Raw genomic sequence first — 144179 nt, 5'->3', positions numbered from 1 at the left:
TCTTATTTTTCTTTCTTGTTATTCTGTTAATGCTCTTATACAATTTATTTTCTTACCATTTGTAATTACCTGTTGGGGACAGGCCTGGACACCCCCCGCCTCTGTCCCTGTAAACAGGGACTGGGTGCACAAACCTGCTTGGATTTTAATAAACTTGCTGTATGTCGCATATTGCATGCAGTTCTCCCTAGCCCACTCAACTCTTATTCCCTCTCTCTGGCCGAGGTTCAAGTTGGCCGCACGGGCCATGGCAATTTCCCCACACATTGCATATATTATTTTTAGTAGGACTATAAGTAAATCTAGTTGTAGTATTATAACTTGTAGCTGTATCATTTTGAAATTTCAGGTCCTTTTGCTTCAATTAATAAATGGTCGAGATCATTGATTCTCTCCTTGTCTCTGCATAACTTTTGTCATGAGCCCACTGAAGATGTTTAATTTCTGTTATAAAGAATTTTTTGTTTTGGTTTTGGCTTGATTGTGGGGCCAAAGCTGATAGGGGTTTCTCCTGGTTGTGCATGCAGGGATAGCTTTTGGCGGGCGGCAAAGACCAAATGGTGTCAGGGATCAAACTGTCCAGATGCATGAAGAGTAAGCACCCTCTCCACTGGGGAAAAAAAGGTTTTAAACCTTTTTATATCTCTGCATATACTACTCATATATTCTTATATCTTGCCCACTTTTTTCCTTTTTGAAATTCACTAAATATTCATACATAGGCAACCTATATGTTTCAGATGTTGGTTGTAAATACTATTGTTTAACTGTAGGCCTGTAGAAATAGTGCTATCATTTTATTGTTTTATATAAAAATTTTAAAATAAATTATATATTGATTTTACTTCATATAGTTTTAGGGAACTGTGTGAACTTTACTATATTATCTTCAAATGCTGTTGTTTTATTTCTTTTCCAATTTGATTTTTTTATTTCTTTAATATGCTTAATTGCTGTGGCCAGGATTTTCAAAACTGTTGAATAACACTTGAGAGAGTGAACATACTTCTTGGGTCTGAATATAAATAGGTTTCAGTATTTCAACAAAGAGTAAGACATTATTAGCAGTCAATTTATTGATAGAAATCTTCATCTTTGATGCACCAACATCCAACTACGATGAAGAAGAAATTGAGATGTTCTACATGGAGCTGGAGAAGTTCTATAAAGAAGACCATACCTTCTTCAAGATTATTGTTGGTGATTTTAATGCCAAGGTAGGACTGAGAAGGTCTCCTGAAGAACTCCACATTGGGACCCATGGCCTAGAAAAGAATGAACAGGGTGAGAGACTGTCTGAGTTCATCATGTCGACCAACACCATCCATGGTAACACACAGTTACAGAAGGTCAAATCTAAAAGTTGGACAGGGGAGTATCCCAGTGGAGAGTTCCACAACAAAATTGATCACATATTCAATCAAAGGCTTTGCCTGACCAATGTTGCTGTTCTCCCAAAATTCCAAACGGGATCGGACCACCATCTCTTTTATGCAAAATTCTACTACACAGAGCAGGGAGACATGACTGCAGAGTTTAAGTTTAAGAAGAAAACTCCCAGAATGACCACCAACTGAGAGCACTTTGGCACTATTGCAGCAAGGTGGGAAAATGCCGTCATTGACAACATCAACGAGGAATACGATTGACTGGCTCAGCACCTCCATGACTGCACGAGGAATGCCAAGAGTGGGAAAGTCACAAACAGATGCCTGTCTTCAGAAATTCTCAGCTCATTTGACAATATGGTATGGCATGAACCTCAGGCAACCACAAGCTAAGGTCTGAGCTCGCAGAGCTGTGCAGAGAAGCAATAAAGGAAGATCTCAAAGAGAGAAGAGCAGCAGTTTTGGCCGACGAGGCAGAAGCTGGGAAAAGTATTCGCAACGCTCGCCAGTCCATTGCCAAGTACAAGACTAAGATGACTGCCTTCTGACGTCCTGATGGATCTATCACATCTTCCAGAACGGCAATGGAGAGGATTATTCATGATTTCTACTCAGATCTCTTCTATAGCCACATTCACCAGCCCATATACCAAATTCTGCAGGATGGATATGTCGTTCCCAACATCCTCCCTTCCAAAATTCAACAAGCCATTTTGTTAGTAAAGACAAGTACAGCACCCAGTCCAGACAAAGTCAGACCTGAACACCTGAAGAATCTACCACCAGTACTCTTCAATATACTGGCTCCTCTTTTCATACGCTACCTTTTAAAATGCAAAGTTCCATCCCAATGGAAAACCAGCAGGACCGCTCTGTTGCACAAGAAGAGAGACATCCACGACATTGGCAACTATCAGCCAATCTGCCTGTTGTCTGTCATCTACAAGTTGTTCACTCGAGTCCCGAATAAAATAGGCAGAACACTAGATGAAGGACAACCATACAAGTAAGCCGGGTTCCGGAAAGGATTCAGCATGATCGACCATATCCACATGGTGACCAAGCTCATTGAAGTTTTGCAAGAGTTCAAGATGCTGCTCTGTCTAATGTTCATTGATTTAAAGGCCTTTAATTCTGTTGAGACTGAAGTGGTCAATCGAAGCCCTAGCCAAATAGGCCGTTCAAACTTAATACAACAGGGTCTATTACGGATTCACCACCAGGATCTCACTATTCTACAAGGAAGTGATCATCAATGTAAAGAGAGGGGTTCGGCAAGGTGATACCATTTCACTGAAACTCTTCAGTGTCAACCTCAAGAACGTCATGCAATGACTGGAATGGGAAGGAGTGGGAGTGAAGATGACAGTCATGGTCGGCAACTGCATCACCTTTGCTTTGGGGATGACAGCATTCTCATAACACCAAACATTAGCCAAGCGGCACAAATGCTGGCTGACTTCGACAGTGAGTGTGGAAAGGTAGGACTGTAGCTGAATCTCACCAAGACAATGTCCATGAAAAACGAACTAGTCCCTTACATTCCATTTGCTCTTAATGCAACGAACATCTCTGAATGCAGCAGCTATGTACCTGGGTCGAGAACTCAACATGAGGAACAATTAGATGCCAGAACTGCGCAGGAGGAAGAGAGCAGCGTGGAATGCCTTCAGGTTCATCAAAGATGTGGTTAAGAGGACGAAGAACCTCCAGTTCCTGGCACATCTTTTTGACTCCACTGTTCTTCCAGCACTACCATATGCTTCAGTGACCTGGGCCTTACAAAAATAGGATGAGAACACGATTCAGATATCCCAAAGAGGAATCTCAAGAGTTTTGCTTGGAATATCACATTTCACTCAAGTGAGAGAAGCAATCCAGAGTTCCGAACTCTGTCAACAATCAAGAATCAGGGACGCTGTCTCATTTAACAAGGCATCGAAAATCAGAAGGGCCAGATGACTGCTGGACTAGAGCTGTTACTGCCTGGATTCCACGGGATGCCAAAAGACCTCGTGGCTGCCTATCTACGAGATGGTCAGACTTCGTCAAAACCCTGACTGAACGGTTTGAGGCTCTTCGTGCTCCTAGAGCTAACAAATACCATTGGGCTACACTAGCACACAACAGGGACAAGTGGAGACATTACTTGCACTGGCTGGAGCAAATCCAAGATCATGGGATTACGAGTGACAAGTGAAGTGATACAATTTATTGAATGTTGCTTTTACTACATTGAGGTATTTTCCTTCTACCCTGATTTTTAAAATATCTTTTATCATAAATTAAATTTAAATCTTGTACAATGTCATCAAAATTGATCTTGATTATCAATTACGTGATGATATTTTCCTTTTCTGTGGTGTCAGGGGTTGGATATAGAGCCTCACATATGCAGAGGAGGCAGTTTATGGCTTAGCTAAATTCAGACTCTTTACCATGTGCTTTTAATCTTTCATTTTGTTATTTGGTATATTATATTATCAAATTTATATGTGTTGAATCATCTGTACATCCATAGAAAAAAATCACTTAGTTATAATGACATATGGTTATTAAATATATGGTCAATTTGGTTCATCAATATTTTGTTGAGAATCTTTGTATTTATTTGTCTGTACTTTACTTTGGGGGGTGATATTCCTGTCTGGATTTGGTATTCAGGTAATATTAATCTCAAAATATATTTTCACAAATCTCTTTTATTGAAATTATTAGATTAGTTTAATAGAAATAAGTCTTCTGGTAGAAAAATATGATTTTGAGATTTTGTTTTGGAGAAAATGTTTTTATCCTGTTTCAGTTTCATTTGTTTGTAATTGGTTTGTTCAAGTTTTCTGCTTCTTCCTAATTCAGTCTTGGGAAGTTTTTAAGGTTGTACAAAGTCATCCCTGTCTTCTAAATTTTCTAAAGATTACTTCTACAAAGGTGTTTGCTGTTTTGTTGTAATCTTTAATATTCTATTTTTCAATTGCTTTACCACTACTCTTTCATTATGATTTTGTTTGCTGAAACTTTCACATCTTTTTTCTACAGTCTAGTTAAGACTTTATTAATTTCTCACTTTTTATACAAAAATAGCCAAGTACCTAGAAATAAACTCACCAAATTAGGTCAAACACCTGTGCATCAAAGCCTATAAATCACTATTAACGGAAATGGAAGAATATTCAGAAGATGGGAAGGAATGTGTCTCATAGATTGAAAGAAATAAAACTGTTTAAAAGATCATACTTCCAAAAGTATTGTATATAATCAATGTAATCCCTATTAAATTTTTAATGAAATCATAAAAAACTTAATAACTAATAAATTCCTGAAACTAAATAAAAGGTCTAGAGGCATATTTTCAATTCTAATATTTACTAAAATGTTATAGTGTTCAAAATAAAAATAAATAGTATTGGATAAAAGAAGTCAGACATACCAATATAACAGAATAGAGAATCCAAATATAAGCAGTCACATATATAGTAGATTTATGACAAAGAAATCAAGAACACAATCACAGATAGGAACATTTATCCATCAAATGATGTTGAGAAAATTGTATAGTCAAATGAAAAAAGAGAAAATGAAAAGAAAGAAATCAGATTACTTTACCACACTATGATCTGCCATTAACTCAAAATGAAATTAAGACTTGGATATTAGACTTTAAATCATAAATAAATTGAAAAATTATAGACCAAATCTATGATATTGATGGCTTTGTCTTCAACTCTGACAACAAAGAAAGTAAAAACAAAAATAAATAAATTAGATCACATCAAAATATAATGATTTTAGCCAGCGACAAAAATTCATTGAAATTTAGACACCGTAGTGAATAGGAGAAAGCATTCACAACCAATATATCTGACAAAGGGCTATTATATTAAGATATATATTATATAAGGAACACATAAAATGTAAGAAGTAAAATGAAAAAGAAAACAAGCTTTTTTTTAGAAATGGAGAGATGAACTGAATGCTTCTCCAAAAATGTATACTGGGAAGATGGGATCAAGACAGAGAAGGTGCCTGTGAGTCACACAGACTTGACAATACAACAAAACAGAAGCAACCAAGGGATTCTGCAAGTTGTTCCAAGAGGAGATAAGCTACAGTAGGCAGCAGAGCTCTGAGAGAGTTTTTGTGCAAAGAGCTTCTGTGGTAAGCATACACAGTGGTGCAGCAACAAAGTGGGAAGGAGCTGATGGAGATGAAAAGGTCATGGTATTAGATGGTGTTGGCCAGTGGGGATTCAGGGCGGGAAGCATACATACCGGCAGTGCACTCACCCACAGTCTTTTGCATCTTCAGCTGCACAAAGACTTCGCAAGAGGCTTGTCCAGAGCAAATTTTCAGACAGAAAATGGAAACTGGATGTACAATGAGAGACCCTGACAGAAATACCCACCAACATTACAAGTAGACATAGTGGGCAAGAAGCCACCAGAAGCACCTGCTGAAAACAGAAACTTCCTGATAAATTGCATTTCAGGGCAGGTTATTTTCATGGTAAATGGATTCAAGAAAACAGTAAATCTGATATCCGCGTGCACCACCCGACAGTGATACTGGCTCACATCATAGCAAATAGGCACAGCCAGTGCAGACAGGGGAAGGGGCAGAGAAAGAAACCCTCAGCCCTCGTGGTAGGAATGCTGACTGTTTCAGCCTCTGTGAAATCCAAATGTAGTGCTCTTCATCACTTATCATTAGAGAAATACCCAGAAACACAGCAGTGATATAGCATTCACAACAGTGAGACTGACAGACATCTAAAGAGTAAAATCAGCAGAAGCTGGCAGGGATGTGGGGAAATAGGAGCCTCCATCCATTGCCTTATTCCAACTTTATGGAAAATACCAAGGAAAGTTCTCTGAAAGTAACAGTTGAGCTTCCATACAACACAGTGATTCTGTGCCATGGCCTTGCTCCAAGAGCTCCAAAGCATTAATTCAGAAAATACACTTGCACCCCTACGTTCTTGTCAGTGCTGTTCTCAGTAGTCCATACTTAGAAATAACTCAAATGTCCAAGGACAGAAGAGAGGCAAAAGAAACACAGCTCCTAGAAAAGATAAAATCTTGATTTTCATGACTGTCTGTATAGACGGTCTGGACTAGAGCGGTAGCACAGCGGGTAGGGCATTTGCCTTGCATGAAGCTGACCCAGATTCAATTCCTCCGACCCTCTCAGAGAGCCCAGCAAGCTACTGAAAGTATCCGGCCCGCATAGCAGAGCCTGGCAAGCTACTCATAGCATATTCGATATGCCAAAAACAGTAACAACAAGTCTCACAATGGAGACATTACTGGTGCCCACTCAAGCAAATGGATGAGCAACGGGACGATAGTGAGGTTTCACACTGAGTGATGTACATCACAGGATGAGGGACAAATTCTGAATAATTTCTCTCACACGTGGAAAATGTAGAAACTTTGTAAGAGAATAAAAAAAAAAAGGTAAGGTGAGAGCCATCTTATTGAACTGAGTTTCTAAGGGGATGCCGGAGTGGTACAAGGGGACCTGGAGTTATTGGAGTCACCTGGTTATTCTGCTAGTAGGTGTGGTGTGAGGTTGTAGGCCTGAAATGTTACTATTAATAGTGCTCGAACTCTTATGTCCCTTGAGGACTCCTGGAAAGTGCGATGACAACGTGCAGTTCTATGTGACCAGAACTCCCCTAGATCTCCATTGCAATTTAATATCAATTCAGTTCATACACAATACACAGGCGCTCATAAGATTCCATTTGTATTTCTTGTATACAAGGCACACAAGGACTCATAATTTTTCAATTTAGTATTACTGCCATTGATGACTGAACTCAGTGATTGTCATTCTTTGATTTTTCCTGATCTACAGTGTTTGGGATAGAAGTTTACCTTGTGACCTCAACTTTATAGTGAACCTAGGAAGAGATTTACCTCTCATTTAATTTTTTCTTGTGATGAGAGGAAAAAATATATATTTTTAAAAAATTAAAGTAAAAACTGGACTATTTTATTTTATTAATATGTATATTTCAAATAGATTATATATTAACATTTGCTTCATTAGATGTATTTTTGAAGGTTCTTTGTTCTGTGAAATATGAGAGAAGAAAAGCCACTTGATTATGTCTTTCATTCAATCCTCTCTTTTCCCTTAGTATGGAAATCTAGTGTCAAGCACATTTCAGTGCTGAGACAGCGTGATGAAAACAGGGTGATGGACAGCTCTTTATCATTTCTTGAAAATATGAACTAGCAGATGGCATTTCTCTTCTCTGCATTTCATCATTCAGCATAAAACAATTAAAAGCAAATGAGTCTTAACAAATAGCTAGCATGCTCATTTCTTTGACAGTTATTTTTATAAGAATCAGAGCTTGTTGTTATGTTTTAAAAATATATTTCATTTTTCAGCATTCCAGTTAAATCTGGTGTTTTCATTTCCATGAAATCATGACAATAGTCTTAAATAAATCCCAATAGATTTATAAACTGAACCAATGTGATATATATTACCTTTGGTATTAATATGTAAATATTAATGTAAATAAAAATATGTAGATTTTTAAATGTCCTGGTCCAAGCTGCAGACAGTGTAAAACTTAAAGTGAAGTTTTACAACAGTGTTTATGTTTAGACAAATTGCATGGGATACTATGCTGAATGACATGGTACATGCATAGTTTACTATTCATACATACATACACACACATACATAAATTACATTATCATTAAAATTTTATCTGTTCTTTCATGAGGACTATACTAGCAATTTTGACAATTTGACATTGTTAAACACATCTGAACTGTCAAATATGAATAGCTTTTATTATTTAGCAAATTATATGATGTTTTAAATTTTCCTTAAAGTATACAATATATTTCAATAAATTCATTATTATTTTCAGTAGTTTTGCATTGTTTATAGGGTTTCCATATATTATCACGTCACCCAAAATTAACAATCATTTCACTTACTTTTGAATATAAATTCATTCCATGTCTTTTTTATAACTAGTTGCTACAACTAAAACTTTCAAAATTGTAAGAAGGAGTGAAGATAGTTGACATTCTTATTTTCTGCCATTTTAGGGGGAAATCTTTCAGTTCTTTACTCCTGAGTGTGTTATCACCATTTTGTTTGTATTTGCAAAGGGGCAGGGAAGGGTTGTCACAGGTGGTTATACTGAAGGATTATTCCTGGATCTGCACTCTGGAATTACAACTGGAAATGCTTGATGGACAGTATAGGATGCCAGGGATAGAACCCAGATCAGCTGTGTGCAATTGCCCTACTCACTGTATTGCTCTAGCTTTTGCTTCATTAGAGGTGTCTCAATAATATTGATTTATCTTTTTTCTATTCTCAATATTTTGACTGTTTAGTCATAAATATTTCCCTTGAATGATGCCAGTAAAAAATAGAAATATATATTGCAAATAAAAATGCTATATATACTTTTTGAAGCATAGAATTTTTGTTGACACTAACAAATTCACTGATAAAATTTACAGGTGGATGATAAAATAGCTTAAGTTTAGGACAGGTGGAGGGCAAAATTTGAATTGGACAGAGAAAGTAAATAACTGAAATCCTTTCCTTGGAAAACTACTTATGGTCTGAGACCAAAGTGGAATTGAACCAAAGCATTCAAAAATCTAATTGGAATTGGAGTGTTTGTAAAGCTGTGACATGGAAGAGGATGATTTTCATGCATCCCTAAATAGTCTGGTTACAACAGTTAAAGAATAATTTCTCCTTATGGGGGAAATAGTACATTATTGACAATTGAGGGGTGGGGCACAGCTGTGCACAGTTAGTAATTGCCTCTGAAATAGAAAGTGAATGTTTCAGCAAGATAAAATATTTGCATTTAAATAACAAAAAATCAACTCAGTACTATCTTTAGATTAGACTTTCTGAACATTGCTATACTCTATATTTTTCTGGTTTAAGCTTTGTTTTTTTAACCTTGCTTTTGAAATATGTACCAAAAAATTTTAATATAAAAATTAAATGTGATCACTAAAATTATCCTATATTCTCTTGTTTTGGATTTGTTACTGTGAGGAATATGAAATAGTAGAGTCAGGAAATGAATAAGGTAATAACTTACCAGGACTAAATAAGGAATTTAAGGAATACTGTAGGATGATTTTTGTACTCCAAGAAAATAGAGTGCATTGATGATCAATGTACCATATTATTTGTGTAACACTTTTCTCCCATTTAAACATTTTATGTGACACTTACTATTTCTATATACATGAGTTATTTGCAAATATAAAATTCTGATTTTACTTACATACTTGATAAATAGAATATATTTATATTAAATAACTAATATTAAATTTCAGCAATCAGGTCCTTAATATTTATGACTAATATGTATATGAACTTTAACTATGTAAGGCATTAAATTAATATGGAAATGCTGAAGTATCAAATTATGTTATCCATCATGTATACATCATATTTATGATTAATTTGAGAATCCATAACATTCAGAATATTTATATGAAACTTTAAAATTTAATATGCAAATGTTAATTTCTTAATTCCATAATGTCAGTGTTTTAAAGTATAAAAATTCTGAATTTTTATCACATTTGGTCAAAAGCATATTTGTATTAGTGCTCCATACTTTAAAGGAAAAGAGTAAGAAAATGTAGCAGTTATTCAGTGGTAAATTGGTTCTCTCTCATCCGCAAAATATGAGACAAAAATAAGGTAAAAACCATACCAAACAATGATGAGACCCTGACCTTGGATGCCCATATTGATTCCCAAACTCTGAGCTAAGTTGAGAGGGAAGATGAAGGGCCTGGAGACGACCTGTGGGCAATAGCCAGGTGTGAATGTTCTGGTGCTGATGGGGTGTAGGAACTTTGTATATCAATAATGGCATCTATTTTGGCACAGATGTGACTAATCTAAAGCATAACACAGATTAAAAAAAAGAAAATGAAGAGATGATTTATTTACTTAAAGAAAGGAAAATTCTGCTATTCTTACCTTTTCATTTTTCAAGTTGTAGCCCATAGGAAAACAAAAGCAGATACCAAGAGTGAAAGAGAAATAATAGTAAATTTGCAGAACTTACTGAGGTAAAATTCATTCACTTGAATTTTGACTCTTACTGAAAGATACCAGCCTGTGTAATGGGCATTTTCTTGGTATTAACTCTAGAAACATTGGAAGCAAACTCCGGGATGCAGGATAAGATGATATTTGCCTTTGAGTATACTCCGTTTAGTTTCAAGGGATACCTTTCAGGCTGATTTGTTTCTGAGTCTATAAAGACTAGTTAGAACGCTTAAAATTAAAGAAAGCTGACATCATTGCAAAATAAATCTCATCTACAGACAGACAAAAGTATCTAGTTCTATCCAATAGAGATTTAGTTGATTCTCTTTATCCTAAGTGGAACAGAATGTTTCTTACTTACACAAACATTAATACAATCCTTACCAAAATTCTAGAAAGATGGATAAGGAATGGCACCAAACTCTCTTCCTTCCCACTTTTTCAACTAAAAGACAACAAAAAGCAAATGTGGGCCTTAGAGAAATAGTAAGGAGCTTGGAGTAACATGTCTGCCATACACAGGTGTCAGGGAACATGGAGATGGAGGACAAAACTGGGAACAAAAAGATACGTAATAAATGACTAGGGAAACAAAAGTAAATGTAGACAAATGGGACTACATCAAACTTAAAAGCTTGTGACCTGTGAAAATTATCATTTTGGTGAGAACATATTTTACTGAATGGGAAAAAATATTTATCAGGTGATAAGTCTGATAAAAATTCTTAAAACTCCATTTTTGGTGAAGTAATAATTCACCTGTGAAGACATGTATATGGCTAAGAGGCATGTGAAAAAAATGTAAGATAAAAACAAATTAAATTACAATGAGTATTACTTCACACCTGTGAGAATTGCTAATATCAAAAATACCAGAAAGAATTTCCCCATAGCTGAAAGACTGCTTCATGAGCAGAGGGGAGAAGGCAGATGGAAAAGAAAAGGGATCACTAAGAAAATGATGGCTGGAGGAACCAGTTGGAATGGGAGATGCATGCTGAAAGTAGATAATGTACCAAACATGATGACCTCTCAGTGTCTTTTTGCAAGCCATAATGCTCAAAAGGAGAGAGAGAGTATGGGGAATATTGTCTGCCATGGAGGCAGGGGGAGGGTTGGAAAGGGGGGTATACCCAGGATATTGGTGGTGGGGAACATACACTGGTGGAGGGATGAGTGTTTGATCATTGTGAGATTGTAACCCAAACATGAAAGCTTGTAACTATCTCACGGTGATTCAATAATTTTTTTTTAAATACCAGAAACAAAAGTTTCTGAGGGAATAGAGACAAAGAAGCCCTCATATACTGTTGGAATAAATATTATTTCATATAACATACATGGAAAAAGTATGGAGGCTACTAAAAATATTAAAAGTAGACTGACCATATGACCCAAGTAAAATTAACCAAACAGTACGGAGCTCCCCACATATCCATAACTTCCCATGCTGTAAATACTATTGCCACGTGACTGAGATATGTTTGTTTCAGGTCATGAACTTATATACATAGATCATCACCAAAGTCCTCGGTTTCATTAAGATTTATTGTTAACATTGCATATTATATATGTTTTAAGCAATTTATAAGGGCATAAGTCTGACAAGTATATTATATAGCACAGTATATAGCACAGTCATCCTATTGTTCATTGATTTGCTCGAGTAGGCACCAGTAACGTCTTCATTGTGAGACTTATTGTTACTGTTTTTGACATATCAAATGACTCACGGTGAGATTGCCAGGCTCTGCCATGCGGGACAAGTATATTAATATACTGAAATGTTATTGTGGTCTGCTTCTTCATCCCTCTTCACCTCTGAATCATAAGCAATTGCTAATCATTTTTACAGTTGTAATAATTTTATATTTTCCATTCTTCAGAGTTTTGCTTTTTTCAAAATTTATATGGTTGGAATCATCTGATATGTACTATTTCCATATTTGTTTTATTTGTTTTATTCATGTAGTGAAAAGTAAATATATATATAAATAGATAGATGTACACATACATTTTTGTTTCAGGTTAAAAAATAAAGGCTTTTTATGACTCTTTAGACTTGATAGCTCATTTGTCTTTTTGTTAACAAAACTTTATTGATATCACAAATAGTTTATCCACTCAAATATTACAAAATATCTCAATGCTTTTGGTTTGGAAATATTACAAACAAATCAATAAATATGCACAGGTTTTTGTGGAGATGAATATTTTTACATCTCAAGTAAATACATACGTTAGAAACAGCACAATCTACCAATACTATTTTATAACATGTTATGTTTTTACCAGTGGCGTATTTGATATGCCAGAAACAGTAACAATAAGTTGCACAATGAGAGATGTTACTGGTGCCTGCTCGAACAAATTGATGAGCAACAGGATGACAGTGACAGTAACAGTGATATGTTTTTAAATTAAACTGTAAAATTAATTTGCATTCATTTCAGGGATACATGAGAATATTTGTCATTCCAAATTTATACCAGTATTTGCTATTGTTGGAGTTTAATGTGTTTGTTATTCTAAATGTTAAGCCCTGCTTAACATTCTATGGACATAGAACATCTCTGTGTTCTTTGATTCAATAATCAGGGTTTTTTTGTTGTTTTTGCTTTCGTAGTATAGTTTGTACACGTATTCTTAGAATTATACCTATATATTTCCTATTTGAAGATACCAATGGAAAAACCTTGCACTGAATTGCAATATTTAGTTGTGTACTGTTTATGAGAAAGCACCTTTCTTTAGTTTATTAAATCTTTAAATTTCTATAAATACTTCTTAGTTCCATGATTTTAAAATACTTTTGTTACTTACATAAAACAATATCAGTATCTTTAAGCAAAACATTTATACTTCTGTCTTTTCATGCTTATTGCAAAAATTTATACTATTTTCTTGTCTTAATGTCTAATTAATGACAGCATATGTTGAAAAATAGAGAGTAATAGGCAAGTTAGAAAGCAAAAGTGAAAGGCTGAAGAGATAGTTCAGATGGCAAAGTACCTGCCTAGATGTGGTAGATCCTCAGTGTGTTTCACTGCTTTCTGTGCCCTACAAAGAACCATGAAATATGTCATATCATTGATAGCACCCAGGCATTCTCAAAAATAGTCTCCCAATTCCCCCACCATTATGGAGTCTAGCCCCTCTGGTTAAAAAGAAGCACGTGTGCAGGGACCAGGGAGAAAGCTCAAGTAGCAAAGTCCATGCTCGGCATCTGTAAGGCCCTGAGTTTGATCCCAAGCAACACATGCCCTGCTGGGTACCACTGCTCTTGATGAGCACAAAGTGCTGCACTGCCAGGCTGAGCTCTATCTCACCGGACAATCATAGCTGGGATTGACTCTGGGATTCACAGCTCTATTGACGATGGTCCCTATATTAAAAACAGGATTTGTGTAATACAATCCCATTAAAGATAGACATATTTATAACCACATGGGTTATTTAAAGGAGAATAGTTAAATAAGAGTACATGTATGTACGTGGGTAAGCAATTATAGAGCAAACGAACAGTTGTTACAAATGTGAAGTTCAACTACTGGTTACAGTCAGATGGAGGAACTTTTACTTTTTTTTAATTGTTTGAAATAATTTTCAGATATTTCACTAAATTCCATATATAAAAGAATAAGTGGCTGGTGAGGCCTACGGAAATTGTTCAAAACATGCTCAATTAGGATAGTATAACCAATATTTTTTAAAGTATAATTAATTATGTGTTCTTGAATAGTTACTGTTAAAAATTTACATTCCCTCTAATGCAATATTAATTATAAAGATGACTATGTAATGACTATTTATTATTGAAATAGTGTTATTTATGTAAAATATAATTTCATATTCCTAAAATTAAAAATATAGACTAAATATGATAGTGCAAAATTCTAAATTTTTACATAAATGAGGATCATATTTAAACTATGCATTAACTCCCACATACTAGAAATTCAGGATCAGAAGTAAGCTGAGGTGATTTAAGAAAAATTCAACCCACTTTCACATTAGCAAAGCTTAAACGAAACCTCAACCTTATCCATTCATATCCCAACACTCATGTGTCATAATGCTTTGACAGGTTTTATCTCTACCTGCAAAAATGACTTCAGAGTCCCTTGACATTTTATCATCTAGATTTACATAAACAGTCACTTTTTGAAAAAGGAATAGAAAAGAGACACCGAGTTTATTGAATAGTTCTTTTAATTTTGCTTGATTCAGTATGTGAGGTGTGGGTGAGATTAGCTGTCTAATTTTAAAATACCTAAAACTAGAAGGCTAATGATCTCAATTCCTTTAATAATTTTGGGAAAATATCTAGACAGTTAACAACAGATCCTGACTGATCTAAAATTGCATATATTTAATTTCTTGTGACGCTAAGAATCTGTATTTATTTTCTATCTGATAACTTATTTTCTAGGGTTTCCCAAGTGGTGTTCAGAGGGCACTCGTTGGGAGTAACCTCCCAGTGTTTCTTAGCCAACAGGCCAGCGGTTCAATGCAAGGGTCCAAGAATGTGGTTGATAATCTTGGAATACTATGGTGTCTGGGAATTGTAGGAGCAAAGGATTGTGCCCAGGGGCCTCCAGAGCTGTAACAGAGATGCTCAGCGGATCATGTGTTGTTGAACAGCATATGAAAACCGTATATCTTACCTCTTCATCCTCAGCAATGGAAAACATGTTATCTAATGCTTCCTTTTCAGCAGGTCTGACTTTAGGGGAGAGACTCTCCAAACAATAATAGTGAGTTTTGTTGAAATATTGTATGCAATCAAAGTGAAAGTAAAGTGAAATTTATTAGTTACACAGGCGGGGGGGGGCTTAGGGTGGGGGGGCTAGGGGCGTGGGGGGGTTAGGGGTGTGAGGGGGCGGGGTGGAGCTATACTGGGATTCTTGGTGGTGGAATATGAGCACTGGTGAAGGGATGGGTATTCGAGCATTGTATAACTGAGATTTAAACCTGAAAACTTTGTAACTTTCCACATGGTGACTCAATAAAAAATTTTAAATAAATAAATAAATAAACAAATAAATAAAAAAGAAAAAGAAAACCGTATATCTTAACCCCTGTACTATCTCTTCGTCTCCTGATCTATGTTTTTAAGTAACAACAAAGAAAAACTTTTACTAACGTTGATTCATCACATCCCTTTGAGTCAAAACTACAAAATCTTCCATGTTTGAAGTACTTCAGAATGGTAGATGTCATATGCATTCACTTCAATCCAACACTTCCCATTTTTTCCCTTTTCCCAAAGATACTGTTTGTTCCCATCTGCTCTTTTAATTTAAAATCAATTCATTCTGAACATGTATAAGAAACTATATCAATAGTAGAAATACAAAAGGACTATTCTCTGTGTGTGTGTTTGTGTGTGTGTGTGTGTAATTGAAATCTTGTTGGGCTCTGTTACTGTGGCATAAATTCTATACCAAACCATGGTGGGATTAATTAGAACTATTATATGAATCCCAAGAGTGATCTTTTTCTTTGGTGCTGAATTAATGTAACTACATTAGACACAAGCATTATCATACCCTGTAAGTTAATCAGTTCTTCCACAACAGTACAATAAAACCCAACTGAGGCCATCGTGTACCCTAAGGATTTGTAATTCTGTCCTGATTTTAGAAACATAAAGACCATTAGGATCTTTCTTATACTTGCCCTATATTTTCATTAATTTGATAATCCCAAAAGAATAAGACATCAAAGCTGAACCAAGGCCAAGACTAATTTTGAGAAATGTGTATTTGGGTTCACCATGATTTAATAACTTTCTATTCCTTTTTTGTAAGATTCATAAAGAGGATATATTTTCCCTAATTTTTAATACTTTTTAAGTGGAGACATTTTAGAGTTTAAGGTTGGGTCAACCTATCATCTTTGAAAACATTTCTTTTCATTCTTGCAAAAATAGCAGTGTGTACTACTCATGCCATTTGCTAAAAGATATAATCAAAAGGCAGCCTCTTTTGTTAAGCCATATATAAAAAACATAACAGTAGTTACTGATATGCAATCTATCTCCATAAATTTTAATAGAATATATTAACACTTAACTTTAGCACTACTATTTCCAGTGAAATCTGACCTTTGTCCATGCACATAACTCTGCCTCAAAAGACATGTGTGAAGGCACTAAAGAAAGAATGACAAATGGTGATACTTCGTAGTAAATATTTTAATACTATATTTTAAAGTAATGTTATTTAATGTGAGCTGGAGCGGTTGCACAGTGAGTAGGGCATTTGCCTTGTACCTGGCTGACCTGGCTTCGATTCCTCTACCCCTCTCTGAGAGCCCGGCAAGCTACCGAGAGTATCTCGCCGCACAGCAAAGCCTGGCAAGCTACCCGTGGTGTATCCAATATGCTAAAAACAGTAACAGGTCTCACATGGAGATGTTACTGATGCCCGCTCGAGCAATGAGATAACAGTGAAACAGTGATACAATGATACATTTATTTAATGCCATTTAAAATCATCTAAAATCTGTAATCCTAAAAGAATCTATATTCGTGTATAAATGCATTAAACTTTCCATTAATCTATAAATCTCTAACTCTGTATTTACTGACTTGCTCAGTATTGGAGCTATATGTTAATGTAGCACCTTTACTAATGGTCTGCTTCTAAGAAATTATCAATCCTCAACTGAATGTCATCTTTCCAACAGACAGATACACACAGACACACACACACCATATACAATATAGTTATTGAATAGTCATTGTAGATTTTATGCCAATTTTTTTAAATGGGGTGGTTATGTGAAAGTTTTTTATGTGCCAGTGTGATTTACAAACAGGGTATGCCAATATTACGGTGAAAAATAGTATTCAGTATTTTGATTGATCCTTTTGCAATATATGGTCTATCTTATCTTATGGCCTCCAGTAATCATGATATTTTTTCTATGATCAAAGATACAAGTTCAAATAAATTGAACTTTGTAAAGCACCAAAATGTGTCCCCAGGATCTTACAAACACACACACAGACACTGCCACCTCACGCCACACACACACACACACACACTCTCTCTCTCTCTCTCTCTCTCTCTCTCTGAATAAGTAAATCAAGATTATAAAAAGATAGGAAATATTGAGGCATCTGGTAATACATGACCTCTTTCTTTACCATTAGGTTTATGCAGTCTCAAAGACCACCAGTTACTAAGCCCTCAAATCCTGTGTCTTCGGATTTCCAGTTTCAGTAGAATGGCTATCACTGGATTAATGTAACTTACTCTTCTCCGTGGCAGTGTCACACTCCAGCTAAGGGAGACTCAATTTCAAGAACTGTATCATTAGAGTTGCTTATTCATAATACCTGGAATTTCTTTTTCTTCAAATTGTACATTTACTCAAGAGTCCAGGGGCAATTAAAATAGGGGAATGCCATCTCATGATGTCAGATAATGAGAAAGTTTTTAAAAACATCTCTGTCATGTTATTCAATCTAGATTAAAGAAAAGGAATATAACTGTATATGAGGACTTACATTTTCCCCTAAATCTGTGGTATTTCTGAGGATGTATGAGGAGAAACATAGTGTTTACCCACCTCTTTTGACATGTATGTAGCTATGTAGGTTATTTATTTTCAATTTAAATATCACCGGTTAAATTATTGATAATACAAAGGTCCCCAGTCTTGTCTTTGCTTCCTTCAGTTTCCTGGTGTACAAAGTAAGCTATTATACAGCCTAGTTTATGGGGTAGTTATCCAGATAAAGTAAGGCCTTTAGTGGAAAGTATGTGAAAGCGTGTAACATGCTGAGTGATCAAAATCATTTACCTCTTATTTCCTCACACTTAATTTCATTGTCTTCCCATCATGGAATATAGTATAATAGAGTAGAAGCGTACATGCTGCTTTTGTTGAGTATAGGTATTTGATAAAATAGTACTTGAAATCTTTTAAGCTCTCCTTGTCATTCCTTACCATTTTATTTTAAAAAATAGGAAAATATAGAAACTTTTTCAGATAAAGAAACCTCACAGTGATTCACTAATAAAAATTAGAAAAATAAAAAAGAAAGAAAATGTCATTTATACACATATGAAAGAATAGAAAGCAAATCCCCATGTATATAAAACCTGCCTTCAATAATTAACAGCATTCTGCACCAAAAGTGACACAAGAACAGTGACATAGAGTTTTTGGCACTTTGCTGACAGCAATAGTTATGCAGTAACGTTTTACTTTTTTTTTGCTTATTTATTTTTTTGCTTTTTGGGTCACACCCGGTGATGCACAGGGGTTACTCCTGGTTTTGCACTCGGTGGTTAGTCCTGGCAGTGTTCAGGGGACCATGTGTGATGCTGAGAATCAAACTCGGGCTGCCTGCATGCAAGGCAAATCCCTCCCCACTGACTATTGCTCCAGCCCCCTGGAATAACTTTGTCTACCAAAAAAATAAATGCTAACATCAACATAAACCACTCAATAAAAAAAAAATAATTAACAGCATTCTTTCATTAGGGATTATGAGGTTTTCAGTGATCTGCTACCACTAGGACCTTTCATCATTTTCCTACATCTTCTCTTCATTTGTCATCTTCTCTTCCTGCTGTCAAGTGGGATCCCACCCAATCTCGGTTGCCTTTGGACAGCACTTACGTGTATTTTGGAATCTGTGGGTTTTATTTGTTTTCAACTTTTACTGAAAATGGAGTTTGTGGGTTTGAATGATTTCCAGGCGAAAAGGGGGAAAATAAAGTGAGCAAAGAACATGAGAACTGGGGTTCAGTGGGATACATGTTACTGGAGGGACCTGGGGGGCAGGGCGGGGGGCACATCTACAGAGGAGGGAAGAATCCGTTCAACTGGGAGAAGGGGGGAGTGCTGGAAGGTGGTAAAATGTTATAGATGGAACCTTAGCAACAATGGTATTGTAAATCACAGTGCAAAAACTCGCGGGGTGGGGGATGGGTAGAGACAGTCAGAGACAGAGAGAAAGAGAGAGAGAGAGAGAGAGAGAGAGAGAGAGAGAGAGAGAGAGAGAGAGAGAGAGAGAGAGCAAGCCAGTGATGGAGAGAAAGACAGACAGACAGACAGAGACAGACAGAGGTAAAGCGCCTCTTGTTGAAGCCGACTGGTGGGTGGGAGCAAAGGGCGTTGCAGAGGACTGTCTGAAGGGCTCTGTGTCATCCCATTGGAAAGAAAGATTATTCATGAATATAAAGGGCTTACTAATACATACTATATTTATGTTAAAATACACTGATAAGATGTAGTCACAAACACAACTAATTATAATTGCCAAATATAATTATTTAATTATATTTTCACACTCAGCAATGCTCGTGGGTTTCTCCTTGCTTTGCACACAAGAGTCATTCCCGGTAGTGCTCTGGGGAACCTGTGGCATGCCAAGGACACAACCTGAGTTGACCATAGTCAAGGCAAGTCCCCTACCTGCTGTGCCAGCTCTCCAGCCTGAATTTCACTTAGCTTCATTATAAAGATTTTATAAGTAGAAAATGGAAGGAATATCAACTGGAAGGCTAAATATCAGATTTTGAACTGGAGTTAGCTCTGGGAGAATATTCATTTTAGATTGTACACCAACAGAAAATTAAGTTTAATGAATACAGTTTGATGATTTTAAAATAAGTATTTATCACACATAACAACAAAATGCATGTTTTTATACTATCAAACACCTTCCAGAAAAAGTATAGATTTATTTTCATGTAGGTGTTCTGTGAGACATATATTTTTTGTCTTTTTAAAATTTTATTTATTTATTTATTTATTTATTTATTTAATTTTATTTTATCACTATGTGGAAAGTTACAAAGTTCTCAGGTTTATGTCTCAGTTATACCTTATTCAAACACCAACCCTTCACTAGTGCCCATATTCCACCAGCAAAATCCCCGGTATACCCCCCACCCCCCACCCCAACTGTATAACTGATGATGTGAGACATATTTTAATAAAATATCAAACATAACTTATAATTTACACATATATTTGAATGTAAATGAGTTGAAAGATGTATGTCCTGTGGTAAAAATATATCTTCTACAATCTCATTTATCTATATTTTAACTAAAAATAATACTTCACATTAAATACTATCTTGTATAATCAACATATCATAAACTTAAAATTAGAGCTTCGTGATTTTTTATTAATTTACATGGTATTCACATAAAATGAACAACAAATAACAATTAAACTATTTTAATTTGTTTTTTCATAAGCCAGAACTGTAAAAATGACAAAAGAATTAATTAAAAATATTTTTTTAATTACAAACATATATACCTAAGTTGTTTTAAAAAAATGTAATCACTTTGCAGGTACCAGAGGCACTTAAAAAAATCAAGAACTAAACCTTAAACATCTGCTTCAAGAGTTCTCTTTCATCAGTTATTCATGTTTTTCTCTGCCTGCCTTAATGTGTATCTTCCTTTTTCCCTCCGTTCCTCCATTCCTCCCTTTCTCCCTCTCTCCCTCCTTCCCTCCCTCCCTTCCCTCCCTCCCTTCCTCCCTCCCTTCCTCCCTCCCTCCCTCCCTCCCTCCCTCCTTCCTTCCTTCCTTCCTTCCTTCCTTCCTTCCTTCCTTCCTTCCTTCCTTCCTTCCTTCCTTCCTTCCTTCCTTCCTTCCTTCCTTCCTTCCTTCCTGTAGGCACATCCAGCTGGGCCCAGGGGTTATTCCCCGGTTCTATGCTCAGGATTCCCTCCTGGTGTGTTTGGAGGACAATATATATTGCCAGGGATTAAACCCAAGTATGCTGGGTACAAGGCATATGCCATACCTACTGTGCTATGTCTCCAGCACCTCAGCTATTCATCTGTAATAGGTTGATCTTATTGGTATATGAGTCTAAACTTTGCCCTTTCCTTGAAACACTGGAAAAAGAAATATAAACTTGGGTCTAGAATTAAGTTTGCTGGCTCTAAAATTTTCTTAGTTGAGTACTGACCAAGATTTAACAGTTATACAACTTAGAAATATTATGTGTATTATCATAATAGATTATGAGCCTCATTTTATGCTCCTTTCTGTGAGAGCAGCCGTGAGTTCTGGAGGGTGGCCAATGAGATTATCTGGTGCTGGCAGGAGGTGGTTTATGGGTGTTACAGCTGCTTCTCCCGGAAGGGAGCATAAGATGAGGCCCCCATAACCATGCCACTGGACTCTGCACCAGGGTTGCCCCAGAGGGGGCGGGTGAGAGCCATCCCCGCCCCAAGGGCCCAACCCAGGCAGCCAACCTCCACTACCCAACCACCGACACATTCCAGGCTGCTTTCCACATGCTTGGGCCAAGCCTCATGCATGAGTGAACATATTCCTGGACACTTAATCGTAGAGGGAAATAAATACATATGCCTCTCGAAGAGCCCGCAAGTTACTGAGAGTATTCCGCCCGCACAGAAGAGCCCGGCAGGCTCCCCGTGGCATATTCAATATGCCAAATACAGTAACAAATAACAGGACTAATTGCTTACCTGACCCTGAAAAGAGCCTCCAATTATTGCTAAAATCTCAAGGCTGGGATGAATGGAGACGTTACTGGCATCCACTAGAGGAACTCGATGAAAAACAGGATGACAGTGATAGAGTGATACACAGATCGTAATAGAAACATCACACAACAATGAACGGGTTTTAGAGTATGGCCTTTCCTCTGTGTCTGCTGGACTAGAATTATTACCCTAATTAAACGGACAGAAACTGAACAGGAAATATCAAAGGAAACTTGATTCTTGAAAATTGACCTCCATTGTTGGGTTTTGGTTTGGTTTTTGTTTTCCTTTTGTTTTGCTGTTGTTGTGTTTTTTGTTTGTTTGGGGGTTTTGTTGTTGCTTTTGTTTGTTTGTTAGTTTTTTACTAGCTGGAAGTACAACTTAAAGAAAACAGCCATCTGTGAATCAGAAGTGCCCCACTGATTTGCTCCTGGAGCCCTGAATTAGGACATGCAAAGCCTAATTACTAACTGGCTTCATGTACCAGGCTTGCAGACAAACGTGGCACTCAATGATTTCATTGTTTTCCCCATTTCTAATTACCATCATGCCTAGGGAATAATTTGCCTTCACTGTATTTTTCCTTCTATAAAGCAGCCTACTCTTCCCTTCTTCACACTTGCCTTTGTGTTTTTGCTCATTTTTTTTTTTCACTTCTTTTATTCTCTGAGATCCTGGCCAATTATTCATCAACTTTCTTTACTCTACTTTTATCTGCCAACATTCCAGAGGGTTAATAAAAAGTCCAATTTTATATCCTAAAAAATGTATTTTAAGCTCACTTCATTCACGTGTCATACTTACATATCTTAAAAATTATTCAGAGAGGAAGAGAGTAAGAAGAAACGTTTCTGCCATTGAAACAGACTGGGGGTGGGGGTGCAGGATGGGGGAAACTGGGGACGTTATGATGGGAAATGTACACTGGTAAAGGGATGGGTATTGGAACATTATATGACTGAAACCCAATTGTGAACAACTGTTTAACTGTGCATCTCATGATGATGCAATTTAAAAACAAAATAAAATTTATATAAAACAAAAAAACAAAAAATAAATCACTGTACAACAATAAAAAAATCCAGAAATTAAATATACCATTGCTTACTTTAGTTTCTCATCTTATATGCACAAAATTTCTTACATAACTCTTTTGCATTTGGAGGCCACACCTGGCAGAGTCCAGGGCTTCCACCTGGCTCTGTACTCAGGGATCACTCCTGGCTGTGCTCAGGGGACCGCACACAATGCCTGGAATAAATCAGGATGAGCCACCTGTAAGCCTTTAACCCTGTGCTTTTGCCAGCTCCTCTTAAATACTTCTTGAGAAACTCATCTAGCGTTGTGTAAGTGCCTGGGGGAGCCCGCCTGCAGAAGCGCAGTTCAGGGCAGCTCTGCAGTGACACGGAAGCCAGAGGGGTGTTCGGGAAACTAGGATCCTCCTCCTGCCTCCCGCACACGTGGAGGGACGGCACTGCCCCGCTTCAGCAGGCTGCGGAGACAGTGCAGGGGACCGGCACAGGCTTGCGAGCCAGGGGCTCCAGAGGGGACAGTGCGGGGTAGGGGGCACAGATTTGAGTGTCAGAGGCTCCAACTTGGATCTCTGGCAGCACGCACGGCCCCAAGAGCCCACTAGGACGCAGTCCCGCAAGAACACCACGCCATAGCCCTGAGCACGGACCCTATTGCGACTTACTGCTGGGCCCCAACAAACGCCCCCGTACGTTTCTGTCTAAATAAAGACATGACCACGGGGCTTGCTTTGACGGACGAAGTTGAAGGAGAAAGGCTGAGTGTAACAGACGGTCCCACGCGCTGGCCACATTCCTTACACACAGGAGACCCAGGTTCCATCCCTAGCAGAGCAGGGTCCCCCAAGTACCGAGCTAGGAGTAGCCCTGAGCCCTGCTGGATTCAGGAAAAAAAAAAAAAAAAAAAAAAAAAAAAACGTAAAAACTAAAAAGAAGGGGCATGTGCCACTTCTAGGAGGATTCTTTAAAATCCAGGGCAGGATCTGCCACACACATCTCCCTCCTCCTTGACCACTGCCCCCAGGAAGTAAAACTCCTTGATCCTGGGGCCAGAGAAACAGTAGGGGTTAAGGCTTGACGCGGAAGACTCGGGTTCAAATCCCTGGAACCACTTTTAGTTTCTGGAGCACCACCTGCAAGTGATCCCTAAAAACAAAGCCAGAAGTAAGCTCTCAGCATCAACAAGCATGAGGGAGTGTGTGTGTGTGTGTGTGTGTGTGTGTGTGTGTGTGTGTGTGTGTGTGAGAGAGAGAGAGAGAGAGAGAGAGAGGGCGGGAGGAGGGGGAACGGACCCTGCAGAGCCAGAAAGATAGGTTTTTATCTATCTTGGAAAGCAGATACACCTTACATCTATCTTGCCTTGCGCGCTGCCTACCCGGGTTCAATTTCCTGCGCCCCATATAGTTCTCAAAACCTGCCAGAAGTGATTCCTCAGTGCAGAGCCAGAAGTAAGGCTCTGAAGTACAACCCCCAGACAACGCTTAACGATGGAGACGCTACTGGCGCCCGCTCAAGCAAATTGATGAACAATGGGATGACAGTGCTATGACAATGCTAATTTCTCATCTACTAATCATTACTCACAGATATAATAAATTTTATCATTTATCATCAAAAATTGATATTGAAGTAAAATAGCACTGTAGCACTGTCATTCCCTTGTTCATTAACTTGTTCAATAATCAAGTGGGCACCAGTAACATCTCCATTGTGAGACTTATTGTTACTGTTTTTGGCATATTGAATATGCCACGGGTAGCTCTGCCACGTGGGTACAATACTCTCGGTAGCTTGCTGGGTTCTCCGAGGGGGACGGAGGAATCGAACCTGGGGTGGCCACTTGCAAGGCAAACGTCCTACCTGCCGTGCTGTCACTCCTGCCCATTGAAGGGAAGTGGATATCATAAATATCAATGCTATTAATGTTACCAACTTCATATAATTAATTTAATATAGCAAAGATTGATTATTAATCTTTGTAGACTTACTTTTGGTACAAAATTTTCAGTTTGCAGCATCTTTTTGAGACACTCATTTCATGTTTAATTCTATCATAGTATTTTCACCAATCCTTTGATCTTCTATGATGGCTCCATCTTAGTCTTCAAATATCCCTCACTTCAGTATTTGATTAAAGCCCTCACTTCTTAGAGGCTAGTAGGTTTGTTGACTTGGTTTTCTTTGCCTGAACCTCAATCAATGATATTATATTAGCTAAAATGTACATCTTAACTTATTATGTGATATGCTGAAATCTAACTGATATGTAAGATATTTAAGATATACATGATGTAGGGTTTCTCTCCACTGTAGTCTATAACTCAGAATTCTGAGAATAAAATGTGTCTTATTTAAAATGGCCTTAAAAGTATAATATTGTACTGTAATAATTATTAATGGCCAAAAACCCACAAAGTTCATAAGTGTTATTCACATATTTACATTATATAAAACTTTGCTAAATTATTTATTGCAAAATGTATGTGCTTTCTTATATTAACTGTAAAGTTAACCATGAAACTGCCTAAAATTAACACCACTGGTCAACAGATATGTACTTATAAGAAAAACTGGAGATAAATGATATCTCAACGAGTTATTTTCATTTCCTTTTCATCTAATCACATTCCTTTTGTCATCTAAGCCATCCTAAAACCTAGGGTGACTTTGTTGGATGAAATATGTTATTGGAAGTCAACACTTTTCTATTCTCCATTGCCAATGGCTTTTATTCAACTGTATAGATCTATTGTTTTCTATCTCTAACCTTTAGGAGAGTTATTCTACTCTTCATTAACTTTTCACAAGACTTTCACTTCATTTATAAGGCTTCTGGAATAAATCTCTTTTTAAAGTGGTAGGTTTCAAATGATTGACGCCTCTATTGTGTGATTTAGCAATGGTTTCTTAAAGTGCAACCCATCAAGAATGAAATGAAAATGGGGTTTTGAAGTTGAGTTCCAGTTCTGATTATTTTTCATTAAAAAGTTGCACCTTTATCTGTAGTTTTTCTAAAAAATAGTGAGAAATTATATTTTCTTCTGAAGAAATTACATAAACTATTGTACTTATAAGTTTTCAATTTGTCTCTTAGCTTACTGCATCCCTAAGTTATAGTTTTCAACTTCACTTGCTTATTTCTAAAGAATCAATCATACTTAGTTCGGGGAATTGTCTTGAAGATTGATCTAGATAGTGTTGAAAACATCTGTTGCAATTGCTGATACATAGCACTACTCACAGTGTGGTCACTTAGTACTTTGAAATTTCTAATGTGCCTTATATTGAGATGGTATATAAAAAAGATTTTAATCAGGTATTTGTGGACATATTAGAGGACCATATACTTCAAAGAGAAAACTATATAACTTTGTTAATTAATTATCCATGGACATTTGGCATTTCCTACTATTATATACAAATTCAAACTCTGCAATGGAAACCGGATATGTCACATATTATAATTAGAGCTGTAGATATTTCAAAACAAACTATATTAATCTTCAAAAAATATTATTATACTGCCTGCTAGTTCTTTTGTTTATTCTCATAAAAGTGCATATGTAAATTTATTTAGAATTTTATTTGTAAAATATTTTCATAATTTTATATATAGACTTATATTTATTAGAATAATATATGCATATTCTTAATTTTGTGTTTTAAAACATTATTTTGGAGACAAGCCATATGGTTTACCTTTTTACCAAGAGTATAGTTCAAAATATATATTTTAAATATGTCATTAGGGCCAGAGGGATAATACAGTGGGTAGGGCACATACATTGCATGCATCCAACCTAGGATCAATTCCCGCAGCCAAATATCATCCACGAGCCTCCACCAGGAGTGATCCTTGAGCACAGGACTTGGACTATGTCCTGAGCACTGACAGGTATGGCCTTCATGTTTTTTTAAAAAATCATGTTTTTCAAGAAAGGGAAGAGGAAAATTTGGTATAGTCAACAAAACCAATCATGTTAAAATGGATTTTCTATACAATTGCTATTATTAAAGTGGATCAACTCTTCAGGAAGACCAAACTCAGTAACATATATCATACGTGTGCAAATCATGTTCTCTCAGTCACATTCTTGGCCCCAAAAATATCCTTCTAATTACATTTCTCCAATGAATCCATCTGACTTTGGTGTAAGTACTTTAAATAGATACTTTTAAATTAGTATAGGGCCTTAATGAAAAAGAAAGCCAGTACAACAATTTTGTGCTAAGAAAACATAAAAAACTTTGCCTTGGAATATAATATTATGGGCAGAAGCTAATATTTTTATACTAATGATTTTTATCAAATTTAATGTTATTTTAAATGTTGTTTTGATCTTTAACCAGCTGTACTTTATAGGAAGAAACTAGTGTGTGTGTGTATATATATGTATTCAATATATGATACAGATACATAGAGATATCAGTTCAGTTTGTTCTTGGGAGAAATTTGGGGATTCATGGAATTAATCCTTAGTCACATTTTTAGTTCATTTATTCTTTCATTCCTGACTCAAATTGCATTGAAAAATAATACAAAGAACTGACCTTGTGATATTATGTTAGCAAATACGTTTTAATTTAGATTCATTGAATTATTTATTTTGAATAAAAAAGTGGTAAAAATAGCACTGCAAAAAATCTGGTGATAAGAAATAATTTTATGTTCAAAAAAATTTTACATTATGTGCCTCCCTTTTCATTCAATTTTTAGATTTATTCTTCTTTCGTGTTACATATTCTTGATTCTTAAAGAGCCAAATGCTTCCTTTCTTACTTTGATATTATATTATATTGATAACATCCATCTTAATCTATATATTTAAAGGGAAAATAAATAAAATATTCTTATTTAAATTCTGTAAGTGAACTTTAAAAATTGACTCTCTCAAATCATTTTATTCCAGTTGCTAAAGCTCTGGCCATCATCATATTACTACCCGCAATTCAAACTTAAACACTACCTAATTATTTGTTATAATATAACAAGTACTAGTCATTTTTAAACCCTTCTAAATTTATAATCATGATAATATTAATCTCAGTTATGAGCACTTTAAATCAGGCTTCATGCAAGGGCATGCTGTTGAGACAAATTATATCAACTCTGTAAATTACAGGTTCTGGTCATAAATCAGGAGAAGGATCCGCATACTTTTTCAGAATTTATACTTTCTTTTGAAAAAGAGCAAACACTTTTATAACATAACCTGGAAGAGTCACACAATACTTGCAATAATTACATAGTATATTTAAACCGATTAATCTAAATAGCTGAAAATGTGTTCATAAAGTGTATGTTACATAACAGTAGAGACTAAGAAAGAAAGATGATCCCTATGTTTCATATTTTGAATAGTAACTAAGTAACTATAATGTATTTCAAAATTATGAACTATAGCACAGCAGGTAGGGCATTTGCCCTGCATGATGCCGACCCAGTGCTGATTCCTCCGTCCCTCTTGGAGATACCGAGAGTATCCCACCAGCATGGCAGAGCCTGGCAAGCTACCTGTGGCATATTCAATATGCCAAAAGCAGCAAATGCCATCTGATTTTGGAAGAGAGGCAAACCTTCGGAGAAATAACTGGCGTGAACTGAGGTTCTTGCTATTGTGGCTTTATCCTGAGGTGTTTGAAGATTTAACACTGGAAGAACAGTTAGAATCCAGAGTGGCTGGACCAGGCGACATTCCCAGGAGCAGTGCATGACTGTTCCTTTGTCCATCCCATCTGTGCCAACAGATTTTCCCACTATTTTTGATATGTGCCATTCTCACTGGAGTTAGATGATATCTCATCATTGTCTTGATTTGGGAAAAAAGAAGACTACCATTTACTGACAAAATTGAAGATGGCTATCAACTAACTATTGCTTGCAGGACAACCATAGTTACCAGGTAGGAATGATTTATCAACTATAATCAAGTTTTCAGAGTATAAAACTCAACTCTGCTCACTTAGTTACACAGCTACACATGCAAAAGACAGCCCAAAGCAGTCAAGATAAGGAAATTGAAGTCGACAGCCCTGAGTACTGCCTGACAGTGCTCTGGTGACCTGTATGAGGGCTGAAAGTCAGACTTCACTGCAGGAGTGTCCCGGGCTCCCTGAGTCTCAATGGCAAAACTCCCTCAGCCCAACAGGAATTAAAAAAGAACCAAACAAACCCTGTAAATACAAGCATTTTCATTGTTATTGTTGTTTTTGAGCCACACTCAGTGTGGAGTTTAGGGCTTATTCCTGGCTCTACACTCAGGGAACACTCCACATGGGACACCAGGGATCAAATCCAGATCGGTTGCCTTTCCCACATACTATCTCTCTGGTTCCCTAAAGATAGATAAATAAATAAGTAAATAAAACTTCTGATTTGTACTTTTGGTTATTGCAGCAAGGCTGAGTTTTCAATTTGATTTTAGTGAACACTGCCTTGTTAAAACAAAGCAATATTGTGCAAGGAAATAAAGCAGAATTAAAATCTTCCCAATATTGTCTATACAATTCGCATAATGTGATCTAAGAGTAAGCTCCATGCCAAAAATGAATAGTTGGAAAATGTGGCCTACTCATAAAAGGTAAAGCAAAATAACGAACTCAGTCTCAAAATTGTTTTAAACGTATGAATAATTTCAATGATTACAGCTATGTGCAAATAGACCTGTACAGATGCAAATAAGAGATAAAACATTGGGAAGGACCAAATAGCAGAGATATACAAACTACAAAATGCTCCAAATAAAATTTTAGAACTAAAATTTTTGGCACCTCATTAAAACACTGTAGAAACCATATCAAAGTGTCAATAAACTGAAAATGGCAAAACAGAAATTATTCCATCTGAAAAAGGTATTTATACATATGTACTTACTATTAAATTATAAATATTATTATCAATGTATAGTATTGGGTTGAGGAACTATGGCACAATAAAAAATGTTCTAAAATATAAAGTACCTAGATTTGCAGAAGAGAAAATAAAAATGAAGCAGAAAATATGAGGAAATGAGGTTTAAAACTTATAGTATTTTGTGAAGACTAAATTTACAGACAAGAGGTCAGCAAACACAAAATCAACCAAGATGAAAAATAAATAAGTAAAAATGTACACATCTCAATCAAATATCTCTAACCAAAAGATTAAAAAAATAAAAACTTGAGTGCATTCTCATGGAAAAATACGTGTTAGATACAAAATATAAACATGAGGAAATTTAAGTTTCCCATCAATTGAAGCTTGCAGAAGACAATAAAATACCCCTTATACTATACCAAAATGTGTACAATTAAATATCAATACTAGCTTCTATATCTGGAAAAATATCTTTTATTAAGTAAGTCTAAAATCAAATGCTAATTCACTGAATGTGTAATGAAAATAAGGACCCTAATGTATAAAAATAAAAAGAAAAGGCTTGGGCGAGGGAAGGGACGCCTCACCGCACCGAGCCAGGCACAGGGCCTAGGGCAACAGTGCTGTCTCTCCCGCCACCTGAGTTCGGTAGTCTCCGGCCACTTCCCCACCCCGGGGAGGTTGATGGCGATGATATGGCAGGCGAAGGAAGGAACGGAGCCAACATGGTTGGTCTCACTTGCAGTTTATTCCAATCTTCTCTCTATACACTCTCCCTCCCCCTCACCTATTCTCCAAACCCCTTTTATTGATCATGGCCCTCCCTTTGACATCACCAAAGGTACCAAAAGATCTTACAGGAAGAATATTGAGGCAACATAATTCTCTTGTATCTGCAGGCCATTAATCTAGGCCCCCTGAAAAGAAGATACAAAACCAAAACGGAAGCCTTCTTTGGGCTGAAAGCACTCGGATTTACATCCCAAAGACTAGGCTAGGCCAGAGCCTGGAATCTACAATGTCAAGTCAGGCCTGTCTAGCACCTAAAATCTGCATGTCAAAGACCAGCCAGGCTTTTTGTGAGAAAAGGGAAGCTGCCTCTGAATCTCTAGAAGGCAGCTGAAAAGGGGAAAATATTCCAACACCCTAATATTGCAGAGAGCTGCAATTTAGCATCACATCCTATAATTCAAAGGAAAAAATCTAAAATCAGAATAATGCTTTATTGCTGGAATAAAAAATCCATCATATAATTTTATTTCACTTTGTTTGCGATACATATTCCATTTTATGTTAAATTTATTTTGCACAACTCTTAATATTTCCTATGTAATAAATTTTATAAATAATAGTCTGTGCTTTGTTTTTCTAGTATTTCTTTCCATAGAAAATTTTACTTAGTGGCCATGTACAATTTTCAGATGAATTATAAACCTGATACAATATTATCTTTGTCATGTGAAAATATGCAATTATTCTAATTTTTGTGCAAGTTTGTACAAGTGTGTTTGTGCAAGTGTTATGTTTACTCTCTAGTATAAATATTTGTTCCTGTGAGAACAAACATAATCATTTTCCATGAAAACTAAGCTAGTGAGATTTAAGAATTCTTTCAGGATAATTTCATACATATCATACTCAGGTTCTTGTTCTCAATCACTTAAGATTAAAAGCAAAAGACCAGAACTAAAGGGCCTGAATTCTGTAGAAATTAACTAAGAAAGGGAAGAGGATATATCGGAATCTGGATAAAAAGCCACCATAGGTAGGAAACCCTGGGAAATAAACTGGAAAAAAAAAATGCACTATCTATTTACCCATGTTAGGGTCGGCAGATCTCTGCCTGGGGGAGGCTCGGAGAGACAAAAGAACAAAACCAAGACAACTCTTTCTGCAAATGCATGGGGTTTATTTAAGCCAATATAGCTATATTGGGACCTTCAATTGTGCCTCAATAGCGTGGCATAACTGAAGGCCCCGAACTCAAAAAGCTAGCTGTTTTTATACCCTTTTGGGGGAGAAATGAAAATCTCACATAGCAAAGGGTACATAGGTCACTTAATTTGCATATCTAAACATTTGTTGACAAATGAAAATCTCACATATCAAAGGGAATCACATCTATATATCAAAGGGGATCACACATATTGGGGGAAAATTACATGTATTGAATCAAAGGAGAATCATACATATCAAAGAAAATCACAGGTATTGGATCAATAGGAAAACCATACAAAAGGGAAAACCACACCTATTTCACTTAATATGCTAATTTCAACATTTGTTGACTGTTCCCGAGCAGATGTTTGTTTACAGTTCCTTGGGGCAGTTTGTTGGCCCATTTGGTGACAGAGTCCTGCCCAGGGGAAGGTCCTGAAGACATCTTTCAAAGCAGTCAAGTAGTTACAAAGGGCAACTTCATCGGTTAACCCTTGACCTGCCCTTCAGTTCTTGACTCTTAACTTGCCCTCCTCTTCACCCAGGGGACTGTGAGAATGTCTGTGATGTACACACCACATCCCAATCCAGAGCATATTCTGCAGTAAATTCTGCTTAGCCCAGCATTCTGTCATGTCTGTATTCCAGTGTCCATTTCAAAAGGTAAAATTTTGTCCCTGAACTACAAACTTACATAAAGTTAAGTAGATTTTAATGGAACAGAAAGTTAATTTGTGGGTTTAATATAGTGCTGCTTTTGGAGAGTAATAAAAACATTTTCTGACGCACTAAGTGAGCATCAGCAATGAGATAAATCAAACAGTAGGTGTTTTTCATTATTTCATTATTTAAATTCATTATTTAAATTCAGGGATATTGTACAAATCCTCTGTCTGCCTCCTCCAATCTCCGGCCCTCCAGGGATCAAACCCAGACACCCCACCCTACAGGAGCCAGATAAATACCTCACTGGCAGACCTCAACTACCTCACTACCCAGCCACCACCACGCTCCAGGCTGCTTTCTGGACACTCGGGCAGACCTCATGCATGAGTGAAGCCCACAGAACCAGGTAAAGCAGAACTTTGTGGCGTTGGACTCCAGGCTCAACGAGACCCGGAAAAAAGCCCCTCTGTCTGCCTCCTCCAATCTCAAGTGCCCTAGGGATCAAACCCAGAGGACCCACCCTACCCATGCCAGATAAATACTTCACCGACCAACCTCCACTACCTCTACTACCCAGCCACTGCCACACTACAGGCTGCTTTCCAGACACACCATAAGACACTTACTACCCATTTTCCATAATTTCTGCACCATATTTGATGGGGTTAAATATGGTGTGAACCATGGGAACACCTGTAAGGACAATTGGAGGCCACCCTAAAAGCTTCCATCCCTTGGGGCTGGAGCTTAGCACAATAGCACAGAAGGTAGGGCATTTGCCTTGCACGCAGCTGACCCGGGTTAGATTCCCAGCATCCTGAGCACTGCCAGGGGTGATTCCTGAGTGCATGAGCCAGGAGTAACCCCTGTGCATCACTGGGTGTGACCCAAAAAGAAAAAAAAAAGCCTCTGTCCCTCTCAGAGAGCCTGACAAACTACCAAGAGTACCCTGCCTGCATTGCAGAGCCTGGCAAGCTACCCGTGGCATATTTGATGTGCCAAAAACAGTAACAATGGGTCTCATCCACCTGACACAGAAAGAGCCCCCAGTACAGCAGAGTTAAGAAGGATGAGCAAGGAGAGGCTGATAAAATCTTAGGGACAAACTAGACAGCTAAAACAAAGAAAGACTAAAATGACTATCTGTACTTTCAATGCACAGGTACACTGGCATTGGAAGCACCCTTCAAGGACCTGATGGTGCAAGTGAAGAAGATCAAGTACAACAATATTGGTCTGACTGAAAGGAGAAGGCATCAATCATATCACTGCATTTTCAACACTGGAGAAAAACTGTTCCTTGGAACATGCAACAACAGAGGCATTGGTGGCGTCCGTGTCCTTATCAAGATGAACTTGGCCATAAGCATTGATTCCTTCGAATGCCTAACAACCCAAATCGGACAATTATGCTTGAATAGATGTGGCTCACTGCCACCAGTTTCTATCTTCATTGTCTACAAACCAACATCCAACAACGATGAAGAATAAATTGAGAAATACTACATGGAGCTGGAGAAGTTCTATGAAGAAGACCACACCTTCTACAAGATCACTGTTGGAGATTTTAATGCCAAGACAGGACCGAAAAGGTTGCGCGAAGAACTCCACATTGCAACCTGTGACCTAGAATGGAACAAACAGGATGAGAGACTGTCTGATTTCATCATGTCGACCAAGACCATGCATAGTAACTCACAGTTCCAGAAGGCCAAATCTAAACATTGGACATGGGAGTCTCCTGGTGGACAGTTCCACACGAAATTGACCATAGCATATTCAATCGAAGATTTTGCCTGACCGATGTCTCTGTTGTCCCAAAATTCCAAATGGTAGAGAACCATCTCCTTTGTGCAAAATTCTACTTCACAGAGTGGGGAGAAAGGTCTGTAAAGTTTAAATTTAAGAAGAGAACTCCCAGAATAACCACAAACTTGGAGCTCTTTGGCACTATTGAATCAACATGGGAAGATGCCATCCTTGACAACATCGATGAGGAATACAATCGACTGGTTCGTCACCTCCATGATGCACGAAAAATGCCAAGTCGAAAAGCTATAAATAGACTCCTGTCTTTGGAAACACTTGAGCTCATTCACAAATGTAGTTTGGCATGAGCCTCAGGCAACCACAAACTAACGTCCGAGCTCAGAAAGCCATACAGAGAAGCAGTAAAGGAAGACTTCAAAGAGAGAAGAGCAGCAGTGGTGGCCGACATGGCAGAAGCCAGGAAAAGTATCAGCAACACTCGCCTGTCCTTCACCAACCTCAAGACCAAGACAAATGCCCTCCAACATCCAGATGGATCTATCACATCTTCCAGAAGGGCAATGGAGAGGATTATTCATGACTTCTACTCAGACCTCTTTGACAGCCACGTCCACCTGCCCACAAAACAAATTCTGCAGGATGGATATATCATTCCCCAACGTCCTCCCTTCTGAAATCTGACACACCATTTCATGGGTAAAGACACGTACAGCATCTGGTACAGAAAAGTGTTAGGGCGCGGATCGAGATCTCCCTATAACGACAAAGAGACTCCAGAGACTGCAATCAGCAAGCAGGGTTTATTGTAAGACTGGCTAGTCAGGGTCCAGCCGCCTACACGGACACGCAGGTCCAGCAGGTTGGGCAAAAGACCCCGAGCTTCTCCAAAGGAGATCTTATATAGGCCTTCCCCGGCCGTTACAGCAGAGCCCGCGCATTTCATAGCCAATAGATTTGTAATATTGCAAACTTTCTTAACCAATCCATTTAAAAGGACATCACTCCTTAGCCTATGGTTTTAGAGATCAGTATTCGCGCCAATATTCAGGAATGTCCTGGTTCTGGGGGAAGTCCTGGGTCTTGTGATACGGGTCATGTGATATGGGTCTGGTTATCTGGTCTGACCACCACCCTTCTTGCGAACCGGGGTGCCTGTATCTGAATTCCTTGCTCAGGGGCAGAAAATCAAGTTATTCTAGAATGCGGGCTCCTGTAAAAAGAGTCTTAAGAAAGCTAAATAGATTCCTGTGGTCTGTCCTGGGCTAGATCCCCACAAAAAGGTCAGACCCGGACACCTGAAGAATCTGCCACCAGTGCTCCTCAATACACTGGCTTCGCTTTTCACATGCTACCTGTCCATATGCAAGGTTCTGTCCCAATGGAAAATGACCGGGACCATTCTGTTGTACAATAAGGGAGACATCCAGGATATTGGCAACTATCACCCAATCTGCCTATTGTCCATGATCTACAAGTTGTTCACTCGAGTTATTCTGAATAGAATAGGCAGAACACTAGATGAAGGACAACCATGTGAGCAAGCCAGGTTCTGAAAAGGATTCAGCATGATCGACCATATCCACACAGTGAACAAAAACTTATTGAAGTGAAGAAACTTATTGAAGTTTTGCAAGAGGTCAAGATGCTGCTGTGTCTAATGTTCATCGATTTAAAGAAGGCCTTTGATTCTGTCGAGACTGATGAAGTCATTGAAGCCCTAGCCAAACAGGGTGTTCAAACTCAGTACATCAAGATCCTTCGTGAACTGTATTAAGGATTCACCACTAGGATCTCACCATTCAACAAGGAAGTGATCATTTATGTAATGAGAAGCTTTCGGCAGGGTGATACCATTTCACTGAAACTCTCAGTGCCACACTCAAGAACACATGCTATGACTGGGATGGGAAGGAATGCAAGTGAAGATAAAAGGTTGGCAACTACATCACCTCTACTTCACTGATAACATCGTTCTCATAACACCAAACATTAGCCAAGTGCTAATGCTGGCTGACTTCGACTGCAATTGTGGAGAGGTGGGACTGCAGATAAATCTCACCAAAACAATGCTCATGAAAAACAAACTAGTCCCTGATGTTCCATTTGTTCTCAATGGAATGAACATCTCTGAATGCAGCAGCTATGTGTACCTGGGACGAGAACTCAACATGAGGAAGAACTTGGCACCAGAACTGTGCAGGAGCAAGAGAGCAGTGTGGAACACCTTCGAGAGCACTGTAAAAGTGGTTAAGAGGTCGAAGAACCTCTGGCTCCGGTCACATCTTTTCGACTCCACCTTTCTTCCTGTACTGACATATGCCTCAGAACCCTGGACCCTACGAAAACAGGATGAGAACTCTATTTGGGTATCCCAAAGAGGAATCGAAAGAGCTATGCTTGGAGTATAGCTTCACTCAAATGAGAGAAGGAATCTGGGGAGTTCCGACCTCGGTCGATGATCAAGAGTCAGGGACACTCTCTCGTTCTCCAAGGTGTTGAAAATGATGGGCTGGACATGTAATGTGATTCAGAGACAACAGCTGGACTACAGCTATTACTGACTGGATTCCACGGGACATCAAAAGACTGTGTGGCCGCCCACCTACAAGATGGTCAGATTTCTTCGTGAAAACCCTGAATGAACGGTTTGAGACTCTTTGTGTTCCTAGAGCAAGCAGATACCATTGGGCTACGCTAGCATGCAATAGGGACAAATGGAGACGTTACTGGCGCCCGATCAAGCAAATCAAAGATCAACAGGATGATAAGTGATACAAGTATTCTGTGGGTAATCAATCCTGCTGGAGATTCATATGAAATAAGTTTTAGTTGAGTTGGAACGCAGAGAATTTTCAGAAATTAGGATGTGAATTTTCACTGCCTTGACTAATATGGTCTGAGCATTTCATTTCTAATTTTCAGTGTTATTGAAAAATGAAAAGGAATGGAATCATTGGACTGCAATCTAATGTACTGACTGCACATTTTGTTTATGTAAAGTTAGAAAATTATTTTCCCTTTTAATTTAAAAGTGTGTTTTTAAATTCTTATTAACATATGAGAAGGATGTATAGTATATAGAAAACTATTTACACTTTAACAATTTTATGCAAAATTGCCAAATAGAAAAAATTAACAAGATTAAGTCCACAGTGTTGAATTTATGGACTATCACTCTGGAAATAGAGTAAACATATATTTCTTATATTATATGTCATCTTTCCTTTGACAATTATAACTTTACATTTCTTGATACTTTTAATATAGCCCCAAAATATGTCCTAAATTTTAGAATACCTGAAAATAATGTGCATTTTTCATTGACAAAATAGTCTATAAATATAAAATATATCACTGTATCACTGTCAACCCGTTGCTCATCAATTTGCTCGAGTGAGCACCAGTAACATCTCCATTGTGAGATTTGCTGTTACTGTTTTTGGCATATCAAATCCACCACGGGTAGCTTGCCAGGCTCTGCCGTGTGGGTGAGAAACTCTCGGTAGCTTGCTGGGCTGTCTGAGAGGGGCAGAGGAACTGAACCCAGGTCGGTCACATGAAAGGCAAATGCCCTACCACTGTGCGTTATCACTCCAGCCCAAATGATATAATAGTCTTATTAAATATTTGTATTAATATCTATCACTCTATTAGTTCTTAAGAGAATAATTTAAATCTAATATATATTGTTATTTAAATATCTTAATGTATTATGAATTTGACCATTTTTTCATAGAAGTTTTGTTTTTATTTCAATTCTTTCACATGCTTCTGTGAAGCATTTAAATGTTTAGGGTGTAATTGTTTTGTTTGTTTGTTCATTTGGTACTCTATAAATTTATCCTTTTTTCACTGTGAAACAACCTTTTTCCTATAAATATGCACTAATGTTAAATGCAAATTTTATTATTTATGCCCTCTTATTTTCTTCTGGTATTGTTACCATGAGATTTTTTTTCTTCATTTACTTTCAAATATATTTGTGATCTTATTACAAAAATGCACTTTTTAAAAGTATTACATAACAAACTGCATTTGATGCAGTTAATGTAGAATATGTCTGTTTATATTTGTGCTTTTCTTGTATTAATCAAATTTTTAGTACTGTATCTTTTAGTTGGAATTGTATAGGCTGCTTTATATTTAATGCATTTATTAGTACAATTGTATTTTTATTATTTAATCTCTTTATGTGTCATTTATTTTTTATTATCTGTATTCCTTTGGTTATATTAATATATTTTTCAACTTATCTTTAACAGTTGATTTTCCACAAAAATATTTGATTTATGAGCTGCTTTTATATTTATAATGTAATTCTTTAACATTTGTAGCTTTTTGAATTGAAACCCCATGAGATATGGTTTCAAAGCTGTCATGTTTGAATTTCAGTCATAGAATAATCAAACACCCATCCCTTTACCATTGCATATTTTCCACTACCAATATCCCCAATATCCTCCGTGCTCCATCCCCATCCCGCCCCTTGCCTCTATGGCAGAAAATTTCCCCTATACTCTCTCTTTACTTTTGGGTTTTATGATTTGCAGTACAGATACTGAGAGGATATCACATTTTGTCCTTTGTCTACTTTCAGCATACATCTCCCATCCCAAACAATCCCTCCAACCGTCATTGACTCAGTGATCCCCTCTCTATTCCAGCTGCCTTCTTTACCAGTTCATGAGGCAGGCTTCCAATCAACCAAGGAGTGATATTCCTGGCCCCTGTCTTGTAGGGAGCCGCTTTACAAGCCTGGCTCTTATCTCCTAGTCAGACAGCCTGGCTCTCTCATTCTAACAGAGGCTTGTAGCAAGGTTGCCACTATGGTCGCCATTTGTTTCTCAGTAGCCTATGGCTGTAACAAAAGGACATGTCAATCTGCATTTGTATGTGGGTCCAGACACCATTTCCACCCAGCAGAAAGGTATAAGTAGTAGCTGCTAGTAGAATAAACTCTCTCTTTCTCCTTGGTGCTTTCTGGCTCTGCGTCTGCGTCTGTTCATTCTGCTGCTTCCCCTTCTCAGTCCCACAAAGGGTCCTCCCTGCTGGTCAGGACGGGATCCCACACTGTCTCTACCGTTGTTGGGTGTCATGCTGATATTGTTATTTTATATTCCATTAATGAGTGCAGTCATTCTATGTCTGTCCCTCTCTTTCTGACTCATTTCACTTACCATGATATGCTCCATGACCATCCACTTATAAGCAAATTTCATGACTTCATCTTTCCTAACAGCTGCATAGTATTCCATTGTGTAGATGTACCATAGATTCTTTAGCGAGTTGTCTGTTCTTGGGCACTTGGGTTGTTTCCAAATTCTGACTATTGTGAACAATGCTTCAATGAAAATATTGATGCAGATGTCATTTCTACTCTGTTTTTTTTTTGCACGCTTAAGATATATTCCAAAAAGGGATATTACTGGGTCATGTGGAAGCTCAATTTCCAGTTTTTTAAGAAATGCTCATATTGTTTTCCAAAAAGGCTGCAAATAGCTAAAGCAATCCTTAGGAAAAAGAAGATGGGTGGCATCACCTTCCCCCACTTAAATTGTAATACAAAATAGTAGTAATTATAACAGCATTGGACTAGGTATTGGACTAGAAACAGACCTGCAGACCAATGGAACACAGTTGAATTACTGTCACAGACTCTCAAATATATGATCAATTAATCTTTGATAACGGATCAAGAAATGTGAGGTGGAACATGGAAATCCTCTTTAACAAGTGGTGCTGGATAAAATGGACAACTACCTAAAAAAAAAACCTGAAAGCTGACCTCGGTCTGATATCAGTCTCAAAAATCAGATCAAAGTGGATTAAAGACTTCAATATCAGACCTGACTCTGAAAGGTCCATGGAGGAAAATATAGGCAGAACCCTCCGTGACATTGAAGCTAAAAGCATCTTTAAGGATGAAACACCACCACGGAGCAATCAAGTGGAAACAAACAAACAAATGGGACTACATTAAACTAAGAAGATTCTGTGCCTCAAAAGAAACAGTGGCCAAAATACAGAGAGAGCTCATGGAATAGGAAGCAATACTTACCCAATACCATCTGATAAGGGGTTAATATCCAGGATATACAAGACACTAGTGGAATTGTACAAGAAAAAAATCCTCTAACCCCATCAAAAAATGGGGAGCAGAAACTGTGAGACACAGTTTATCACATCCTGGGGTATAGTAAACACCTGGATATTAGGATAATTTTCTGATCCAGCATACTGTCTGTGCGGTTTTCAAATATATTCCTGCACAATGGAAGTGAATGCTGGATGCAGACCCATGCAGATGTGTCTGTGGGGTTTAGGGCATTCTAGGGTGAAACCTGCAGTGTTTTGGCTGGAAGGAGGGAAGAGAGGCGTGTTTGGTGATGAGTTGTGTAAGGTCACAAAATAAAAGAATGAGCTGCAAAAAAAAAGGGGGAGAGCAGAAATGAACAGAAGCTTCCTCAAAAAAGAAATACAGGGCTAGAGCTATGGCACAGCAGGTAGTGCATTTGCCTTGCACGCAACTGATGCAGGTTTGATTCCCAGCACCCCATATGGTCTCCTGAGCACCGCCAGGTTTTAATTACTGAGTGCAGAGCCAGGAATAACCCCTGTGCATCGCTGGGTGTGACCCAAAAAGAAAAAAAGAAATACAAATGGCCAAAAGGCACATGAAAAAAGGCTCTGCATCACTATTCATCAGGAGATGCATATCAAAACAACGAGATATCATTCCACACTACAAGAAGTAGCACAAACCAAAAAGAACAAGAACAACCAGTGCTGGTGCAGATGACAAGAGAAAAGGACTCTCATTGTTGGTGGGAATGCAGACTTAATTTAAAAGTAGTTTTTAGGGGGTCGAGCTATATATAGTACAGAAGGTAGGGCTTTTGCCTTGCACACAGTCAACCCAGGTTCAATTCCTGGCATCCCATATGGTCCCCTCCTCCCCCACACAACTCCAGGAGTAATTCCTGACTGCAGAACCAGGAGTAACCCCTGAGCATTGCTAGGTGTGACCCAAAAAATTTTAAAAAGTAGTTTTATATTCTTTTATCTTTAATAATCACTCTCCATTCCACCACAACATTGTTACTAAAATAAAGTTTTACATTTATTAAAAACCCCATACTAGATTATAAATTTCTGATGTGTTAGAAATATCACTATATCACTGTCATCCCATTGTTCGTATATTTACTTGAGCGGGCACCAGTAATGTCTCTATTCTTCTTAGCCTTAGATTTTAGCAGCCTCTCCTTACTCATCTTTTCCAATGATAGGAGGCTCTTTCAGGGTCAGGGGAATGAGACCTATCGTTACTGTTTTTGGCATATAGAATATGCCATGGATAGCTTGCCAGGCTCTAAATAGGCTCATTTTTTTAACCATGTCTGAAAAAATTAATAGTTAAGAAGGGGAGCTTTAAAAAACAGAAGTTAAAACATTTTTTGAAAGTTATCTAAATGAAAAAATAATAATTATTGGGGCTGGAGTGATAGCACAGCGGGTAGGGCATTTGCCTTGCACACTGCTGACCCAGATTTGATTCCCAGCATCCCATATGGTCCACTGAGCACCGCCAGGAGTTAATTCCTGAATACATGAGCCAGGAGTAACCCCTGTGCATCGCCAGGTGTGACCCCAAAAGCCAAGGAGTATAAACTCCTTAAAACATTTCTTGGTAAAATTGTAAACCTCCCTTATTTGTTTTATTCCTTTCAGCAAATGTTGTTTTTCATTTCCTAATGTACCATTTCTTTAATCTATGTTAATAATTTTTGTCAAATTTTTCAGCATTTAGTCAGAGAAACTGGTTTTCATTGGTGATGAGTGTGGTGTGATACCATTGTTCTTCAACTTGTAAACACACTATTGTGGAGATAAATGATAAAAAATAAACATAATTGAAATGCAAATAAAACATTTTAGAACAATTGAGTTTCTCTGTATAACATCCCCTACTACTCAAACTTTTTTCCCTATTACTGTACTTAACTTGGCTGGATGGATAGCACATCCGGTAAGCTGACCCGGGGTCGATTCCTCCACCCCTCTTGGAGAGCCCAGCAAGCTACCGAGAGTATCTTGCCTGCACAGAAGAGCCTGGCAAGCTAGCTATGGGGTATTCAATATGCCAAAGACAGTAACAACAAGTCTCACAATGAAGACTCTACTGGTGCCTGCTTGAGCAAATCGATGAGAAATGCGATGACATTGATACAGTGATTGTACTTAAGGGTCTAGTTTGTCTTCTTTTGAGTAATATTTTAACTTGAAAATATGTGTGTATATAAATTACATCCAATTTTTCTGTGAGGATTGTCTGCACTCCTAACAGTGGTTGCTCCCAGCTTCGTGCTCTAGTATCACTTCTCAAAGTTCATGGAGGACCACATGTTATCGGGTCTCACATCTGAAACTACTGCCTGTAAAGCATTTATTAGTAAAATCAGAAACTACCTCCTCAGCACAGGGCCATCCACGGAATTTTCTAAGTGCAATACATGAGAAATTCCTTGTTCAACTGTATATGCATTACCACAGGTACAGCACAATTAAACAATTTCATGTGCATTTGGTCCAAGTGTGAAAGTATAGTTATAATCAATTTTATATCATACTTTATAATAAGCTATTAACATTTTACTAGTGTCAAAATTTTGTTTGGTCCACTATCTAATACTAAACCATTATTTTAGCATGCACCATTTAAACAATCTGCCAAATAATTTTTGAGGCAATTATTCTGTTTTCCTTTAGGAAGGTACTTTATCTAGTGATATACATAGAAAAATAATCTAAATCTGCATCATTTGAAGTTTAAATAAATCGTAGATCAGTCACACAATAAATCTTAGCTATTTATCTTGATGATACATATTCCTTTTGATTGACAAGGAAAGAGTATTTATGGCATTTAATAAAAAGTAAAGTTGAAGACTAGCATGTTTTATGTGCATTAATACTAAACAGAATAATATAAGTTTGATTAAAGTCTTGTTATATGAGGAAAATAGATTGAAATATTCATTCATTCATTTATTTTTTATTAGTAAATCACTGTGAGGTACAGTTTATGAAGTTTCGTGTTCACATTTCAGTCATAGAGTGATCGTTTACCCATCCCTCCACCAGTGCCCATTCTCCTCCACCAATGTTCCCAGTATCCCTCCCACCACCCCCACCCTCCATCCCCACCCCCCCACCCTGGCCTCTGTGGCAGGGCATTCTCCCTTGTTCTCTCTCCTTTTGGGTTTTGTACTTTGCAACAGAGTTATTGAATGGCCACCATGCTCGGTCTATAGTCTAATTTCAGCATGCATCTTTCAACTTGAGTGGGTCCTCCCAACTACCTCTACTTGGTGTTCCCTTCTCTATCTCAGCTGCCATTTCCCCTAGCATGTGAGACCAGTTTCCAAGCCGTGGAATAAACCTCCTGGTACTTATCTCTAATACTCTTGGGTGTTAATCTCCCATTCTGTTACTTTATATTCCACAGATCAGTGCAATCTTTCTATGTCTGTCACTCTCTTTCTGACTCATTTCACTTAACATGATACTTTCCATGTTGATCCACTTATATGCAAATTTCATGACTTCATCATTTCTAACAACTGCGTAGTATTGCATTGTGTAGTTTCTTTAACCAATCATCTGTTTTCGGGCACTTCGGTTTTATCCAGATTTTGGCTATAGTAAACAGTGCTGCAATGAATATACAAATGCAGATGTCATTTCTACTATACCTTTTGGCCTCTCTGGGATATAAGTGGTATTGCTGGGTCAAATGGGAGTTCAATTTCTAATTTTTTGAGAAGCATCTATATTGTTTTCCAAAAGGGCTGAACCAGTTAGCATTCCCACCAGCAGCAAAAGAGAGTCCCTTTTTCCCCACATCCGTGGCAAAACTGGTTGTTTTTGTTCTTTTGGATGTGGGCCAGTCTCTGTGGTATGAAATTATATCTCATTGTTGTTTTAATCTGCATCTCTCTGATGATTAGTGATGTGGAGCATTTTCTCATGTGTCTTTTAACCATTCGGATTTCTTCTTTGAAAAAGTTTCTGTTCATTTCCACCCCCCCATTTTCTGATGGTGTTGGTATTTTCTTCTTATAGAGTTCAAACCAGTATATCCTTGATATCAATCCCTCATCAAATTGGTATTGGTAAATATCCTTTCCCACTCTGTAGACTTAGTATTCTGGTCACTGTATCTTTTGAGATGTAGTTTAAGGTATCTCAGTTTAAGGTAGTCCCATTTGTTTTTCTCTGTTTCCACTTGCTTGGGCATTGGTGTGTCACCTTTAAAGATTTCTTTAATAGCAATGTTGTGGAGAGTTTTGCCAAACTTGTCTTCAATGATGGACTCTGGTCTGATGCTGAAGTCTTTAATCAATTTTAATCTGACTTTTGTGCATGGTGTTAGGTAGAGGTCTGAGCCCATTTTTTGCATGTAGCTGTCCAGTTTTGCCAGCACCATTTTTTAAAAAGGCTTTCTTTGCTCCACTTCACATTTCCTGCTCCCTTTTCAAAGATTAGATGATCATATGTTTGCGGGTGTATGTCAGGATATTCAACTCTGTTCTATTGGTCTGCAGCTCTGGTTTTGTTCCAGTACCATGCTGTTTCAATTATTACTGGTTTGTAGTAGAGTGAGGTTGGGGAATATGATGCCTACCATCTTTTTCCCAAGAATTGCTTTGGGTATTCATGGGTACTTATTGTTCCATATGAATTTCAGGAGTGTTTGCTCCATTTCTTTGAAGAATGTCATGGGTATTCTTATAGGGATTGCATTGAAATTGTATAATGCTTTTGGGAGTATTGCCATTTTGACAATGTTAATTCTCTCAATCCATGAGCAGGGGATATGTTTCCATTTCCTCTTGTCCTCTTTTATTTCTTGAAGTAGTGTTTTGTAGTTTTCTTTGTACAGGTCCTTTACCTCCTTAGTTAAGCTAATTCCGAGGTACTTGATTTTCTGAGGCATAATTGTGAAGGGGATTGTTTTTTTTATGTCGCTTTCTTCTCTCTGATTATTTGCATATAAGAAGGCCATAAACTTTTGGGTATTGGTTTTATAGCCAGCAAGTTTGCTTATACAAGTCTATTGTTTCTAGGAGTTTCTTGTTAGAGGTTTTAGGGTTCTCTAAATATAGTATCATATCATCTGTGAATAGTGAGAGTTTGATTTCTTCCCTTCCTACCTGAATATCCTTAATATATTTTTCTTGCCTAACCGCTATTGCAAGTACGTCCAGTACTATATTGAACAGAAGTGGTGAGAGTGGACATCCTTGTCTCGTCCCTGATCTTAGAGGGAAGGCTCTTAGTTTTTCCTCATTGAAGATGATACTTGCCATAGGCTTGTGGTAGATCTCTTGAGTATATTAAGGAAAGTCCCTTCTATACACATTTTGGTGAGAGTTTTTATCATAAACAGGTGTTGGATCTTTGCCAAATACTTTATCTGCATCTATTTATATGATTATATGGTTTTGTCTTTTCTTTTGTTGATATGATGGATTATGTTGATTGATTTACAAATGTTAAACCATCCTTGCATCCCTGAGATGAATCCCATTAGGTCGTGGTGTATGATCTTTTTGATGAGTTGTTGGATTCTATTTGCTAATATTTTGTTGAGGATCTTTGCATCCGTATTCATCAGGGATATCGGCCTGTAGTTTTTTTTTTTTTGTGGTGTCTTTGTTTGCTTTTGGTGTTAGGGAGATATATGCCACATAGAAACTGTTTGGGAGAGTTTCTGTTTCTTCAATTTCCTGGAAAAGCTTGAGAAGAACTGGCAATAGGTCCTCTTTAAATTTTTGGAAGAATTTGCTAGTGAATCCATCTGGACCTGGGCTTTTGTTTTTTGTAAGACTTTTGATTACAGTTTCAATTCTTTCATATTAATAAGTCTTTTCAGGTATTCCAGACCTTCTTGGTTCAACTTTGTGAGATGATAGGAATTCAGGAATTTATCCATTTCTTCTAGGTTCTCTTGTTTCTTGTCATACAGCCTTTCAAAGTAGTCTCTGATGATCTTTTGAATCTCTTTGGTTTCTGTTGTGATGTCTACCTTTTAATTTCTGATTCAGTTTATATGGGTTCTCTCTCTCTCTCTTTCTTGTGAGTCTTGCTAGTGGATTATCAATCTTATTTATTTTCTCAAAAAAACAGATTTTGGTTTCATTGATCTTTCTGATTGTCTTTTGGGTTCCCATGTCGTTGACTTCTGCTCTAATTTTTATTATTTCTTTCCTTCTGCCAGGTTTGGGCTCTTTTTGTTGTTCTTTTTCAAAGATCTTGAACTGTGAAGTCAAGTTATCTATGCAGACCCTTCCTTCCTGAGGAATACTTGCAGACCTATAAATTTTCCCCTTAACACAGCTTTAGCTGCGTCCCATAGGTTCTGGTAACTCATGTCTTCATTCTCATTTGTTTCCAGGTATCTTTTGATTTCTTTATAGATTTCCTTCCTAACCCACTTGTTGTTCAACATTGATTTGTTTAATATCCAGGTGTTTGATTTTGCTCTCCGTGTCTGTGCATGATTAACTTCTATCTTCAGTTCACTGTGGTCTGAAAAGATAGTTGATAAAATTTCTATCTTCTCAATTCTATTGAGGTATGTTTTGTGACACAGCACGTGGTCTATTTTGGAAAATTTTTCCCTGTGAACTGGGAAAAAATGTGTATCCTTTCTTTTTGGAATGCAAAGTCCTATATATATATATTAGTCCTCTCTCTTCTATCTCTTCCTTCAAAGCGAGTGTTTCCTTGCTGAGTTTTAACCTTATTAATCTAACTAGAGGTAATTGGGCAGTGTTGAAGTCTCCAATTACTATTGTGTTGCTAGCAATACTCTCCTTAAAATCTGGTTGCTGGTGTTTTAAGTATTTAGCTGGTCCCTCATTAGGTGTGCACGTTTAGGAGTGTGATTTCATCCTGCTGTACATATCCCTTGATTAGTAAAAAATGGCCTTTGCTATCCCTTCTAATCCTTTTAAACCTAAAGTCTATGTTTTTGGATATGAGTATGGCCACCCCAGCATTTTTGAGGGAATTGTTTACTTGCAGGATTTTGAAGGGTTTCCTCTGATAGGTCTGCTGTAAATCTAAGGGGGTGCTCCTTTGTATGTGATTTCCTTCTTTGACCTTACTGTTTGCAATATTGTGTCTCTATCAGTAGCACCCATCATTCTGACTATTATATGTCTTGGAGTTTGTTTATTAGGGTCTCTTTTAGCTGGCACTCTTCTGTGTCCTTGGATCTGGGTCCCTGCATTGTCCAGCTCTGGGAACTTCTCAGCAATGATACTTTTAACTGTGGCTTTTCCATTGGGGTTGTCTCCCTGTGCTTCTTCTGGTACTCTGATGATTCTAATGTTGTTCCTCTTGAAATCATCCCCTAGGTCTCTGATTCACCTAAGAGCTATTTTGAGGTCTTTTCCCATTGTTTGTTGTTGCGTGTAAGCTTCCTGCAGCTCATCTTCAAGCTCACTGATTCTGTGTTCAGCTGTAGCCATTCTATTATCGAGGGCACCCACTGAGTTTTTAATTTCATCTACAGAATCCTTTATTCATGACACTTACTTTTGTAGCTTTTTTTTATTTCTGCTCTCATTTCTTCCTGTATTTTCTCAGCTGTCATTCTATTGTGTCTTTCATATCCTTCTTTAATTTACTGGATGTCTGTTGAAACGTTTCTTTGAATTCACTGAACATTTTCAATATTTCATCTCTGAATTCTTTATTGGAGAGATTGTATTTGTGGGTAATGCTTGTTGAGGCGTCTGTACCTTTTCATCATCTTCTCCTCATGGTGTGGATTTTCATTGTTTCTACATGTTTTTGAGGTAGTTTGGTGATGGGACCTTCCAGTTCGCTATCAGTCTTCCCCTCTAGTTTCGAGGGGAATGTCTTTCTTTCCCCTCTTCTAGAGTTTCACCTTCCTCTCTGGTGCTCCTCAGCAGCTTATTTGAGGTCTCTAGTGAAGCTTCAGGGGATGTGTTCTTTAATATTAGACTCTGTAGAGCTTCTTGTGATGCCAGTAATATGGTGCAATAAGAATAGGCTATGGACTATTGGCCTAATGTGCTTGTGATGACCAGGATAATTCCCGAGAATTAGGTAATGGAGATGAAGATGTGAATCCAGAGTGCCAGGAAAGGAGAAAATAACTGTGGCTGCCCATGAAAAATAGGTCACGCCCACTTATGCGGAGGCCATGCCCACTGCCAGGAAGGGGTGAGGTGCCGGCTTGGGCTCACACACTTGGGACTAGAAGTAAACCCAGCCCTGGAGACCGGTGCACACAGGCGCGCTGGGCAGGAGCTGGAGAAGCAGAGTTGGGGAGGACTACTGGTTTGAGAGTGCAGGCGGGGGGAGGGCAGCCAGGGTCCTTGACTAACGTGGGACAGATGGAAATATTTAAAAGAGTTTTGAAAATTTTGTATATGTGTGAACCCATATACAAAACTATGTAGTTTCATTACTGTTTTCTTTATTTGATGTGTTTTTAGGTCTGGCAAAGTACATGTGTGTGTATAAATTTGTTGAGATAATTTGTGTTTATAAATTGCACATGCAATTGTGTTAAGAGGAATAATAAATATTGAATTATTTTTATTTTATCATTGAAAATGAAAGATTGCATCTAATGAAATATGTTTCAAATAGGTTCCAGTATATGATTCAATGTATATTAAACTTTGTATTTGATCCAGTTTTGTTAATAATGATAAAAATAAATGTAAAAAGTCAAAATAATTTTGTCCAAATTTAACTTCTCTTCCAATTGTGATCCCTTAAATTCAAATTTTGTTTTCAAATTATAAACCTCTGAGGTTCAGATAGTACAGGTTAATTTTTGATTGCACAGCTGAATATTTTGGGGATCATCCAAGCAGAGCCTTTAGAGACTCAGTGAGTATTGGTGTGTGTTGACCTTATGGCTGATTTTCTTCCTTCCTCAAAGCTAAATCATGCAGGCAGAGTACCAAGATACCTAGCCAAGTTTTATATTTTCAGACTGTGTTTTGTCTGCTCTAAGTTTTAAAATATCTTTTCACTAAAACACTGCAAAAATGGAAGAATCAAATTTAAAAATAAATATATTTAAACATAGAAAATTATAAAGGGTAAAATTATTCATAATGAACATAGATGAAATATGTAAATATTTGTCTGTTTTCCTTAGATAACAGATGTTAAACTAATTTTATTTTTGCTTTTCTCTGTTTTGTTTGCAAAACGTGATATATTTAATTATGCCACTAAATATCAACACACTTTTAGGTGCTATTGCTATAACATTAATTAAACTATTTACTCCTCTTTTAAAAAAACAGTTTTTGTATTTTATTATAAATGATAATATTTTTGAGTAAAAAAGTTGTTTGTGGTGTTTTTTTCTCTATTCTAAGGTTAAATATTTAGGAATGTGATTTCACGTCAAATTTTAATATTTTAAAGACTATCACAAAATTTCAATAACAATTTACATGTGCAAGAAATTACTTTTTCTACATTATAGCAATTAATCTTAAATAAAGGTAATTCCAAAAAAACCTTTTGCCTTGGTATTACAGCTTATGGAAGAATCAAAATTAAGGTGTCATTATACTTTTAGTATTACTCCACCAATCCCTCTATCTGTGTTGCAATATTCTTTCCACATTCTTACATGGTTCTTTCTCCAATACCCCTTGCCTTACCCTCCGCAGTACCATGTTCTATTGATCATACTTTGGGAATTTTTTTCCCCCACTGTAGACTATCTAATTCTGTCTTTATTTCTATTTTACATAAGAGAAAATTTATCCTGTATTTCTGTTTTAATTTTTGACCCTCTTTGTACAGTATGAGAGTCACCAATTCCACCCAACTTGCAGCAAACAGCATAATCCATCCTTTCTCGTAGCTTAGTAATATTCTATTGTATATGCATACCACAATTTCTTTACATCCACTCATCTGTTTTGAGATACTAGCAATTATCCACAGATCTTGGTTATTGTTAATAATGTGAAGGACACAGGTGTTCATAGGTCCCTTCCAGTTAATGATTTGTTGCTCTTGTATAGACCCAGGAGGGTAATTTCTTGGCCATATTGAAGCTAGTCTTAAGTTTTAGAGGGGGCTCCAGATACTCTTCCCAAGACACTAAATGAGGCAACATTTTCACCAACAGTCAATGAGAATTCCCTTTTCACCACAAACCCACTAGTTCTTACTGTTTCCGGACTTTAACACAGATAATTTTCACTCATATGGGGTAATAAGTCATTTTTATTTAGATTGCATGTCATTGATTGTAAGATAACATGGGGTTTGTCCTTTCAGCCTTGCTGCAGGGAACTTAGTTTACTTAAAGCAATGTCCTTTCTGTATGGACACAGGAAGACAGTTAATATTATGCTTTGTAACTTGGGAGCTGATTGACTCCAATAATATTTAGTCTCGGGCATCTGCTTTCTCGACTCAGTTGCCCTTAGTTCCTAGCACCCCAAAAGCAGGGTTCTGGCGAGGGACGGAATGGACCCAGGGCAAACTGTGAGCTACACTGCCATCGAAATGGGCCAGGACAAAGCACCAGAATACTCAACTATAACTTGAGAGCATGGTCATAGACAAATGCTGTCATGATCCAAAAGTAATGACGAGACTAGGACCCTGCTGGGGTTAGGAAGACTAACTTGTCCTGAGGACTATGGTCTGGAATATATAGTGAATGTCCTCAGGAAGAACCAAACTTTAAGTTTATATCTCTTACTGTGCTCATACAGAATGACATTGCTAGAAATATTAGAAGTAAATTTACTGTAACTATTTAAGCGGATTACTAGTTGAGGAAGGAAGAAAAGGACACACCCTGACACACCCTTGTTTGGACCCCACCCTTGAGCAGATCTCCTAGTAATCTCCTTAGATGAGATTTTGTTAATCTCCTTGAGAAATGGTCTTACCCTTCTTTGTCAATTTGTTAATGTTTAACCCACCTTTGTTTTACCGCCCTGTGCAATTTGCTATATAAACTAAGACTGTGGGGGAGGACGGGGGAGACAGAAGAAGACAGAAGAGACAGAGAAGGAGACACAGGAGAGGACACCAGAGAAGACACAGAAGCAGTGACAGAGAGGTTGAAGAGACCAGAGGAGAGACTACAGAGACAGAGACAGAGAGACAGAAGAGAGCAGAACGGCACACACAGAAGCAAAGAACAAGGAGGAGCTGTCCCCATCCGGTCCATATACAGCGGCTTGAGAGCACCGAACTTGAGCGGCGCGAGTGAGAGAGAACTTCCCTAAGTGCCCTTGGACAATAGAAAAACAACAGATATTGTCTCCCCATTTCGCGCGCGCTGCCTTTGTAATTTTTTACAATTGATAATCAGTGATGGTGAACTTTTTTTTTATGTGCCTACTGGCTATTTTTATATTTGCTTTGAGAAAGAATCTGTTTATCAGGTCTTCCTGTAATAGATGGCATTGTTGGATTTTGATGTTATTGTTGAGCTTTCAGGCTGCTCTACGTTTCTTAAATATTATTATCATCTGGTGTATGACAATCAAATATTTTTCTTTCAATCAGTAATACGTCTCTTGATTTTATTTCTTTCACTGTGCAGATGACTTTTACTTCAAAAGTTCTCATTTGTTTATTTATGGTTTTGTTTTCTTTGTCAGTGAAATATCATTTAAAACCCCACTGAGGTCAAGATCTTGGTCAGTCTCACCTGTATCTTTTTTATTTCTTTTTGGGTCACACCCGGCGATGCTCAGAGGTTACTTTTGGCTTTGCACTCAGGAATTACTCCAGACGGTGCTTGGGGGACCATATGGGATTCTGGGAATCGAACCCAGGGAGGGAAGGAAGGAAGGAAGGAAGGAAGGAAGGAAGGAAGGAAGGAAGGAAGGAAGGAAGGAAGGAAGGAAGGAAGGAAGGAAGGAAAGAAGGAAGGAAGGAGAGAGGGAGGGAGGGAGGGAGGGAGGGAGGAAAGGAAGGAAGGAAGGAAGGAAGGAAGGAAGGAAGGAAGGAAGGAAGGAAGGAAGGAAGGAAGGAAGGAAGGAAGGAAGGAAGGAAGGAAGGTTGAGAGAGATAAAGAAAGAAAGAAAGAAAGAGAAAGAAAGAAAGAAAGAAAGAAAGAAAGAAAGAAAGAAAGAAGAAGAAAGAAAGAAAGAAAGAAAGAAAGAAAGAAAGAAAGAAAGAAAGAAAGAGAGGAGGAAAGAGGGAGAAAGGAATAAAAAAGAAAGGAAAGAGAGAAAGGAAGAAAGAAGGGAAGCAAGCAAGAAAGAAAGAAAGGAAGAAAGAAAGAAAGAAAGAAAGAAAGAAAGAAAGAAAGAAAGAAAGAAAGAAAGAAAGAAAGAAAGAAAGAAAGAAAGAAGAAAGAAAGAAAGAAAGAAAGAAGGGAAGTATATTTATATTTCACACTATTTACTTCCTTCCTTCCTTCCCTCCCTCCCTCCCTCCCTCCCTCCCTCCCTCCCTCTCTCCTTCCTTCCTTCCTTCCCTCCCTCCCTCCCTCCCTCCCTCCTTCCTTCCTTCCTTCCTTCCTTCCTTCCTTCCTTCCTTCCTTCCTTCCTTCCTTCCTTCCTTCCTTCCTTCCTTCCTTCCTTCCTTCCTTCCTTCCTTCCTATTTTTAATTTGGGTATCCATTTCTCTGCACCATTCAATGAATTTTTGCTTTACTCTATGTAGTTAGTCCCTCTATCCCAAATTCACTAGCCAAACATTTGGTGCTTTACCTCAGGACTCTAAATCCTATCCGTGATCTGAGAGTCTCTTTCCCTTTCAGTACACCATGCTTTTAATTGCTAGAGCTACGCTTGTCTTATTTCTATTCATTTATAAGAAAAGCCATCTGATATTATTGTCCCTTTCTGACAAACTTCACTTAGAGAGATCATCTAAAGTTTTGTCCATGTTTCACAAGAGAATATATACCATAATTTTTAATAGCGAATAGTAGCCTATTAAGTATGTATGCAACAACTTTTTAACTTAGTCATTTCTGGGTCGGCATTTAGGGTCTTCCACGGCCTGACTCCTGTTGACTTTGCAATTATGAACCAAGGCACATTTTGAATTGATGTTTTCATATCTAAAGCGTTAAGAGTGCTATTGTGGGTCATTTTATATTCATACTTTTGGGGGAATTTTCCTTGTGGGGGCACACTTGATCAGTGGTCAAGATTTTATCCTGTCCCTATGCTCAGGGATAGGTCCTGATAGCTCTCATAAGGGCATACTTTGTGCTTGGGCTCAAGCTGAAGTCAGGAGCATGCAAGGAAAGCCCCTAGTCCCCTTCTTCCCTCTGGCCCTATTTTTCAAGTTATTGATAAATCCTATAGAACTTTCCTGAGCCCACAGAAACTTACATTTCCAAAACCCTATTACAAGATTTCTTCTTCTGGATATCCTAACAAATACGAGTTGTTTCCAGTCTTTGAGATAGGTCATTCTCACAGTGAGTTCATATCTTATTTTATTATTTCTTTATTTTTGTAAAGTTGTTCTCAATAATTTATTCATTCAATATTCCAACACCAATCCCACTAACATTACACTTTCCCAGCACTATTATTTCAAAGTTTACCACTACCATCCAACCCCTGCTCCAAATGCAGATCCTAAATAATTTATTTTGCATTGCTTGTTATGAATAATCCACTAAAAATGATCCTAAAAGTTTTCCTTAGGGGAAAGTGTGTGAAAATTGTATCTCATCGTGAAGCTATCTTATTTTAGCTTAGTTTTCATTTCTCTAACTAGTAAGAGAAGTTGAGTTATCTTTTTCTGAGCCTGTTGTCAAGATCTGTCTCTTGTCTGGACAAATGCTCACTTAGTTCTTCTGCTTAATTTTTTAGTTATCTAGTGTCCATTTAATTGTTAAATTAATATGTTTTGTTACTAACTCTGATATAATGTGCAGATAATATCTTTGTCACTTGCCTGCCTTTTCATTTTGTGATGGTTTCTTTGTGTGCAAAATATTGATGCAATTTATTGCCAGAATAATTTATATATGCTTTTGTTTCCTCTACCATTGAAGTCAAATTACTGAAAACTCTGTAGTCAATGTTTATGAGTTTTTATATGTAATATATATATATATATCCCTCTATTTTTTTTTCAGTTCTATATTCAAGTATTTCGATCATGATCACGATCATGAAATCCTGTTAATCATCGATTTCTCGAGCAGGCTCAATAACCTCTCCATTCCTCCTTTCCCTGAGATCTTAAAAGTCTCTCTCAACTCTGCCCTCCCAATGATGTCACACTGGAGGCTCTTTCAGGGTCAGGGGAATGAGATCCAGCTTGTTACTGGATTTAGCTTATGAATACACCATGGGAAGCTTGCAAGGCTGTCCTATGTGGGCAGGAAACTCTCAGAAGCTTGCCAGTTTCCCCAGTGGGAGAAGTACGCTACAAGATATCTCAAAGGCGCTTCTGGGAGCTTGCTTTTAAGTATCTGGATGTTGGCTCTTCACGGAATTACACACACCTGGGTTCCTCTGCCAGTACCTTCATGCGTGAGGCCTGTCTGAACATGTGGAGAGGGGCCTCGAGCATGGCTGTGGCTACGTTCCGGTGGTCTTTGGCCGCTGGGAGCTCTGCTCGGGGTGGGGAAGGAAACTGGACCCCACCCCTTCGAGGGTCCCTGGGGAAGACAGCCAGGCAAGAGACTCTCTTATATAAATATAAATATAAATTCAAAAATTTATCCCAGTTAAATTAATTTTTGTATATGCTTCAAAATATGCAAAAAAATACCTAGTTTCAATTTTTCCATGTGACTGTGTAGATAATCATTTGTTGAAGAGACAGACTTCTCTTTTCACTGTGGCTAATTTGTAGCACATAAACTGTCCATGTGTGTGTGGCTCATTTCTGACTCTCAATTCTCTTCCACTGTCAGTATGTATTTTTGTTCCAGTGCCATACTCTTTTATTTTCTTGACTTACTTACTTAGGTGTTGGTGCTACACCTGGCAGCATGCAGGGCTTACTCCTCTCTCTGAGCTCAATATCACTCCTGGTGGAGCTTGGGAAAGCATATGAGATGCTGGGGACAGAACCCAAGTCAACAGCACCCAAGGCTAGTGCCTACTCACTGCACTATTGCTCCAAACCCCAAGATCAGACTCTTGATAATTATTACTTTGTAACATACGTGTTTTGAGACAAAAGTCTCTGTTCTTTCTTTCATCTTTTTCTCCAAATTACTTTGGATGCATATGTTTTTCATGGTAACATAAGGTTTTCTATGTATATTTGCATGTTATCTATAAATTATGCCCATTTTGATTTTTTTTCTACCTACATCGATCTTTTTTACTTTCCTTATTGCTCTAATGTTTGTTAAATAGCTTTGTTGAGTACAACGTTGAATACATCTTGAAAACTGTTTGAAAGCAGCAATAAGAGTTAACATTTTGCACTTACCCATTTAGAAATGTACGGCTGTGGAAAATATTGAATGTGCATATGAGTTTGGTCATAATAATGTCAATACAATATATATATTGCATATTATATATACAATATATATATTATAATGTCATATATAAACATTTTCAATTTTCACCCATCAAAAATCAACCAATTTCTTAGGTTGCTATAATTCCTTATTCCCCTTGAGTTAAGATGATGCTAACTGGCTATGACCTCTCTCTGCCTTCACCTACTACTGGACTCCCAGAGATACTCTTGGAGATACGCTTTTCATGGAGTCTGGTATTTCTGACTTTCTTTAGCCTTACCCTGAGAGTCAGTATGGAACTGTGTTTTTCATTGTGTTCTTTCCTTTTATAGAGATTTTTTTTTCTCATCTTGCAAAGTTGCCACCGCAACGCTCCAGGCTGCTCTCCAGACAATTGGGCCAAACCTCACGCATGAGAAAAGCCCCACAAAACCAGGTAAGCAGAACTTTGTGGCCTTGAACTCTAGGTTCAACGAGACCTGGAAACAATATCCTCTGTCTGCCTCCTCCAATCTCTGACATCTAAGAGAGGGGGTCAAACCCAGATGCCCCACCCTACCCAAGCCAGATAAATACCTCTCTCGCTGACCCCCACTACATCTAGTACCATGCTCCAGGCCGCTCTCCAGACAGTGCAACTTCTTGGCTGTGTGACAGAACATAAGACAGTTAATACCCATTATTCTCGCACGATATTTGATAGGGTTCAAATATGGTGAGAACCACGGTAACACCTCTAAGGGCAATTGGAGGCCACGCTAAAAGCCTTCATCCCTCTCAGAGAACCCAGCAAGCTGCCAAGAGTGTCCTTCCCGCATGGCAGAGTCTAGCAATCTACCTGTGGTAGTATGAAAATCAAGTATGACATCATTGGTCTGAGAGAAATGAGAAGACATCAATCACATCACGCCATTTTTTACACTGGAGAAGAATTGTTCCTCAGAACATGCGACAACAGAGGCGTCAGTGGTGTCGGTGTCCTTCTTAACACAAACTTGGCCATGAGCATTGATTCATTTGAATGCCTAACAAGCCGAATCCAACGATTACACTTGAATAGATGTGGCTCACTGCCTGCAGTTTCTATCTTCATCCTCTATGCACCAACATTCAACAACGACGAAGAAGAAATTGAGAAGTTCTACATGGAACTGGAGAGGTTCTATAAAGAAGACCACACCTTCTACAAGATCATTGTTGGTGATTTTAATGCCAAAATAGGACTGAGAAGGTCGCCCGAAGAACTCCACATTGGGACCCATGGCCTAGAATGGAACGATCTGGGTGAGAGACTATCTGAGATCATCATGTCGACCAAGACCATCCATGGTAACTCACAGTTCCAGAAGGCCGAATTTAAATGCTGGACATGGGAGTCTCCCAGTGGACAGTTCCACAATGAAATTGACCACATCATATTCAATCAAAGGTTTTGCCTGACCCATGTCTCTGTTGTCCCAAAATTCCAAACGGGATCAGACCACCATCTTCTTCATGCAAAAATATACTTCACAGAGCGGGGAGAAAGGTCTGCAAAATTTCAGTCTAAGAAGGCAACTACAAGAATGACCAACGACTGGGAGCTCTTTGGCACTATTGCAACAACTTGGGAAGATGCCGTCCTTGACAACATCGACAAGGAATACGATCGACTGGTTCAGTACCTACATGACTGTGTGAAGAATGCCGAGAATAAGAAAGTCACAAACAGACGCCTGTCTTTGGAAACTCCCGAGCTCAATCATCAATGTGGTTTGGCGTGAGCCTCAGGAAACTATAAGCTAACGTCTAAGCTCACAAAGCTGTGCAGAGATGCGATAAAGGAAGAACTCAAAGAGAGAGGAGCAGCAGTATTGGCTGATGTGGCAGAAGACGGGAGAAGTATTCACAACACTTGCCTATCCTTCACCAACTACAAGACCATGACTGCCCTCCAACATCCTGATGGATCTATCACATCTTCCAGAAAGGCAATGGAGAGAATTATTCACAACTTCTACTCAGATCTCTTTTACAGCCATGTCCACCTGCCCACATAACAAATTCTGCAGGATGGATATGTCGTTCACAATGTCCTCCCTTCCTAAATCCCACACACCATTTGATTGGTAAAGACACGTACAGCACCTGGTCTGGACAAGGTCAGACCCGAACACCTGAAGAATCTGTTGCCAATACTCATCAATACACTGGCTCAGCTCTTTACACTCTATGTGTCTGAATGCAAGGTTTTGTCTCAGTGGAAAACCTGTTGGACGGTTCTGTTGTACAAGAAGGGAGACATCTGCAATATCAGCAACTATCGCCCAATCTGCCTGCTGTCTGTTGTCTACAAGTTGTTCTCTCGTGTCATCCTGAATAGAATAAGCAGAACACTAGATGATGGACAACCATGCAAGCAAGCCGGGTTCTGAAGGGGATTCAGCATGATAGACCATATCCACATAGTGACCAAACTCATTGAAGTTTAGCGAGAGTTCAAGAGGCTGCTCTGTCTACGGTTCATTGACTTAAAGACCTTCAATTCTGTTGAGACTGAAGGGGTCATCAAAGCCATAGCCAAAAAGGACTTTCAAACTCAATATATCAAAATCCTCCACGAGCTGTATTGTGGAGTCACCACCAGGATCTCACCCTTCTACAAGGAAGTGATCATTGCTGTAAAGAGAGGGGTGCGGCAAGGTGATACCATTTCACCGAAACTCTTCAGTGCCACCTTCGTGAACATCATGTGATGACTGGAATGGGAGGGAATGGGAGTGAAGATAGACGATCGGCAATTACACCACCTCTGATTCGCTGATGGCATTGTTCTCATAACGCTAAACATTAGCCAAGTGGCACAAATGCTGGTTGACTTTGACCAGGAGTGTGAAAAGGTCAAATTGCAGCTGAATCTCAACAAGACGATGCTCATAAAAAATGAACTAGTCCATGAAGCTCCATTTTCTCTCAATGGAACAAACATCTCCAAATGCAGCAGCTATGTGTACCTGGGTTGAGAAATCAACATGAGGAATGACTTGGTGCCAGAACTGCGCAGGAGGAAGAGAGCAGCGTGTCTCACCTTCGAGAGCATTGTAAAAGTGGTTAAGAGGATGAAGAACCTCTGTCTCTGGGCACATCTTTTCGATCCCATCGTTCTTCCTCAGAGTCCTGGGCCCTATGCAAACAGGATGAGAATGCTATTAGGGTATCCCAAAGAGGAATCGAATGAGCTATGCTAGGACTATCACATCTCACTCAAGTGAGAGAAGGAATCCGGAGTTCTGAGCTCCATTGATGGTCAAGAACCTGGGACGCTGTCTTGTTTACCATGGCATCAAAAATCAGATGGGCCAGTCATGGGCAATTAAGAGATGACTCCTGGACTACCGCTGTTACCGCTTGCATTCCACGGAATGTCAGAAGACAGCATGGCCACCCACCAACTAGATGGTCAGACTTCTTCATTGAATCACAGAATGAACGATTTGAGGCTCTTCCTGTTCCTGGAGAAAGCAGTTATCATTGGGCTGTACTAGCACAAAACAGGGACAAATGGCAACATTACTGGCATCCGCTCAAACAAATAGAAGATCAACAGGATGACAAGTGAAGTGATTAAAGTGATCTTGCAAAGTTATTGAAAAATGAGCTGGTAATGTCACTTTGTGCAAACCCTGATCAATTTTATTACACCATATTTTAAAAATATATTTAGGAAATATTATTTTTATTATTGTATTGCAGGATCCACACTTGAACCTTGTTGCACACTATTTGATGCCAGAGATTTAACCCTTACTTGACAGGTCTCTATTGTTAAATTCACATTCCTGGCCCCCAGGAAAATTATGAAGAATATTATTTATTTTTTTCTTTGTGAAACAAGGTAGTTCTTCTTCAACAAAACTTGCTTCAAAAAATGTGAGAGAGGAGAAAGAAAGGAAAAGATTCCAAGAGACAACCCAGGCTTCTTGAATGAGAAAATAAATAAAGAAACATAAAGACACATCAGTGAGTTATTGCTCAAGCAAGAACATGGGACTGAAGAGGAAGCTCAACTTATACAAATATTTTCTTTATATGCAAGCTTCATAAAAGGCCTGAAAGCTAATATAGTGTAACAATAAAATAAATTAGGTTTTTTGTTTCTTCACACTGAACATTGAAGACCAGGAGCAGCAGATGGAGACTCCTTTTGTCTGCCATAAACTTAATGAAGGACTCAAGATAGGTGTGCATTTTATAGGATAGGTCACAAATGTAAGTTCAAGTCAAAATTATAAACAACTAGTACAGAGTTATAAATTTCCAATCACTGACCACTTATAACACATTTAAAATATGAGCAGAGTGGGGCCCAATAGATAATACGTGGATGAGGCAATCTTCTTGCTTACTTCCAGTCCAAATTCGATCCCTGGCACCCATATAATTATTACAGTTCCCAAGGAGTTATTGAGCACATATACAGGAAAAAATCCTGGCATTGCCCCCAAACAAACAAATAAATAAAGTACGAACAGAGATTATAAAGTTTGTTCATTTCATTGATCACAGAAACCTGAGTGAAAGTTGTAGCACAATAAATCATCATCATCATCATCATCATCATCATCATCATCATCATCATCGTCATCATCATCATCATCATCCCGTTGATCATTGATTTTCTCGAGCAGTCTCAGTAACGTCTCCATTTGTCCTAGTCCTGAGATTTTAGAAGCCTCTCTTTAGTCATCCTTACCAACGGTGCCTCATTGAAGGCTCTTTCAGGGTCAGGGGAATGATACCCAGCATTGTTACTGGTTTTGGTGTATGAATACTCCACGGGCAGTTTGCCAGGCTCTCCCATGTGGACAGGAAACTCTCTGTAGTTTGTCAGATTCTCTGAGAGGGAGAACTTGGCTATAAGATGTTGCGCTGCCGCAAAGCGAACACACGCTTCTAGGAGCCTGGTTTTATAATAAGTATATTATTTAAATAAATTAGTATTTGGTAGCTTTCATGGGTTAAATATTAATACTTTAAGTTAAAGTATATAGTTAATTTTTCTATTATCATAGCAGCGCCCCTAAGTGTGTTGGAAGCAGAGGGGCCAGGGTCCCTCCCAGTTATGCTAAGCTCAGCATTGCAGTTTTGAAGTGTCCTTGCTTGGGTCTGGTGCTTTGGGCCTGCTCTATTCTGGCTGCATAGGGACCAGGGACCAGTGCCAACCCCACAGATACTCAGGAGCTCCTCGTGAGGCAGGGTCCAGATTTAGCATGTATCCCACTATTTTGATTTATCTTCCAAGTCTTAATATGTAAATGTAAATATGAACTCAATTGAAATACATGCTTCAGTTTCAATAATATAATAAATTGTATTACAAGTATATTAAAAAAATTAAGCAATAAAATGGCTGCTATTCATACTTAGCATGTTAAAAGACAATGCTAACATAAAATGCTCTGATTGTTCTGGTCTTCCTACCTGCTGTTGATATAGAGGGGATATTGATAATTCTGCAAAATATCACTCACACACATGAGTTTGCAAAGCACGGAAATAGTCTTGAAGGCAGAAATTCTCATTTCTTTTCTAGGTTTCATTATAAATATTGATGAAAATGTCTCAATCCTGGAAATATCTTTGCCTGAACAGAATGGTGATTTCAATAGCGTTCTGATTGTGATTTACAACAGTTAATGGAAATTATTCTATTTGGATGTTTAAGAGGCTTTTCTCATTTCCTTCATCAGGTTTAATCATAAATGGCTTAATCATTCAGAAGACATTACTGAATTAAATTGCATTAACTGCATAATAATATAAAAAAGGGGAGACAATATGGAAACACACCGAAATGCTATTAGGAAGGAACTAAGCTTATTCCCTTTAATTCCTTTGTTGATTTTTTGAAATTATTGATGTGACCTCAATAATGATTTTTGTTCTTTTTTGTTCATCAGTTTCTCTTCATTTTGAGAAACATGGATTTATGTTCTAGAAAGGGAATATAAAATTGATAGCTAGGTACTGCATGATTTTATTCACATGTGTGAGTTTTTACTTAGGTCAGGTTCAAATCTAAGAAGTAGAGCAATATCACAGTGGGTAGGCATCTTCCTTGCATGTGGTTGACCCGTGTTTGATTCCTCTGTCCCTCTCGGAGAGCCCGGCAAGCTACAAGAGTTTCCCGCCTGCTCGGCAGAGCCTGGCAAGCTACCCGTGGCATATTCGATATGCCAAAAACAGGTAACAACAAGTCACACAATGGAGACATTACTGGTGCCCGCTCAAGCAAATTAATGAACAACTGGATGACAGTGGTACAACAGTACTATGACAGTAATACAATGCTACAGGTTCAAAATTGGATATAAAGGGACAAAAAATGTATGGGATTATAGAGTAGGCAAAGTATGGAATTGTAGAGTACATATTGTCTTACCCAAAAGGAGAGATTAAAACGAAATGTCCCTGCCACAGAGGCAGGTGTGGCTGGGGGATGGGGGGGTGGCAGGAGGGATACTGGGGACATTGGTGGTGGAGAATGGGCATTGGTGGAGGGATGGGTACCGATCATTGTATGACTGAAACATAATCACAAAAGTTTATAAGTCTGTAACTACCTGACGGTGATTCACTTAAAAAAAAAAAAGTCAGTTTTCTTTTTTTGTGGTGTCTTTGTTTGCTTTTGGTATTAGGGAGATATGAGCCTCATAGAAACTGTTTGGGAGGGTTTCTGTTTCTTCAATTTCCTGGAAAAGCTTGAAAAGGACTGGCACTAGGTCCTCTTTAAATGTTTGGAAGAACTCGCTAGTGAATCTGTCAGATGGCAATACTCCCCAAAGCATTGTACAAATTCAATGTGATCCCTATAAAGATACCCTTGACATTTGTCAAGGAAATGGAGCAAGCGCTCCTGAAATTCATATGGAACAATAAGCCCCCACTAATAGCTAAAGCAATTCTTGGGAAAGAGAAAATGGGAGGAATCAATCTCCCCAACGTCCAACTCTACTACAAAGCGGTAGTCATTAAAACAGCATGGTACTGGAACAAAGGCAGAGCTGCAGACCAATGGAACAGGGTTGAATACTCTGACACACACACCCAAATATATGATCATCTAATCTTTGATAAGGGAGCAAGAAATGTGAAGTGGAACAAGGAAAGCATGTTTAACGAATTATGCTGGCAAAACTGGACAGCTACATGCAAAAAATGGGCTTAGACCTCCACCTATCACCCTGTACAAAAGTCAGATCAAAATGGATTAAAGACCTCAACATCAGACCAGAATCCCTAAGGTACATTGAAGACAAGGTCGGCAAAACCCTCCACAACATTGAAGCCAAAGGTATCTTCAAAGCTGACATGCCACTGGCCAAGCAAGTGAAAACAGAGATAAATAAATGGGACTATCTCAAACTAAGAAGTTTCTGCACCTCAAAAGAACCAGTGACCAAAATACAAAGACAATCTACAGAATGGGAAAGGATATTTATGCAGTACCCATCCGATAAAGGGTTGATAACAAGGACATACAATGCACTGGTTGAACTCCACAAGAAGAAAACTGCCAACCCGATCAAAAAATGGGGTGATGAAATGAACAGAAACTTTCCCAAAGAAGAAATCCGAATGGCTGAGAGGCACACGAGAAAATGTTCCACATCACTAATCATCAAGGAGATGCAGATCAAAAGAACAATGAGATATCATTTCACACCACAGAGACTGGCCCACATCCCAAAAAACAATAGAAAACTGTGTTGGCGTGGATGTGGGGAGAAAAGGACTCTCCTTCACTGCTGGTGGGAATGCCTACTTGTTCAGCCCTTTTGGAAAACAATATGGACGATTCTCAAAAAGTTAGAAATTGATCTTACATTTGACCAGGCAATACCACTCCTGGGAATATGTCCCGGAGAGGCAAAAAGGTATAGTAGAGATGACATCTGCATTTCTATGTTCATTGTCGCACTGTTTACAATAGCCACAATATGGAAAAAACCAGAGTGCCCAAACACAGATGACTGGTTAAAGAAACTCTGGTATATCTATACAATGGAGTACTATGTAGCTGTCAGAAAACATGACGTCATGAAATTTGCATATAAGTGGATCAACATGGAAAGTATCATGCTGAGTGAAATGAGTCAGAAAGAAAGAGACAGACATAGAAATATTGCACTCATGTGTGGAATATAAAGTAGCTGTGAGGTATAAGCTTACAATGATGCAATTTCTGGCAGATATTTATCTGGACTTACTTACTAAAATACTAAAATACAGAAATCCAAACCTGTGCGGCTGCTAGTGTGGCCTCTTGACCTCATATCTCTTCATCCTCTGCAATGGAAAACAAATTATCAAATGCTTTCTTTTCAGCAGGTCGACTTTAGGGGAAAGCAACTCCAAATCAATAATAGTGAGTTTTTTGTTGATATATTAAATGTAATCAAAGTAAAGTGAAAGTAAAGTAAAATTTACCAGTTACACATGCGGGGTAGGGGGCTAGGGAGGTGGGGGGGACGGGGGAGGTATACTGTGATTCTTGGTGGTGGAATATGTGCACTGGTGAAGGGATGGGTGTTAGAGCATTGTTTAACTGAGACTTAAACCTGAAAGCTTTGTAACTTTCCACATGGTGATTCAATAAAAGAATAATTTTTTTAAAAAGTCAATTCACAAAATTTTGGAGCAGAAATACAAATCAACCATTGTTTATGATGATAGCAACAAATACTCTGAAAAAGCAGTATCTGTCCTTATTTTAAGCAATTTGCCTCGCTCTGGTATTTCCTGTAACTGTGTCATTCTTAGATGCTGGTTGCCATCTGTCAACTGCTGGATTGATTTTATGATGTCAATTATAAATCAATAAATAAATAAAAAAAAACATTGTCTTTCTTTTAGTAACAGTCATGGAACAGAAGATTCTACTCTGGGATAAGAGATAATGAGACAAAAGAAGCAACAATATACAAGTGTGAAATTAGACAGAAGACTCACCACCAATTTTTAAAATGTTTGTTTTGTAATAATAGTTAGAAAGAGTTCAATTGTTTTATTGTCCCTGTGCCTGGCTGTCTTCACCAGGGCCCCTCGGAGGGGGTGGGTTGAGTTTCCCTCCTGCCCTGAGCAGAGACCTGGTAGCCAAATACCTTCAGAACCCAGTCACAGCCATGCTCAAGGCCCCTCTTCACACGTTTGGACGAGCCTCACGCATGAAGGAACCGGCAGAGGAACTCAGGTGTGCAGGATCTGGGGCTGAGATCTTCAAGCCTGTTTGGATCAGGACTGGGCCTCCTCCACCCAGATCCCCCATTTTCCACTAGCTTGGCAGTCACACCCACAACCCCCCACCCCCCATCCCATCAGTCGCCAAGATCTAGAGACTATAAAAATAATGCTCTCAGAAGTGTGGCCTCGACCTCTTATAGCCTAGTTCTCCCTCTCAGAGAACTTGGCAAGGTACTAAGAGCATCCTGCCCACATGGCAGAGCCTGGAAACTCTCTGTGGCATACTCAATATGCCAGATAGAGTAACAATGATTGGTCTCATTCCCCTTACCCTGAAAGAGCCTCCAATGTGACACTGCTGGGAAGAACAAGTAAAGAGAGGCTGCTAAAATCTCAGGGCTAGGATGAATGGAGATATTACTGGTGCCTACTCGAGAAAATTGATGATAAATGGGATGACAGTGATACTGATTGATACAGTAATGTTTAGACAAGGATCAGAGAAATTACATGTTAGTTCTTCATAAATATGTCTTCAGTCCTGAATTGATTTACTCAAATGCACTTAGCTTGTCTCTGCTATTGTCAAACCTATATTCTCAGTCTTCTGATTTTTTGATGGACACAGGGTTGTTCGTAGTTCTCTGATTCTTCTGAAATGAATCCTTACACGTGAGCCATGTTTTTTTCTTATTTTAAATTGTTTTAACATTTACTTTTGATGCTTATGGGTGAAACTATGAGCAACACTCTCTCTAGTTATTTCTCATTTCTACTACAATCGTCCTTCTAACATTACTAACATGTACTCTCCTTCTACATTATCCTATTTATCCAAGTTTAATTATTTTTTATTTGGCATACTCACATACTCTTATTCATCTCTCTACTCTCTAGAGAAGTCTGTACTGATCCACTTGCTTATGATACCTCTTCCTCCTTTGGACTCATTACCCACTTCAACTTTATTATTCCTTTTGTTATCATAAAATTAAAATAGTGTAGCTTATTCTTGCCCAACTTCTATGTATTCTGAGTTAATAAAAACATAGAGTATTGTGCATTTCTTGAGTGATTGCCATATACCTGTCTTTTCCAATTATCTTTTCAAACTATTAATAAGAAATCTTTTGAAGAAAATTTGGGAGAAAAATAAAACAGTAAATAAACTCATAAAACAGTAAATAAACTCATAAATAAACAGTAAATAAACTCATAAAACAATAAACTCATATTTCAGATTTTATTGTGTATTGTGGATGTCAAAGAAGTTGGCACACTTAAAGAAACTAGAAAAGTCACTTAATATACAGACCTAAGAATGTATCAAAAATTCTCAAAATAAGAAAGGCAAATTTGAATTATTCATCTCTGAAAAGTGTTAAAGAACTATTTTTTATTTACAATATCACTGTATCACTGTCATCCCATTATTCGTTGATTTACTCGAGCGGACACTAGCAAAGTCTCTATTCCTCCCAGCCCTGAGATTTTAGCAGCCTCTCCTTACTCATCTTCCCCAATGATTGGAGGCTATTTAAGGGTCAGGGGAATGAGAACTATTGTTTCTGTTTTGGGCATATTGAATACACCACAGGTAGCTTGCCAGGCTCTGCCTGTGCAGGTGGGATACTCTGGGTAGCTTGCTGGGCTCTCCGAGAGGAGGTATGTCTGGTATGTCTGTGTGTGTGTGTGTGTGTATGTATGTGTGTGTATATATATATATATATATATATATATATATATATATATGATTTGTTGCCTAGTGTCTAAACTCTATCAAATATGGTGTGGTAATTATGGAAAATGGGTAGGAAGTGTCTTATAATGTGTCTGGAAAGTGGCAGTGTTGGGAAGTAAACTTAGGCTGCCAGAGCTGGGTCCCTTGGGAAGAGGAGGGTTCTTACCCGACCCTCTCTGGGGTGCCTGGAGTGAAAACAGCCTGGTGCACACTCTAAAAGAATGATATTATTCTTTATTCTTATTTATTTTTATTATTTATTTACTTATTTTAGAATAAAATTATTCTTTATTCTTATTTATTTTATTTTTATTGTTTATTATTTTAGAATACAATAAAATTTTATTCTAAAACAATAAAATATTTTTTTTAAATTCTAAAAGACAAAGAATAAACATTCAGTTTCAAAGGGTTAAGGGGAATCAACTTAAATTGTACTCACACAAAGAAGTTCAGTGAATCTATAGGATAGTTTAGGAGAGGATTCGATAGGATAGAGAAGCTATGGACGATTGTTAGAAGGTAGGTTTTGTAAGAGATAAGTATCAAGTCACATAGATTATAGAAACTAGGTTTAAGATTTTTTATACTGGCACTAAAGAATATCAACAGTGTTATGTTTCAAAGCACAGAGATAACATCTGTCTTAAATTCTTTTCTTTTTCTGAAGAATAACTAGATTATGGATTTAACAATTAGATTGAGGCTTCGATTGAGGTAAGACTAAGTAGAATATACAACTCATATTGAGAACTTTTGTTATGACTTTGTCTGACAAAGGTATAATGGATCACTACCAAGTCTAAAACTTTGAAAAATTAAAGAATCAACTTGGTGTATAATATCAATTTTTACTTTAAGATAAAGTTATGTTTATATGTGTCTATTTAAAAATATTTTCATAGATGTGTATCCGTAATTGTATGATAACTTTGTCCTTCATTTAACTATTGATGTATGACTCTAGCAATGTAAATATGTTTATTCCTCTTATTTCTTTTCTTTTTAGAGTGAAAAATGGTATCCGGCAATTTCTGACAATGCATTTTCCAGACTATATTACTTACTCAACTTATTCTAAAATATGTGACAGGTTAGAAGTAATAGGTGAAATAGTTCATTTTATATAACAAGGGGGTCATTTTAAGACAGAAATTGTATGGGGATAAAGCATTCTTCAAAATCAGTCATTTATACATATCCATGGAAGTATTTTGGAAATACTGCACTACAATAAATTCCTCACATGGTCTCTGTTTTGTATTTTGGCAGAAACCAGTTTTCTGTTCATCATCTTCTTCCATGTAACTGAATGCATTGTTTTTTCTATTTTTGCAGGTAAATCAGAGTTGAGTAAAACGATAGTGTTATTATGATTTCACTCATTGCATGTGATAATGATTAAACTGTACACACAGTCACATGTTATAAAGAAGACAAGCAATCATCCTAACTGTCCTCACTTTAAATTTTCTCCTCACTAGATTGATATATAAGTTTAGGAGCACAATCAATGTATATGATATTATGGGAGAAAAATCCAGTTTCTGTTTAGAGAAATAAGAGTTTCAAGGTGTTATTAAACTAAGATGTAGCAGGCCATGTATTTTGATAGCTTTGTCTTTTAGTTCATTTGTTTAGGAAGGACCTATTGTTTAAGATTTATTTAATGAAATCTATTGATAATTTTTACATATATCAGTACAGTTACCCAAAATCTGAAAAATCTGACTTATTAGATTGTTTTCCCACATTTACCTAAATATGTAATATCCCTAGGATTCTTTTGCTAATTTAAATCACTACCAAGCAGTCTAGCCAAATCAAGGCAATTAGTTCTGTACTTTGCTCAGTTATATGAGTCAATCTATGAAACATTACTCTACATCCACAGATTATAGCCAGAAAAATCTACTAATATCTCTCGTATAAATGTATTTAAATGTAGATAAATTCAATATATAATCCAATTATATGAAAAATCCAATTTCTCAAATAAATCCAATAACTTAAATACATAATATGCTTTTTACTTCCTCCTTTCATGAACTCAAAAATCTTTCATCTTATATTCCTTTCTTCACTCTCCTTCAGCCCCCTTGCTTCTTTTCCTTTTAAATGTAAGATGCTTGAGATCAAGAACCTTTACACCAAGTGCAGCCTACAATGTCACCACAATGTTTAAAGGGAGGAAATGCTTTTACATGGTTCTGGGGAAAATATGGTTCTATTCAACACAAAATTTAATAGATTTTCCCACAGAAAAGCACAAAGTATGTCCATTTTTGGATTATCTCTCTATTTAAAGTGCTTTGTTCTATATACTCTAGGATCTTTTTGCTCTGTAAATCACTATATACTATGTCTTTATTCTACATTTACATGCTCTTTTACATGCTGCTACCCCACTCTTTTTATTCCTCCCTTTCCATTTCTGCTTCATCATTTTCCTTTACAAAATTCATGTCTCTCCATTTAGTTTATAAGCTTCAGTCATTCTCCTTAATGATCATGTAGAAGGCTAATACTCTACTATTCCTTAGTTCTTTTAAATTTGAAACTATATTAGCCATATGGTAAAATTAAAAATGCAACATGAAATATATTTTATTCTTTTTCACAGCAGTATTTTTATCTGTTTATACATATTTGACCAAAAAGCTATAGCAAAAAAAATTAACTTATATACAAACGTTTGTTGAAAACCAATTATAAAGGGACCAGGAAGGGAGTATGGGGTTTTAGGTGCCTGCAAGACATGAACCTGCCCTTGGTTTTATACCACGTGGTTCCCATGCCCTTCTGTCCTGACACCAGTTGTGGAATGCCTGGTCATCTCTGACACCACATTAGAACAGCATCAAATCTTTATACCACAGCATTCAACCAAAAATTATCTGGACTGAACCACATATCCCTAGCACTGACTATAGTTTAGTAATACGCTTTGAAATAGTACGTACAATGACTCCAGTTCTTTCTCAAATTCATTTTGACTCTTTGGGGTCCTTCTATGGTTTTATAAGAATATTATTATCTTTAAATGCAGTTGGCATTATAATGGAAAATGCATTTATTGTATCACTGTCATCCCGTTGTTCATCAATTTACTCGAGCAGGCACCAGTAACGTTTCTATTACACTCAGCCCTGAGATTTTAGCAGCCTCTCCTTACTAGTCTTTCCCAATGATTGGAGGCTCTTTCAGGGTCAGGGGAATGAGACCTATCATTACTGTTTTTGGAATATTGAATACACAGTGGGTAGCTTGCCAAACTCTGCCATGCAGACTGGATACTCTCAGTAGGTTACCAGCCTCTCAGAGAGGTGTGTATATATCTTTTACTGTATTTGGGATATGAATACACCACGGGAAGCTTGCTACGCTATCCCTAGCGGGCAATAGACTCTCAGTAGCTTATCAGGTTCTCCAAGAGGGAGGAGTAGGCTATTAGATGTCCTGCGGCTGAGATACAGAACTTGGTTTCATAGTCTCTAGATGTTGGCTGTTGATGGGGGTTTACATCGCCAGTGGCAGTCTCTGGGTGTAACTGCCTAGCTACTGGAAAATGGAGGATCTGGGTGGAAGAGGCCAAGTCCCGATCTGAGCAGCCTTGGAGATCTCAGTCCCAGGTCCCAACCACCTGGGTTCCTCCATTGGCTCCCCCATGCGTGAAGCTCATCCGAACATGTGGAGAGTGTCCCTGAGCAAATACATTAATGCATAAATTGTGCTGAGCATTATGGACATTTATAAACGTAAGAGCATGGTCACCTACAAAGGAAGTTGTATTTATTAATTTCTAATCTGAATATTTACTGCCTATTTTCCTTTCTTCCCATTCAATCCCTAGTTTGGATTCTCAATACAATGTTGAAGAGAAATATGCAAATGTGCATGTGGGGAGGGGAGTAGGTGAAGGGTTGGAGGAGACCATCAGTGCTCACTATAAATCGATGATTCCTTTAGGATTTACATAATCTCAAATTTTAAATGTCTGCCAAAGTATGAATAGTTTTCTTTGAAATCTAATTTTCAGAGAAAATGAATAATTTGTGGAAAATCTCCCAGGTAAGAACTGAGAAATCTAGATTCAAAGGCAGCAAATATTTTACTAGTTAAATATCTTTAAAGTTCACAATTTCTCTATTATTCTATAATAATTCTCTAAGAAATATTTTTCACTTTTTTGTTGTTGGTGATAAAATTCCATTATTTGAATTATTTATTTGATTGAAGTCATATTGGTTTGTGTAGTAGAGCGGCTATGTCACCTCACCAAATTTCTATCATCAAAGTAGTCATATTCCACATATATATAATCCCAGTGTTCTTTAGTGGCTCATCTTTAACTAAGCACTAAGTTTGTTTCCAGATTTGTCTATTGTAAACACTTCTGTGAACAAAATAAGTATTCTATATCCAATTGAATGCATGCTTTTGTTTTCTTTAGACAGATTCCAAGGCATAGTATCATTGAATCATGTAACTGATCTATTTTTTTAATATTTTAATAAATTTCCATACTGTTTTCCATGCTGTAGTACCTGGACCAATTTGGGCACAAGGCTCAGGCAATTGCCTCAGGCAATTGAGCTAATGTCTGAGCTCGCAAAGCTGTGCAGAGAAGTGATAAAGGAAGACTTCAAAGAGAGAGGAGTAGCATTGTTGGCTGATGAGGCAGAAGTCAGGAAAAGTATTTGCAATGCCCACCTGTCCTTAGCCAGATATAAGACGAAGATTACAGCCCTCCGATGTCCTGATGGATCTAGCACATCTTCCAGAAAGGCAATGGAGCAGGTTATCCATGACTTCAACTCGGATCTCTTCAATACCCATATCTAGCAGCCCACATACCAAATTTCGCAGGATGGATATGTCCTTCCCAGCATGCTCCCTTCCAAAATCCAACATGCCATTTTGTCGGTAAAGAAGTGTACAGCACCCTGTACAGACAAGGTCAGACACAAATACCTGAAGAATCTGCCACCAGTACTCATCAATACACTGACTCAGCTCTTCATATGCTACCTCTCTGAATGCAAGATTCCATCCCAATAGAAAACCAGCAGGACCTTCCTATTGTACAAGAAGGTAGACATCCACGACATCGGCAACTATCGCCTATTCTGTCTGTTGTCTGTCATCTACAAGTTATTCACTCTAGTCATCCAGAATAGGATTGGCAGAAAACTAGACAAAGGACAACTATGTGAGCAAGCTGGGTTCTGAAAAGTATTCAGCGCAATCGACCATATCCACATGGTAACCAAGCTCATTGAATTTTCACGAGAGATCAAGATGCCCTCTGTCTAACGTTCATTGATGTAAAGAAGCCTTTGATTCTGTTAAGACTGAAGTGGTCATCGAAACCCTAGCCAAACAGGGCGTTCAAATTCAGTACATCAGGATCCTCTCTGAGCTGTATTATGGATTCACCACCAGGATCTCACTGTTCTACAAGGAAGTGATCAACAACGTAAAGAGATGGGTTTGGCAGGGCGACACCATTTCACCTAAACTCTTCTGTGCCACTCTCGAGAACATAATGTGATAACTAGAATGGGAAGGTGTAGGAAATGGATGTGAAGATAGATGGTTGGCAACTACATCACCTCCACTTCACTGATGACATTGTTTTAATAACACCAAATATTAGCCAAGCAGAAAGAATGCTGGCCAACTTCGACAGTGAGTGTGGAAAGGTCAGACTGCAGCTAAATCTCACAAAGACAATATTAATGAGAAATAGACTAGTTCCTGATGTTCTCTTTGCCCTTAATAGAATGAACATTTCTGAATGCAGCAGTTATGTGTACCTAGGTCGAGAACTCAACATGACAAATGACCTGGCACCTGAGCTGCGCAGTAAGAAGAGAGCAGCGTGGAACACCTTCCAGAGCATCAAAGAAGTAGTTAAAAGTACAAAGAAACTCTGTCTACAGGCACATCTTTTCGATTCCACCATTCTTCCTGCACTAACATATGCCTCAGAGACCTGGACCCTAGGCAAACAGGATGAGAACGCTATTCAGGTATCCCAAAGAGGAATCAAAAGAGCTATGCATGGAGTACCACGTTTCACTCAAGTGTGAGAAGGAATCTGGAGTTCCAACCTCCGTCAATGATCAAGAATCAGGGACGCTGTCTCGTCTGCCAAGGTGTCGAAAATCAGAGGGGCTGGACATGTAATGCGATTCAGAGATGACCACTGGACTAGAGCTGTTACCGACTGGATTCCACAGGATGTCAAAAGACTGCATGGCTGCCCACCTATTCGATGGTCAGACTTCTTTGTCAAGACCCTGAATGGACAGTTTGAGGCGTTTCATGTCTCTGGAATGAGCAGATCCCATTGCGCTACCGAGAACATCGCACCCGCACGGCAGAGCCTGGCAAGCTACCCGTGGCATATTCTATATGCCAAAAACAGTAGCAAGTCTCACAATGAGAGATGTTACTGGTGCCTGCTTGAACACATCGATGAGCAACAGGATGACAGTGACATCTATTCATTTCTGTATTGACTTGATAAGTTACATAGCTTCTAATCTTAAAAAAAAATGAAGATTTTCAGTAGTATCTAAAGTATTTCTATGATTTTGGTCTTAGATGAGATCCAGAGTTTGCAATTGCTAGAACATCTGCTTAGAGTAAATTCGGAGTCTATGATTAAACTGTCTATGCAATTCTAGTGAGAAAAAAATAACTGAAATAATTTATACTTATAACTTGATCCAGCTTCACACTTAATTCCAATGAGACTTCAAGTTTAATTTAATACAGATTATGATCTTTATTCTCTATAAATATAAATTAAGGTGATCACACTTAATTTCCTGACATTGATACACTTGTTTTTCTGAAGTTCAAATCCTTGGTTATCTATTATTTGTTTCTTTTTTCTCATTACATCTAAGCTAGATTTTTGTCTATATTCACTTAATTCCAGCTTGTATAATTCATTTCTCATATAATAGCAAATGATTTTTATTAGAGTTGTTATCTATTAAAAATGAATATTTTTCCAGACTAAGAAAATGCAGTTCAACATATTTCCAGATATCAGTTCCTAGCAATATTTTGCACTACATATTAGCTAGTATTTTTCTGTGAAAGCAATAAAATTTTTTTGGCAAACATTTAAACATCATTTTAAATGCATCAATTAACTTAAAAGGTATGCCGTAGTCAGGTAGTAACGAAAGGAAAATGAAAAGTGATGAGGTAGAGAAGATATGATATCTAGTTACTATTGAAAATATTTGTTGAATCGGGTTTAATGGCCTCAAAAGAATCAAACTGCAAAGACAAAATTCAGGGTGCAATAAAAATACAAGGACTAGTCATAACCCAGAAGATTAGTACTCTAAAAATGAATCAGAAATAAACAAGTGACACTTCTCTCACTGCTCCCAAAGGTACTCCCCTCAAAAAAAAAAAACAACTTAAAAAGGTGACCAATGAAATAGCCTCTGTTCCAAAACAGAAATAAGTGGTTTACTCTCTTTATAATACTACGTTAACAAATATTTTCAGATCAGTTTTTTTTTTTATAAAAGTAGGAGTACTGCTATTTATTCAACCATTGATTAAGCTGATTGAACTGGGCATGAACTCCACATTATTCCATTCTCCCCACACACCCGTTCTAGTCTCACTGTCACTGTCACTGTCATCCCATTGCTCATTGATTTGCTCAAGTGGGCTCCAGTAACGTCTCCATTGTGAGACTTGTTGTTGTTTTTGGCATATCGAATATGCCAGGCTCTGCCATGTGGGTGAGATACTCTCGGTAGTTTGCCAAGCTCTCCAAGAGGGGTGGAGGAATCAAACCTGGGTCAATTTTTAATTTAATTTTTTAAATTCAGAATGCTAATTTTATTGATGATTATAATGATGATGATGATGATGATGATGATGATGTTGATGATGATGATGATCACCGTGAGATATAGTTACAAAGCTTTCCTGTTTGAGTTTCAGTCATACAATGATCAATCACCCTCCCTCCACCAGTGCACATCTTCCAACACCAAGTGTAGGAGAACGTTGGTTTGTTTTTTCTGCCTTACCAGAGGGAGCTTAGGTTTATTGGGTTACTCCTTCCAAGAGACTTTGTTAATCTAAGTTTCATTGTCAAGGGCCTTTCCCTATCTACCTGCCTACATCATTATGAATAGTCAAATAAAGGATTGGATATTTGGGGGATCAACTTAATTATCATCTATTTCTCAATATTCTGGCTGTTTCGTTCTGGGTTTCCCTAAAAAGAGTATGTCATATTTAACCATTTAAATATGGTTAAAAATATCTTAGTAAGCATACTTAGTAATTATGGTTAAATCTTTTCTTCACTCCGTCAATCTATATTTCAATTCTAGGTCTAGGCAAACAGGAAATTTCTATTTTCTGTGAATTAATTTTTTTTTATATATATGTCACCCACTTTGGGTGCATCAGCTGCAATAATTAATAAGAAGATTTTTTTGTGTCCCCACGGGATTACCTTAGCTCTTAACAATGTATGCATTAGATGATGCCTGAGCAATTAGTACAGTGGGTAGATTGCTTTCCTGGCATGTGGCTGAACTGGATTTGATACTTGGCACCTCAGTGAACGCTGAGTATAGGGCCAGGAGTAAAAGAGTAAGTCCTGAGCACTGCTGGGGGTGTGGCCATTAAAAGAAAAAAAAAAGGTGTGCCTTCTTCAAATCCAAAAGAAATATGGCCCAAGTAGCAAAAACAGAGCAAAATAAGATTGAAGGACAAAGACATTCTCATTTCTATTTAAATTAGTGAGTGAAGTAATGTAAATTATTCTTGGTTGTTGAAAATTGATTTTTTTTCATATTTAGGCTATATTTTTAGCACATAGAATAGTACACAGCAAACAAAATGCTCAAAATGTGTGTTGAGTGCTCAACTAAATCATAAGCATCTGAGAATATGAGCCTTTCCAAAATCCAATAGTTGCTTTATTAATCAATTGACAACTATATTAGTAAAAGGTCATTCTTACAAGCTTAACTTATGTGTACAGAGTAAAACAATTGTGCTGCTACTTTCAGTTCTCTGCCTGATCTTTTCTCTAAATTATAGAACTCATTTAGGATGCATAATGAAGTCTACAAATAAAAATGTGAGCTCATTAACTACCTTAGAACAATAGAAATATATCTGCACTGGCTTGTTTGTTTATGGAATACCTATTTTCACATTGACATTATACTGTAGTATCTTACAACTTTGATACCTTAACACTGTAAGTAAAAGTCCTTAGAAATAAAACAAAATAGCAATTATTAACTTTTATAAATGATTTTGAGTTTAAAGAAAATTTTGGTATACATAATACTAAAAGTGATTCAGCCCTGGTCCAAAAAAAAAAAGAAAAACGTTACCACGGAATGTTTAGAGAGTACTAATTTCATATTCATTTAGGATGCCCTTTCATGAATAAAGAACCACCCAAATCACCTTGACAGTAGAAATTGGGCAGAAGGCTCATGAATGAGTACAGTTACAACAAAATAAAATAGGCCTAATTCAGTTGAGATTTTAACTGCATCTTTGTTTGTTAGGGGCTTAATTTGTAATCTTTTTTAGTTCAGTCTATCAAAATTAGCTGTCAATCACAGAGCAAGATGCAGTTTTGCAGAATGGAAATTGCTTGCATTATAGTCAAGTTCATCTATTTTTTTCTTCCTCTGAGTTCCACTGTAGCTAATGATTCCACTTTTGCTGAGCACCCATGTCATCCAAATTGTGATTAAGATTCCCAGTGAGATTGGTTGTGAGTAAAGGCAGACAATTGCAGCAGATTGCCATCTTAAATAACAATAGAACCCTGACTCCCAGATGTTCTGCATACTTGTGAAGAAAGGGAAATTCAAGTGGGAAAATGGGAGCATAGGTTAGCATGGGAAGAAAATAATCAATGGCTCTCTTATTAGGCTTAGTACAAACATTAGCCAATTCTGGGACTATTGACAAACAATTCCTAAATATAACATTTTGTCCTGCTATCATGAGAGAATTAAAAAAAAATAAGTATTATAATAATATATATATATATTTGCTTTTTGGGTCACTCCTGGCAATGCACAGGGATTACTCCTGGGTCATGCACTCAGGAATTTCTCCTGGCAGTGCTCAGGGGACCATATGGGATGCTGGGAATCCAACCCAGGTCACCCACGTGCAAGGCAAATGCCCTACCCACTGTGCTATCGCCCCAGCCCCAGTAAACTATATTTCTAAGATAAATATAGGAAAATGTGTTTCCTAGAAAAATGTCTCATAAATTATGCTAATTCTTGTTGACACAATTAGGTTCAGAAAGAGATAAAAAATATTTCTAAAAGTGCTAATAAACTACAACAAGGCTAATAATACCAATAACTACCAAATTACCAGGCATTTTCCATATACCATACAGCTGGTATATTTTTTATAACCACTAACTCAGTGAGTTAAGAATTAGAAAACCTGAATTCTCTTCCATTACTTAACAAGGTCTCCAGTATTCTTATTTCCTTAAATGTAGACTTCAAAGAAGTTTAAATATAACATAAAGAACACAAAGTGGCTGAAAAATCCTTACTGACAAAAATAAGCATCTTTGACATAATTCTATTCCAACAGTTTTAAGAGATTTAGTGGTAAATTCAAAAGAAAGAAAATAAAAAAAACTACATGTCTTATACTCTCTAAGAAATCATCTGCAATACTGGTTAAAACAAAATCAAAAACATTCACCTAAAATCAAAAGCATTCACCCATTTTAATTTTAATTTTTTAATTGCTCTGTTGTAATCACAAAGGGCTCCCTACTGTCTTAACCTTCTAGGATAAACATGAGTCGCTTTTGCCAAACTTTAAGGTGTATTATAATTTTATAGAGGTTGTTATAAATAGATCAACGTTTTGACAAAGGTTTTAATATTTGCAGATGAGAAAGGAATAAGATATGATCATTGCTATTTAGGATGTTCACATAGTAAAAGAAAAATAAATATATTTTTTATTCATTGGGTCAAGAGTGATATTATAGCAGGTAGGATACTGCATCGGGGTTCAATCTGCAGCACCCTATGTAGTCCCCAAGCCCACCAGCAGTGATCCCTGTGTGCAGAGCCAGGAGTAAGCCCTGAGCACAGCTGGATGTGGACAAAACACAAAAACAAATTTATACAAACAACAAAGACACATACATGCATGCATGCATGCGCGCGCGCGCGCACACACACACACACACACACACACACACACACTCCAAATAAGTTTATAATTATCTCTCTAGCTTCCTACAGCAAATTCAGGTATCACCAATATGACTTTAAAAAATAATTTTCTTCTGTATATAAATGCACTGACATGCATTTATAATTAAATGCAGAGAGTCTCTTGCCCTCAAGCCTGGCTGTCTTCCCCAGGGACCCTCGTAGGGGATGGGCTTCAGCTTCCCTCTCCACCCGGAGCAGAGCTCCTGGCGGCCAAAGACCACCGGAACCTAGCCACAGCCATGCTCAAGGCTCCTCTCCACACGTTTGGAGAGGCCTCAAGCATGAAGGTACTGGCAGAGGAACCCAGGTGTGTGTAATCCCATCAATGGCCAACATCCAGATACTTAAAAAGCAAGCTCCCAGAATTGATACCTTATAACTACTTTTTCCTCTGGGAGAAACTTTAAAGCTACTGAGAGCTTCCTGCCCACGTGGGACAGCCTTGAAAGTTTCCCATGGTGTATCTATATGCCAAAGCCAGTACCCAGCTGAATTTCATTCTCCTGACCCTGAAGCCTTTAGAGGCTTCTAAAATCTCAAGGATAGAACGAATATAGAGGTTACTGAGACCGCTCAAGCCACTCAGCAATCAACGGGATTTCATGATCGTGAAATATATGTGTGTGTGTGTGTGTGTGTGTGTGTATGTGTATGTATGTATATACATATATATATATACACAATTCAATGTGGTTTTTTCCTGGCATTCTTTATTTCACTTGCCTTCTGTATTTGTTGTTATTGTGTTTTGAGATATAATAAGTTGTGAAGTGTTTCTTAAACAGGGAGTCCAGTATATATGTATTGGAGCTAGATGCATTTCAGTGTTAGCGTTTGGCTGTTTCTAAGTACTTGAAGAAATTTAGTGCAGTGATTTAAGATAAGGTCAGCCTTGAGTAGTATTTGTAGAAATAAAGTCTCGTTTTGTTGAAGGCCAAAATATCCTTAAGTTATTTCAATGCAGCTCGATACAGCAGGCCTATTTCTTATGTGTTTATTATTTTCAGTTTACTATTGTAAAAAATACACGTTTTTGGTGCTTGGTCAACATAAAATTTGTGAAACAGAATCTAAGTGTGAATATTGACTTTATGCTTGTAATGAAACAGCAAAGAGAGTTGACAACTACAAATAGATTTTTTGCTACTGCATTTCTCTAAACAGGTTTACTGAGAAAAATCCAAACTTTCTTTGCAATATCTATTGATAATAAAAGTTAAACAAGTTAGGGACTCTTTAGACTTCAGTTTGAAATTCAACATTTAATCATACATTCATATCTTTAGATACTCCTCCATTTTTATTGTCAGTTATTTGAGTAAGATTAAGTGATATATAATCTGAGACTTTGATAAGGGAAAGAATCACAAATCACGATCACGAAATCCTGTTGATCATCAAATTTCTCAAGCGGTCTCAGTAACCTCTCCATTCGTCCTATCCCTGAGATTTTAGAAGCCTCTCTCTACTCGGCCTTCTTAAAGATGCCGCATTGGAGGCTCTTTCAGGGTCAGGGGAATGAGATCCAGCTTGTTACCGGCTTTGGCATATGGATACACCATGGGAAGCTTTCGAGGCTATCCCAGATGAGCAGGAAACTCTCAGTAGTTGCTAGTTTCTCCCAGAGGGAGAAGTAGGTTATAAGATATCGCACAGCCGCAAAGCGGCTGCACACTTCTGGGAGCTTGCTTTTAAGTCTCTGGATGTTGGTCGTTGATGGGATTACACACACCTGGGTTCTTCTGCCGGTACCTTTATGCATGAGGCTTGTCCGAACATGTGGAGCGGGACCTTGAACATGGGTATGGCTAGGTTCCAGAGGTCTTTGGCCCCCAGGAGCTCTGCTCCTCTGCTCGGGGCGGGGAGGGAAGCTGGAGCCCATCCCCTCCAAGGGGCCCCGGGGAAGACAGCCAGGTGCGCAGGAAAGAGACTCTCGGGAATATTGAAGGGAAAGAATATCATTAAAAAAAAATCTGACTTAACATCATGTTCACAGAAGGACTTGATCTCTTTATCATCTTTTGCCATTGTCATGTAAAAGAGAGAGAGGGAGTAAGAAGGGAAGAAGGGATGGAGAAAGGTTATAGAATTGTTGCAGATGACATCTGAAGTGGGGAGAACAGAGGCAATAGCCTCAGGAGTCAGGTATACACCACTTTGTTCTCTGCCCAAACACAGAGGTGCCCACGTGGATCAGAACTAATAATGTCTGGCAGGCAACTCGGCCAATTGTGTCCCACCAACTCTACCTACCAATCACAGGATTCTCCTAAATTCCACTGGGTTGACACAGCATGTGAATTACCCCTGACATTCTCAGAGAGCTAGGAACTCAGGCTAGAGAAATTGCCTCTTGTAAGAAAAAGAAAACCATTCTTAACTTCTGCCCAGGTCCTAGACAGGATTGTCACTTTCCTTCATAGAAAAGAATTTCCTGGGGAGATGATGATAGAGTAAGACAGGTTTATCTAGAGACAATGAGGAAGTGGGGAGAGAGACTAACATGGTCAAGAAGACCCAGGGCTTCTCCAGAAGGAAGAGAACAGAGAACCCAATAAAATAAAAGAAATCCCACATCCCTGGGTGAGAGGCAAGGAAGCTTGACTTTGCAAACTGGGCTTTGCATGTTTTTTCCCAAGCGACCCCCAAATTAGCTTTCTTTGTAGGTATGAGTTTGCTGCTAGGCGATTGCCACCGGAGGACCTTCACGTTCTTATCACAGCCTTTTGTTCCGGTTGGAGTTTCTCCTCTCTGCACTGGGGTCCAAACATTTTGGGGGCCGGTATAAAGGTCAGGAAGATTCTTATAGGCCTCTGTTTCTGCTTCTGCAAAATAGATCAGTCTTCATGCTTTTTTGTATTTATTTTAGGGTTATTGTAGAGTCGTTTTTTGAATAACTCTTGGTTTTGTTATTTACTGAATTTTATTACTTACCAAGAACTCATTGCCACTTCCACCTCTTTCTACACCATATGTCCATCTGCTTCAGTAGCAACTGAGATCTTTTAAGAATTTCTATGGAGTTTAGGGATCAGGATCATAAGTCAACATAGGATGAAGATCTTAGCATTTACCTAGGCTTGACTAAATTTAAGATACTTTTCTTCCTGTGTATAGGCCCCAGTTTTCTTTTTCTCTTGACTTTAGATTCAGGGGGTTGTGGCCCCCTGGGGGGCAAATATATGAATATGGAAATGAAGAAAAATTTTGCAAGAAGAGATTTTTTTAATGCAAAACCAAAAATTAATTTAATATAAACCACATAATAAATTTGAGGTTTTTCTATCTGTGCTTGCCCTTGTTGTATTTTTTAGGTGACAAGCGACTTTGAGAAGAAAAAGTTGGGGTGTGGGGGACATGTGTAGAGTGTGTGTGTGCATGTGTGTGTGTGTGTGTGTGTGTGTGTTTATTCTTAGGCACTCTGCTCTACTCAGAACTTCCCCCAGGCTTCACTCTCAGGGACCACTCCTCATAGGGCTCAGGAAACCCCCTGAGGTGCCAAGGATCAAACCTGGACCCAGGCTTGCTGCTTGCAAGGCCAGCATGCCATTCCCTGTATGAGCCCCGGAGAGAAAAAAGTTTAAAAGCCAAACTTTGGAGCATTTACTTTAGAAAAATTCTAAAAACAGGAATCCCATTTTTTAGGTCTATTTAGTGATACAGGGTAAAACTAGGAGCAGGGAAAGTAGCAGAAAAAAATAGGGAAAGTGTTGACCTTGAGAATAAAAATGAGTAGAATGGGATGGTTAGGTATCAGAACTGTTTAAAAGCCAAAGTGATGGCCTTAATAAATACCCTGCTTCTGTCTGCTTAACATCCTGCAGGCTTAACAAGATGAAAGTATGCTCAAACTGAAAAAAGGCAGTGGTGGGGCAGAAAGATAGTATAGGGTTAAAGTGCTTGCCTAGCATGTAACCAACCCAGGTTTAATTCCCATAACCTCAGTTCCCAAACACTGCCCATAGCACAAAGCCAGGAGTGAACCCTAAGCACCTGTGTGTATTCTCTCCCCAAATAAAAAGTTGCCTGCTCATCTTCCTGGTACCAAAGATACAAAAGAGGGTATAGGGGCCAGAGAGATAGTGCAGTGGTTAGGGCACTTGTCTCACATACAGCCAACCTGGGTAAGATTCCTGCCACCCAATATGGTCCTCAAAGGACTGCCAAGAGTGATTTCTGCATGCCCAGTCAGGAGTAAGCCTTGAGTTCTACAAAGTGGGGCAAAAATAAAATTAAGGGATATATATTTTTTTTAAATAAGGTTTCCTCCTCATTGGATAGCTGCTCTGGGAAGCCCTCCTGCTTGGGAGCTTCCATTCTCTCTCAATAAATACGTCTGGACTTGACTATTTTCCTATTTTTCTCTTGCCTCCAGTATTTGGTAACCTATACTGTAGAAGCTGCTTGGTATAAGATAGGGGCAAATCTTCAACTGATAGTTTTCAATTTACAAACTATGATGGCCAATCCAGTGACAAACCTCCCCTCTTCTACCCTCCAACATTTTCCCAGTAAGTAATCCAGACATTAAAAAAAAAAAAGGTTTTTTTTGGTTGTTTTGTTTTTAGTTTAAACTCTGTCCCATATTTGCATTTGCTATCAGTAATACTGTGCCTTCCTATCTCACACGTTTTGCACACCCTTTATTTGCAATCAAATGAACAATTTTAGAATGTTTAGTGGACAATTACCATTTGTATTCATGTAGTCTTTGAATTCCTTCTGTTTGGGCCCTCTAAAGAAATAAAATATTGATATCTTCTTTGAAATAGGAAGGAAGGAAGAAAGGAAGGAAGGAAGGAAGGAAGGAAGGAAGGAAGGAAGGAAGGAAGGAAGGAAGGAAGGAGGGAAGGAGGGAAGGAGGGAGGGAAGGAGGGAGGGAAGGAGAAAAGGAAGGAAGGAGGGAAGGAGGGAAGGAGGGAGGGAAGGAGGGAGGGAGGGAGGGAAGGAAGGAAGAAAGGGAGGAGGGAAGGAAGGAAGTAGGGAAGGAAGGAAGGAGGGAAGGAATGAAGGAGGGAAGGAAGGAAGGAAGGAAGGAAGGAAGGAAGGAAGGAAGGAAGGAAGGAAGGAAGGAAGGAAGGAAGGAAGGAAGGAAGGAAGGAAGGAAGGAAGGAGGGAGGGAGGGAAGGAGGGAGGAAGGAGGGAGGGAAGGAAGGGAAGGAAGGAAGGAAGGAAGGAAGGAAGGAAGGAAGGAAGGAAGGAAGGAAGGAAGGAAGGAAGGAAGGAAGGAAGGAAGGGAGGGAGGGAGGGAGGGAGGGAGGAAGGAAGGAAGGAAGGAAGGGAGGGAGGGAGGGAGGGAGGGAGGATACCTATTTCTCCTTGGTCCTGAGCAGAAAAACAAAGATCTGTGACCTAGCCCTACCACTGGGTAAGGTGGAATCTGAATGTCTTCTGTACAATGATCCAGGGGGGAGTAAAAAGCTGACACCAAGAACAGTAGTAATAGGGCTGAAAGTTCATGTCCTATGTAAATTTTATCTTGATGGGTGCCACGGGGTGGTTTATAGGAGGCAGGAAGCAGAGGGACAGTCACTTTGTCCCCATTGCCTCTGCCACCCAGGACCCAGAGTTTCAGGGTTCTTGTCTTGCCTCTTGGAAATTACACATCTCAAATAGGGAGATGAGGGCAACACATGTGCTCAGGCGCCACAGGTGCTTGACCACATTGTCACTAACAGCACACGGGCTCGGGCAGCATATGTTCACCCTCCCTTTGTTCAAGATAGCTTTTTTCAAGCCACCCCATGTGGGGCTTTCTAGGTAGATAAGAGCACCTTACTAGGGTTGTTGCTAAATGGGTAGAGTTGGGAGTGGTCTTCTTCATAACTCTTCTTAACCTTTGCTCCATTCTTTGATCTTCTCTGGGAGGGTGAGCCCAGCCTTCTCTGGTCTGGGCTACTGGAGGGTTAGTCAGATTAAAGGAAGGAATTGAGGGTCCTCTAGCAATTCCCTTCAGGCCTTTCTGGGGAAGGGCGTCCAGTCTCCTCAGGGTCAGCTGCTGGAGAGGGTCTCATCAGGTCTCGCTTTCTGTATCCACAAGGTGGTCAGATTTAGGATTAGTGGCTTTATCACTGTCAATGTCACTGTCATCTCATTGCTCATCGATTTGCTCGAGTGGGCACCAGTAATGTCTCCACTGTGAGACTTGTTACTGTTTTTGGCATATCGAATTACACCACAGGTAGCTTGCCAGGCTCTGCCGTGTGGGCGGGATACTCTCAGTAGCTTCCCGGGCTCTTCGAGAGGGATGCAGGAATCAAACCAGGGTTGGCCGCATACAAGGCAAAAGCCCTACAACAGTGCTATTGTTCCAGACCAGTGGCTTTATAGTTCCCAGAAATTTCATCTCCATGCTCCATGCTGGGTGAAGAATGGGGCTTCTCTTATCTATCTGCCTGCATCATATTCAGTGAGACCACTAGTAATCCCTTTGGCAGTTGTATTCTCACAGATTTTACTATATACATAAAGGGCAAAAGGACCATGTATTTGCATTATTCAATCTCTTCCTCTCTGTCTTTGGACTTTTTAAAATGTGAAATTTGGAGAGTCTACCAAATAATGTTAAATTGTCTACCAGTGACCTCAGGTCAGTTTATAACCAAAAGTTCACAACTAATAGAAATGGAGAAAGAAGTAAAAACCAAAGTAGTTGTGTGGGATATGGTAACAAGTCATTGAAAACTTTAACATCTAATTTTATTGAGTGATCTATAGTTTAGTTTTTATTTTTCAGTCCCAAATGATTATGTTTTGGGTTATAAAAACATGTCTCTGGGTTATTTGCCATTGTGTTTTGACACAGGGAATTTGTCTGCCATTTACTGGCAGAGTGTCAAATCCTGACTTTACTAATTTATTACCTTTTTGACACTGGTTAATAACTTTTTTCCTTTTTTTTTCTTCATTGAATCACCATGAGAACAGTTACAAAGCTTTCAGGTTTGTCTCAATCATACAATGATCAAACACCCATCTCTTCACCAGTGCATGTGTTCCATCACCAAGAACCCCAGTATAACCCCCATTCCATCCCCCACCCTGCCTGTGTGGCAGATAATTTTCAGTTTACTCTCTCTTTACTTTGATTACATTCAATTTTAGACAGAAAATCCACTATTATTATTTGGAATTTTACCCCAACAATCAGACCTGCTGAAAAGGCATCATTAGATCATTGGTTTTCTACTGCTGATAATGAAGAGCATATGATATTGCATGGCCGCAATAGCAGCTGAGTAGTTTTGGAATTCTGGTATTTTAGTAATTAAGTCCAGAGGTATTTCTGCCAGCAGCCAATTCATTCCAAGATTGGTTTGTGTGCCTCTGGGATCATGGCCATTCAGGAGCAGAGGAGCCGTTCCTGGGGGGCCACTCGGGGTCCGGTTTGGGTGGGGAGTAGGGCCGGTTCTGCTCCCCCCATCATGAGATTTCCCACGTGCCCTATCACTGTAAACTCCTACCTCTGTCCAATTAGCTCTGAGAGGTGGTGGTCGCCATGTTGCCGCAAAGGGGAAAAGGCCAAGGAACAAAAACCCTTCCCCTCCAGGGGCAGCACAGGGCTGTAGCTTAGTTCATAGTCCAGGAGCATTCTGCCAGCAGCTGCTGGGTTCCAAGATTGGTTGTGTGCCCCAGGGATGGTGGCAGTTCAGGGGCGGAGGAGCCATTCCTGAGCGTTTTTTTTTGTTTGTTTGTTTTTTTTTTTTTTTTGTATATCAGGAAAAGTTTGGAGAAAGAGTCCTAGTATCCACATATTGGAGACCACATTGTAGAAGTTCATGGTCACCGGGATTCCATCTAGAGAAGGCGGGGAGACTGCACCTGCTCCATCTGGGGCACCTCAGTGTTATCAACTCGGTTTGGCATACCAAGCATTTCTCGTGTGTGGTGCCCACTGACCAGGATTCTTCACTGCTTGGTTAATAACTTTTGATCATGAAATTCAGTTTCCTCATCTCTCAAAGAAGAAAATAAAATCATTGTTAATGCCTAAGATTATTACTTAGATAAAATAAAATTATTCTTTATTTCATAGGATATTCAATAAAAAGAAAATATTTAATAAAATTTTAGATTATATATATTTTAATCATCCATATAAATATGTAGTAGACACTTAATGTCATCAAGCAATAAATAAACAACAGAACACCTGTGGGAAAATTGGAGAACAATAAATTTAGCTGAATAAATATAGTATCTGTGAGAATAGAAAAATGGAGTGGAAAAATTTTAATAATTAAGTGATAGCACAGCGGATATGGCATTTGCCTTGCACACAGCTGACCAGGGCTAGATTCTTCTGTCCCTCTTGGAGAGCCTGGCAAGCTACCGATGGCGTATTTGGTATGCCAAAAGCAGTAACAACAAGTCTCACAATGTAGACATTACTGGTGCCCGCTCGAGCAAATCGATGAACAACAGGACGACAGTGCTACAGTGCTGAATGTAATTAATTTGATATTTTTCTTACAATGCATATGATATACCAATAAATTGTTCACATATGTGTGTGAAAAAAGAAAAATGGAGTGGGAAATGATAGGAAATTTTTTTATGCTGAAGTTCATATATATTTTAGAACTCCACCTAAGTAAGAGATTAAGGAAAGAGAAAATTTATAAGTCTATACACATGCTGTTACCCAGGGAACCAAGTCATGGAGCAGATGTGAGAAACATCTGTAAAAAAACATCTTGGGACTGTTTCCCAAACCTGGGAGGAAAGTCATAGAATTTAGACACATAGCTTCTCCCATGCACTTAAAGTTAAAAAAAAAAAATGATAATATAATATGCCTTTAGAAAAAAAAAAGCTATTTGCTAAAAAAAAAGTTCTGAAAATCATTGATGTGAGAAAGATATTATCAGAACTCCAATTTTTTTCAATATGCTCAGTTTTCTTAGGTAACCGACACCAATAGCTGACAAGCTATAAAAAAATAAATTATACTTTGGTCTCTCCCCTCACCCATCCCATCTTTCTGAAAAACCCAATCCCTTCCCCTTGCTCTCAGTAATACTCTTCTGCTTTGTTTGAAGTACAATTTGTTCCCTGTAAAGACAGACTTTTTCCTTATCATTGCCTAAAGCATACTCCTAACCTCCACATATTGTGTTGGCATTACAAGAAAGTAGCTCTGACAGAATTAGAATTGTTGTCACATCTGAATGCCTAGGAAAGAGACTTAGCTACCTGGGACAATTATTGGGACAATAATGGAGCCCTGATGAGCTAACAGGTGGAGGCAATCATCCTGTGGGGTAGCCAAGGTCATGCTCCATTTTCCATTCTTTGGTGTCACTGCTAGAAAGTGTAAGGAGTTGAGGAAGCTTGAGGTAGCCACAGGAGAGAGCGCAGCTGTTACCCTGCCCCTGGCCAACCCCGGCCTGGCCACTACAGGCTGCGCACAGGCCTCCATGAGGGTGGGTTCTGGTCCAGCCGTCTCTGCAGCCCACTGGGCTACTCCTGAGACCCAAAGAAAGTCAGTCCTAACATCTGTCCTGCTTTAGTGTCTGCTGTGGGAGCACAAGAGATAGTGCTCAGGGTTTCTTCTCAGAGGCTCTAGGGACCAGACATGGTGCTGGGGACTGAACCCAAGTCAATGGTCTGCAAGAAAGGCGCCCGACCCCCTGCACTATTGCTCTAGTCCCTTCCTCCTGAGTTTTTAAGGAGCTTTGGTTCTTAGGCTAAGGCAAGCTTTTGTTCTTGACAGAGAAAGAAAAATCAGAAAATCAGTTCTGTTCTTTTCCCAGCTTCATATGGAAGATAATTTTAGAACAATACTGAGTGACTAGATAGATATGTATATATGCATACATGTCTTAATATAAATAGATACGTATTATTTCTTTTGTCCTAATTATATATATATGGAATGAGAAGAAAACATGCATTCAAGAAAGAATGTAGGACTGTCCAGAGAGGAAAGAGAACTGCATGAACTAAAATGAAGAAGTTATACACACAGATTAGAGAGGTGTGAGCAAATCTCAGAATTAAACTTGCTTTTGCAAACCTTGTTTTCAAACTTCCCTTGACTGAGGCTTTCGGTACAAAAAAAAAAAAAGATATTGCTAGGGCCTGATCAATGAAATGATGAAGTTTTTTTTTTTTTTTTAACTTTGCTTAAAGTGTCATTCGGAGCTTTATCAGGCCTTTGTTTCTGTGAATTATTTCCAAGAAAAGCTTCTGCTTGGGAGTGGACTGGTGTCCTCATCTGCAACGGAGATCTGGCAATAGGAGATCCATGTCAGATCTTGTATTGGTTTTATTGATGATTGTCACCCCCTCCCTCCCACATACTTGTCTGCATGTCTCAGTTGAATACGGAAGTGTACAGTGAGTTGATATGTTCTCAGAAGAAGAAAGGTATACAAAAGAACAGACATATACTAAAAATAATTCTTCTTCTTGAAATTTAAATAATAGAATTCTCATGTTTTTTGATTTTTGAAATTTAAATAATAAAATGCTTATGTTTTTGCATTTTTGTCTTTTGCGCCATATCTGGCAGTGCTCAGGGATTTATGCCTGGCTCTGCACTCAGGAATCACTGCTGACAGTGCTCTGGTGGACCATATGTGATACCAAAGCTTGAACCCGAGTCAGCTGTGTGCAAGGCAAGCTCCCTAACCATACTAACCACGTACCTTTGCTCTGTCCCCATACTCCCACATTTTTAATCTTTGAGCATGTGAGGGAGAAATTCCACTTGGGGTAATCCAAGAGGTAGAGGCATATATGAAGGGATATATTTAGAGGGATGATTTGATATATTTAAAGGAACATAGACTTGATTAGTCAATCATAAAGCATTACAAGAGTAAGTATTTTCTGAAAACAAATTTATTAGGAGATACAAAGACCTTCACAATCTTACCTCCCAAGCCTAGTTTACCCTTACAATTAGTATGGCTAGGATCAGATTATTCAATACCAAAAGGTAAAAATTAATGAGATTTCTTGTAAATTTTGAACTTATTTTAGGGCTGCTAGCCAGCAAAAATGGGAAATGCTGAATCACTCAAAGAAAGCATGGGAAGTCTTCCTTGGAAATGGTATAATAAGTTAAGCCCGTGAGTGAAAGGAAATGTAAAAGTGAAAGGAAATTAGGTTAGATTTTTATGTTTTATTTTTTTAATCACACTACAATTTTAAAATCCATTTTATAATTTTTTCTTTATTGATTGAAGTATTGTAAGTTAATAGATTGTAAATGATGATTTCCCATGTCCAAAATTCTGACACCACACCCATCACCAGAGCATCTACTGGCCTTCCTGAGTCCCCAAGTCCCCTCCTTATCACACTCCACCATGCAGTTCCATGGATCTGGATCGACTTCCTGCTTCTTTTTCTTTGCTGTGTATCTTTATATAGGACAGATCATTCTGTGTCTGTTCTTTTTCTTTTTCCATCCATGTTGCAGCAAATTGCATGAGTCACATTTATTTTTTTAATATTAATCTCAATGTTGCAACAATACTATATCTTCTTTCTGTAAAACATAAGTTTTATTCAGGAAGGGCCTGTCTTTAATATAAATTCATTTATAAATCTCAGTATTATACATGTAAAGCACAAATAATATGAGATCTGGTAAATAGATTATATGTGTCAGTTTTAGGTTGGTCATTAAAAATCATTGCATAACATTGGTTTGTCCTTGCTCCTTCTGCAGAGTTCGTATTTATTAAGTTATTCCCACAACAGTGCTCCTGAGGCACACCAATTCCATCAGGCACTAATAATCCTATATTGCTTTTATCTTTCCTCTCTGTCCTTTGCATGGTTTAGCACTGTCCTATTTGGATAGACACAGGAAGATAGTTAATGCTATGCTTTTTTTAACATGGGAGTTAACTAACCCCAAATAATAATTGCTCCTGGGCATCCATAATATTTATCTGACTCAATTGCCCTTACGTCCTAACATCCCCAAAAGGAGGGTCCCAGCGAGGGACAAGGATGGACCCAGGGCAAGCTGTAAGCTACCCTGGCATCAAAAAGGGAACAAGATAAGAGCAGTCATGGAACAAACTTTGTCATAACCCAAAAAGAAGTAATTGAATAGGGACCCTGCTGGGATTGGGAAAGACTAACCTGGTCTGAGGGCTGTAGTCTTGTTTAGGGAGATATCCGCAGGTACAGCCAATCTTTAAGCTTAATATATCTCTTCCTGCATTCATACAAAATGACTAGCAATATTAGTATTCAATGTGATTATTTAAATGGATTACTAGCTGAGGAAAGGAGAAGCAACATACTCTTTGATGGAATCCCACCCTTGAGCAGATCTTCTAGTAATGTAGAGTGCTGCACCTCGGATGAAATTTTGTCCTTGAGTTAATCTCCTAGAAGAATTTCCCCTGAAGTAAGGGCTTTACATCTGTGTATTCTTAAGATAATAATGCGCACTGCAGCAGCTGTTTGTAGCCTTCCACCCACATCTTCATGATTTCTATGTTACTATGCTGTAAGGAGAAAGAAATAATAAATAGCTCACTGTAGGAAAAGCAACTACTGTGAGAGAAGTAGTAGAGGAGAAAGGAGAAATAACTACAGCTGTAAGAGAGATACAGGAGACTGAAGCTGCAAGAGAGAAGAAAGGAGAAATAACTGTGCTGTAAGAGAGCAGTAGAGAGAATGAGGCTGTAAGGATGAGGACAAGAATAAAATAAATGCTCCCTGGGGCTGGAGCGATAACACAGCGGGTAGGGTGTTTGCCTTGCACGTAGTGGACCCGACTTAGATTCCCAGCATCCCATGGAGTCCTCTGAGCACCACCAGGAGTAATTCCTGAGTGCAGAGCCAGGAGTAACCCCTGTGCATTGCGGGGTGTGACCCAAAAAGAAAAAAAAAAGGAAAAAAGAAATGCTCCCTGACTATTAACCAGACTGTGGGCCCTATTCCTCCTTCCTTCCGCCCCTCACCGTTAGCGGGCGTGGGGTCTGGACTCTCATCCACCCCACGCATGCATGCTGCGTGCCCACGCTTTTTAAATGGACAAAAATAGGAAGTAGGTGATGAAAACGACTCAAAAGGATCTCAAAGCGTTGCATGCATGAAGCCCCAAGTTTGATCCTCACCTGCATGCCATGTAAGCACTCTTTTGACCAGCGCCTCCTGACCTGAGCAACACTCTGCTGTCAGGCCAGGGAACCAAAATGTTAGGTCAGTCCATGTGTGGACAATAAATATAAGTGCTTCCTGAGGACTGTTGGGGAGGGCCCCTGGAAACTAGTAGCTAAATAAATTTTATCTGCGTATCATCTGTACATACATACAAGAGGATTGATTCCTAATTCTGTCAGGAGGCTGAGCTGAGACACTCATCTTTAAAAAATTAGAGAGATATTGAAGATTATCGCAAAGAATCTTCTCATTTCCTTAAAATGATTGCTGAATGGGAGTTCAGAAGGCTAAGATGCTGAAGTTGATGTAAGGCCCAAGATAGGAACATGACCACAAGGTGCATGCTTAGACATCTGGTCACAGAGGAAAAGTAGAATGAGTGTCACTATCCAAAATAGGAGGATAATAAGATTTTTGTAAAAAGACATTTCAAATTTCAGTCACTTGTGTAGTTTCCTTTCATTATTTACTGATAGGTTTTGTAAAACCCTCATTTCTTTTCAATATGTTAAAAAATACTTAAAAGCACGAATTGTAATATTGTTCCTACTTAAACTTACCAAGTGGATTTAATGGACATTAATGATACACTATAATAATATATTTCCTCATTGTTTAATCATTAATAATATTTGACAGAACTTCATACATGTTTTAAAGATTAAATTTTTGATGATAACATTCTATAAAGTGTCATATCTGAAATAACAGTTAACTAAGCACAGAAAAGCAATATTGACACAGGGAAACACTAAAGCAATACTATGCTAGCATTTTACCATGTTTGTAATCTTCCTGCTTTTCACTAACAACATAATTTTAATTTAAAATAAATAAGCAGATAGTTTATCTTGGCAAGAAAGAGCAGTGATGAAATACCAGAGGTTTTCTTTTTAATTCTCAGACAATAGTTATTTCATATACTTTCATTCTCAAAACTTATTTTAACTAAGTTTCAATTGGAACTTGAATCTCAAACTACTTCACCTTCGGGCTACCTGGTAAGGTTATCATGAGGAAGCTGCATAAATCAATGACTTCAGATTAATAAGCATCTCTATACAGAACAACTTCAGGATTACAAAAGTATAGCAGAACCATCAGGAAAAGATGATAGTTTATGGTAGTTTATATCAATAATGAGAGACAATAGTTTTTTTTTTAATTTTATTTATTTTATTGAATCACCATGTGGAAAGTTACAAAGTTCTCAGGCTTATGTCTCATACAATCCTCAAACACCCATCCCTTCACCTGTGCCCATATCCCATCACCAAAGACCCCAGTCTACCTCCCAACACCCGCCCCCCACCCCCATCCCCGCCTGTGTAATTGATAAATTTCACTTCATTTTCTCTTTACCTTGATTACTTTCCACAATCCAACACAAAACTCACTATTGTTGGAGTCTTTCCCCAAGAAAGACAGCCCTGTTGCCAATGAAGCATTTGATAATTAGTTTTCCATAGCTGAGACTGGAGAGATATGAAGTCCCACTATTTCAAGTACATAGAATTTTTTCCCCCTCCTTCCCATGCCACCAAGTTCATGCCTGCTTAATAAATAGTCCTCATGGACTATTGGCTGATACCACACAGCCCGAGGAGAAAAAGAGATATTTCCCATCCTCGGCCGGCATGGAGTAATGGCTTAGTTCACAGTCTAGAGACATGGCTGCAAGCAGTTTCTGGAACCAAAAGTAGTTCCTCAGGATTCTGGTTGATCTGCAGCAACGAGGCTGCACAAAAGTGTGGTCACCTGGGTCGAATCTCAGTGGAGCATGCACTGGTATCGGTCCGAGACTCCCAAGTGTCCCGCTGTTCCAAGTACATAATTTTAATTTTTTTCCCCTCCCCTTCCTGCGCCTCTAAGTTCGTGCCTGCTTAATAGACCTCATAATATGGTGGACGCCACACCCCGCGTTTCTCCCAGAAAAGGGAAAAGAACCGAGAAAAGAGGATATTTCCTCTCGTCGGCCAGCGTGGGGCTATAGCTTAGTTTACAGTCCATAGAAATGGCCGCTACTTTGATTACCTTCAATATTTCAATAAAAACTCAGTATTATTGTTTGGAGTTTCTCCCCACAGTCAGATCTGCTTAGGTCGCTCGGCCGCGGCAGCAGCCGTGCGGTTTTGGATTTCTGTATGAAGTCCAGGGAAAATTCTGCCAGAAATTACATCACTGCAAGCTTTTACTCCCCTTTTGTGGTGCTCATAAGATGGAAAAGCCTAGAGAGAGAGACCCTTTCCAGTTGTCGCAGCCTGGGGTAAACTTTCAGTTCACGGTCTGGAGGTATTTCAGTGGGCTGCTGGTGTCCAAAGTAGTTCATTTGGGCCCCGCGATCTTGCTCGAGCGGCAGCAGTGGCGGACATAAGTCCAGCAGCCCCACGTGTGCATCCTTTCCGCCACTGCTGCCGCTGGAGCAAGATCGCGGGGCCCAAATGAACTACTTTGGACACCAGCAGCCCACTGAAATACCCCCAGACTGTGAACTGAAAGTTTACCCCAGGCTGCGACAGTGGGGTCGGGTATTTCTCTCTTTTTTCTTTCTCTCTCAACCTTTCCCTCCTGGGCACGACACAGCGGTCACCGCTTTCTGAGCACAAAATGGAGATACCAGGCCAGCTGCTGCGGGAGATCCCGGGGGACGGGGGAGCAGGGGGAACCGGCTCTGCCCCCTGTCGATACTTAAGAAACTAGTTTTTAAAACAGCTTTTGGACAGAGACTCAGGACATAATTTAGATATGGTTAATTAATGTTGATAATAATTCAGTGATGATCTTGTGTTGTGAATTAAATAGTTCCAATATGTCATTATAGATGAAGGTGAAGCTATGTCAGTGGTGCATTGGGATATTATTTTGACAAATTTCAAAGCAACAATAATGTGTTTCTGCATTCAGATGAGGCTTCTCATGATTTTAGAATTTTCCAAAAGTGAAGCACATTTTCATCTAAAAATGGAAGTCGTTTAATAGAGACAGGAGGATTAAAAATATCTCACTCATTGCATTTTAGTTCCTATGAGTATACTTAAGGACATATACAGTGAATGTGCTTACGGAGTAATCACCTCAATAGCCATCACTCAGTACAGTGACCAAGAACTGGGGGCTGTGACCAGAGTGCCAATTAGGGTTTAGTCACTGTGGATTGTGTAATGGCTCTGAACCTAGAATTCACGATATCACTAGAGGTCTTTTATAAAGAATAAGCTGTCACGAATCTGAAAAAGAATAATTCTGTATGATTGCTGCTCAAATTTTGTTCATTTGCTAAGTGAGTTGTGCATCATACAGATGAGATACTATAAATCCCTAGCCATCGTGGAACTTCCCCCAGGTTTGGAGACACTTATGTCTCCAAAGATTTATCGCAATTCTTGTTGGGTAAAGAGCATGCTACAAATGGGACCGTGATTGTTATATATAAGGTGATAAGTCCAATCAGAAACTACTTTTGTAAGTGCTACCCTAAAAATGTGTTTTGGGACTCCCAGTAAATGATAGTTTACCCTACACTGATTAAAGGCAATACTAGTCTGGGCATTATGACCAAAAACTTACATTTTAACTGTTAACCCATAAATCCTAGGAGATAGATTGGCATCTGGGAGTTAGTTACTATCACTACAGAGATGTCATCCATTTACAAATATAAGCAGAAGAATTAATATAAAACCATACCCAAAGTGTCAGATGCACGCATAGATTAGAAAGTTATAGTTATAGTACATGAAAGTCCTTATCATGTCTGATTCTTTTTGTTTCTTTGCTTCTTTGGAGGACAATACCTCATGTTGCCACCCAAGACTCGCTCCTGGGTCTGCACTCAGAGATCCCTCCTGGTGGGGTCAGGATTAAACCCAGGTTGGCAGGTGCAAGGCAAGTGCTCTACGGATTGTACTAGGTATCCTGTCCCATTTTTTTTCTTTTATTGTAACAAGTAGCTCTCGCTAGCAAATTGAATGTCTTAGTTTGAAAACTACTCTAAAGATATTACTAGACATTTTGAAAAATGTCTACTAACACCTACGCTAAAAAGAAAGGGATACTTTATGTCTTTCTGGTCACTTGCAAGAAAACCAATAATACATTTTTCAATCAGCAATACTACTTTTATATTATTTAAAGGAAAATTAGAGTCAGATATTTTCCTTCTATCTAGTGTCAAAAATCTATCTTCTACCAGAAAAACAGTCATACGTTTAACAAGACTTTTGATGTTAAACAATAGTAAATCCCTTTCATGTTAATATATATGACATTTTATTAGACATGGTATTAAAATTATCCAAAATGTTATATATATTATAATAATATAATATCCATATTATTGTATTTATATTATATAACTACATATACATCTAGTTTGAGGGAACATAAGTGGAGACATAATTTCTGAAAATATATGTCAAAACAAAATACTTTGAGTACTTCTAATTTTTTTTTTGTAAATAGTCATTTATTTGGATTCATGGTTTTACAAAGGCTTGTCTCCCACACTGTAGTAATATCAGTTTACTACAGATAACTCAGACTTACTGTAAAGATACCACAAAAATAACATCCCCCAAAAAACTATCATTCTAACTTTTCTCCCCATCCTCCCTGGATCCAGATTTGCCTTACTACTCAAACTAATGTGCAAAATAATAGTCTCAAGGGACTGAGTAAGATTATATATAGCCAGAGATAAAAACACATTCAAAGGGTAAGGGAGATAACTTAAAGAGCTAGTGCATATTCTTTTCATGCATGAGGCCTGGTTGGAAACCTAAAATTGCATGGTCCCCAGAACTTTGCTAGGAGCAAACTCTAAGCAACAAACTGAGAATATCCCCTGAGCACCCCAAGGTGTAGCATAAAAACAAAACATTCGTAATAGGCAATGTCTTTCAAGTATCTGAAAAAACAAAAATGCCTCATGCAAACTGAGTAGCATTCTTCAGTGGTGAAATATCTGTTCTACCTATGGTTTAAGGAATTTACCAGCCACTTTTTTTTCTACCATGAAAGGCATAATGTCAGTAGTTGTTTCTACAAGTGCCAGAACCTTAGTTACCACAAATAAAATGCTCAATAATGACAACTTTACCACCATGCCTCCCTTCCCATCCATGCCAAAATATTACCCTCTCAATTGTACAAGGTCTGTTCACAACCAGATCTTCCTAAAGACATTTAGATACAGTGCCTAATAACTTTATTACCTTCGGAATCCTGGGTAAAAAGCAAATCGGATTGCAGGCTTAATTGCATGGCCCTATCCTGGTACTTAGCCAGAGGGTTATTAGAAAACCGTTCTAAGTCCTGATTTCTTTTGTTAGTGACCTCTCGGAAAGGAGATCTACAGTTGTGAGCAATGGCCTGCTGGCCCTGAGAATCTGCAGTGAAAAGCTGACTCCGAGAGTCTTCATTCTTTCCAATGTCCCAGGGAGTACTTCTCATTTTAAGCTTCCTATTGGTTCAATTCATTTCTTATGTATGCTTGAAAAACACATCATGCTCATATTTTATTATCAATCATGTATATATAAAGTAGTCATCCTTAGGTAACCTTAATATCAACTTATTTTAAAAAATTTACATACAAATTGTTCCATAAATGTAGCTGCTGTTAAATAAGTCATGGATAGAATCTTAATACTACCATAGCTCCTTAATAATGTGATTTATCACCGTGCATTCCTTTAGTGAAAGTTAAATATCTGCATGACTACCTTAACAACATCTCTTAGAAAGGAAGCATACCTTAAACAATTTCCACTTTTGCCTACCAACCCCATTGGGAAAAGTAAGCAGTGAATGAATTTAAAGATACCAATTGTAAAAAACACGCAACCCGGAGATTCTTCTTGCAGCGATTTATTCAGAGACCTTCTCATGCAAACGAGAAAGAGGAGGAACGAGGGACGAACGAGAAGGAGCAAGAAGCTACCTAGCTAGGTGACTGCCCCCCTTTTATCCCTCTCACTGCTTGCTTATGCCCAAGTGTCTACAGCTGATAGGCTAGTTACACCTTGTGGGCTTGACAGGACATCCTGTTTCCTTATTAGGAGTTGTTTTCGAAGCACGGTGCAATTAACAAGAAACAGGTGTTGATTACGAAAATAAAATGCTAGGCACAAAAAGTTCAATAACAATAGCAGAACACCTATTCTCTAGGACAGATACTCTTTCAGCAGGACTCAATGATGAAATCCCAGGGTTGTGTTTCTCTTCTCCTTGTCCAACAAACATATGAGCATTCGTAATATTAATCGTTTTGTATGGATATAGCAAGAGATGTATTAAACTTTTAGAATTGTTCTCCTGGGGTCATCTCAATCTCAGACTACAGTGCCCAGGCCAGATCAGCCTTTCCTATCCCTAGCAGGTCCTAGTCTCATCATTACTTTAAGATCATGACAGCACTTGTCCATGATCAGACTCTTAATTTATAGTTAAGAATGAGGCACTTTGGCCAGGCCCATCTCGATGCCAGGGTAGCACATAACTCACCGCTTGCCCTGGGTCCGTCTCGTCCCCCATTGGGACACTGCCTTTTAGAGGGCTAGGAACTGAGGGCAACCAAGGCTACAGTCAAGAAAGCAGATGCCCGGGAATTAATAATATTCAAAGCCAATTAGATCCCAATTGCAAAGGCATATTAATAAATGTCTTTCTTTGTCCACACAAAAAGGACTTGCTCTGAATAAGCTACGCAAAGGACTCAAGGAGAAGAGAAAGACATTATTTACAAGTCAACAGAACACTGAGAAAGAAGCTACAAATAAACACAGAGGAATGGGAGCACCGTGATGGGAGTAACCCAATAAACCTAAACTACCTGAAGCTATGTAATCCTACAACCAATATATAATTATTTCTCAATATTCTGTTGTAACATTTCTATTTTCTTTTTTTCTTTTTACATCCATATGCAGCATCTAAATAGAAATGTTCTGGGCCAATAAAATTGCTACATATGATTTTATGAAATGAATGTATTACAAATGTAAATAGCTTTTTCAGAATCCTCCAACATAAATGCATAGTTACTAATGTCATTTGCAGTGACTTATTGAATGATTTTCTGTTGAAGAGCTTAACAATTAAACTGAAAACTCAGAACTCTGACTTTCTGGATTTGAATCCGTGCCCCTTATTGATTATTTCTATGACTTCAGAATGTTAGTAGTTTCTTTATACCTCTTTTTATACATTTCTAAAATGAGAATGGCATTATAACCTATTTCATATGAACCTTCAAAGAATAAATTCAAGCCCCACTTAGCACTCTGCATATATTTGTTAAGCAGATAAATACCCCAAACCTCATTTCTAACATCCCTGATCTATAATCCAAAATTTTTCCTTGAAGGAAAATTCTCTTATTTGAGACTAGCTGAGATTAGTGCAAGTTGCTTTCATTGATGAAATGCCCAATATACCATCCATTTGTTCCCGGGAAAGAAAGAGATCTCAGTTTTATGACAGTTTAACTTTGGAAGATAATATCGAGAATTTTCTATATTTCTTATTCCTCCAAAGTGAGAATCTCAGATGTTTTAAGAATTTGTATCTCAGGACATGAATTAACATACATCTTCTCTCTTTAAATCCTCCCTAACAACTGCTGCAGGGCTGGCCACCCATCACTTAGTAAAAACTTTTGTGTTCCAAAAGTCACTGCCATCCGGAGGCTCTCTTTCCATATTTGCATAGCTCAAGGCTTTCTCCTAGTTAATCAAATTGACTTTCTCAGTTTTAATAGATACTAATGAACTAAATCCCTTTGCCCTTGACACCCTTTCAAATAGATGCAAACTATTATTTGGCAACTTTAAGTCTATTTTTTCCCATAGTATATACTTCCTCACAGTTTTTTAGTTGTGCTTCAAGTAGTATGTTGTCATTTTCCATGCATTCTATTAATGGGAACATCTTAGAGAGTAGAATATATGTGCCCAAGAATAGAAGGATTGATGAGAATAATAAACTCGAAGGAGAGAGCAACAGAAATATGGGAGATATGATGATTATCATTTTGTGCAATTCACAATCAGATGTATTAAAGCAAAATTGATGCCTAACAGTAATTATCATTTTAAAAAGTTAAGAACATTTCTGCATTAGTAATTTTAATTGATTGATTTTAGTGAATTATTTACATCAAGCAATATAAACTAAATTATTTAGGGCCTGCTATTGGGTCAGGCTTGGGTGATGGTTGGGGAAATTAGAAATAATGGTAGTGGGAAGGCATAATGGTGGAGGGATTGGTGTTGGAATATTGAATGTAATAAATCATTGTGAACAACTTTATAAAAATAAAATTTAAAAATAATTTTTAAATAAATTTTTCAGTTGATGCTTAACAGTCTTGGGGTAATCCACTAACTCGCATTGTATCTATCTTGTTTATCTAATACCAAACAATCATTTTTTCTTAACCAAAGAAATATGATAGAGTTCAAGGTTGTACCCCATGTGGCAGAACATAAGTCTTGAATGGACAAGGCCCTGGGTTTGATTTCTTCTTAAGAATCCCGATCCATTTATTGAAACGTTTTAAGAACAAAATGTTACTGCAGCATGTCTGCTGCAAAGGGCCAGCATCCTTCCAATGCAGTCCACTGGGCCATAAGCTTTTCCACCCTCCCATCTTTGACAACCTCAGCTTTGCTGCCAGTCTGTTTGCTTGCATTCCGACATTGGTCCCTGGAGTTACTTCTTCTCATACCCCTATGACTAAAACTATCTGGTGTTTATTATTTGCCTTCCAACCTATTTCACCTTCTAGATTCATCCAAGTTATATCTAAAATAGGCTTACATCTTTTCTAGTGTCTGAGTAGTATTAAAGTGGGTGTGTGTGTGTTTGTGTTTGTGAATATGTGTATGTGTGTATGTGATTGTGCGTGTTTGGGTGAGTGTTTGTGTGTATGTGTGTGTGGGTATGTATGTGTGTGTACCATCACATTTCCATTATCCACTCTTCTGTCATTGAACTCTGGGACATTTTCAGATCTTGTTTATTATAGTTAGTACTTCAGTGAATGTAAATATGAATTAATGTTGAATTAGTGTTTTGGAATTAATGTATTGATGCTCTTTGAATTGATATCTAGGACTAAAAATGCTGGATCATATGAAGTGAAAATTTTACTTTCATTTTTTTGAGATAGCTACAGACTTTTTCCATAGAGATTGGGCCAGTTAACAGTCCCACCAACAGAGAATAAATGCACCTTTTCCACATCACCACACCAACACCAACAATTGTTCCTCGCTTCTCTCCTATTAGACATTAGCATTAAGGTAGAACCGAAGTGTTTTAATTTCCATTGCCACATATATTTGTGGAGATTTTAATCAGCTGTGCTCTTATTTTTTTATGACATTTTTTTCTTCTTCAATTTCATGGCTTCTTTGTCTATCTTGGATATTATTAGTCTTTTGTCAGGTACATGAACTGCAAATATTTTCCCCATTAAGTAGTGTGTCTTAAAAAAAATAGAAGAATTTACCATCTTGTTTTGTGTATGTCTGTATTCAGGAGGCTCAGCAAACCCTCATGAAATTCTGACTATCATGCTGAAGAGTGAATGCAAGGAGCCAAAAATGCAGTACTTCCCGGTGTGGTATGGTGCTGGAATTGAACCAGGGTCACCCACTTGTAGGGCATGTTCCTTACCCTTCAGTCAATTGGCTTTAGTTTTAATAATAGCTTTTTTTTTTTCTATACATTCAATTTTTTTTTCTGGAACTTTTATTAACTTCAGCTATTTGTAGTGGTCACAACCATTTCTGTTACTGAAAACAATAATTTTAAAATTATTTTTATAAAATAATTATTAGTTTTTCTATAATCTATATACATATCTCTAAGATCAATTAGTACGTTTAAAAAACTTGAACGTAAATTAATGGAAACCATTACAAAATGTATTTCCCAGCCTTGAGAGATACTACAGGGGCTAATTTTTTTGTCTTGCATGTTGTTGACCCCAGATCAATCCCTAACACCACTTGGTCCCTGGAACACAATAGGGAGTAAACTCTGTGCACAGATGAAACAGCCCCCGAGAATCATAGAGCGTGGTTTCTCTGACCCTCCAAAAAAGGATAGAGGCTTTGAACTTAGTAAGAAAACAGACTCAGTTGATACCACACCTAATAATTTTCATTTCCAGTTATTTTTACAGTATACTGTAAAATGTGATAATTCCAAAGACTTCAGTTAATTTATTTTTAAAATGAAGGTAATTTTATTTGAGGATAATTGAAATTACTCAAAAATTCCTAAGTAGAATGTTTGTATCATATCTAATACTTAATAGAGCAATTCTATTTTCATGATTTTATTTACAAAATATTCACCAAAATAAACCAAAGAGAATTTCTTCTTTCTCTAAGTCCCTTTCATAAATGGTAACCATTTCTATTTCTGTAAACTGTTCCTATTTCTATCAAATGCCTTGTTGTTCTAGACATAACAAAAATATATTATTACTATAAATTGAGTTTATAACTAAAATTTATTATTATAAAACCAACCCTTTAAAGTAAGGTTACATATACTGTACTGTGGAGCTCTATTGGGTTTAATATGGTAGATATCATTATCATCATCATCATCATCATCATCATCATCGTCCCGTTGATTGTCGATTTTCTCAAGCATTTTCAGTAACATCTCCATTCATCCTAGCCCTGAGATTTTAGAAGACTCTCTTTACTCATCCTTCCCAACGATGCTGCATTGGAGGCTCTTTCAGGCTCAGGGGAATGAGACCCATCATTGTTACTGGTTTTGGTATATGAATATGCCACGGGGAGCTTGCCAGGCTCTCCCATGTGGGCAGGAAACTCTCAGTACCTTGCCAGGTTCTTTCAAAGGGAGAGCTAGGCTATAAGATGTCTTCTGGGAGCTTGGTTTTATAGTCTCTGGATGTTGGCCATTGTTGGGATTATATATAAAATAGAGAAATCCTGCTACAATGGAGAACTCTTCCACATTAGCTCCCACATTAAGAAAATTCACTCTGGGCCCAGAATTATAATCCAGCAAGTAGGGTGTTTGTCTTGCACATGGCCCACCTGGCTTTGATCCCTGACACCACACAGGCCTCCCTCCCCACTCAAGTACTACCAGGAGTGATTTGAGCACCCTTAGGTATGATCCAAAAAACAAACAAAAAAAAAAAAAAGGAGAGAGGGTAGGGAAGGACAAGAGAAAAGAAAGAAAATAGAAATAAGGAAAAGAAAGAAAAGGTAAAGGAGACAAGAAAATCAATTGTGCCTTTTTAAAAAATGAAATACCTTGAGGCACTCAGGGCTTAGTTCTTGGTCTTTCCTCAGGGTTCACTCCTGGCGGGGCTCAGGAGATCAGACGGGTGGCAGGGATCAAACCCTGGCCAGACTCATGCAAAGCAAAGGCCTTTCCACTGTATTATCATTATTGCTCCCTCAACTGTGCTCATTAGCTGTGTTCTTTTTCTTTTATTCGACAAATCATTAGCCTAAAAATAGAACGAGGTAAATATGTGCAAACTGAAAGAACAGATGACACATAAACCAAGAATTAGTAGAGGCTTCAGGGAATATTAAAAGATCAGTGTATTTTACTTACAAATATGAAAAAGAATCAAATTACTCAAAAATCAGACTAAATAAAAGACATATTGGAGAATTTTGCTTTTCATTCTATTTCTTTCTACTTTAAATCCTATTCTCAAGGGAAACTACAGTTTATATGAATCAATGTCTAGTCTATTCCTCCAGTATTTCTTCTTTGCTAGAAGGAAATAACTTTGACAACAATTTGCATATTTTTCCACTACCCTTCTCTCAAAAACATTAACATATTATATTTGCACTGCTTTACACCTTGCTTTCTCCGCTGAAAGATATATCTTAGAAATCATATTATATCACTAGAGACTTCCTCATTATATTTTGTGGTTGTGTAATAGAGTCAGCCATAATTTATAATATGTATTATTAATGTACAGATTTGGATTTATTATGTCCTACAAGTAATGCTGTTAAAGTTACAAATGGTATTTGCAAACATTATTGCAAATAATCACATTGTACACATGATTTTTATTTGTGGAAGTACAACTTAAAGGTAAATCACTAGAAATAGAACTGCTATGCCAGAGAGTAAATACATATACAATTTTCAGAGATTCTGACAAGCATGCTTTATATCTGGATTAGAACAACTTGCTTTCCTACCAGTAATATGTGAAGCTGTTTCATAACACCTGCACACTATTTAATTTTGAATTTTGCTTATTTTTTACTAGATTATACTTACATGTTTAAGTAAGATTTCATGCTATTTGAAGGCCTATTGCTCTTTCTCCCATATTTTATTTAGTTTTGTTCTTATTTTCAATTCCAAAAATATTTTGTATAGTGCGATTAATTCCATTTCAAGACACAAGTTACAAGTATCTTCCTTAAGATTGTCATTTTGCTTTTAACTTGGCTCATATATTTGTCTGCATATGTTATTCTTTATCTTACTTGTAAACTTTAATAGCTTTTCATATCTCAAGTAACAAAGGAATTCATCCCTCTATTCCATTATTTGTCTGTTTCTATAAATCAAATCTGTAAATCACCTATTTATCTGGAATTTATTCTCAATTTTATATATTTCATAAGTGGATGATTCATTGTCCTAACACCAATTATTTTGAATAACTACATGTTCTCCAAAACTTTAAATGCTGCTTTTATACTATGCACATCTATTTCCATTTGTTCTTAAGGATGTTTGTCGGTTTTCTATTACACACATTATTATATATTGTTAGTAATAATACATTCTATTAGTAATATAATACAATTTTTATTAAAGAAACTTTTCTTATGTTCCAGAATCTGAGGTTAGCCCACTAGTTCCCATACTTTAAGAGATTTACCCATATATTTCATAGGATTAGATGTTTATTCCAATATAAATATTAAATAAAAGATTTTTGTCTTTCCCAGATTTCACTGAATGTGTACTCTAATTATCATTAAATAAGGTGATACCTTCTCAATAAGATATAGAAAGACTATAATGTTAAGGTTGATACATTAATTTTAAACTCTTTGGGTAAATATCAGGTAATTAATTGCTGGAGGGGACAGTTCATTTGTATTTTGTTTTGAGGGGAATGACCATCAACCTTGCAAATTAGCTGTATGGTTTTGCCTTACCACTGCAATGAAAAAGTTTGTTTCTCCACTAGCTATTAGTTTTGACTTGTCTATTGTTCTCTTCAAATATGTTACTTTAAGCATCATAGATTTTGCCTCTTATTAGGTGCATAGTGCTTCTATTTATTGTATCTCCGTTGTGTATTGACTCTTTTATCATTATGTAATGTGCCACTTTCTTTCTTTTATATTTATTATTTTATTTTAGTTGCTGCAACCCCCTAATGTGAGTTATTGTGCAATTTTTTTTTTTTTTTTTATCCATTTGCTTTTTGGTGCTACATGCTTTCAGCCTGAAGTATTTCCTTTAGTACTTCTTCCAAGGGAGGTCTGTTGGAGAAAATCCCTCTCAGCTGTTAGCCTCCACTAATTGCTGACCGATTGTTCTAGTGTTTTTGACAATAATTTATCCCAGGGGAATAAATTATTCCACAATCTGATCAAATTACATTTTAGCACTTTGAAAAGCCAGTCTTTGAAGCTAGTATTTTATGCCAGCTTTCTATGCTTGTTCTGAGTCCAGAAGTTCAGTTTGTATCTGTCTCTTCGTTTCTCCATTAGAGTTCTAGCTGTGATTTTCCTTGTTGCAGCCATATAACTGACAACCTCTTCTTAATTGCTGACCATGAATGTCATCATTGTTTTTACAATGCCTTTAATCTTCGACTTCCTTGTGCTCTGTGCATATAATGGGTTACCCTAATGAAAGCTTTGAGCTTTGAACTTCCTCTTCTGTATTCCATCCCTTCTTTGGGCAGACCTCAGTGTCACTGTTTTTGAATTGGAAATGGAGATAAATGACAGGTCTCATTTAGAAGTAGGTCACCAAAGTGAGAGGCTGGAGTCTCTGTTCTTCTCAACTTGACTTCCATTGTGAGATTTCTCTCCCATGAATGTAATGAGAGAGGATAAATGGGATCCATTTATCTATATACCGTCTCTGGGCTAGAATTCCTTTTCTATAGCCATGTGAAGGGAGTGAATGCCAAAAGTTTCAATTGAATTTGTGTGGAAAGAGCTTCTGTGTACAAAAGCATGTCGGGAATAGATGAGAAACTCTGGTCATCTACCACTTTGGGGATAAATTATAATAGTAAGAAGGTAGCAAGACGGATTGAGAGACCATCTTCCAGAAGTTTCTTTCTTTTTCCTCGAATTTTAACTTGTTAAAGCACCATGAATTGCAAAGTTATTCATAGCTGGGTTTTTGACATAGTGTTCTATCACCAACCCACCAATCCCACCATTAGTCTCAACTTCCCACTGCCAGCATTTGTACGTTCTCTCCCTTAAAGTCTGTGTTTAAAATACCTTTTAAATCTGTTTAGTAAATTTGAGTCTTGCAATTTCAGCATTGTTGAGTCTGTGGTTTGGATATTTAGCTTAACACCACCCTTATAGCTGAGTCTCCTTGACCCCGACACCTGTTGCTTCTCATCTATGACTCTCTCCTTCCCCTTCATTCAGTTTCCTTCTTCCCCCTCCCTAAATTCTGGGACCAAGGCTGACCTAGGCATTCCCCTTTCAAATCATTCTTTCCTTATCCAGTTATTCTAAATATCACATGTAATTGATATCTTCCTTTGTCCTTCTTCTTCTGGCTCATCCTTTGTCCTTCTTCTTCTGACTTATTTTATTTAACACCCTATCTTCCAGTTTTATCCAGGTTGCCAAATATTGCATGATTGTATCATTCTTTGCAACTGTGTAATATTCCATCATGTATAGTACTATAGCACTATCATCCCATTGTTCATTGATTTGCTTGAGTGGGCACCAGTAACGCCTCCATTGTGAGATTTGTTGTTACTGTTTTAGCATATCAAATACACCATGGGGTGTTTGCCAGGCTCTGCCATGTGGGCGGGATACTCTTGGTAGCTTGCCGGGCTCTCTGAAGGGATGGAGGAATTGAACCTGAGTCAGTCGCGTGCAAGGCAAATGCTCTACCCAAACATGTATATACACCACATGTTCATGATCCACTGATCTGATCTTGAACATCTAGACTAATTCTAAACCTTAGCTACTGTACAGGTTGTTGCAATGACTAGTGCTGTTTACATGTCCCTTTGGATGAATTTTTTTTTTTTCTCTCCTGAGGTAGATACCCATATGTGGAATTGCTTGATCACAGGTGAGGAAACTATTAAAATAGAAACACTCATCCACTGCTGGTAAGAACGTTTCCTGGCTCAACCCCTATGGAAAACACTATGGAATATTCTCAGTAAACTTAAAATTGAGCTGCTCTATGATCCAGCAATTCCACTTTTGGGTATTTCTGGTGCAGCAGGAGTGGGAGGGTGGAGAGTCAGGTGAATGGGCTAATTCAGGTGGTGAATTCAAGTCCAGCCCATCCAAAATATCTTCATCATCGTCGTCATCATCATCATCATCATCATCATCATCATCATCATCATCATCATCACATCATCATCATCTTATTGACCGTCAAATTTTTCAAGCAGTCTCAGTAACATCTCCATTCATCCTAGTCCTGAGATTTTAGAAGACTCTCTTTACTCCTATTTTCCAATGGTGCCATATTGGAGGCTCTTTCAGGGTCAGGGAATGAGATCCATCATTGCTACTGGTTTTTGCATATGGATACACTGTGGGGAGTTTTTGAGACTCTCCTGTGTGGGCAGGAAACTCTCGATAGCTTGCCCAAAGGGAGACTAGGCTATAAGATGTCACAGGGATGCAAAGCAGCCACGTGCTTCCTGGAGCTTAGTTTTATAGTCTCTGGATGTTGGCTGTTGATGGGATTACATGGTGCTTGGGGCAGTCACTGGGTGTGCCCATCTAGCTACTGGAAAATGGGGAATCTGGGTGGAAGAGGCCCAGTCCCCATCCAAGCAGGCTTGGAGGTCTCAGCCCCGGGTCCCACACAACTGGGGTCCTCTGCCGGTTCCTTCATGTGTGAGGTTCTTCGGAACGTGTCGAGAGGGGCCTTGAGCATGGCTGTGGCTAGGCTCTGGAGGTTTTTGGCCTCGGGAGCTCTGCTCCGGGCAGGGAGGGAAACTGAAACCCAGCCCCTCCCAGGGCCCTGGGGAAGACAGCCAGGCACAGTACAAGAGACTCTCTACCATTTTCTTTTTCTCTTCAGATTGTATAAAGTAAAAATATATTGAACCAAAATAAACAGTGGGTGGCAGATGAGAGCAGAGAGAAGGAAGCCCATGGCCAGCTTTTTCTCTCCCTCAATACACTTACAACAGAATCAGGTAAGACTCTCGCACCAAGACAAAGAATAAGGCTGTGGTCAGATACACAGATAGACTGCAGGATCGCAGGGATCTCGCCCATCCACGCATAGCTGTGGCCAACACTTAAGATATCTATTGTCCCTGACAAGAGATGTCAGGGAACTGCTGGAGAACAGACAGATATATTCAGAGACAGAAACAGATCATCGTTATCTCGCCTATGGGCCAGGATGTCAAAGAATTGCTGGAATACAGTCCTAAAGAGGTGCAGCAACAAGACTTCATCCTGGGATAGAGAATGGTGTTGCGACAAGACCGGGTAGTAGAATAATGAAGGGAAGCACATGATAGTGGAGAGGACTTAGGAAGCTGCACTCTGGACCGGATCTTAAAGGGCACGGTGAGTGATGTCATACATGGGTGAAGGGCAGGCATGGACATTGGTGAGAAACCAGGACCTATCTCCTTGAATTGTACATTGCATTTTAACTTCCTTAGGTTCTCACTTTGTGTACAAAGTTCATACAATTCTCAAGAACTTACTAGTGCAGAAAAAATCCACTTTCACATTCATAGCTTGGTTTAGTTTGATTTGGTTGTGGGTTAAGCACTGCACTTGTCAATGCTTAAGACTTCCTCCTGACTATATGCTCAGGCCTAACTCTTGGGCATGCTAGAGAGATCATATACAGATTGGGATTCCGCCTCAGTAACGAGCAAGCACTGTAATCATTAAACTTCCCTCGAAGGAAATGCTTAATGCTTATGATTAAGTAAAATTATGCATATTGATTATGAAATCATGTGCAGAGTTTAGAAAGCAAAAGTGAAACACTCTCCTAGCCCCAAGTCTAGCTCCTATCTTTTAGCCAGTTCATTTTCTTAAGGATCAGACATTCTTAATAATAATTACATGTAAACACTTTTACGTCTCATTTTATTTTTATTTAGTTGAGGGTGGGGAGGACATAATTAAAAGACATCTTTGAAGGGCTAAATAGTGTGGTGGGGTAGGATTCTTACCTTGCACATGGTCAACCTGGAAACAACTCCCCAGCATGCTTTATGGACCCCGGAGCCCACCAGGAGTGAATCCTGTGTGCAAAGCCAGTAGTAATTCCCAAACACCACTGGGTATGGACCCCCAAACCAAAAAAATCTATAAATCTTTGTTTTTTCTGGTCATATTATTTTAATATTTTATATATAAATGAGAGTTGAATTAAAAAAAATAGCCAAGTAAGTGAAAAATTGAAATCAAAGGGCCAATGTACAATGGTACATTATACAATGTACATAGTACAAAGTACAATGGCTCTGGCTTTGCATATGGCTGACCCAGTTTGATAAGCTGTATCCTGCACTGTCTTCCGAACACCATCAGGAGTAATCCCTGAGCACAGAGCCAGGAATAGACCCTGACCGGAGCTGGGGTGGCACAAAAATAAAAAGTACAAAGAACCAGAACAAAATACTGGATGGAAAAAGCAAGCAAAAAATATACTAAATATCTTGATGGGAATGTTTATGAAATGACTATATTGTTTTGATTTGTGAACAAATGAAAAAGTAGAGCAAGGTATGATGGAGTCAGATTTTAAGAATTCTTATATATCACTATAGGGATTTGTATTTTAAGAGTTCTACTTCTATGGTGAAATAGATACATATTGAATCAATGCTCTTATAGGAAAAGTATAAACTGTGAAAATATAACAAAAACAAATACAACACATATAAGAAGTCAATGTATTTTACCAACTTGATTGGGTGTATGAGCTATTCCTAATATTGTGAACTTCTGTTAGTTTATTCTTGCCTATTCTGTAGTTTCTACTCTTAGGAGGAAGCTTCTATAGGATTTTATTTATAGTTATCTATTTGATAAAGTAACAAATTATTAGGTTTTTTCCTTATTTTATGACCACTCATTTTAATCTACTTCTTTTCAGTGTTTAATCTTATTCCACATGCAAGATTTAAACAATACACCACCTTTTTGTATTCGTCATAGTATCAGCTTTAGGATCTACTTAATGAAAGGCATACATGCTATATATTAATTACATTTCATTTTTACTTTATTATACATAAAATTATTTCCATGAATGAACATGTGATATCAGCTTTATAATATTTATACTTGAAATAAACTTAAAATATACCTGTGATATCAGATGTCAATATGTTTAAAACTACTACTAACTAGTCCAATCATCCAGGTAAAGAAAGCCAAACATTGAATTTATTACATTAAAATTCATTGCAAATATATGTACTCAAAATTCCAAAGTCACAGAAACACTGCCAAATTTATTCTGTGCAGAGATTAAACTAAACTTCTGATCTTACTCTTTGAAATATGGGCATTCCACTATAATTACCATCAAAATCATGGTAATAGTCAGATTGACACTTCAAAAGAAATACTGTGAGCTTCTGAAACACGCAGCAACAAGCTCTTTAAACATAGTGTTTAAATACAAATTTCGATAGAGTAGGTTTGCTCACTCTCATTTTTTAGATTTTCTTTCTGGAAACAAGCATCTGCTTTTTAAGCAAAAGATGCACAGCAAAAATTAAAGGAGTTTCCTTCACATTCAAAGATAAGACACAAAACAGCAGAAACAACTTCAATAGATGTTCTAGTGAACATTATCAAAGGAAAAATCAGACATTGCAAGCAGAAAAGATTATATATTGATTGCGTGTGTTTTGATATAACTGTCATTTACGTTAAAGTGTCATCAAGTACATAACATGGTTCAATGGAATCTCGATATCTTTACAAAGTGTTGCTGTTGCTGATGAGTTGATAAGAACCTTCTTTAATTGTTTGGGATCATTCATACACATCATCCATATTAGCAATCAGAATGTCATAGACATCATTAAATCTACCACTTATATAATGACTTTCATTCCTGTGCATGTTTGTGAGAGTGTGCTGAGAACATATCAACTTACATTTACATTAACTTGTAAATAATCAGTTTACCACAAAACTTCTATGAAGATGAATCTTCCTTTCCTATGTATAATTTTAATAATTTTGTGTTAAATCATTTTCCTGATTTATCCAATTATTATTTTCTCAACCCAACATCTTCATTTATATGTAAATTAATATCAGCATTAAAATATACATATATAGCATAGCTGAGACCTCCAAGCCTGCTTGGATCGGGACTGGGCCTCTTCCACCCAGATTTCCCATTTTCCAGTAGCTAGGCAGTCACACCCAGGAACTGCCGTGGCGCCCTGTAATCCCATCAACGACCAACATCCAGAGACTTAAAACCAAGCTCCCGGAACATCTTATAGCCTACTTCTTCCTCTGGGAAACCAGCAGGCTACAACTCCCTGTGGCGTATTCATATGCCAAAACGAGTAACAATGCTGGGTCTCATTCCCCTGACCCTGAAAGAGCCTCCAATGCGGCATCACTGGGAAGGACAAGTAAGGAGAGGCTTCTAAAATCTCAAGGCTAGGATGAATAGAGACATTACTGAGACCGCTTGAGAAACTTGGTGATCAACGGGATGATTATGATGATATAGCACTGCACTGTGGTAGCACTGTCATGCTGTTGTTCATCCATTTGATTGGGCAGGCATCAGTAACGTCACCATTGTGAGACTTGTTGTTACTACTTTTGGCATATGATTACACCACAGTTAGCTTGCTAGGCTCGGCCATATGGGTAGGATACTTTCAGGAGCTTGCTGGCTTTCTGAAAGGGATGGAGAAATTGAACCTGGGTCAGCCGCATGCAAGGCAAAAATTGCTCCAGTCCAATATATATATGTATATATATTATAAAAATTGCTCCAGTCCAATATATATACATATATAAAATTGTATTGCTCCAGTCCAATATATATATATATATTGGACTGGAGCAATTTTTATAATATATATCGTATAATACAATATATAATATATAATAAAATATAATGTGGGGTTTGGAACAATAGTACAGTGGGTAGTGCATTTGCCTCGCACATGGTCAACTTGGCACCCAAGTTGGTCCCCCGAACACCACCAGGAGTGGTTCCTGAATGCAGAGCTAGGAGTAAAGCCTGAATACTGACAAGTGTGGCTAAAAAAATATAAATAAAACAAAATATTATGAATACAATGCCACATATAAGTGTGATCAAAGTTGATGATTCATCAGGTTTGGATTAAAACCCTGGTATTGAAATAATTTATATTCTCAGGGCTGGAGCATGGCGCATAGGGCATTTGCCTTGAATGCAGACTAACTGGGGTTTGATTCCCAGCATCCCATATGGTTCCACAAGCACCACCAAGAATAATTCCTGAGTTCATGAGTCAGGAGTAATCCCTGTGCATCTCCAAGTGTGACCCAAAGCAAAAAAAAAAAAAAAATTATATTCTCAATTTTGAAGATTATAAAATAAAGGAGCAGAGTACTGTAAGATGGTAAATAAGGGTGGAGAATAATATTTGCTTGAAAATACTAAGAAAAAAAACAGAAAGAAATATCATAGAATTTAAGGTGCTTGCCTTAAATGCCCCCAACCCTGGTTTGATCCCCTAGCACCACACCTGTTCCCCGGAGTTCCTCCAGGCATCACTCCCGATCATAGAGCCAGAAATAGCCCCTTAATCTTTCTAGGTCTGTTCACTCAAAGAAGAAAAATATTAAGAAAAAATTATAATAAAAGTAAAATTATTTAGGGTAAATGAGGATCTAGATTAAATTTTCAGTTAATTATTTAATAAATATCAAGCAAATTGCTAAAATACTATATAGTATATATAGGATAAAGATTTTTCATTTTCTCAGTGCCTCATTTTTTTTTAAATACTATATTTATATGCAAATTTTATAACTTCATCTTTTCTAACAGCTGCATAGTATTCCATTGTGAAGATGTACCAAAGTTTCTTTACCCAGTCATCTGTTTTGGGGTACTCCATTTTTTTCCAGATTGTGGCTATTGTAAACAGTGCTGCAATGAATATACAAATGCAGATGTCATTTCTACTATACCTTTTTGCCTCTCCAGGATATATTCCCAGGAGTGGTTATTGCTGGGTAAAATGGGAGCTCAATTTCTAATCTTTTGAGAATCGTCCATATTGTTTTCCAAAAGGGCTGAACAAGTTGGCATTCCCACCAGCAGTGAAGAAGAGTCCCTCTCTCCCCACATAGAAAGATTGCACTCATATGTGGAATATAAAGTAGCAGAGAGGTACGAGCTAGCAATGATGCAACTTCTGGCAGAAATTTCTCTGGAATTAGCTAGTCACGATCACGATAGCCCATTAATCACCGATTTCTCGGGCGGGCCCAGTAACATCTCATTTTGTCCTTTCCCTGAGATCTTGGCCCTCCCAACGATGTTGCACTGGGGCTCTTCAGGGTCACGGGAATGAGATCCAGCTTGTTACTGGATTTTGCATATAAATACACCATGGGAAGCTTACAAGGCTGTCCCATGTGGGCAGGAAACTCTCAGAAGACTGTCAGTTTCTCCCAAAGGGAGAAGCAGGCTAAAGATATCGCATGGCCGCTTGCAGCAGCGCCCTTCTGAGAGCTTGCTTTTAAGTCTCTCTCTGGATATTGGCCATTGATGGGATTACACACACTTGGGTTCCTCTGCCGGTACCTTCATGCATAAGGCCTGTCCGAACGTGTGGAGAGGGGTCTCCAGCATGGCTGTAGCTAGGTTCCGATGGTCCTTGGCCACTGGGACCTCTGCTCAGTGTGGGGAGGGAAGCTGGAGCTCATCCCCTCTGAGGGGCCCCGAGGAAGACAGCCAGGCGTCTGGGCAAGAGACTGTCTGCATCGCTCTCTTCTGAGAGCTTGCTTTTAAGTCTCTCTCTGGGTGCTGACTGTTGATGGAATTACACACACCTGGGTTCCTCTCCCGGTACCTTCATGCATGAGGCCTGTCCGAACGTGTGGAGAAGGGCCTCCAGCATGGCTGTAGCTTGGTTCCGGTGGTCTTCGGCCGCTGGGAGATCTGCTCGGGGTGGGGAGGGAAACTGGAGCCCATCCTCTCCGAGGGCCCCCGGGAAGACAGCCAGGCGTGCGGGCAAGAGACTCTCTTAGACCGTCTAGACCGTCGTGAGACAGGTTAGTTATACCCTACTGATGATGTGTTGTTGCCATGGTAATCCTGCTCAGTACGAGAAGAACCACAGGGTCAGACATTTGGTGTATGTGCTTGGCTGAGGAGCCAATGGGGCAAAGCTACCATCTGTGGGATTATGACTGAATGCCTCTAAGTCAGAATCCTGCCCAGGTGGACCTATACATCAGCACCGCGGGAGCCTTGGTGGGCCCCGGCTAGCCGGTTCTCCGCCAGCGGGCCACTCCTCCACCGGCGTGTCCACTTGTGCGGAGAGCCACTTGTCTCAGGAACCGGGGCACAGCTGGAAAGGCAGCCACCCCCTCGCCCGTCACACAATGCGCATTTGTGGGGAACCTGGTGCTGAACCATTCGTAGACGACCTGCTTCTGGGTCAGGGTTTCGTACGTAGCAGAGCAGCTCCCTCGCTGCGATCTATTGAAAGTCAGCCCTTGACATAAGGGTTTATAGGACTTAGTTACTGAAAATACTAAAATACAGAAATCCAAAACCTCGAGGCCGCTATTGTGGCCACACGACCTCACATCTCTTCATTCTCAGCAATGGAAAACAAATTATCAAATGCTTCCTTTCCAACAGGTCCAACTTTGGGGGGGGTGGGAACTCCGAACAGTAATAGTGAGTTTTTGTTGTTGTTGTTGAAATATTGAATGTAATCAAAATAAAAAGAAAGTAAAGTGAAATTTATCAGCTACACAGGTGGAGTGGGGGCTGGGTGGGTGGGGGTGTGGTGCGAAGGTTTACTGTGGTTCTCTGTGGTGGAATATGTGCACTGGTGAAGGGATGGGTGTTCAAGCATTTTGTAACTGAGACTTAAGCCTGAAAGTTTTGTAACTTTCCACATGGTGATTCAATTAAAAAAAAAGAAAAAAATACCATATTTATAAATATGCTGGCATATACATGATAGAAAAAAAAATGGAAGAGAAGGATTAAGAGTTGTATGACTAACTACCATAGATTTCAAACCGGAAGTAGTAAAATATTGTCAAACAAGCAGAAGCAGGAAACAAAATGCTGGTTTTTCCTGAACCCATATAAATTGGGAAGGTGGTTCTAGAGCAATCGGGAAGGAAGGGGTGCCATTAAAAGAAAATTAATTGGGACAAATTGCTTAATTAGGACAAATGTGCATTGGAAGAAAAATATTGAGGTTGTCTCCAAGGTAGCTAAGTCTTAGCCAAATTCTCTGTTGCACTTTGAAGCAAACCCTTTCAGAATTTGTCCAATTCTGGCACATTGAATACTGAGAAATGGGACAACTATTATTGAAAATTGGCTGAGCTGATATGCAGGTGGGGAGAAGAGAGACAAATGAGCAGCTGAAAAACAGTGAGGAAGTTTGTGTTGCTGGGGGAGCTAAAGCTTGAGAAATACTGCCCTAGACTTCCCCAGAATGAAAAGCAGATACTTTTAATTCCTATAATATCTGAGGCACGATTCCCTCCATATTTCTTCTAGAAACATCTAGGAGCTGCTGCATTTTATAAGTGGGAATTTTGATGGAAAACTTTTGTTCATTTTGGCTTAGTAGAGTTAGAGAAATCCACGCCATGCCATCAATTGGCAGGATATAGCGTTTTCTCCTAAGTACCCTGTCTGGCATTTGCCTACAATTCAGGACTCAACCCTCAGATTCTAACAGTATAAGACCACAATTTCTTTAGTCATTTTGTTGGGTACTCATGTTTATTCCATAAACATTTCAGACATTTTTGTATCAATTCATATTATGTAGTTCATTCTAATTAAAAAGTTCCATTTAAGTCTCATAAACAAAATTTATAAAATATGCAGCAAATATATCTTATGAATTTATATCTGTCTTATGATATTGATTAGAGATATACTTTGCCATACTCATTTTCCTTGTAAATATATGTATTTGTGTCTGTCTATGCATCTATGCATGTACCAGGGAATAAGGCCATGTATTTTTTACATTGAATGTGGCTGTAATTGCATGAACAGGGGATAAAATAACAAAACAGGAGGTAAAATATCAATAGACATTTCAAGTAAAGACATTTCAATAATTGTTTAAATTATTAGAAGATTTATTAAAATAAGCTTTGTAAATAATTATCCTATGTAGATTATATTTTGTGAAAAGTTGATAAAGGTCTTTCAGAAAACTGTCTTATTTTTTTCTTCTTTATGTTTTTCCTTCAGTAATTTTTTTATTCAGTTACTGAGAGACCATTGTGAAAACTGACTAAACTCATTTAATCTCAGATATTTAAAAACACAAAAACAAAGAGCCTTTGGTAATAAACTATTTTCTAACCGTTTACCCTTCAAAAAAGTAGGCCTATCAGGCCTACAGATTCAGTAGGATGTTATATAGGAAGGATTTCTGTTATTCTACATTGTTTGTTTGGTTTGGGGCCACACCAAGTGATGTTCAGATATGACTTCCTGCTCTGTGCTCCAGGATCATGCCTAGGCTGAAGTGACCATAGTTTGCAAGCCAAGCATGGTACTCACTATAGTATCTCTCCAGTCCCTGTTCGGCATTACATTTTATAGTGGTAGCTACCAGTATTGTCATAGTTCCCTGCTTTGCATCTTAAATATATCTATATTAGTATTTAAGTTTTACATATTGAATTGTACTATTTACTTTTAAATGATATAATTCGGTTCTTCATTGGAGAAGGAAAATAATCTATTTCCTTGTTAAGATAATAAGTAGAGAATTATGTTTATTTTGTTTTAGATGAAGTGAAAAATCATGGCTGCAACTTTCATTTAAAAGTGAATCAGTATCTTGATACATATATTATAAATAAGATAAAGCAAATCTATTGTTCTCATTCAGGCTTTTCTAAATGCTTCTCTGTACAAAAGATATTTCCCAGATCTATACACATATTTCTGAAATTTATAGCAGAACTGGTGTGGTCAAGTGCTAATGAATCTAGTTGCCACATCAGCCCTCTCAGCAGCAATTTTTGAATTTCTAGGAAATGTTGCTGGACAGAATTACCTGCCACCAGTTTTTAATCTCTGATTATTTTCTTAGAAGTTGGAATTAGTCTTGTTCAAATTTCCCCCCACCCAATATCCTGAAGTCACTTCTCAAATTGATCAGTGTCATAAGCCATGTATCAGACGTTACAAATGTGCATATTAGTACAGGCTTGATGTGGCCATCACACTTTTTTTTTGCACTTCACCATGCTTACAGCTTCCTGTCACTGCTCACTCTGATACCCTCTGAGCAAGAGAGCTGCATAAATCCCTCCTTATTATTCCAGTCTTTTTTTTTTGTCAGCAATCTGCCATCTTTCCTATTTATTTAATAATTTTTAGAAAATATGATATTTTTTCTGTTTTCTGACATCTAGAATATTTCCCCTTTATTCTTGACATCTCCTTCAATGATCTTACCTATAAGATTCAGTTTCTGGGTCAAGCTCTTTCTTGAACTGCTCCACTACCTCGCCCCCAGGTATATTCCTCTACTGTATAAAATGATCCATTTATGCAAATAGCCATTTATGCAAATAGCCAATGAACAAAATATATATCATGGATAATAATCTTACCCACAAATTTCACAGACATTTATAATGAGTCTAATGTGTTCCACTCTATTCTATAATAATGATACATCATAAACACAGCAGTCTTTACCCTATACTATAGTACAGGAAATATATTAGATTGAACTACAGAGTACATATATATACTAACATATACTATATTACCAGGGGACAAACATAGCAATAAGGTATTGACAATATTATTTTTTAGTGGTGTAAATATTGTAGTCAATATGAGTGCATTTCAAAGTAATTTGGATATTTCATTGTTTTTATAAAATTAGCATTAAAAGAACCATAAAAGTATTTATTCTATGATAATATGAGAAAACAATAAATACAAGCTTTTTTTAATACTGACAGACTTTATTTATCATCACTTGGACATTTATTGAACAAAAACTGAATTGATTTAAAGGAAAAACATAACGCAAAATGAAAAATTAAAATATTTAACCAATGGTCAAAGAGCAGGTTTTAAACTTATTTGTGTTGTGTAATTTGGGAGAAAATATCATTTTTTCTTTCATATTTTAAAGATTTTGGAAATATTTTTCACCCCATTCTATAACATATGTCTATTTTTGCTTTTTTTCCTTATCCCTTTTAGGTATTTTCATCATCTTTTATAGGTTGAAAATCTTGGCAATACAAGTTATAAAGACATTTTTAAAGTTTTATGTGTTATATTCACATTGACAAAAAATTTAAACGGAGAAATGCAAAATATGATCTGATCCCCATCATTTGATAATGTTATGTATTTGCAACCAATATCAAACTTCTAATATATGAAGTTTGATATATACATACATACATCTAGAATAATTGCCTGAGAAAATGCTCTACACTTGGAAAATGAAATTATTTCCCTCTATTCCTTTTAACTTGTCAAATATACATATATACGTGTGTATATATACATAGGTATGTGTATATATCTACACACACACCAATCAAAGAAAGGGACATTTCACCTATTCTGGCATGAACCAAATGCTATGGTGATTTTTGTTTGTTTGGGGGGGTACAAACAGAGGTGTTCGCTGACTGTCACCTGGCTCTGTGCTCATCCACCAGACCTGGCAGGTCTTAGGGGGGGCCCATATGGCATGCAAAGGATTCAACCAGAGCTGGCTGCATGCAGGGGAAGCATCCTACTCACTGAATTATCTTGCCATCCCCCAATGCTATTACTTTTATACAGAAAAACGTATTTTCAGTTTCTGCCCCCACAGATGAATTGATTGGTTGTGAAAGAATCTAAATGTTCTTCTATTTTGGTGGAGATCAGAAAGATGACTGTTTTGCACTGTTGGCTCCAACCTGCTTTCTTCACTACCACTCACACATACACCCACAGACTGAATAAGACACTGAGAACCTGCCCACCTGCACTCTCTCTCCCTCCTTAAATGATGCGCTAGGCTCTGAGTCATGGCGATAAAGGAGATATAAAGGAGATCATCCATGGTCTGGAAGCCACATTCCACTATATCTGTTCGGACTGACTGTTCCCTTATGCCAGGGAAAGCCCTGTCACTTCTGCAGTTGCACGTTGTTCTGTCTTTAACTTCACCTTTCTGGGGCCCTTGGGGTTGAAAATTATTTCCACTTTGGTCAGAATACCTCTCACATTGCCATGGTCCAGTGGGACCATAAAATTCTTTACTCTCTACCTGTATCCTTACATCTGTGTTGGTTTAAGTTCTCAAGAATTGAAGCTGGCAAGTGTTCATTTAAACAAGATTTTGGTTTTCTACTTACTTTTTTAAAGGTAAGTTTTCTTGAGTAGTTTTGAGTCTTAGAAGAGAGTCCTAATCATCCTAATGAGTGGCTGTGGTACATCTTCAAATATAAATTGACATATTGATTTTCTGGATGATTTGAGCTCATTAGCAAAAATAGGAATGTCTGCAAGCTTCATAATTTTATTGTAGAGTCTCACAGAGATCCTACATATTCCTCTATTATTTGTCCTTATATAGTAATTCTCCAAAAATTATTAGGAAACATTTATTTAAGACTATAAAACATACCAGTACTTACCTATTAGCCTCAGGAAACTCTCCAAATTCCACTCATCTAATAAACTATGAAGATACTTTACTTTTAGGAAAAGTGAATCTGAGTAAAGCCCTTCCTGAGATAATAAATTACTGTCTTTGGCTAATTTTCTTATCAAATATTAACTCACTAATACTATGTCCTCAGTGTGTTCATTGACAAATTATTAACATATGAATGCTAATCTACTCAATTAGAGCTATTGCAATCTCAATCCCAAAGCAAAAATGTGTCTACTCTTTACCTGTTGTGCAATCTCTGACACTGTTGACATGGAGACTCCCTTTTTGCAGTAATAAACAAGGCTTTGCTTGGTCAATAGATACTTTTTACAGGTTTAGGAGGTTAAAATAATGTATTTATTTCCTGGATCATATGAATTTCATAGCATAAATAATAATTTTTTTAAATTAATTTTTTGCTTTTTGGGTCACACCCTACTTACTGTGCTATTACTCCAGCCCAAAATAATAATCCTTAAAACAATCAAGAAATTGGCACTCAAAAATTTGACATTTTGACACCTATGTATCACTTTTGTGATCACTGTATCACTGTCATCTCATTGCTCATCTATTTGCTTGAGCAGGCACCAGTAACGTCTCCATTGTGAATCTTCTTGTTACTGTTTTTGGCATATCAAATACGCCATGGGGAGCTTGCCAGGTTTATCGTGCGGGCGGGATACTCTTGGTAGCTTGCCAGGCTCTCTGAGAGGGATGGAGGAATCAAACACAGGTCGGCCACATACAAGGCAAATGCCCTCCAGATGTGCTATCGCTCCAGTCCCAATTTTTTGTGATAGATAGAAGAAAAAAAAACAAACAGATGAACTAAATTAAACAATTATAAGCTTTTATACTATAAGATCAATCGGTTGCTTTATAGTTCAAATGTAGTGGACTTAAGTCATCTTTGTATCAGAAAGGAAGGGGAAGGCTGGAGGTGGGAATTAGGGGACATGAATTAAAACAGGGGACATCCTTAATTCTTAATACTTTGCACATGGAACATATATAATGTCATAATGCAATCACTGCATCACTGTGTCACTGTCATCCCATTGTTCATCGATCTTCTCAACTGGGCACTAGTAACATCTCTATTACACTCAGTCCCGAGATTTTAGCAGCCTCTCCTTACTCATCTTTCCCAACAATTGGAGGATCTTTCAGGGCCAAGGGAATGAGGCCTATCGCTACTGTTTTTGGCATATTGAATACGTCATGGGTAGTTTGTCAGGCTCTGCCATTCCGGAGGGATACTCTGGGTAGCTTACCAGTCTCTCCAAGAGGTTTGTATATATCTTTTACTGTATTGAGATATGAATATGCCATGAGGAGCTTGCAAGCTTCTCCACTGTGGGCAATAGACTCTCGGTAGCTTGTCAGGTTCTATTAGTTGGCTTCAGGGAGCTTGGTTTTATAGTCTCTGGTTGTTGACCATTGGTGGGATTACACGGCTCCAGGGGCAGTTTGTGGGTGTGGCTGCCAAGCTACTGGAAAATGGGGGGGTCTGTATGGAGAAGGCTCCGTCCCAATCCAAGCAGGCTTGGAGATCTCAGCCCCGGGTCCTGCATACCTGGGTTCCTTTGCAGGTTCCTTCATGCGTGAGGCTCGTCCTCCAGACATGTGGAGAGTGGCCTCATTAATTAACTAAGTTAAAATGCAATCATTTCAATAAATTATCAAGTACACATTTTCACATATAAGAAAATTTATCTATTAAAATATCATATAGAAGACCTTACTCAGGCCACATCACTCAGATTATTTTATGTGATCATGCTTTTACCTAATTTTCCAAGGGAAGATAAGAAAAGACTTAACATTCAGGTAAAAATTTATTTAAATGATTTTACTTAAAAGCATTTTCCAGGAGCTAAAGAGATATTATAGCAGATAGGGTGTCTGCCTTGCACCTGAGTGACCCGGCTTGCACCTGAGTGACCCGGCTTCAATCTCCTACACCCCATATGGTGATCCCTGAGCACAGATCCAGGAGTAAATCCTGAGAACTGCCAGGCATGGCACCCCAACAACAACAATAATACATTAACAAAAGCATTTTATAAGTGTCACAATGTCAACTCAGCTTGAAAAATTCTTGTTGCTAAATAAGAAAAAGAAAAGATGATAAAAAATAAAATACCTGTGCAGCTTAACCAAAACAATACATTTAGGCAGAATACAAAAACAAAGCTTGTCTTTTGCATGAAAAGTTCTTTTGCAAAGAGCAAGAAAGATAGCATAGGGGATTAGGCCTTTGCCTTTCGTGTGGTTGACTTGGGTTGAGCCCCAGCACTGCATATGCTCCTCAATTACTGTAAAGGTGATCCTGATTGCATAACTAGGAGTGAGCCATGAGGTCTGCTAGTGGTTGCCCAGTCACACACACCTTCCCCCAAATATGGAAAGAAAATGGCCCCTGGAAATCTTTCCCTGACTAAAAATTCCTGTTTCATATCTACTTTATAAACCGTCCATTTACTGAATTAGCAGGTCTGGCCAATAGACTGTTATCCATATTAGAGTCTGAAGACTCTATCCATAGAGATTCTGATGTAAATGAATATAATAATAATGCCAAGTTTTTCCTTAATATCTGAGTTCTTTGAGTATTTTACTTCATGTACCATATTATCCTTAATAGTTTTTGGTTCTCTGGTTAATCTGGATGCAATTTGCTATGTTTGTTCATGCTTTCTAATGGACTAGAGTCCTGTGCTCTCTAAATCTAAAACATATAAAGAATTGTCCTGAAGAATTATAAAAAGCACCTTAATTCTTTGTTTAGTATTTTGTTTTTAAATGTCTTCTTAGGTTAAATAGCATGCTCTGCTTTGTTTCTTTTTTTAAAAAAAAAGAACAAACAAACAAAAACAACCTATATTCCCTTTGGCCCTTGTTGAGTAATTTTTCTTGCTAAAGAAAACTAAATTCTTTTCTTTATCTTTTATGTTCCCTGGGAAACTAAAAGGATCTGAGGGAGGAGATTCAAACAAATGTATTATTAACTTTATCTGTATTACCACTTATTTAATTCTTTAATACACTCTTAAAAATACTTGGACTGATGAATGAGCTATATATTTATCAGTTTACATGAGTGGTATGTTGTGTTGTTTTGCTAGAATAATGTTGTGGTTTGAAAATCTGCTGCTAGGAATTCACAGTTTCTGCCATCTGCTTCTGTCTTCTGTACTTAAAAATAAATTTGACTATTTGTGTATATGCCTAAATCTTTGTGTATGAATGGATCCTATTTCACAGAGCAACAGAACTTAAAAGTTAGATGAATTTATGACATTCTGTTATAGGGTCCATTTGTCTAGTCCATTAAAACAGACACCACCAAGAATGAACTATATATAGACTAATGAAAATGTGTAGCAACAAGGTTTGCTATAATATTTATAATATTGGGCCAGTTTTCATTATAAAAAGAACAATAGCAATCACAATGTGCTCCTATCTTACCTTAAGCCTCTTGTTTTCTCAATCATATATAATAAGTCAATTTTAGGTCAGTAAATAATGTCAAATAATTCTCTATGACTCTTGGCAAATTACTTTACTTCCCTTGTACTCAGATGCTTTTTCAGAAGGCTAAGAAAACTAGAATGTAGGGTATTTTCTAGTTGTATTCTTGTGTGGTTAGATGATTATGTCATGTATCTTTTCTCTTTGAACTAACTGTAATGAGGTGGGAAAATTAGTTTTGGTTGTTGGTTTCAGTATAATTTGGAAGTACCCGAACCTCACATTTATCTTCATCTACTTCATCAATGGTGAATCCACAGAAAGTACAAATGTTCATTATTTTCGTACTTTTCAAATTCAAAGAAAGACATACCATGGTGGATGATATACAGGTTGGGAAACATTTTAAGGCAATTTTACCAATCATTTAAAGATAAATATAAAGAGCCTCTAAGTTTAGAATAATATAAAAACATCATTATCACAAAGAAGATACTATTAAATACTCAGCACATTTTTTAATTGTTATATGTTTCCACAACTTCAAACTATACAGTAAAATAAGGAACAGTAGTGTGGAAAATGTATAGGCTCAAAAGATAGATATACTGGGGTGTGTGTTTGGAGAGGGGGGATACTTTTTTTGCATGCTACAGACCCAGTTTCAATCCCTATGTACAGATCCAGGAATAATCCCTGATCACCACTGGGTATGGACAAAAACAAAAGCGAAAATGAATGAAAAAAAGATGCAGCAGATGCACTATTGTTCTTTTAAATATAACCAAATAAATTGATGTTTAGAAACTATTTTTAAAAGAAAATACTGTAAGAAAACTATCCTTCTTAAAATGGTAGTACTAAAATTGAATTAAATCATTAGACATCTGCAACATAAAATATTAAACATTGCTTCTAAAATAAAAGGAGACATAAGGGTGGCATATGTAAAATTTCAATTTTATAGAAAACTTTCAAGGAAATAAAACACTTTATACTGGTGAGATTTTACTGGATATGAAAATAAATGTGATATTGTCAATTAATCTATTTTAAAATCCCATGGTTCCTTGACATATACAAGGGATGAGACACAATTTTGAAAAATCACTTTTATGTGCCTTGAAGACAAAAGCATAATCAGAGGTGATTGTCCTAAATTTTAACATTTTTCTTTACTTTGCTATTGGACTCACATGAAAATGTATGCAGTATGATGCAGTGGAAAGATCACTGAACTTCAAATCTTAAATGTGTTTTGCAGGAAGTCACAAGTTCTCTCCCCACCAGATATTAGAGTGACTTTCAGCTTAGTCACTTTACATTTCTAGGCCTCAATTTTCTCATCTGTAAAATAAGAAAATTGGTTGAGATGATTTATAAAATTCCTGCTGGAACAGAGTAATATTGGTAACAACATCACTTTTGATGACTCAGAAGGAGAACTTGTTTCTGATAGTAGATCTGAACACAAAGTTATCAGAACAACTTCCAAAGTAGAAAGGATGATTCAGAGCATAAACTTTAAGACTTAAATTATTTTTCAGTTCCCTGTGTAGAATTTTAGGTATCCCATATAACATTGTGATAAATTCAACGAAGTCAATTGGAAATATTTTTCATAATCCCCATTCTCACACTGGAGAGATAGTATACAAGTGAAGAAGCTTGCTTTGCTCTTAGTCAATTGGGGTTAATCCCGAGCATTGGTTCTAGACTCCCTCAAGTACTACCAGAAATGATCCCTGAACAGAGAGGAGTGATCCATGACCACTGTCAGGTCTCACCTCAAATCCCAAAATAAAATAAAAAATAAAATTAAAAATTCCAAAATGACTTTGTTGGGTGTAATCACAATGAGAAATAAATAACCCCTAGGATAAACATATTTCTAGCTTAATTCCTAAAGTTTCCCTAGCTCGGATGTGCAAACATCTTATCCCAGTTATATGAAAAATTCTTAATCTAGGAGCTGACTAGAAAATATTTTGAAAATATAATTATATTCCCAAGCCATAAGGAAGATTATCCTGGGTAAGTATCAACTGTATCAACTAATCAGGTATCAGGAAATAATGAGAAAGCTTCAATGTAGAAGATGCTAAAAACAATGTGGAAAAGAATGTACATTCCAGGGGTAAAATCATTATCTGTCAGATCATCAGCAAGTAAATAAAAAGTCCAGCTCTACAGATATAAAGAACTAAATAATGCCAACAAGTAAAAAAAAATATAAATAAAAAATAATAACACATTTAAGTAAGAATATTTTATTTCTGGAAAAACCTAGTCTTCCAACACAGAGAATATTGAACCAATAAATACGTGCTCTTTAAGTTGATAAAATATATGGGGATTTGTAATAGAAGCACCAAGTGAGTACAGCTTTTTAGTGTACAGCTTTTTATTCAATAATAAGTCAAATTACTCCAGTGACTTTCAGTTCATTATGAAATCACTGTAGCACTGTTCATTCCATTATTCATCGATTTGCTCAAGTGGGCAGCAATAACATCTCCATTGTGAGACTTTTTGTTACTGTTTTTGTCATATCAAATACGCCATGGGTAGCTTGTCAGGCTCTGCCATGCGGGCAAGATACTCTCGGTAGCATGCCAGGCTCTCTGAGAGTGACAGAGAAATCAAACCCGGGTCAGCCGTGTGCAAGGCAACATTTTATATTTTAATTTGATATTTAATGATTATCCTTCATTAACATTTAACTTTACAAAAATTTACAAAATCTTCAATAAAGTTTGTCAAAAATAATTCTAAAATTGATATTTTAATTAACTAAAATGACCTATTGTCTGACCATTGCTTTTGTTAATCCCTGTCATTTATATAAAAGATCTTGCAACAACTCTCTGAAACACATATTCCTGCAATACATATGAGAAAACTGAAATTTAACAAGAAGCAAATCAATTTTCACAATCTAATAGGTTCACTATCACCATCACTATCATCCCCTTGATCCTCGATTTGCTCGAGCAGTCCCAGTAACATTTCCATTCATCCTAGCCCTGAAATTTTAGCAATCTCTCTTTACTCGTCCTTCCAAACAGTGCGCATTAGAGGCTCTTTCAGGATCAGGAGAATGAGACCCATCATTGTTACTGTATTTGGCATATAAATACACCACAGGGAGCTTGCCAGGCTCTCCCGTGTGGGCAGAAAAACTCTTGATAGCTTGCCAGGTTCTCTGAGAGGGAGGCTATCCAATGTCTATAGCTTGCTTCTGGGAGCTTGGGTTTAAAATCTCTGGATGTTGGCCATTGATGGGATTACATGGCACCATAGAAACTAGGCAGTTTCTGGGTGCAACTGCCTACCTACTGGAAAATGGGGTATCTGGGTGAAGAGGCCCAATCCTGATCTGAGCAGACTTGGAGATCTCGGCCCCGGGTCCCACAGACCTGGGTTGCTCTGCCAGTCCCCTCATGCGTGAGGCTTGTCTGAGTGTGTGGAGAAGGGCCTTGAGCATGGCTGTGGCTTAGCTTTGGAGGTCTTTGACTAGGGAAACTCAACCCAGCCCCTCTGAGGGGCCCGGTGAAGATTAATAGGTTAATAAAGAAATTTGGATACTGGTATCCAAAACACACTTCTTAATTCTAATTTTGAGATTTTATACTTTTCTACATTGTTGCCATATCCCTATTTCAGTAAAAATGGCAAAATTACCATTACAGAGTGTTTAAGACAAAATGACCAAAGATTAATGTTTACGGCTCTTTTCCATGTATTTTGGAAAATTATATGAAGAAAACCTCTGAACTCAGTTTATATTCACTGATGATTTGGAGCTAGAGTAAATGAAATCTTTCTAGTGAATTGAATAGTGTTATCCTTTTATACTTTCTTGTCTCGTGCTAATCTTTGGTGTGCCAGACCTGTGCTATCTCCCTATAAATCATGCAAACACCCATGGACATAATAAATTTTACTTCTTTTCTGGACCTCTATTGCTTCAAAAATGATCTTAGTTTGCTCCACAACAGTGTGTATAAAAATTCCTTTTCTCCAGCCCATCTTTATCAGAAACTTTACTAGTTACCAGAAAAAATCTGAGTGGTTAAATAATTTTACATTTAAAATTAACCATGTTATACTAATCACAGTGGTTTATCACACTTTACATTAATCACGGTGGTTTAAATCTGAGCTTGAGAGCTTACTAGCTATGTAAACTTCAACAAACAAAATGGGTTCCTTTATGCTTTTTCTCTGGATATTGGAATAATAGTATATCTGCTAGCTAAGGTTATTACGAGTATTAGGTGATTCAATAGTTATATTGCATGTAGAAAATAACCTTGTCCATGGTAATTGCTATGTAAATGTAGCGGCCATATTACTACAACTGCCACTATTATTATAATTGTACTTATAGTAATATAAGTATTATTATATTATATACTTAGAGGAAACTTACTTAAAAGTTTAAGTGTTGCTCCTTTCAGAATCTGAGATAAAATATATGAAGGCACACATAATGTTTCTCTGACACTGTAATGTTAATAAACCATTGAAAATTACTCCTTTTATACTATACACAATTTGACACCAAGTTGAGGAGGGGGCTGACATTTAGCTCAACTCATAAAAATTAAACAGAATTTCAAATAAAATTAAGAGTCAGAGATAAACCACAAATGGCAAAGTAAAGGTAAATCCCAGAAAGGGTATAATTTATAAACCAGGTGAAAGAAGACGCCTCAGTTTCCTTTGGCCAGCTGCTGTGAGCAGGTCTATTTTAGCTTCCTCCTTTCCACCCTAAACAATCCTGCAAAATTTTAGTCTCTTCCTGAGGAAAAGAAGCTACCAATTTCCCAAGACCATAAATTCTGTCACAGAGCTCGGGTCACCAGAGACAAAGAGATAATAGGCAGTACCAAATCAAAATGGTCAGGTAGATAACCCAAAAGATCGAAATCAGCCAGACCACATAGATCTGGACATTCTCTCCAACATGTGATAGGTCACACAAAGACCCAAAAGCTCCACACAATAAGTCATACTTACCTTAGTCCTATACAAAATTCCTATCCTCTGGGGATTGTCCATCTCTTACACTTTATTTTCTAACTCTGAGTCTGTGAGTCTGAGAATCTTTATTACTCAATATTTTCATTCTAGAAATTATTGGACTGGAGCAATAGCACAACAGGTAAGGCATTTGCCTTGCACACTACTAACCCGGGTTCAATTCCTCTGTCCCTCTCGGAGAGCCTGGCAAGTTACTGAGAGTTTCCCGCCCTCATGGCAGAGCCTGGCAAGCTACCTGTGGCATATTCAATATGCCAAAGACAGAAACAATAGGTCTCACAATGGAGATGTTACTGGTGCCCGCTGGAGCAGATCAATGAACAAGAGGACGACAGTGTGACAGTGCTAGAAATTATTGAAGAATTTGCCAACTGCAAACACAGAGACCCAATGTGAGGAAGAGTCGAAAACTATACTCCTAGTAACATAGATTCAAAAGAAACAGTTGAATAAAGAGAACTTTAACATCAATACATAAACATCAGAAAGCTTAAGATGTAAATAACAAGAGATGAAAATTAGAGAGGACCAACAGTAGAAGAAGCAGGTTTAGAATCGGCACATTACACAGAGAAGAGAAAAATAGTTCAGAAAAAAAGTAAAAAGAATTGAAAAATTTAAAAATAGTTTAACATTGGAACAACATCAAGAGGACTCATGTTCAACACAGTGACTCCAGAAGAATATATATATATATATGTATATATATATATATATATATATCTTGTTTGAAGAAATTCATGCAAGACCACAGAATTTTTCACAATAAAATAGATGCTAATAAATATAATGCTCAATGAGTATAACAAAAAAAATACACACAATGTCTTGATCACCACTGAGACATATAAGTCCACATAATTATAAACACTAATTAGATGCAAACTAATGCTACAAGGACTGATAGGATATGTTGATAGAATAACTTCTTTTTTACTGCTACTTTGTGTTAAAGACAAAAAGACTATTGCTTCAAAGTAAATGTCATTGGAGGCATGGGGAAGCATTCTTTTGAAACTTAATTATAAAGTATGATTTTTTTTTTCATTTTTATGGTATGCTTCATAAAGTGTGGTGATCCTAGTGCTGATCACAGGGCTTTAAAAAGTTGCTCAAAAGTGTACATCCAAATGAAATGTCATGTTTCCACTAAGCTTTTCCTAATGGTATTTCTTAGGACTCCCCAAATCTGTCATTTTGCTACTATGTATCTGGAATTTTTTCATATCTCTACTTTTAGAATTTTTTAATAACCAAAATTTTATAACTTTATTTTAAATTGTTTCCTATTATGTGGTGGATTTAATTTACATTTTGGGGTAGTAGTAGTACAGAGTTATATATTTCTTCACTTACTCTAAAGTCTACAACTTCATTTTCTTACTGTTACATCAAAATCTCGACCATCCCGTAGGTGGGCAGCCATGCGGTCTTTTGACATCCAATGGAATCCAGTCAGTAACAGCTCTAGACCAGCGATCATCTCCAAATCACATTACATGTCCAGTCTATCTGTTTTCAATACCTTGACAAACAAGGTCATGTCCCTGATTCTCAATTGTCAACGGAGGTTGGAACTCGGGATTCCTTCTCTCACTTGAGTGAAATGTGATACTCCAAGAATAACTCTTTCGATTCCTCTTTGGGAGACATGAACAGCATTCTCATCCTGTTTTCGTAGGGCCTAGGTCTTTGAGGCGTATGTTAGTGCAGGAAGAACAGTGGAGTCAAAAAGATGTCTGCTGAGCCGGAGTTTCTTCATCCTGTTCGAAGCTCTTGAAGGCATTCCACATTGCTCTCTTTCTCCTGCCCAGTTCTGGCACCAAGTCATTCCTCATGTTTAATTCTCCACCTAGGTACACATAGCCGCTACATTTGGAGATATTCATTCCATTGAGAGCAAATGGAACATCAGGGACTAGTCCGTTTCTCATGAACATTGTCTTCATGAGATTCACCTGCAGTCCTACTTTTCCAAACTCATGATCGAAGTCGGCCAGCATTTGTGTCACTTGGCTAATGTTTGGTGATATTAGGATGATGTCATCAGCAAAGCAGAGGTGGTATAGTTGCTGACCATCTATCTTCACTTCCATTTTTTCCCATTCCAGTTATCGCATGACGTTCTCAAGGGTGGCACTAAAGAGTTTCGGTGAAATGGTATCACCCTGGTGTTCACCTCTCTTTATGTTGATGATCACTTCCTTGTAGAATGTTGAGATCCTGGTGGTGAATCCGTAATACAGCTCACAGAGGATCCTGATGAGTTTGAATGCCCTGTTTGGCTAAGGCTTCAATGACCACTTCAGTCTCAACAGAATCAAAGGCCTTTAAATCAATGAACATTAGATAGAACAGCATCTTGAACTTTCGCGAAACTTCAATGAGTTTGGTCATTTTGTGAATATGGTCAATCGTGCTGAATCCTGATTTGTTCACATGGTTGTCCTTTGTCTTGTGTTCTGCCAATCCTATTCAGGATGACTTGAGTGAATAACTTGTAGATGACAGACAACAGACAGAATGGGTGATAGTTACTGATGTCATGGATGTCTCCCTTCTTATACAACAGGACAGTCCTGCTGGTTTTCCACTGGGATGGAACCTTCATTCAGATAGGTCCTGTGTGAAGAGCCGGGCCAGTGTATTGAGGAGCACTGGTGGCAGATTCTTCAGACGTTCAGGTCTGACCCGATCTGAACAGGGTGCTGTACGCTTCTTTACTGATTAAATGGTATGTTGGATTTTGGAAGGGAGAACACTGGGTACAACATATTCATCCTGCGGAATTGGGTATGTGGGCGGTGAAAGTGGCTATCAAAGAGATTTGAGTAGAAATCTTGGATAACCTTATCCATTGCCCTTATGGAAGATGTAATTGATCCATCAGAACATCGGAGAGCAGTCATTTAGATCTTGTAATTGGAGAAGGACAGGTGGGAGTTGCCAATACTTTTCCTGGCTTTTGCCACATCGGCTAACACAGCTGCTCTTGTCTCTTTGAGGTCTTCCTTTATTGTTTTTCTGCACAGCTTTGCAAGCTCATGTGATTAGCTGAGCTCGTGATTAGCTAGCTCATGATTGCCTGAGGCTCTCGCCGAACCACATTCGTGTATGAGCTCGAGAGTTTCTGAAGGCAGGCATATTCTTGTGCTTTTCTCTCTCTTGGGTGTTTCTTGAACAATCATGGAGGTGCTGAACCAGTAGATCATATTTTTCATCAATGTTGTCAACAAAAGCATCTTCCCATATTGCTGCAATAGTGCCAAAGAGCTCCAAGTTGGTGGTTGTTCTGGGAGTACTCTACTTAAACTTTGCATCCCTTTTGCCCCACTCCATGAAGTAGAATTTCTCACGAAGGAGACGGTGGTCTGACCTCATTTGGAATTTTGGGACAACAATGACATCGCTCAGACAAAACTGTTGTTGATTGACTATGATGTGGTCAATTCATTGTGGAACTGTTTACCGGGAGACTCCCATGTCCAATGTTTTCATTTGGCCTTCTGTAACTGTGAGTTACCGTGGATGGTCTTGATTGACATGATGAACTCAGTCTCTCACACTGTCCGTTCCATTCTAGACTGATGTGGATTCTTCATGCAACCTTCTTGGTCCTCTCTTGGCATTAAAATCACCGACAATGACCTTGTAGAAGGTGTGGTCTTCTTTATAGAACTCCAGCTCCATGTAGAACTTCTCAATTTCTTCTTTGTCGTACTGAGATGTTGGTGCGTAGATGACGAAGTTTGAAACTGCCAGCAATGAGCCACATCTATTTAATCGTAAGTGTCTGATTTGGTTTGTTAGGCATTCAAGCGAATTGATGCTCATGGCCAAGTTTATGTTGACAAAGACACCCACACCACTGACACCTTTACTGTTGCATGTTCCAAGGAACAGTTCTAATTCAGTGTTGAAAATGGCATGATATGATATAATACGAGATATAATATGATTCTAGACAGCATGGCATGAAATGATACAAGATATGATATGATATGATATGATATGATATGATATGATATGATATGATATGATATGGTCGAACTTCTTCGGCAAGACCCTGAATGAACGATTTAATTCTCTTCCTGTTCCTGGAGTCAAGACACCAGTGGGCTATACTAGCACGAAACAGGGATAAATGGAGAAGTTTCTGGCACCTGCTCAAGCAAATCCATGAGCAACAGGATGACAAATGATACAAGTGATACATCAGAATTGGCTCAAAGCTCACAAAGCAGGAGCTGTCCCAAAATAATCCTACAGAAGTGTAAGTGATAAGGGCTTGCTATTTTTTGTTTTGAATTAAGTTTGCTTTTCTCCTTTGCTTAAAACATTCTTAGTGGCACTTTCTTTTGTAAATAACATTTTGTATCTTTTGCTCTCCTTTCTTCTTGTACTGTGATAGTCACATATTTGATTTTGTCACATTTTAACATTAATTTTACTTTTCCCCTGAAACATTAACTTTAAGAGTGTAAAATTATAAATAATTTATAAACTAGAATTTCATTATAATTAAAAAATCATTGAAGACTCAGAAAAGCGTTTGTTAAAGATACTTCTAAAAACTGACCATACATCCAAAATAATCAACAAACTTAATTTTTTTAAGGTGACTTAGTTTGAGAGAAGACCTGCCTCAAGAGGAAAATCTCCAATTGACTCTTCACCTACCTCTGTCATCAGGAAAGTGCCTGGGGGTTGAAAGGACGAATGAAGTCTGCCTAGGGCAGCCACTGCGGGTGAGGCATCCTTCTCACCGAATCCCATTCGATCTTCATGATGGAGGAAATAATACCCACCCCCCGACTTCTTCCTGACCTGTGACTTTAGGCTGGAATGAGGACTTTGCTCTCTGCAGGAAAAGTCAGTCAAATCTTTGCCCAGATTTCTATTTGCTCTGCTTTGTCTCCTACTCATGCAAGAAATAATCGTACTTCCCCATTCCACATTTTCATGACCACTAGCTTTCTACCTGAAACAGCTGTAAATTCAACTATAAGGAAGCCAATGTACCAATTTTGAAATTTAAATATGTCAATAACCTTACATTTCTTCACCAAAGAAATTTATGGATAACAATTTGGTATTTAAGACATAGCATCACCTGTCATCATGGAAATGCAACTTAAAGCAACAATGAGATATTAACATATCCCTATCAGAACAGAAAACATTTAGAAGGCTGAAAATACCAATAGTTAGCAAGGAAAAGGGGCAATGGAAACTCATTTATTGTGGTGAAAAACAAAATGATATAGCCACTTTGTTTTGTAGTTTCTTAAACACAAAAGAACACACATAGGCAATGCAATCTAGCAATCATGCTGCTTGATATTTACTTAGGAAATTGCAAAGTTACATCTTTACATGAAACAGTGCAACTTTATTTACAGTTGCCAATTCTTTGGCTGTTGGATGGATAAATGCATTGTGGTGCAATGTAACCATGCAATATTATTCAGCACTCAAGAGAAATGAACTTTGAACCCAACAGAAAATGGAAAGAAAATTAATTATTTATTACTGAGTGAAGGATTTCATCTTGGAAAAGACTGAATAAGTTTGGCCCATGTGATTTTAACTATATGACTTTCTGGGGAAAGCAAAATTCTGATGATAATTAAAAAGATCATTTGTTACCAAAGGGGATGTAATGAGGGAAGTGAAATTAATAGATGGGAAAGGAAGTTTTTTATGGAGGTGAAAACATTCTGTAAGACTAGACACATGCCACTGTATGTTTATACAAATTATACAACACAAAGGACAAAAAGTAACCACCTAACTCTCCTCTAAGAAAAGATTTTTGGGCATTTTTAGTGATTTATTCATAACAAACAATGCAAAATAAGTTATTTTGGTTCTGCTTTGGGGAAGGGGTTGGGTTAGGGATGGAAACATCCAAAATATGGTGGTGAGAAGGTGTAATGGTGGTGGGCTTGGTGTTCAAATATTAAATGTAATCAAATAGTGAACTACTCTATAAAAATAAAATGAAATTTAAAAACCCTAATAGAAATGTTTTGCCTTGGTTGATTATGGTGCACTATTGTAATAATAAATGTGTAGTCATAATTAAAGTGCCACTCTAATGGAGGATATTGAAAATAGAGAAACACACTTTCTTCAGATCAGAGTGTATGTGCAAAGTTTCTGTACCTTCTAAAATTTTCTATTACCTAAAACTATTCTAAATTTTAGTCTTTCAAAAGTCTCATCAAAACTTAGTCCTATATGTTTTTTTTTTTCCATATGGGGAGTTTTTTTCCTTTCTCTTCTACTTTCCAACAAAATTTCTTATTTAAAAAAATAAAAGTCTAATCAAATTTTAAAGTTAATCAAGTCTATTTCCCACTAAAGCATTATTTTTTGTGATCTCTAAATTTGACTGCATTACTGCATTCTGATGACTTGTTACTTAGGATCTCCACTTCTGGAATCACTTTAGCTTTCTTTATTATGGTATTACAACTAGATCTCCATGGGCCAGAGAGATAGCACAGGAGTAGGGTATTGATTTTGTACACCACTCACCCAGGTTCAGCACCCAACATGGTCCCCTGAGCACCTTCAGGAGTGATCTCTGACACAGAGTCAGAAATAATCCTTGACCACCTCTGGGTAAGACCCCCCCCAAACAAAATCATAAATAAAACAAAACAGAATCAGATAATTTGTGAAATGGCAAATAGTAGATCACTCCCTAAGTTATTTAGGCCAGAACACATAAGTAAATTATTCTTGATGTTCTTTTCTCTTTTAATCGTTATATTTCTGAGGTTACTCTTGACTGCACTCAGGAATTTTCTGACAGTCCTTAGGGGACCATAAATTACACCTATAATATAAATGTTTTTTTTTGTTATTTGCTTCCTTTATTCTTTCTTATGAAAACCCAGTGACTATGAAAGTTAATTTTAAAATGTTTGTTTATAGGAGATCAGAAGCAATAGACTGTTAACTTGATAATTAGTAAGTATTCAGAGACTACATAAAACAAAGCTCCCGAAAGCACACAGCCACAAAGTGGTTGCACAACCTCTTATAGTCTAGCCCACTAAAGCAGCACACATGTGTTTGGTTTTAACATACTTGCTTGTATCCTCTGATATACATTCTCCATCCCTCTTGGAGAGCCAGCAAGCTGTGGCCTGCACAGAAGAGACTGGCAAGCTCCCTGTGGCATATTTCAATATGCCAAATACAGTAACAATAACAGGTCTCATTCCCCTGGCCCTGAAAGAGCCTCCCATCATTGGGAAAGATGAGTAAGGAGAGGCTGCTAAAATCTAAGGGCTGGGACGAATGGAGACGTTACTGGTGCCCACTCGAGCAAATCAATGAACAAAGGGATGACAGTGTTACAGAGTGTGATTTCCTATGAAGCTCTTACAGTTTAATTATTTCAAATGTATTGGTTTCTTCTAAATTGATTGTGGTTGTCTTAGTTAGGTGTCAGTGGTTCCTCAACTTATACTTACATAAGCATCAGGTGGGCTTGTTAAAATGCAGATTTGTAGATCCCACCTCCATTTTTTCTGATTTAATATGTCTATGGGCGAGAGGCTATAAATTTTAATTTCTTATAGATATATAGATGGGCTGGAAAAATAGCACAGGGGGTAGGGCATTCGCCTTGCATGTGGCCGACCCGGGTTCGATCCCTCTGTCCCTCTTGTAGAGCTCGGAGAGTATCTTGCCCACACAGCAGAGTATGGCAAGCTACCCGTGGTGTATTCGATATGCCCAAAACAGTAACAACAAGTCTCACGCTGGAGATGTTTCTGGTGCCCACTTGATCAAATTGATGAGCAATGGAATGACAGCGACAGTGACAGTGATAGATAGGTAGGTGATAGACTGGAGCGATAGCACAGCAGGTAGGGCATTTGCCTTGCATGTGGCTGACCCAGATTCGATTCCTCCATCCCTCTTGCAGAGCCCTGCAAACAACCGAGAATTATTTCGCCTACATGGCAGAGTCTGGCAAGCTACCCGTGGTGTATCCAGTATGCCAAAAACAGTAATAACAAGTCTCACAATGGAGATGTTACTGTGCCCACTCGAGCAAATTGATGAACAATGGGATGACAGTAATGCAGTGCTACATATAGGTGATATTATGCTGCTAGTTCAGCACCAAACTTTGAAAAGTTTTTGATTTAGATCATCAGCTAATCATCTTTGAATACTTGCACTTGTCTCTGAAGTACTCTATCTCCTTCCAGTATTTCTTTGCCGATCTACTTCCCTAAAGTGCCATTTCCAAAAATGCCATCTGACAAAGCTATTTCTTACTTAGTACCTTTGATAATTCTCCAGTTAGCTGTCCTGATTCTCTAACACTCAATTAATAATCTAAAACTATATCATCGTTCTCTGGTGAGTGATATGGATTCATATTTCTTTTCTGTAACATAACTTCATTTTGTTCAGAGAATTACATTTATGTTTAATTGTTGTAAGTTTTTGGACTATCATGTAAAGTGGGCAATTCCTCCTGTTATTCTAAAGCATGAATTTTGCACCACTCAAGAACTTTGTTTTCAATACATGAATCTTACTTGTTACAATGTTTCCCTCATGCTTGGTATTCAAAACAGAAAGAATTATTTCAGTCCTCCAGCATTATATATACTCAGTCTTAGGCTTTTTGGCATTTAATTAAAATAAAGGCGGTGTGATTTAAGAACGAGGAACCAAAGATAGCTGTTCAAAATGAACATATTCTAAATAGAAAAAAATTAGGATATAGAATGGTGAAGTGTTTTGTTGAAGGTCATAGCAAGGCAGGTGTGAATCCTCATTTGGAAACCAATCTTGCCTTTGATTCTAAACACAGAACCGACAATCATGTAAAATAATAGTGTGAAAGAGATTTAGCTTGTATTGCATTTGACCCTAACTTAAAAAGACCAATAGTTTTTATATATGCCCACTGTTTGTGGAGAATCCACTTCACAAACAGTAGGCATATATAATTTGGACTATCTTGTAAATCCACTTTACATGATAGTCCAAATAACTTACAATTAAGTGTAAATTTAATTTTCTGAACAAAATTGATGTTATATTACAGGCAAGAAATACAAATCCATATCACTTACCTGAAAAAGATGATATAGTTTTAGATTTCTAATCGAGTACTAGAAAGTCAGGACTGCTATATTCTCAATTTGCTCAGAGACTCTTGCTAAATCGTCTCTGCATACAAACTAGCTGGGAAGGATGAAGTTGTGGCATTGCATCAGCTGATTTTTTTTTTCTGATATAAAGTGTCATGTTTTTGCTTATCCATCCATCAATATACCCTCTTTAAATACACACCTTTTTTCTTTAATGGTTCCTATGTTAACCCTTCTGATTTTTATGGTACAGAGTATTAGAAAAAATATCACCCATACCATAATTCGAAGATAAAGTGAAAGAGATTTAAGCATATTTTAAGTCATCAAGAAAAGTAGAAACATCCATGCAATTGTTCTCAGGACTCTGATTTCCCCTCTCCTTGTTTCTTTAAAATACATGCATACTGGTGAGTTATATAATTAACTTTTCTGAAAACACACCCTTGCCTGGATTTTTCTGAATTTAAAATCTCTAGCTCATCTTGACTTGGTGGATTTTTTTTTTTCTGTAGTGAATATCAGTGGGAGTAAAAGTTTGGTATTGAAAGGAAAGAAAAGAAAAGAAGTCTTTTGATAGTGGAAGGTTTAAATGGATTAAAAGGTTTTTACTGGAATCTCTATTCATTAGCTGCATTAGGGGAAGACACTAAAAAAAAAAAATCAATGTTTGACTTTTACTTTAACCTTAAAATGTCATTAAATTCCACACATGAAAAGGTTGATGCAAACACCCTTTTTACTTAATTGACAACACTTCCATTCTTTGTAGCATTTTGTAAAAGAACAGGAACCTATGTGAAAGGTGCAGGAAAGGTCAAAATGCAGTTTGAAATATTTAGTGTTTAGATGGGAGGTCTGTGTGAGCGCAGACAGGTTTAATAACGGATTTTTCAACATTTTCTATGTAAGTCATCATTGTTTTTCTTTTTTAAAACATCAAGACAAATACTTTTATAGGCTCTGCAGTATATTTCATTGTTGGGACCTTCAGCTGCTCTCTTGCAAATAATTGTTTCCTGGTCACCTTTGACTTGATCTCACCATGTAGCCAGGCGGAAGTAATAGGCTTTGTTATTTTGTTGTTTTGTTGTAAATATGGTTTTTAACAATGAAAAGAAAATTTCAGCTGTGGACAGAGTATTGACTAAACTAGTGACATGTCTATGCATGATAAAGGTACAGCTTAATCCTTGTAGCTTCAGAAAAAGAAATCCCATTTTATGGACAGGTACTAAAAAAGAATTAAATACTCCATTGTCCATTGATGATAAGCTACTGTTACTTAGCACAGTCATTAAGTTCGAGTTTTGTCTTTATACCATTAGTTCTTAAGGCAATTTAGAAATTTCAATGAGGTTTTTGAAAAACCTAATTCACTTAGATTGTGTTGGCAACATATTGCAAAGACACGTTTATATTCTAAAAATATACTTCCCTATTTTTGTTCGAATGTCAGAAGATAGACTATGATACTAAGTTCCCTTTTAGATGTGCTAAAAAGCTAAATTTTGCCATTTACCAAATCTGCAAATATCCTGTGAAATGGTGGCTGGCATTTGTAACAGCAGTTTTCTGCTTGCCAAATTCACGAATTCAAGACATTTTATACCAAATATAATAATGGATAAAATAAGGATACATTTCTCAGAAGTCTAGGATACTTTACATATGAAGAAAGATTTAAAATGGAATATGGGGATAAGAATCACAAGCTTTACAATTGGCAGTTCTGGTTCCAAAACCCAGTTCTGTTGGCTTCTGAAACTTCTCTGGTGGAACCCTGGAGAAGTTATTTAGTCATCCAGAGCCTCAGTTTTCTCATCTACGAAAGATTATAAACATCCCTCTCAGGTGACGTGGTTTTGAAAATGTTGCAATTGATACATACAATAAAACTTTAACAGGAAAATAGAAGATGTTGAGGGAATAAAGTTCCTTTTACTGTATTCTCTGGTCATCATTATGCTACTTTAGAAACATGTCAAAGTGGGGCTGAGAAAGGACACTGGAATAACGGTGATGGGCCTTTAATAGCAATATTGGTGCCATTGTAAACTGATAGCTCCATAAAAATTGTTAAATTATAAAAAATTTGAATATTTTTAAGCTTCTTTCAAAAAGCAGATATACTTTATCTGCTGTGCATAGTATTAAGTAGTTAAGTTGAGTACTTGCAAGGTGAAGCCCTAGTTTGAGCCAGCAACAGAAAATTATATTATATCACACTTTAAAAATCTATTAGTCCAATGGACACAGAGCCTGAGTTTTGTTTGGGGCCTCATCTGTCAGTGCTCTGGGCTTACTCCTGGCTCCATGCTCAGGGATCACTCCTAATGGGGCTCAAGGGACCACAAGGATGCCTGAGATTTAATCTTGGTTGAGCATATGTCAGCTGAGTGTCTTACCCATTGTGCCATCTCTGCATTTAGAATAGTACATATTTATGGCAGGGGAGGAATAATGTATTGAGACCATTGATAGATAGCCTTGGGATGGGAAAATTGAAGACATGAGTTATTTATAGAGAAGCTCTGAGAAACAGTGAGTAACTGAAAGATGTCAGGGAGAAATTGTGGCAATGTTTACTTTTGCCTATATTAAGAAGAACATCTATAACAAAAAAGTATGCAACAAGAATTTTTTTAGTTAGGATATAGTAAAAAATCTCTATTCAAATCAGTATTAAGGAAATTTTGACATCTCAGCTTGTTTGTATTTTTTATTTGTATTTTTTTTTCAGAGTACAAAAAAGAAACCAAGAGTTGCATCACCTAGAACAGAGAATGTAATAGGCATCATAACCTGAGTGGCTTGCCATAGGAAGGTAATAATAAGAAAGAAACTTTGCAACAATGATAACTGTTAACAGAAGTCTTTTTTTTTCCCCATACAATGCTACAAAGTACCACTATATCACTGTCATCCTGTTGCTCATCAATTTGCTTGAGCAGGCACCAGTAACATCTCCATTGTGAGACTTGCTGTTACTGTTTTTGGCATATTGAATACATCACGGATAGCCTGCCAGGCTCTGGTGTATGGATGAGATACTGAGATACTCTTGGTAGCTTGCTGGACTCTACGAGAGGGTTGGAGGAATTGAACCTGGGTCGGCCACATGCAAGGCAAACGCCCTACCTGCTTTGCTATCTCTCCAGCCCAATGCTAGACAGTATTTGTGAATATATACTCTTCATAAATTAATCCTAAACGTTCCATTTCTTCTGATAACTCACAATGGGAAAGTGCAATGAAAATTTATTATTCAAGTATATTCTAGAACTGACGGTCTTTCTCTAGCCCAATGTGCTTATTATTAAATACAATTATGCAGGCAACTCAATATCTGGCTATTGTATTTTAATATTACCCCCTAATCCATGTTAATTGGAGTAAATTCCCTAAATACACAGAAGATTTGGAAAGCTAATTGTGATAGGAAACAGTAAATAAGAGAAGATAAACTTCACTATACCTACAGGTTACTAATATATACTATAAGAAGAGAAAATATGAGATTTAGCTACCATTATATTATTTGGAACAAGAAAAACAGTTAATTTTTTAAATTCAGTACTTATCATATTTTTTCATAATTTAATGCCTAATAGTTTACTTTAACAACCTAATTATTATATTTTCAGTTACATTGGATATTTTCTCAAGTTGAAATTTGTTTTTATTTAATACAATCTATTAATTGTAAAGGTTAGAAACACTTGTTATATGGAATATCCGGTAAATATGAATGAAAGATAACCAAACTAAAAGTGATAATTCATGTTCCACTGACAAGAGACTGTAACAAATGATACTATGGGAAGAAAGAGATTTAAGAGACACGGTTTTTAAATTTAGTGATTTTTTTACGAAGAATAAAGGGAAGAGGAATTAGAGGAAATCTATAAGCCAATCAGGAAAATGGACTCTTACTTCTTGTATGAAGCTATTAAAGATTTTATATTGATTTCTGAATCATGGTGATGGGTGTTAGAGTTGTGTTTTCCACTTAGACCCCAAACGAATGGTTCTGCTCATTTTGTATGATAATGAATAAAATAAGGGATTAGATCATTCCAGAAGACAGTCTAAAATGCCGTCAACAGAACAGCAAAGATGGGAAACATCGGGGGAGGATGTCAAATGCTGACCGGGGAAAGACCTCAGGACTCTGGTAAGAAGGTTATTGACACTGGTGATGGGGAAAGTGAACTCGCCTTGTGAGGAGAAAATAGTAATCTGGAAAATTGAAACCCCGTTATAATATAAACACAAAAATAAACATAACAACATGTTTTTCATGCAGCTGCAGGAGTATATCTGGATTATAGAAACCAAAAGTAGAATGCATGATTTAGAATTTATTGAATTTCACAGATAAACAGATACAATGTTTAGATTTTTTTTAAATGGTGATAGAAGTAATCAAGCCCTCATTTTTTTTTTTATTTCCCCCATCCCTTCCCTCTTATTGCTATTGAGTTAACCATGGTCATACATGTTTGCTTGTTGTGATACCATCCGTGCTACTAGGGGTCAGCCATGATGCTCAATAGGAAGGATGCATTTTAATTATCAGTCTTCAATTTGTGTGTGTGTGTGTGTGTGTGTGTGTGTGTGGTGGGGGGGTGTCACAGCTGGCAGTGCACAGGGCTTCCTCCTGCCTCTGCACTCGGGGATCACTCCTGACAGGACCAAGGGGCCCATGTGAGTGTTGGGAATCCCTGCCAGGTTGCCCGCATGCCAGGCAAGTCCAGTCTCTACTAACTGTCCAATCTCTCTGCCCCAAGTCATGCCTTTTTCATGCTGTGCTTATTATACATGTGATTGCCAAGGAGTCACATTCATGTCCTTGTGGTGCTCAAGGACATCATGGCTCTGCAGACTCACATATATGCTCTCCAGGGGCATTCCCCAACTTTAGGTGGGTCCTCATTGGGGCCACATGTGCTTTCCTTGCAGGGCTCACACTCACTGGATGTGACACATGATGTTGGCAGGAGGGGGCATCAGTAGCTGCTCCATCAGGACCACACTTAGTACAGATGGCAGCTTGGTGATTGCATTCCTGGCCATGCTTGTAAAGCGAACATCCACGGTAACCTGAGATTTCAAGTCTACTTTGCAGATATCATTCATGGGGTCCAGAGAGATAGCATGCGGCCGACCCATGTTTAAACCCTGAACTCCCTATGGTTCCCTGATCCCTGACAGAAACGATCCCCATGCAGAGCCATCAGTTAGTAGGATTTCCATTTCTACCACTTCTCTACCAACCCTGACTTTTTCCAATCGCTGGTATTTGTCACACTCCCCTGTATGAGATGATACAGCATTATCATTGTATTTGCATAATCTCTGATAAGAAGTGATGAAGAATTTTTTTTTAAGTGGGGTGGGCTTTTGGCTACATCCAGCAGTGTTCAGAGCTTACTCCTGACTTTCCAGAATACTACCATTTAATCCCACTGTCAACTTTATTAATTTCATAAAGTGAACTTTTATTATAAGGTAGAATTCTTGTTTCATGCACATTCTTGAGAAGTTGTTGTGCTTGACTTAATCACTATCAAGTTTACTCATCACAGACCTTAATCACAAAGGTATTGAAAGGAAATCCTTGGCTTGGAAAGAAGAGAGGTGTGTAACAAAAGAAATTGCTCAATATGTTGTAAAATCTACAGATCAGGATGGACTGGCGATTTGAGGCATCTCCTGGAGGTTTAGGGCTAGAATTTTAAAAATTAAGTGCAAGGTTATTTAAAGTAATTACATGCAAATCACAGTACTTTAATAGATATATAAAATCATAAAAATTGACAATCACACCATCCTATTTAAGTATTGCATTTGTGGTTAGTGGTTTGGGAATTGAAAAAAGGAAAATTGAAAATTCCATTGTTAGTTTTTTAATAGATTTTTTTTATACATTCAACAAGTTTATTCAAATCTTTAGCATTTTCATATTCTATTTGGCCTCCTCTGATGTTGGCAAGTTTGTAAATGCTAAAAATAATTAAAATTCTTTAACAATAATGTTCCCATTTAATAAATATCTTATAATAAAAATGTATTGAGGAGAGAAATCTTTGTTCCTAGATTTAATAGTAACTTTATCAACAGCTAAAGTATTGCCAAGTCAAAAAGTAATTTAGATTTCTTTCCACATTAGGAAGTCTTTGTATAAAATGCGTGACATCTCATGAATATTTGTTGCATTTTAAAGAATTCAATTAACATATAGGTGAAACCGTTTGAAGGTAAAATATTTTATCTTATGGCAATAAAATACTTTTTATGTTTTTTGACTACTTTTTATCTTGTGGCACATGCCATTCTGGCTGTGATCAGAAACAGGCAGGTAATTTTGACTCAATATTACTTTGTCTGCAATGCTAAGGTAATTGTAGCACATGCATATTCAATGAATATAGACTTAATTTATATGAGAGATACATATTATGTTTAAGGTAGTACCCTAAGAAAATCTTTGTGCTTTCAATGTATTTAATACTAAAGACAGAACTTTTCCAAAGGTAACTATACATTTATTTTGTCTAGAATGTAATGAGAAGTGGGTGCTACTCACCTATCTTTATACATTTAGCTGGAATGCCAGAAAAAAAGAATAAAAATTGTTAGTAAAGAGAAAAACTCATGATTTTGTATCATTAAGATAAATGCAGCTTTGGGGTTGGAGAAATAGCACAGGAGGTACGACATTTGCCTTGCATGCAGCCAAACCGGGTTTGATTTTCAGCATCCCATATGGTCCCCTGAGCACTGCCAGGGGGTAATTGCTGAGTACAGAGCCAGGAGTAACCCCTGAGTATCGCCGGGTGTGACCCAAAAAAGAAAAAAAAATCAGAAAAAAAAGATAAATGCAGCTTTACCAGAAGCATCACGTAGTATTCTAGTTTCAACCTAATGGAATTTAACATTCCCAAAATATTATAAACAACTCATAGTTTACAACAAATGAAATATTCAGGAAGATACCATTCTAGTACGAGCTAAGGTCAGGGAACAACCTAGGTCTCAAATATCATGCTATTCCATAGGTGCTCTTTCTATAACATGCTAAGGAAGTAAACAAATTCCTTTTGATAATTATTCACAATAATTACCCTATATGTTGATACTTATTATTATTATAGATGGTGATAATGATTTTGACATAAATAGCAAGTAAACTATCAAAGTACTATTCATACTGGCTTGCTCCAATACTCTTGG

This window comes from Sorex araneus, chromosome X, assembly GCF_027595985.1.
Source record: "Sorex araneus isolate mSorAra2 chromosome X, mSorAra2.pri, whole genome shotgun sequence".
In the NCBI taxonomy this organism is placed as follows: Eukaryota; Metazoa; Chordata; class Mammalia; order Eulipotyphla; family Soricidae; genus Sorex; species Sorex araneus.
Note: the sequence above shows the minus strand (reverse complement) of the source record.